Here is a 144,179-nt window from a genome sequence, read left to right as displayed (position 1 = left end):
AATCATTAGCCTTCCTATATGCTAACAGAAAATATGCAGAGGATGAAATCAGATAATCACTCTATTCACAATTGTATATTTAAAATAAAGTACCTTGGAATAAACCTAACCAAGGAAGTGAAGGATCTCTACAGTGAAAATGTTAAGCACTCAAGATAGAAATTACAGAAGACACTAGGAAATGGAAAGACATCCCTTGTTCTTAGATTGGAAGAATCAATATTGTAAAAAAGGAAATCTTAACCATGTATTGTGGCACACGCCTTTAATTCCAGCACTTGGGAGGCGGAGGTAGGAAGATCACTCTGAGCTCAAGACCACTCTGAGACTACATACTGAATTCCAGGTCAGCCTGGACTAGAGTAAAACCCTACCTCAAAAAAACAAAAACAAAAAAGGCAATCTTACCAAAAGCAATCTATAAATTTAACAATCTATACATTTAATGCAATCCTCATCAAAATTCCAATGGCATTCTTCATGGAAATAGAAAAAACAATCATAAAATTCATTTGGAAGCAAAAAAAAAAAAAAACTTGAATATCTAAACCAATTTTGAGCAACAAAAATAAAGCTGGTGGTATATATATATATATACCTGATTTTAACCTATATTTCAGAGACATAATAACAAAACATGGTACTGGCACAAAAACAGACATGTAAATCAATTGAACAGAATAGAGGACCCAGATGTATGTTCAGGTCCCTACAGCCACCTGATCTTTGACAAAAATGCCAAAACAATACTCACTGAAGAAAAGACAGCCTCTTCAGCAAATAGTGCTGGATATGTGTCTATAGTGGGATGAAAATAGATCCTTGTCTCTCTCCATGCACAAAAATTAAGTCCAAATGGATCAAATTATATTATATAATATTATTAGACCCAGAAACTCTGAAATTATTAGCATAAAAAGTAGATGAAGCTCTTCAATTTATTGGTATAGGCAAAGACTTTCTGAATATTATCCCAGTTGTCAGGAGAGAAAACCACTAATCAACCCCTGGGACCTCAGGAAATTACAAGGCTTTTGTATGGCAAAGGAAACTGAATACAGCAAAGAGGCAACCTACAGAATGGGAGAAAATTTTTGCCAGCTATACATCTGACAGAGGATTAATATCCAAGATATACAAAGAACTCAAAAAACTAAACAATAATAATCCAGGCATACTGGTGCACACCTTTGATTCCAGCACTCGGGAAGTAGAGGTAGGAGTATTGCTGTGAGTTCAAGGCCATGCTGAGACTACATAATGAATTCCAGGCCAGCCTGGGCTAAAGTGAGACCTTACCTTGAAAAAACAAACAAAAAGCTAAGCAAAATAATAATAATAATAATAATAAATCAAACAAACAAATTTTTAAAATGGGCTATGGAACTAAATAGAGTTCTAGCCAAGTGTGGTGGCACACACCTTTAATCACAGCACTGGGGAGGCAGAGGTAGGAGGATCATCAAGAGATCAAGGCCACCCTGAGACTACATAGTGAATTCCAGGTTAGCTTCAGCTATAGTGAGACCATTAGCTTGAAAAACCACACACACAAAAAAAGTTCTCCAACGAAGAAATATAGATGGCATATAAACATCTAAAACAGTGTTCTACCTCCTTAGCCACCCAGGAAATGTAACTGAAACTACTTCTAATTTTTTGAGGTTCCATCTCATTCCTGTCAGAATGGCTACCATCTTGAAAACCACTGACAATAAATGCTGGCGAGGATGCCAAAAAAAAAAAAAAAAACCTTCTACACTGTTGGTGGGAATGCAATCTGGCATAGCCATTGTGGAAATCAGTGTGGAGTTTTCTGAAACAGCTAAAAGTAGATGTACTATATGACCCAGCCATAGTACTCCTAGGCATATATACTAAGGACTCATCTCACTGCCTTAGAGATACTTGCGCAACTATGTTTATTGTCACTCTATTAACAATACATAGAAAATGGAACCAGCCTAGATGTCCCTCAATTGATGAGTGGGTAATGAAGATGTGGCACTGTTATAATCAGGTTCGCTTTCCTGGCAGAAATCACCCAACCAAGAGCAGCTTGTCGGGGGATGGGGGGGGCGTGGGGGGAGAAGCTTACAGGCTCGAGGGAGAAGCTCCATTATGGCAGGGAAATCTATGGTATGAGCAAAGGATGGATATCACCCCTGGCCCACATAAGGTGGACAACAGGAACAGAAGAGTGTACCAAACACCAGCAAGAGGGAGCTGGCTATAACACCCATAAGCCCACCTCCAACAGTACTCTGCCTCCAGGTGGCATTAATTCCAAAATCTTCATCAGCTGGGAACCTAGCATTCAGAACACCTAAGTTTATGGGGGGGGGGAGCACCTGACTCAAACCACCACATTACACCCCTGGCCCCCATAAACTGATATCCATACATGATACAAAATACAATGCATTCAGTCCAACTTTAAGAGTCCCCATTGTTTTTAATCAATCCTAATGATGTTCAAACATCCCCATAGGCTAAGGTCTTTTAACTGAGCCATAATACAAAAAAAAAAAAAAAAATCCCCCCCAAAACCCATAATGGCACAGAATAAACATTCACACTGCAAAAGATGGTATTAGGTATTGCAAAGATATACTTAAGCAATACATGATTTAAAACAACCAGGGCAAACATCAAACTCTGTAGCTTCAAGTCCAACAACTCTAGCCAGTGACAAATCTCCAAGTTCAATAATTCTAACCAGAAATAAGTCTTTGACATTCCAGTTCCACCCCTCCAGCTAGGCCACTCACAGTCCTAGGAAACTTTATCAGGGCCGGCAGCTTTCCTTAGCAGCCATCTCAAACCTGCTTCACACTGCCCAAAGCCATTTCTAAAACACAAGAGCATGTTGAACTCAATGACCCTCTCTTTCCTGTATTCTTATATTCCACAATACCAGGTACAGTGCCAATTCGATAATCCAGGGGGAAATAAAGCAGACTTTGAAGAACAGGACACTTCTTTTTTTTTTTTTAATTATTTTATTTATTTGAGAGCGACAGACACAGAGAGAAAGACAGATAGAGGGAGAGAGTGAGAATGGGTGCGCCAGGGCTTCCAGCCTCTGCAAACGAACTCCAGACGCGTGCGCCCCCTTGTGCATCTGGCTAACGTGGGACCTAGGGAACCGAGCCTCGAACCGAGGTCCTTAGGCTTCACAGGCAAGCGCTTAACCGCTAAGCCATCTCTCCAGCCCAGAACAGGACACTTCTTGAGTACTTAGGCCCTTCAAAAGAGTTACATTCTTCCTGTTGCCCCAGTGCAGGTCAACTGACCCAATTTCAAAGGTTGTAATCTATCTATTGCAGCTGAATGGACAGCAGTTCACCCAAATATTTTTCTTTTTGTGCCATATCCCCCTGCTCACACCAGTTCATTTCTACACAAAGCAACCCTGCACAACTGCTTAGGACACAGGCATAACAGCAAGCGTCTCACACACACTGCTAGCCCAGTCCAAGCAAAGCTCTTTTTCACCCTCATAAGCCAAATCTCACAGTCCATAGTTCCTACTGCATTCAGGTCTTTCAGCTCTGCCCAGAATAGTCCATCAAGCTGTACTTACAGCACTGCAAGGCATCTCTTAGGCCAAGATTTCAAATTCTTCCACATTCCTCTAGAAAATCAGCTCCAAAAGACCAAAGCCACATAGTTAGGTGTCTAGCAGAAACCCCACTCCTGGTACCACTTTAGTGTTGCAGTCAGATTCACATTGATGGTAGAAAATACCCAACCAAGAGCAGCTTGTGGGGAAAAAAAAGAGGTTTATTTTGGCTTATAGGCTCAAGGGGGAAGCTCCATGATGGCAGGGAAAACGATGGCCTGAACAGAGAGTGGACATCACCCCCTGGCCCACATAAGGTAGACAACAAGAACAGAAGACTGTGCCAAACACCAGCAAAAGGGAGCTGGTTATAACACTCATAAGCCCACCCCCAACAATATTCTGCCTCCAGGAGGCATTAATTCCCTAATCTTTATCAGCTCAGAACCTAGCATTCAGAACACCTAAGTCTATGAGGGACACCTGACTCAAACCACCACAAGCACATTTATACAATGGAATTCTATTCAGCAGTAAATAAAAATGAAATTATAAAGTTTGCAGAAAAATGGATGGATCTGGAAAGGGTTATAGTTAGTGAAGTAACCCAGGCCCAGAAAGCCAAACATCACATGTTCTCTCTTATATGTGCATCCCAGCTACAAATGATTGGACTTCTATGTGAGTGGGAATAAAACTCAGTGGCAGAGGCCAGTAAGTTACAAAGGAGATATAAAGGGCATAGAAATAGAGGGAGGGAGATTTAATAGGATGGTATTGTATACATGTAAGTAGAATAACCAGATAAATGGGGGTGGAAAGGCCTAAGTGAGGGCAGGTAAGAGACTGAGTAAAGGAAATGTGAGGAGATGGCTAATCAAAATCTAAGAGGGCATGAATAAGTGATATAGAACCCTACTTTTTTGGACAATGGAACACCCAGAAGCTATATATTGTTACTAGAAAATTTTCAGTACCAAGAATGAGATACACTGCAGTGAATTATTGGCTATTGAGACCGCTGATGCCCCCAAAACATTACAGGCCATTGCTGAGGCTCTTGGTTTCCCACCAGGAATAGATGGTAAAGCCCTATTGCTGAAGACTCCACATATTTGGGTTGCAAAGTCACTGAGAAATCCTACTGGAGCTGAGCTGAAATCCTCCAACATGTAGTCCAGCTGACAGAAAGCTGGAAAAAGGTACACTGCATGCAGGTCAATGGTAAAGAGAAAAATCACTAGTGGAGATACTCAACAGTGGACACTGCAAGCCTTAAATTTATCCCACCAGGCCACATGAGCCAACAGGTGCAATAGTGGCATGTCTGTTAATGGGGAAACAAACCACTCTCTAATTGGAATTGAGGCCTGCTCCATGGGAGGGAATACATGCCTGATACTGAAAACCTAATACAGGGGTAACTATGAACCTTAGGGGAGTAGTCTGCTGGTGTCTGGCTATATGTATATACTATGCTTACCAAACTACCCAGTAAGCACTTCTCTTAGTGTTCATTGCCATATATTAATGCTACTCTCACTTTTGGTTAGAGAAGCTTCTCTAAGATGGACGTGGTGGCACATGCCTTTAATCCCAGCACTCTGGAGGCAGAGGTACGAGGATCAGCATGAGTTTGAGTCCACCCTGAGACTACATAGTGAGTTCCAGGTCAGCCTGAGCTAGAGTGAGATCCTACCTTGAAAAACCAAAAAGAAAAAAAAGGAGAGAGAGAGAGAGAGAGAGAGAGAGAGAGAGCGAGAGAGAGGAGCTTCTCTATTCAGATGGCAGTGACATTGGGATGAGTCACAAGGCACCATGGTGCTGAGAAGAAGTGACAAGGAACTGAAACATCTGAATCACACCTTCCAAAGCTCAGGGTCTGTTGCAGAAGAGGAAAAAAATATAAGAGCCAAAGGAAGGGTAGGACTCCCTTACAACATGTTCCTCCTTACAGAAATGGTCTGGATATCCATGACTTCCCAGTGTCTAACACTACCTATATGAGATCATCATACTAGAAGGAACGATGATGACATCAAAATAAGAGATGAGCCAGGCATGGTGGCGCATGCCTTTAATCCCAGCACTCGGGAGGCAGAGGTAGGAGGATTGCCGTGAGTTCAAGGCCACCCTGAGACTCCATAGTGAATTCCAGGTCAGCCTGGGCTAGAGTGAGAACCTACCTCAAAAAACAAAAATTAAATAAATAAATAAATAAAATAAAAGAGAGACTTATTGAAAAGGGGAGGGGTATGATGGAGAATGGAATTTCAAAGGGGAAAGTGGGGAAAGGGAGGGAATTACCATGCATTATTGTCTATAATTATGAAAGTTGTCAATTAAAAAAAATGCAAAAACAGATGTTTTCAAACACAGGTGCTAAGACTTTATACTGTCTTACTTGTTTTTTTTTTTTTGCTGACAATTTCTAGGTTAAATTAGTTGGTTTATATTTGTATTGTTTTCAAGACTGGCAACAGGTCCTGCCTGCATGTATACCTCCTAGATATTTCTATGCTTCAGATATGGCCTATGCTGCCACAGAACAACTAAATTTAAAAAGGTTGGACAAAATGACTTTAAGCTCTTATGAAATTTTTAAACTAGATTTATTTCAGTAATCAAATTGCTATGTATGTACATACATCCACACTGGTGTAACTTCCTTTCTAAGTGTATTAATAACCTATGTAGAAGCCAATTAAAACTGTCAGAGCAGCCGGGCGTGGTGGCGCACGCCTTTAATCCCAGCACTCGGGAGGCAGAGGTAGGAGGATTGCCATGAGTTCGAGGCCACCCTGAGACTCCATAGTGAATTCCAGGTCAGCCTGGGCTACAGTGAGACCCTACCTCGAAAAACCAAAAAAAAAAAAAAAAAAAAAAACTGTCAGAGCTAAAAAGGCCAATATTTTGGCCTCAGCTCCCAGGCTATGAGGCCAATGGAAATGATGGGACATTTCTTTATTGGCCCTCTAGTAAGTCACCTGTCTTCCTGATCAGGGAGGATATGGAGACCCAAAAACAAAACAAACAAAAAAAATTGGTATACAGTCTAAAATAAGAGAGTCACAACTGAGAAAAAGTCAGTCCTTCTGGCTTTCCAAAGAAGAGAAAAATACTTAGCCAGCATGGTCCTGACACATCCTAACAGACAACACCAGTATTGGAGAAGCTATAGAGCTATTCATGGGTCCCTGAAGTCTCCTTTGGAGAGCCAGTAGTAACCTCCAAAATTAATCCTTGATTAAATTTTGGCTATGTGCTTGGTCTTAAACACTCAGAGAAAAATGTATCACCAAAGATAAAGGGATATGTCAGATATATAAATGGACTATTAAGTAACACAAGAGCTTTCCAAGAGGGGAAACAAACAAGACCTTAAGACATACTGTCCCCATCTATAATAATTCTAATTCTATAATAGAAAAAATAGCCATAGATGTCAAATATTTTCAAATCTAAAATATATATGGATGACTTCAACCAAGGGTCACTTAATTCAAAAGACTTCCTTATACTGGAAACAATGGTGAATCTCTTCTAACTTGTGCCAGCACATCCTTAAATAAGCCTTAAATAAGTATGTATGTATTTGTACAGCCTTTAATGGCATCCAATGGCTCTATAACACTAACCTTTGGCCCTTTCTACCACCAAGATAAATTTTAAAAATGGCATATTCTGGATTATTATACAAAATATGGTATATTCACCATTATCAAGGTTAAACGCTGTTGTTAAATTCCTGATAACTCTGTTAATATCTCATCTGTTTTACAGGCCATACAAAAACAAATTCAAGCCATGTCAAACACTACTGCGTCATTCGATGAACAGTTCTAGAAAAAATTTTCAGACACCTCATGCTCAGATGGTCCTGAGACAATCCAAGTCTGTCTACCTGGGTTCCCTCAAATGCTCTCCAAGGCCTAGAAGTCCACAAGAAGGATAACCCTAAATGTAACCAGTTTGCTATGTGCTCACTTCTCATTAACTTCGTACTTTTATTTTTTCTCCCCAACATTCTCATCCAAGACTATCTTTCTGCACTCCAGCAATACATTTTTGGGGTCTTTTAGAATAGTTCCCCTCTTTGGGAGAGAATAACTGCCACAACTTCATGCCCCATTCAGCAGAAAATAGTTCACAATCTGACAACATTGCCTTTTGTCCTCTAACAGTAGTTAGAGTGTCTTCTTATGAGAGGGGGAAATGAGAGCGGGGTACAGTTAGGGTGAGTGGACTGATGACAAAAAGAACAGGAAAGTTTACACTTGCTAGAAATAAGAAACAACCTGATTTCTTATGTCTCTTGCTTAGTTCCCTAGACCTGTTTTTCCACAAACAGCCAGGAACCCTCCTGAGAGGGAAGTCTTCCACAGGATTTAACCATTGTGGTTAGTCAAGTTCAGGCCCCGGAACTTGGTGCCAGGGCTAACCTCTTCCTGAGACAGTCCCTAGCCCTAGCCAACCAGCTGTCTCTCTGCTTAACCTGAGCCGGAAGACAGCCCACCTCCACTAAAAGGTTATAAATACCTTTGCAAGGGGAGGGCAGGCTCTCTGACCACTTGGGAACTTCCAGCTGTGGGTGTTTCCCCCCCACACTGGGCCTGGGCTGACTTGGCCCTGGCCCAGCCGGGATGGGCTCCTATCCCTCACTCTCCACATGGGCTCATTTATCCCCTCCAGCTCCCCTCATGGCAGGAGCTCCTTGAACTGTCTTTTTTCTTTCCATGCTTTTTCCCAGGCCCTCCATGTGGGATCTCTAGCCATGTGGGTGCCTTTCCTTGGCTCTATACTCAATAAATATAATAATTTAATCATTATCCTTCTCAGTCTTTTTTAAAAATTAAATTATTTGATTAAAATTAGAAACAAACCTAGGGTTTGGGGTTCAAGGACTTTCCTGGAACCTTAGCATCCAGTTACAGTCTGACCTAACAGTGATCAATCAGGGAAGTGTGAATGAGAGCATTGAGGAGCATAATGAGAAGCCAGACCATACCAGGCACTGTCAGAGACCAGGAGGTCTGAACCCTGAACCTGGCAGAACAGCATAAGCTGGCAACTCCACTGCAGGAAACTTGTCTGCGATCCTCACCCAGGTCCATACTGTTACCAACTCAAGGACTGGAGACACAGGTACAGGTTGGCCACCTACCATTCTATAGGATGTTCGCTGCACAAGGAAGGTTTACCCAGGGGGATCTGCAGTAGGAATTCCAGTGAATCTTTCACTGTGTCCTCCCTGGAGAGAAGTATGTCTTTCTCTGCATTAGTTAGGAAGGCTATGCTGGCTAATAAGAAGTTCCTGCTTAGGTACTTGCAGCAATAGGTCTCTTACCATACTTCATGTCCTCCCTGGTCATCAGGGCTCTGGGCCAGGTCATCTTTGTCCCTGGAGCCAGAACATCACCTGCCTCTTGTCAGAGTAAAGTAAGGACTTAGCAAGCCATTTTTAGCCCAGGAGCATGATTGGCCAAGTGCATACTATCCTCTCCTGCCTCACTGCCCATGAAAGGCACTTTGGCTGGGTCCAGTGCCCTGGGGAGGAACACCCAGTGTTTGAGAACAGTAACATAGTCTCCCACACATGCCTGAGAGTACACACAGTAATACAGACCCACAACCCATAATTTACAAACAAAACTGTACACTAAACCTGGGAACACTACATCAAAGGAGGGGATCACTGAGGAAGGAGGAGGTGACCCAACATTCTAGAAACAGTGCTAGAAGCCAAGGAGGGCGACACCACAACAAAGTGCCACCAGCACACATATCCTTAAGTCTTCTCTTAGCCAGACAGACAGATTTCCCAGGACCTTAAGATGTCTTTAAAAATGGGGTCTTTCGAGCTGGAGAAATGGCTTCATGGTTAAGGCACTTGGCCTAAGAAATGTTTGAATCTCTAGGTCCCACATAAGCCAGTCACACAATGATGCAAGTGTGCAATGTTGCATATGAACACAAGGGGGCACACAAGTTTGGAGTTCAATTGCAGTGGCTAGAGGCCCCAGTGTGCCAATTCTTTCTTTCTCTCATAAAAAGGGGGAGGGGTACTCTGGTCAGGCATGGTGGTGCACTCCAGAGGCAGAGGTAGGAGGATTGCTGTAAATTTGAGGCCACCTTAAGACTGCATAGTGAATTCCAGGTCAGCCTGAGCTAGAGTGAGCCCCTACCTTGAACCCTCCCCCCACAAAAAAAAAAACAAAATCAGAAAATGAGCCAAGCATAGTGGCACACACCTTTAATCCCAGCATTCAGGAGGCAGAGGTAGGAGGAATGCTGTGAGTTCAAAGCCACCCTGAGACCACATAATGAATTCCAGGTCAGCCTGGGCTAGACTCTACCTCGAAAAACCAAAATAAATAAATAAATAAATAGATAAATCTGAAAACGGGGTCTTTGTACATTATTAGTTGGGATGTGGCCACCTCCGAGTTGGGCAGTACTGAACCTAGAGGCACAGAGGATGATATGTCATTTGCCCAGAAGTATAGAACCTCCAACAGCCAGGAGAGTAGCAAGATCCTGTCCACATCTCACTCTAAATCCCAGATCCCAGGCTGCTGGTCTCTGGACCCAACAGGTAATGTCTACTGTGAAAGTGATCAGGCATAGTGCACACTGTTGACACCCCAGGTTACAACCATCGTGAATGCCACCCAATGCCTGGTATGTACGCCACTTGTCAGCTCTGTCCAGTCCCAGAGCCCAAGCAAGGCTACCTCCCTCAAGCTCTGTTCTGAGGACAGTTGCCCTTCTTCACACTGTACCCTGATGCATCCTAGAAGCTTCTGACTCCAGGGTGATTACCCAGTGGGAGTCTGTCAGGACAAAGTGCCCAGCCCTTGTGAGCTTCCTGGTGTGTCATTCTAAGGCACTAGGGTTTCACTGAGGTATTCCTTAACCTTAGTGAGAGGGTAGGCAGTTAAGGTGACTGGGTCCATAAAAGTAAAAAGGCAGGAAAGTCTGTACTTGCTAGAAATTAAATATTACCTGCCAGTTTATCTCTTGTCTAGTTCCCTAGACCTGGTCTTCCACAGCAACGTGGGCCTCTCTTGGGAGGGAGATCTTTCCTAGGATTTAAATCTAATCCTAGGGCTGGAGAGATGGCTTAGTGGTTAAGGTACTTGCCTGTGAAGCCTAAGGGCCCAGGTTCAATTCTCCAGGTCCCACTTAAGCCAGATGCATAAAGTGGCACATATGTCTGGAGTTCATTTGCAGTGGCTAGAGGCCCTGGTGTGCCCATTCTCTCTCTTTCCCTCTCCTTCTCTCTGCCTCTAATAAATAAAAATTAAGGTAGCCGGGCGTGGTGGGGCATGCCTTTAATCCCAGCACTTGGAAGGCAAAGGTAGGAGGATCACTGTGAGTTCAAAGCCACCCTGAGACTCCATAGTGAATTCCAGGTCAGCCTGGGCTAGAGTGAGACCCTACCTCGAAAAACCAAAAAAAAAAAAAAAAGTTAAATTAAAAAAAAAAATTAAAGTACTTAAAAAAAAAAAAAAAACACCTAATCCTAACACTGTGGTTGATCAAGTTTAGACCCCAGAACTTGGCTAGCCTCTTCCAGAGACAGCCTCTAGCCCTAACCAATCAGCTGTCTCTCTGCCTCACCTGTGCTGCCTGATCCCTTGGGAACTTCCAGCTGTGGGTGAGTTTCCCCTCTGCCTCAAGGCCCAGCCTGGCCAGCTAAAGGGAGAGCCCCCTAGCCTTTACTCTGCACATGGCTTTTTAACCCCTCTAGCTTCCCACATAGCAGAAGCTCTTTTCTGTTCTCCCTTTTCTTTCCATGGTTTTCCTAGGCTCTCCATGTGAGAAATACAGGCCTTTCCTTGGCATTTTCTTGGTACTTCCCTCAATAGAAAAAAAAAATTATTTTTTTTAGCCCTGCAAACAAACTCCATATGCATGCACCACCCTGTGCATCTGGCTTACGTGGGTCCTCGGGAATCGAACCTAGCTTTTTTGCCTTTGCAAGCAAGCACCTTAACCACTAACCTATCTCTCCAGCCCAATAAATATAATAATTTAAGAATTATCCTTCTCAGTGTAATTTTATTCAATTCTTTGGTTAAAATTAGAAACAAACCTAGGGTTTAGGGTTCAAGGGCTTTCCTGAGCCCCTAGTAACCTGTTACATTAGAGAACCCTGCTCACTCTAGCACCTGACCTTTTACTTTTAATCCAACCCCACCTTCTTCAAGCATTCAGATGAACAGCTCTTCGAGTTTTGTTTTGTTTCTGAGCCAGGGTCTTTCTCTAGCCAAGATTGATGTGGCACAATATCCAGCTATCTACAAGTTTACTTGCTATTCATCATTCCTCCATTGGTCAATAATGACTTTAATGCAAGTTCAGCCAGGTGTGGTGGCACATGCCTTTAATCCTAGCACTCTGGAGGCTGAAGTAGTAGGGTCGCTGTAAATTCAAGACCAGCCTGGGACTCCAGAGTGAGTTCCAGGTCAGCCTGGGCTAGCATGAGACCCTACTTCAAAAACAACAAAATAGAGCCAGACATGGTGGCACATGCTTTTAATCCCATCACTCGGGAAGCAGACGTAGGAGGATTGCAGTTAGTTCGAGGCCACCCTGAGACTACATAGTGAATTCCAGGTCAGCCTGGGCCAGAGTGAGACCCTATCTCAAAAACCAAAATAAATAAACAAACATAGGTTCAGATTCTGGTTATGTCCCAGTAACATTGGAGTTATCTTTTCCTTAATTTACTTATGTAAGTAATGTGAAGCAGTATTTTATTTTTATTTATTTATTTGAGAGAAAGAGGAAGAGAGAGAGAAAGAATGGGTGCACCAGGGCCTCCAGCCACTGCAAACTCCAGACAAAGGTCAGGTGTGGTGGCGCACACCTTTAATCCCAACACTCAGGAGGCAGAGGTAGGAGGATTGCCATGAATTTGAGGCTACCCTGAGACTACAGAGTGAATTCTAGGTCAGCCTGGGATAGAGTGAGACCTTATCTTGAAAACAAAAAACAAAAAACTCCAGATGCATGCACCGCCTTGTGCATTTGGCTTGTGTGGGTCCTGCGGAATCAAGCCTGAGTCCTTTGGCCTTGCAGGCAAGCACCTAAACTGCTAAGGCATCTCTCTGGCCCATGAAGCAGTATTTTAAAATGAAGTTATACAAAAGGGAAAGGATGTCATAACTCCCCTCCTCAAAACCCTTCTTGCCAGGTGTGGTGGCACACTACTAGTACAGCAGCAAGTTTCCAGTACTTAGAGACCCGCCACATCAAACCCAATGTCTTGAAGGTGAACAAACTGCCATCCTTAATGCTTGGGGGAGCACTAGTTTTTTTGAGACAAAATATGTGGCTTCATACTCTTAACTCTCTAGCATCGTCTCCTAAATGCTGAATGTCCCACACCTGGGTAGTTCTTTTAGCTTTAATTTTATCTTGTTTTTATTTTTATTTATTTGGGAGGGGTGAGGCAGGATCTTGCTAACCCAGGCTGACCTGGAATGTACTATGTAGTGTCAGGGTAGCCCTGAACTCATGGCAATCTTCCTACTTCGGCCTTTCGAGTGCTGAGATTAAAGGCATATGCCACCATGCCAGGCTGTTTTTAATTAATTTATTTAGGTACTAGAAAACAAAACCAGGGCTTTATTCAGGCTGGGCAAACATTCTATCACAGAGCTTTTTTTTTTTAATTTTTATTAACATTTTCCATGATTATAAAATATATCCCATTGGCCACCATCATGAAAACAAATGATCATAAATGTTGGCGGGGATGTGGAAAAAAAGGAACCCTTCTGCACTGCTGGTGGGAATGCAATCTGGTCCAGCCATTGTGGAAAACAGTGTGGAGGTTCCTAAAACAGCTAGAGATTGATCTACCATATGACCCAGCTATAGCACTCCTAGGCATATATCCAAAGGACTCATCTCATTTCCTTAGAAGTACGTGCTCAACCATGTTTATTGCTGCTCAATTTATAATAGCTGGGAAATGGAACCAGCCTAGATGTCCCTCAACAGATGAGTGGATAATGAAGATGTGGTACATTTATACAATGGAGTTCTACTCAGCGGTAAAGAAAAATGAAGTTATGAAATTTGCTGAAAAATGGATGGACCTGGAAAGGATTATACTAAGTGAGGTAACCCAGGCCCAGAAAGCCAAGCGCCACATGTTCTCTCTCATATGTGGATCCTAGCTACAGATGACTGGGCTTCTGTGTGAGAATGAAAATTCTTAGTAGCAGAGGCCAGTAAGTTGAAAAGGAGACATAAAGGGAAGAGAAAGGAAGGGAGAGGGTACTTAACAGGTTGATATTGTATATATGTAATTACAATGATTGAGATGGGGAGGTAATATGATGGAGAATGGAATTTCAAATGGGAAAGTGTGGGGGTGGGGAGGGAGGGAATTACCATGGGATATATTTTATTTTATTTTATTTTATCTTAATTTTTATTAACATTTTCCATGATTATAAAATATATCCCATGGTAATTCCCTCCCTCCCACCCCCATAGAGCTTTATTTCTGGCCCTTGTTTTTTTAGTTGTGTGTATGTGTGTTTTTGTGTGTTGTGTGTATGTGCAGATATGCATGACCATGAATGCCAGTGGAGAGCACTTGATGTTTTTCCATTATCTCCCATCTACACTCATCCCAGTATATGCTTTAGATGAGGTCTCTCCCTTGACCCTATGCTGCTGTCTGTTAGTGAGCTCCAGTGATTCCCCAGTCTCTACTCCCGGCAGGCTATTTATTTTACTTATAAGGAGAGACAAAGTAGGTGTGTGTGGGGGGGGGACATGGGTATATCAGGGCCTCTTGTCACTACAAACAAACCCAGCCTGCCTCATACTTTGCAAGCAAGCACTAAACCATTTCTCCAGCCCTGCTTTTGTTTTTGTTTTTGAGAAAGGGTCTCACTCTAGCCCTGGTAATCTTGAACTCACTCTGTAGCCCAAGTTGTTCTAGAAATGATGGCTCAGGCTCTCAAATGCTGGGATTATAGTGTGAACCACCACATCTGGCTTATTTTGGTTTTTATTACAGGGTTGCCCATAACTCTCTATATAGTGGAATATAGTGGAACTTTTGTAGACCGTCTTGTCTCAGTGTCCCTAGTGCTGGAATTATAGGCATGAGCCACCACATCCAGCTCCAACTGTTGATGTTTGTTTGTTCGGTTGGTTGGCTGGTTGGTTTTTTGAGGTAAGGTCTCACTCTGGTCCAAGCTGACCTGGAATTAACTATGTACTCTCACGGTGGCCTCGAACTCATGGCAATCCTCCTTACCTCTGCCTTCCAAGTGCTGGGATTAAAGTCGTGTGCCACCACACCTGGCTTTGTTTTTGAGACTGGGTCTGTAGTCCACAGTGGCCTCAAACTCTCAGCAATGTCCTGCCTCAGCCTCCAAGTGCTAGGATTATAGAGTATGCACCACCACATCTGGCTTCCATTAGCTGTTTTCTGAAGCTCATGTGGACTGCCTGGAGAGGTTCAGCTTCAATGGGTGGGCAAGGTAAAAAGGAGGCTCTTGGGCATCCTCTCTGGGCTTGGAGAGGCCATGCCAAATGGAAGGTCAGGTAAACCTGTACCTTTGGCCTTACTTGATCATAAGGCCACAACCATCACCACAGGAGCAGGAGATGCTTTGTGTGTTGGCAGGAATGCTGTAGCCTCGTAAAGCTACACTGTTCCAAAAGAGGAAGTACAGTCTGGCCATGGTGACACATGCCTTTAATCCCCGCACTTGGGAGGCAGAGGTAGGAGGACTGCTGTGAGTTCCTGGCCACCCTGAGACTACATAGTGAATTCCAGGTCAGCCTGGGCTAGAGTGAAACCCTACCTCAAAAAAATAAAAATAAATTAAAAAACAAAGAGGAAGTACAGGATTGGGAAAAATTCCAGTGTCACTGCAGGTAGCTCAAACTGCAGGACATTTTTTCTGTCTTTGGAACTAGCCTGCCTTAAGAATTCTCCAACCACCCTTCTAAATGTCTCCTCCCATTGGCTTTTCAGAATGTCTGCTTTCTTACCTTCTCCTGCTAGGGCCAGGTGTATCCCTCTGTATTCAGACATGAAGCTGCTTGGCCTGCAGCCCTCTGGCTTTGTCTAGTCCTATTGGAATATCACTGCTGTCCAGAGGCCAGCTGCACTCTGCAAAACAGAAGCAGGAATGGCGTGGCCTGTTTTGTACCCCAGAGGCCTGTTTGGCTGCATCTGATAAAGCTGATTGCAGATACAATGCCTACATCTAAGGCATAGGCCAACAGCATCAAGGGTCTTGTCACAGGTAAAGGTGAGGACAGATTCTGTGCTGTTTTGAGAGCTGCTCAGTGTCTGGCTCTTCTTCCTCACCTCTGTCCTTCTCTCCAGCTGCTGCCTATAGAAACAACACAGGCAGCCATTTACAGAGACAACCCAGCACCTCTTCATCTTTTGCGGCCAAGAGGCTCCTGCCTCATTCCTCTGATTGGCCAAGGGATGCACCTTCCCAGACCATGCACAGGACCCCTCTCCCAGCAGCACTGCCCCACCATGCATCTCAATACACAGACCTCCCTAAACTTCTATGAGATGCAACCCAATCAACTATCCAAAAAGCCCTGGTAGCCCTTTCTCCCTGTTTCTCTACACCATGTTGGAGGTAAGTACCAGCATATAGCATTGCTTTTGCTGTTGTTATTGTTGTTTTTAAGCAGGGTCTACTTCAGCTCAGACTATGTAGCCTAAGTTGGCCTTGAATTCACAGCAATCTTCCTTCCTCAGGTTCCCAGTTACTAGGGTTATAGGCTTAAGCCACTATGCAGGACAGCATTGCTTTTAATTTTTTTTTTTTTGGTTTATTTTTATTTATTTATTTGAGAGCAACAGACAGAGAAAGAGGCAGAGAGAGAGAGAGAATGGATGTGCCAGGGCTTCCAATCACTGCACATGAATTCCAGATGCATGCACCCCCTTGTACATCTGGCTAATGTGAGTCCTGGGGAATCGAGTCTCGAACCGGGGTCCTTAGGCTTCACTGGCAAGCGCTTAACCGCGAAGCCATCTCTCCAGCCCAGATAAATTCTTTTTTTTTTTTTTTTCAGCATTGCTTTTAGAAGAGTTGCTTGGGCTGAGGAGATGGCTCAGCAGTTAAAGGTGCTTGCTTGCAAAGCTTGCCAGCCCAGGTCCAATTCCCCAGTACTCATGTAAAACTAGATGCACAAAGTGGTGCATGTGACTGAAGTTCATTGGCAGTAGAAAGAGGCCCAGAGCCGCCCTCCCTCCATCCCTCTCTCTCTTCTGGTTTTCCAAGGTAGGGTCTCACTCCAGCCCAGGCTGACCTGAAATTCACTATGTCATCTCAAGGTGCGCTTGAACTTCTGGAGATCCTTTTACCTCTACCTCCCAGGTGTTGGGATCAAAAGCATGTCCCACCACATCTGGCTTCTCTTCTCTCTTTTGCAAGGTAGGGTCTCCCTCTAGCCCAGGCTGACTTGGAACTCACTTTGTAGCTTCAGGCTGGTCTTGAACTCACAGTAGTCCTCCTTTCTCTGCTTCCCAAGTGCTAGAATTAAAAGTGTGGGCCACCACACCTGGCTCTCTCACTCTTTCTCTGCTAATAAGCAAACAAACTTGGGCTGGACAGATGGCTTAACAGTCAATACACTTGCCTGCCAAATTGTAAGGATCAGGTTCAACTCCCCATTACCCATGTAAGTCAGATCCACAAGGTGGTGCATGCATCTGGAGTTCATTTGCAGTGGCTAGAGGCCCTGGCATCGCTTCTCTCTCTTTCTCTCTCAAAAATAAATAAAAAATAGGGCTGGAGAGATGGCTTAGCAGTTAAGGTGCTTGCCTGCAAAGCAAAAAGACCAAGGTTTGACTCCCCAGGACCCATGTAAGCCAGATGCACAAGGGGGCACACCAATCTGGAGTTTGTTTGCAGTGGCTGGAGGCCCTGGAGTACCTATCCTCTCTCTTTTTCTCTCCCTCTCTCCCTACCTGCCTATTTTTGTATCCCTCTCTCTCAAAAAAAAGTAATAATAATAAAGATTTTAAAATAAATAAATAGGGGAATTCCAGTTAAGGTGGTGGCATAGGAACCATGCCAAAGCAGCCTAGGGAAGAAAAAGCCAAAAAATAAAAAATGCACTCTTCTACTAAAAAGTGGAGTGTATAAGAAATTATCATCTGTAGCAGAGAAGTAAGAGAGGTTCAGAGCATCTGGAGACCACAGAAGCAGCCACAGCCTCCCCTTCCCCACTGCCAAGTGCAGTAGAAAGAGGCCCCAAGAGACATGGGGAAGGGAGCTCACCAACACAGCATCTGGCACAGGCAATCAGAGCAGCAACCCAGCTAGCCTACCTGAGGCCACAGCACTTCAAACAGTAACTCAAGCAGGAGTGCAACATAATAGAGACGAAAACCATCCCAAAAGGTAACTGGATTACACCAGGTCAGTACCTGCCACATAAACCTGGTATATAGGCTTGAATCAGAACTGCTAATTGCACCTTCCATGTCAGGGTAAATAATGTGTTAAACCTGATACATGGTTGGATTTGTCATTCTTTTTTTTTTTTAATTTTTGTTCATTTTTATTTATTTATTTGAGAGTGATAGAGAGAGAGACTGAGAGAGAGAGAGGGAGGGAGGGAGGGAGGGAGGGAGGGAGGGAGGGAGGGAGGGAGGGAGGGAGATAATGGGCATGCCAGGGCTTCTAGCCACCACAAACGAACTCCAGATGCATGTGCCCCCTGGTGCATTTGGGTCCTGGGGAATCAAGCCTCGAACCGGGGTCCTTAGGCTTCACAGGCAAGCACTTAACCACTAAGTCATCTCTCCAGCCCAGGATTTGTCATTCTTAAATAAGTTATATTTTGGGCTTGCTATTTGTTGCTTCCTGAATTATAGTGCCTCTGTTTCCTCTTCTGTCATTTATTAGGGAAAAGTCTCACTTGGTCACAAGCTGACTTGGAATCCTCTACAGACCATAAATCTTAGCCTCAGCCTGGACCAGAGTGAGGCCCTACCTCGGGGAGGAAAAAAAAAAAAAAAAGAAAGAAAAAAAGAAAGAAAGGAAGGAAGAAAGAAAGAAATCAAAGAGGAAACCAAAGAAGACAAAGGAAACTAATTTAATGAAATAGGTAGGTCAATAGAAGACATAAATAAGGAAATAGAAATAATAAAGAAAAAACAGTCAGAAATACTACCAATGAAGAACACAGTCAGTGAAATAAAAAATTCTGTAGAGAGCCATAGTAACAAAAACAGCATGGTACTGGCACAAAAACAGACATGTAGATCAGTGGAACAGAATAGAGGACCCAGATATAAGCCCAAGTAGCTATAGCCACCTGATATTCAATAAAAATGCCAAAAATGGGGACTTCCAGTTAAGATGGCGGCGTAGGTACCACGCCAAAGCAGCCTAGGGGGGAAAAAGACCAAAAAAACTCAGCAAAATACACACTTTTACTAAAAAGTGAGGTGTATAGGAAATTGAAGCGGCAGCGGAGAAGTAGAAGAGTTATAGAGCATCCAGAGCCTGCACAGGCGGGAAAAGCGCCTCCGGCAACTCGGACAACCTCCACGGCCGCGGAGGCAGAAAGCCGCCAGAATCGGCTTGAGCCACAGGAAAAGCCAGGTGCGGGAGCTTCTCCTCGCACCGCGCTCTCCGCAATTCGGTAAACGTGAGGGGAGAGCGGCAGCGAGCAACAGAGGGGCAGACCGCGAGGTAGAAGAACACGTGGAGCCGCGAGACAACCAGAGCAGCCGCGGCTCCCACCCCTCCCCCACCGCCTGAGCCCAGCTGCGGCGAACAGAGCAGCGGCCCGGGACCCGGCCACGCCAACTTGGGCTGACAGCGGGACCCAAGCAGGAGCAGAGTTCGGCAGCAACATCAGCGGCTCCAGCACCGGTAACAGCGGCCCCAGCAGCAGCAGAACCAGGAGTGGCAGCAGCGACAGACTCGATGGCAGCAGCTTCAGGGCGAGCAGCAGCAGTGGTCACAGCAGCAGCAGCTTCAGCAGCACTGGTGGCTCCAGCAGTGGCAGCTACAGCAGCAGCAGAGGCAGCAGCAGCAGCTGGGTTTGTCCCGCAGGAAAAGCAACTGCCCAGCTCCAGAAATCAGAACAGCAGCCCAACGACCCAGGCAGCAACTTGACTGAGACCAAAATCATCCAAGGTAACTGGGATTGCACCAGGGAAGGGTCTCACTTGGTCGCAAGCTGACTTGGATCCCTCAACAGACCAGAAATCTTAACCTCTTTGTTGATAGAGGATCTGGTCGTTATAATAACTACTCTTGCATACATACTTGGGGCTGTTTTTGATTGAATGTATACAGTGTTTAGTTAAATTTTAGAATCTACCTGTATTTTATTCCACTCAGCCTGCTTGAATACTCCTATAGCAGGGAAACTCAACCCCTAAGAACATCTTTATAGCTACTCTGAGAGTCTTAAGAGCCACACCTAACATCTTAAGGTCCTACCCTGAAAATATATTACATCAAATCAATTGATACAGCTAAGAATACCCAGCTAGCTAGAAAATCCAAGCATTAACTTAATCCAAGATGCAAAAATATATACATTATAACACAAGAAACACTAAAAAGCAAGACGATATAAATCCATCTAAAAGTATTAATGCATCAGAAATGTCCTCCAGTGAGAACGAGTTAGAGGAAATGCCTGAGAAAGAGTACAAAAGAATGATTATAAATATGTTCAAAGAGGTCAAAGAACACATCAAAACAATTAAAGAAGAAATCAAAGAGGAAATCAAAGGAATCAAAGAAGATGCAGGACACCAATTTAATGAAATAAAGAAGGCAGTACAAGAAATAAATAAGGAAATAGAAATAATAAAGAAAAACCAGTCAGAATTACTAGCAGTGAAGAACACAGTTAAGGAAATAAAAAACTCTGTAGAAAATCTCACCAGTAGGATGGATGAGGGAGAGGACAGAATATCTAAGCTAGAAGACCAGGTGGCAGACCTAATGCAGTCCAACAAAGAGAAAGACAAACTTATAGAAAAGTATGAGTGGGAATTTCAAGATATTCGGGACACTATGAAAAGATCCAATATAAGAATTCAGGGCATAGTAGAAGGAGAAGAACTCCATTCCAGAGGCATAGTAGGCGTCTTCAACAAAATCATAGAAGAAAATTTCCCCCAAATTGGGAAAGGGGTGCCAATGCAGATACAGGAAGCCTTTAGAACCCCAGCCAGACAAAACCCAGAAAGAACCCCTCCTCACCATATTATAATCAAACTTCCAAAAACACACACCAAAGAAAAAATATTGAAAGCAGTTAGAGAGAAAAATCAAGTTCCCTACAAAAGCAAGCCCATCAGGATTACAGCAGATTATTCAACAGAAACTTTTAAAGCCAGAAGGGCTTGGAGTGATATATTCAAAGTTCTGAAAGATAACAACTGTCAGCCAAGGTTACTTTATCCTGCAAAGTTATCTATTCAAATAGATGGAGAAATAAAGACATTCCATGACAAAAGCAGGTTAAAGCAGTATTTGAAGACAAAACCAGCTCTACAGAAAATACTTGATAGAATCCACCATGCTGAAGAAAAGGAAAAGCACACATATAAGGAACCTAGAAAAAACAAGCAATACTCAAATACTAGTTAACAGAAGAGAGCGCAGGTAGACCCAGAAACACACACACACACACAAAAAATGGCAAACATAAATACACACCTTTCAATAATATCTCATAATATCAACGGTCTCAATGCCCTAACGAAAAGACATAGATTTGCAGACTGGGTTAAAAAGCAGGATCCTACAATTTGTTGTCTCCAAGAAACTCACCTTTCTACAAAGGATAGACATTATCTTAGGGTGAAAGGTTGGAAAACGGTGTTTCAAGCAAATGGGCCTAGAAAACAAGCAGGGGTTGCTATCCGAATATCGGACAGGGTAGACTTTAGTCCAACGTTAGTCAAGAAAGATAAGGAAGGTCACTTTATATTGATTAAGGGCACACTCCAAAGGAGGACATTACAATCCTAAACATATATGCACCTAACATGGGGCTCCCAAATTCGTCAAACAAACACTATTAGAACTAAGGTCACAGATAACACCAAACACAGTGGTGGTGGGTGACTTTAACACCCCACTCTCATCAATTGACAGGTTATCCCGGGAAAGAATAAACAGAGAAGCATCTGGACTAAATGAGGTCATAGAAGGAATGGATTTAACAGATATATACAGGACATTTCATCCAAAGGCTGCAGAATATACATTCTTTTCAGCAGCACATGGAACATTCTCTAAAATAGACCATATATTAGGACGCAAAGCAAATCTTAACAAATTCAGGAAAATTGAAATAATTCCCTGCATTCTGTCTGACCACAATGGAATTAAACTACAAATCAGTAGCAAGAAAGGCTATAGAGCATACACAAAATCATGGAAACTAAACAATACACTACTAAATGATGAATGGGTCAATGAAGAAATCAAAAAGGAAATCAAAAAATTTATAGAGTCAAATGATAATGAGAACACAACATACCAAAATCTCTGGGACACAATGAAGGCAGTTCTAACAGGTAAAGTTATAGCCTTAAGTGCCTATATTAAGAAATTAGAAAGTTCGCAAGTAAACGACCTAATGCTTCACCTTAAAGACTTGGAAAAAGAAGAACAAAGCAAACCAAAAATCAGTAGATGGGAAGAAATAATAAAGATTAGGGCAGAAATTAATGAAATAGAAACAAAAAGAACAATCCAAAGAATTCATGAAACAAAGAGTTGGTTCTTTGAAAGGATAAACAAGATTGATAAACCCTTAGCAAATCTGACCAAAAGAAAGAGAGAAGAGACACAAATTAATAAAATCAGAGATGAACAAGGTAACATCACAACAGATTCCACAGAAATTCAAAAAATCATAGGGACATACTATAAAAGCATATACTCCACAAAGTATGAAAATCTGAAAGAAATGGATGATTTCCTTGATCTACATGACCTACCTAAATTAAATCAAAATGAGATTAATCACTTAAATAGACCTATAACAAACATGGAGATCCGAACAGTTATCAATAATCTCCCAACCAAAAAAAGCCCAGGCCCAGATGAATTCACTGCTGAATTTTACCAGACTTTTAAGGAAGAGCTAACACCATTGCTTCTTAAGCTTTTCCAGGAAATAGAAAAAGAAGGAATTCTACCAAACTCCTTCTATGAGGCCAGCATCACCCTGATACCAAAACCAGGCAAAGATAGAACAAAAAAAGAAAATTACAGACCAATCTCCCTCATGAACATAGATGCAAAAATTCTCAACAAAATATTGGCAAACAGAATACAAGAGTATATCAAAAAGATCATTCACCCTGACCAAGTAGGCTTTATCCCAGAGATGCAGGGATGGTTCAACATACACAAATCTATAAATGTAATACATTACATAAATGGGTTGAAGGACAAAAATCATATGATCATCTCATTAGATGCAGAGAAAGCATTTGACAAAATCCAACATCCCTTCATGATAAAAGTCCTACAGAGACTGGGAATAGAAGGAACATATCTCAATATAATAAAGGCTATTTATGACAAGCCTACAGCCAACATATTACTAAATGGGGAAAAACTGGAAACTTTTCCACTAAAATCAGGAACAAGACAAGGGTGTCCACTGTCCCCACTTCTATTTAATATAGTTTTGGAATCTTAGCCATAGCAATAAGGCAAGAGACACACATAAAAGGGATACAAATTGGAAAGGAAGAAATCAAGTTATCATTATTTGCAGATGACATGATTCTATACATAAAGGACCCTAAAGACTCTACTAGCAAGCTGTTAGAGCTGATCAAAACTTACAGCAATGTAGCAGGATACAAAATAAATACACAGAAATCAGTAGCCTTCATATATGCTAACAACAAACACACAGAGGATGAAATCAGAGAATTACTCCCATTCACAATTGCATCAAAAAAAAAAAAAAATAAAGTACCTTGGAATAAACCTAACCAAGGAAGTAAAGCATCTCTACAATGAGAACTTTAAAACACTCATGTGAGAAATTGCAGAAGACACTAGAAAGTAGAGAAACATCCCTTGTTCCTGGATTGGAAGAATCAATATTGTGAAAATGGCAATCTTACCTAAAGCAATCTACACATTTAAGGCAATCCCTATCAAAACTCCAAAGGCTTTCTTCATGGAAATAGAATAAACAATCCAAAACTTCATTTGGAATCACAAAAAACCTCAAATATCTAAAATAATACTGAGCAACAAAAATGAGGCTGGTGGTATCACCATACCTGATTTTAACCTACACTACAGAGCCATGTTAACAAAAACAGCATGGTACTGGCACAAAAACAGACATGTAGATCAGTGGAACAGAATAGAGGACCCAGATGTAAGCCCAAGTAGCTATAGCCACCTGATATTCGATAAAAATGCCAAAAATACTCATTGGAGAAGAGACAGCCTCTTCAGCAAATGGTGTTTTGAAAACTGGATATATATCTGCAGAAAGATGAAAATAGATTCTTCTCTCTCACCATGCACAAGAATTAAGTCCAAATGGATTAAAGACCTTAACATCAGACCTGAAATTCTGAAACTACTAGAGGAAAAAGTAGGGGAAACCCTTCAACATATTGGTCTTGGCAAAGACTTTCTGAATACAACCCCAATTGCTCAGGCAATAAAACCACAGATTAACCACTGGGACCTAATGAAATTACAAAGATTTTGCACCGCAAAGGACACAGTGAAAAAAGCAAAGAGGCAACCTACAGAATGGGAAAAGATCTTCGCCAGCTATATATCTGATAGAGGATTAATATCTAGGATATACAAAGAACTCAAAAAGTTAAATAATAAGGAATCAAACAAGCCAATCAAAAAAATGGGCTATGGAGCTCAATAGAGAGTTCTCAAAGGAAGAAATACGAATGGCATATAAGCATCTAAAAAAATGTTCTACATCATTAGTCATCAGGGAAATGCAGATTAAAACTACATTGAGATTCCATCTCACTCCTGTCAGATTGGCCACCATCATGAAAACAAATGATCATAAATGTTGGCGGGGATGTGGAAAAAAAGGAACCCTTCTGCACTGCTGGTGGGAATGCAATCTGGTCCAGCCATTGTGGAAAACAGTGTGGAGGTTCCTAAAACAGCTAGAGATTGATCTACCATATGACCCAGCTATAGCACTCCTAGGCATATATCCAAAGGACTCATCTCGTTTCCTTAGAAGTATGTGCTCAACCATGTTTATTGCTGCTCAATTTATAATAGCTGGGAAATGGAATCAGCCTAGATGTCCCTCAACAGATGAGTGGATAATGAAGATGTGGTACATTTATACAATGGAGTTCTACTCAGCGGTAAAGAAAAATGAAGTTATGAAATTTGCAGAAAAACGGATGGACCTGGAAAGTATTATACTAAGTCAGGTAACCCAGGCCCAGAAAGCCAAGTGCCACATGTTCTCTCTTATATGTGGATCCTAGCTACAGATGACTGGGCTTCTGCATGAGTACGAAAATACTTAGTAGCAGAGGCCAGTAAGTTGAAAAGGAGACATAAAGGGTTTAGAAAGGAAGGGAGGAGGATACTTAATAGGTTGATATTGTATATATGTAATTACAATGATTGTAATGGGGAGGTAATATGATGGAGAATGGAATTTCAAATGGGAAAGTGTGGGGGTGGGGAGGGAGGGAATTACCATGGGATACATTTTATAATCATGGAAAATGTTAATAAAAATTTTTAAAAAAATTCTGTAGAAAATCTCACCAGTAGAATGGATGAAGAAGAGGACAGAATATCTAAACTAGAAGACCAGGTGGCAGATCTAATACAATCTAACAAAGGAAAAGACAGACTAATAGAAAGGTATGAATGGGAATTACAAGATATCCAGGACACTATGAAAAGATCAAACATAAGATTTCAGGGTATAGTTGAAGGAAAATAATTTCACTCCAAAGGCATACTAGGCATTTTCAACAAAATCATAGAAGAAAATTTCCCCCACATGGGAAAGAGATGCCAATGCAGATACAGGAAGCCTTTAGACCACTTAAAAGACAAAACCTGGAAAGAACCTTTCCTCGCCATATTATAGTTAAACTACCAAACATACAAACCAAAGAAATATAGTGAAAGCAGTTAGGAGAAAAATAAAATCACATACAAAGGCAAGTCCATCAGGATCACAGCAGATTACTCAATATAAACTTTAAAAGTCAGAAGGGCTTGGACTGGTGTAATCCAAGCTCTGAAAGATAGCAACTGTCAACCAAGGTTACTTTACCCTGCAAATCTATTCATTCAAATAGATGGAGAAATAAGGACATTCCAAAACAAAAGTAGGCTAAACAAATATTTGAAGACAAAACCAGCTGTACAGAAAATCCTTGATAAGATCTTCCAGGCTGAAGAGAAAGAAAAGTACACATATAAGAAACCTGGGGGGGGGAAAAAAAACACTCACATGCTAGTTAATACAAGAGAGCAAAGGCAAAACCAGTAGTAGCACAAAACAAGAAAAATGGTAAAAACAAATACACACCTTTCAATAATAACTCTTAATATAATATCCCCATTTCCCAACCAAAAAAAACATAGGTTTGCAGACTGGGTTAAAAAGCAAGATCCTAGGCTAGAGGGATGGCTTAGCGATTAAGGCATATGCCTACAAAGCCAAAGGACCCCGTTTGAATACCCAAGACCCAGGTTAGCCAGATGCACAAAGGGGCACACTCATCTGGAGTTCATTTGCAGTAGCTGGTGGCCCTGGCACACCCATTCTCTCTCTTTCCCTCTCCCTCTCCCTCTGTCTCTCACAAATAAATAATTAAATAAAAAATATTTTAAAAAGCAGGATCTGAGCCCTAGGTGCCCGTGGGCAGCAGCAGCTATGGAGCTCCAGGCCCATGGCCAAGCGGTGAGGGCCTAGCCACTGACCCACCACATGCTCTGGAGGCAGCTTCGACTCTGTGGCTTCCGCGAAGAGCCAGAGTCGCCCTGGTTTCCGCTGTCAGAGGCTGCGCGGCCCTGGAAGCGCAGAATCCCAAGGCAGCGCAGACAACGAGGAGCCCTAGAGCCAAAGCCTGGACTGCAAGATGCTGCCACCACCCGTGCACCCCGCGGCCAAAGGAGGAGTCCGCGCAGCCAGTACAATGAAGAGTTTTGGCAGTATAATGCATTTAAGTAGTGGAGGAATCCTTTAGCACCTATCGACCTGGCAGATATCCAAGGAGTGAGTGAAGACAGAGACAACACTTCAGAACAAGAATGGAGTGGCTGAGATTGACATAGATTCTTGACAAAAACAGCTGACGAAATAGAATTTACTAGATTTGCAGAGACCTAAGGAAAAAGTGACTTTATGTACTTGACATTGTTTTTAGACCTGAAAAATAAGGAAAAGCTATTTTGACAATAAGTAACTGTAGTTACTACAGAACTTACACTGGGGATTCAGATATGGTAGGATATGGTAGAGCTATAGAGTTATAGGTGAAATATTTTCTGGGGATTTTTGTTGTTTTTGTTTTTGGAGTTAGGGTCTCAATGTAGTCCAGGCTGACCTGAAATTCACTATGGAGTCTCAGGGTGGCCTCGAACTCATGGCAATCTTCCTACCTCTGCCTCCCAAGTGCTGGGATTAAAGGCGTGCACCACCACACCCAGCTTCTGTGCATTTTTTAATGAAGATGGTTTTGTTCAGGATCTAATTGTCAAGATACATTAGTCTTACAGAAAGGAGTCTGGCAGTTGTAGAAATAGATGGAAAGCACATGTGTCTTCCTCTGTCAAATCTTTGCACTGATAAAAAGTAGGCTGCCTGGGTTACTGCTCTGATTGCCTGTGCCAGATGCTGTGTTGGTGAGCTCCCTTCCCCATGTCTCTGGTGCTTGCTGGTGCTTGCACTTGCAGTGGGGGAGGGAAGGCTGTAGCTGGTAGCTGAAGTTCTCCCATTGGTCCTCCTGATCCTTTTCCTCAGGAGCTGCCCCACTGGTTCCTGCCATCTTCCCTTCACATTTCTTGAGTTTGGAGGAGGCCAGTGTGAGTAGAGAATCCCCTCAACTGGCTTTTCATGAGGCTCAGGCTGAGCCTTATGGCCATGGCCACACGGACCTAGTGCCGCTGCTGTTGGAGTTGCTTTTGCCTACATCTGTGGTCTCCAGATACTCTGAATCTCTCCTACTTCTCTGCTACAGTTGATAATTTCTTGTACACCCCACTTTTTAGTAGAAGAGTGTATTTTGCTTTTGCATAAAGAAAAGAAAACAAAACAAAGGAAGGAAGGGAGGGAGGGAGGGAGGGAGGGAGGGAGGGAAGGAAGGAAGGAAGGAAGGAAGGAAGGAAGGAAGGAAAAATCTCCCAACTAAAAAACATTCAGACCCAGATGGATACACTGATAAATTTTACCTTTATGGAAGAACTAACACCAATGCTTAAACTTTTCCATAAAATTTAAAAAGAAGGAATCCTATCAAACTCTTTCTACGAAGCCAGCATCACACTGATAGCAAAACCAGACAAAAATAGAACAAAAAAAGAAAATTACAAACCAATTCCCCTCATGAACATAGATGCAAAAATTCTCAACAAAATATTGGCAAACAGAATACAAGAATATATCAGAAATATCATAAAGGACCCTTAAGACTTTACCAGAAAACTGATAGAGCTGATATAAACACCCATATCCATGTAGCAGGATATAAAATAACACACAGAAATCAGTAGCCTTCCTATATGCTAACAACAAACACACAGAGGTAGAGGTCAGAGAATCAATCCCATTCACAATTGCATTAAAAAAAAAATTATAAAGTAGTCAGGCATGGTGGTGCATGCCTTTAGTACCAGCACTTGGGAGGCAGAGGTAGGAGGATTACTGTGAGTTCAAGGCCACCCTGAGACTACATAGTGAATTCCAGGTCAGCCTGGACTAGAGTGAAACCCCACCTCGAAAAACAACAAATAAAATAAATAAAAGTACCTTGGAATAAACCTAACCAAGGAAGTGAAGGATCTCTACAATGAAAACTTTAAAACTCTCCAGCAAGAAATTTCAGGAGACTCTAGGAATAGAAAGACATCCCTTGTTCTTGGATCAGAAGAATCAGTATTGTGAAAATGGCAATCTTACTGAAAGCAATCTACACATTTAATGCAATCCCCATCAAAATGCCAATGGCATTCTTCATGGAAATAGGAAAACAATCCAAAAATTCATTTGGAAGAACAAAAAACTCGAATATCTAAAACAATTGGAGCAACAAAAATAAGGCTAGTGGGATCACCATGCCTGATTTTTAACTATATTACAGGGTCATAGTAACAAAAAACAGCATGATATTGCTATTAAAACAGACATGTAGATCGAAGGAACAGAATAGAGGACCAAGATGTAAGTCTTGGTAGCTACAACTACCTGATCTTAAACAAAAATACTCATTGGAGAAAAGACAGCCTCTTCAGCAAATGGTGCTGGGAAAACAGCCACCCTAGGACATAAATAAATAAAATGTTTAAAAAACATAATAGGCTCCTTCTCAACTGTTTAGAGTGGTAGTGAACTCATGGATCCTCCTATGTCAGCATCCCAAATGCTGGGACTGAAGATGTGTGCCACCATGTTTGGCCTTTATTTATTTGTTTGTTTGGTTAGGGCAGTCTCATGTAGTCCAGGTTGGCCTCAAACTTGCTATGTATCTGAGGATGACCTTGAATTTCTGAACCTCCTGTTTTTACCTATCATTGTACTGGAAAAGAAGCTGAAAGCTGGCTTACACACTAAGTCACTGAAAGAGGTACTGCTAACAAACTGAACTTATCTCTGTCAGTAGCTGAAGGAATCCCAAAGAGAGAACTGTTTGGGGTGGGGTGGGGGGCAGGCTCAGAGGGACGATAAGAGGGAAGGACAGTTTAGACTATAAGTACATGGAGCTCATGGTTAGGGTGACATTCCTGTAGTCATAGATAAGTTCAACTCCCCTAGCCCCAGCCCGCCAACTTTGCCCACCAAAATCCTAAGCCAATCAGAAGAGTACACTGTTTTAATCAACCAATCATGTACCCATCCCCTTCTTCTATGTTCAAATCCCTATAAAAACCCTACCCTCCCACTACTCGGGGCTCTTGTATGGATCCACTGTGTTGGTGAAGTCAAGAGACCAAATTTAAGCCCAAAATAAAGCTCCTTGCCCTTGCATACGTGTTTGGTTCTCCTTAGTGGTCACTGGGGGTGCCGAGAACAGGGCATAACATTTGGGGGCTCATCTAGGATCTCCTCAGAGACTGCTGAGGACCACCAACAGTGGAGCTCAGGACACCGGCTGGTAAGTGTGCTTCTGTGTTTTGTCTTTCCTGAAAACCTGTCCATTCTTCCACTCATTAGAAAATTGTCATTGGGTGGACACGCCCTTGGAGGCAACTTTGTTCAGAAGGCAGGTCCTAGGTGCCCCAGGCCTACTGGGAGGGGATTTCATTCCCCCATTTGTAGAAACAGCATGGTTGCTACTGCAGAATGGCAAGATGCCATGGTCTCAGTTTTGGTTTTGTACTAGCTGGCCACTTTGTTCAGACTGCGGTATTCCCTCTTTGGGTTATGAGGCCCCCAGACTAAAATGGTAATCAACTTGGGATGATTGTCAACACTTGCTACAGATTCTCTTTACTACAGAAGAAAGAGAGAGAAGCCAGACTGAAGCCTGGAAATTGGTTCCAGGTACTGATGGGAATCCCACCAATAACCAGGCTATCATTAATGCCTTCTTCCCTTTGACTAGACCAGACTGGGATTTCAACACAGCAGCAGGTAAGGAGAGAGCTGTTCAACTTTCTCCTGGGAGTGTCTTTCTCTCTTCACACGCTCACCCACCTCCAGTTGTCTGGATGCCTTCAGGGAGAACTGCAGCCAGCCCCCCAAGCAAAAATCCAAAAACCCACAGCTGGTGCCTAAACAGGGACCTTATGACATGGACAGAGTAGGTGAGTGCTCTCTCAGAGGGACTGGGAGACATCAGCCCATGCGGCCTTGCCTCCATGTTTTCAAGGGTTGGCAGGTTTCTCTTTCTCCTCCTTTATTTTCAGTTCGCACCATTGCACGGGACCAGACATGACAAACTGGCAACTGATGTCTCTTAGCCAAGGCCACTCTTCAGTATTGACTGAAGGCCAGCCGTCCTCTGCCTGGACCCTGAGAGCTCATTGGGTGTTGGCAAAAACCCTCTATTTCTCTCTGACACACACACACACACACACACACACACACACACACACACACACGTAACACATTGACCTCTTAAAAGCTGGTAGGGCAGTTTACCAGCCTTTTAAACTTGTGGACAGGCTCACGCCCGGATCTTTGGGGAATCCCCCGTGCACTAATCAGCCCTCAGAACATTGTCGGCAGCCTCCCAGTGGGCCACCTTCTTCAAGGCCTCCTGGCAGTCCTGGAGACCCCCTCTTTCCCCTTCAGGTAGTCAGAATCCTTGGCCTCCCGGCAGTCTTCTTCATCACCTCCACGTGTACTAGACCAGTCCCCCTGGTGAGTGCCAAGAGTAGGGCAGGGCTGATCTAAGGTGTATACAAGCCCCGCCCAGCCACAACAATGCACCAAACAGTGGCAAGAAAGGGGAAAAAAGTCACATTTAACTACAGCCTATAAAGAACTAAAGTTTTACATTAAAAAAGTGTCAACTTTGTTACATGATATCATAAATATAATTACTGAATTTATGTTCTAGGTCAACTTCAACTGTCATAGAGGATTATTAAAAACAACAGAATTCTCTCTAAATTGGTAACTTATAATTTGTCAGGTATTAAAAAAAAATTGTAATGTACTTAAAAGGAGGAGGCAACTGCCCTGACTTCTAGGCCAGCCTGCCTTAAGATAGCAACAATATTTGCCTTAATTTAGTGTCTTATTGGTATTAATGATAAAATTGTCTTTAGACTACTCACTGTTAGTGAGTAATAGGATTAATTAATTTGATGTAGTTTTTCATAATAGCCTTATAAGAAAGGTGGTTAATAATGGGATGAGATGAATTGATTGAAGGAACTGGGAAGGAATTTTTCAATGTTGGGACATAGAATGCTCATTAAAAATGTTTTTTGAGGGCTGGAGAGATGGCTTAGTGGTTAAGTGCTTGCCTGTGAAGCCTAAGGACCCCAGTTCAAGGCTCGATTCCCCAGGACCCACGTTAGCCAGATGCACAAGGGGCGCACGCATCTGGAGTTTGTTTGCAATGGCTGGAGGCCCTGGCACGCCCATTTTCTCTCTCTATCTGCCTCTTTCTCTCTCTGTATGTTGCTCTCAAATAAAATAAGATTAAACAAAAATTTTTTTTAAAAAAAAGCTTTTTGAGTGGTACTTAGTTGAGTATGTTAAAGTATGTGGATAAAGATGTGCATGTAGGAAAGAATTTTCAGGCTAAACCTAAATGCCATGCCTAAAGTTAGAGATTTTTCAACTGTTTACAGACTCTAAAGGATACTCTAAAAGTTTTATATAGGTACATAGTATTAATCTAAATTCATCTTACATTAGACACAGGTGATGCCTATGCTAGGTGGGTCACAAAGTCATAAGTACAGATGTAATTGGAGGTCTAACCAGGTTAAACATAGACAAGAGTCTGTCACCTTGTGTTTTGGAAATGGGTAAGTTTTCTACATAAAAAAAAAAAAAAGTCAGAATAGGATAAGGAATGTCAGGATGCTTATCTCTTTGCTCTGTAATTTCATTTTGCTCTTGCTTTCCAACATATGCTATTTAAATTCATGGAAAGCTGGACTCTGAAAAAATGGATGGAGCCCCCTTTATTTCAGACCCCATGCAAGTTTAAGCCATGTGTCCCCCAGACTCTGACTACAGACAAAATGGCTAATTGTCTCTGACAAGGAAAGAGGAGTACAGCATATAACTGTGGTTCTCTTTAGTTCTTCTCTTTTGAACACCTAAGGTCACATCTGTTAGATAAAATTTCTCACTAGACAAAATGTTAAATAGGTAAGCTGAGTAAAGGTATTTGATCAGGTCACAAACTCCTTACATAAGATAAGCATCAGGCTTACCTAATGTGTATATCAGGTAAGGGCCCCTTCATTGAAACCTTTAATTGGATTAAATCTAATGTTTACCTGATACAAAGGTTTTAATCAGTGGAGAAACTGAGTCTTATGATAAGGCCTCACTCATTAATAGGTCACTGATGCTAATTTGTTATGATTTAAGGGTTATAAAACTGGCTTTAAGACTCTCTCAGTAAAGTAAATTAGGTTCCTCTTTTCATCAAGGTTTTAACTATTCTTAAGATAAAGGCTCACATAGAAGTGGTTAATTTCCAAAGGTGAAGTACTCATACCTAAAGACATTGTGACTTTAAAGGTAGCTTCTGTCTTATGCTAATTGTATTGAATGGTCATAACTAGGTTTAATCACTTAGGTTTAAGTGATTTAATTTCAGTAATGATAACTTTCATCTTCCTGGGATATGTTGGGATAGCTTGCTTAAGCTTTATCAAATTTAAGTCATGTTTTATGTTAATAAAAATTTCTGTGGCACATAAAATCAATAGCTATCAAGTTTAAGCCAAAATCATTGGTTGTCTGACAATTTCTAGGTTAAATTAGTTAGTCTGTAAATCAATTGGTACTGTTTTCAAGACTGGTAGCAGGTTCTGCCTATGTTTATAAACATTAGATGTTTAAAATGTGAGATGTGCCTACTTTCTATATCTCGTATATAAGGCTTATGCTGCCACAGTACAACTAAAATTTTAAAGACAGGACAAAATGATTTTAGAAGCCCTTGTGTCATTCTTTAACTAAATCAATTTCAGTAATCAAATGTGTTCTATATGTACATACATCCAGGCTGGTGTAACTTCCTTTCTAAGTGTGTTAATTACCTATGTAGAAGCCAAAGCCAATTGGAATCATCAGAGCAAGTGGTGCCAATATTTTGGCCTGTGCTCCCAGGTCATGAGGCCACTTGAGATGATGGGACACTTCTACACTGGCCCCCTGGTAAGTCACCTGTCTTCCTGAGCAGGGAGGATATGGAGACCCAAACAAAATCGGTGTGGCTACCTGCATGGTCTTAAATACTCAAAGAGAAATGTATAACCAAAGATAAAAAAAAATACCTTACATATATGAATGGCCTATTAAGAAACACAAGAGCTTTCCAAGAGGGGAAACAAACATTAAGACATCTTTTCCCCATAGTTTTAACTCTATAATAAAGAAAAACAAATATAGATGTTCAAAGGGTTATTTTCAAATCTAAAATATGTAAATAATCTGGAGACTGGGTGTTTGTTCCACCACCATCGCCACAAGACACTGGAACCCTCTGGAAGGGACCCTATGTCTTCATCCTCACCATATCTACCACTGTGAAGATGGACGAAACTGCCACTTGGATTCATCACACCCACATCCGACCAGCAGATCCACTGGCTGAACCTGAGGACTATCAGCCACAATGGAAACGCAGCACCCCACTCAAGCTCCAAATCAAATGCTCCTAATCCTGACTGTGCTCCTAACTGTACGTATTATGGCAGCTACTCCCCACAAAGTTTATAATCTGACCTGGATAATAACCAACATTGCCACAGAGGAAATTGCTTACTCCTGATTTGATCTTCGACCTCCATCAACTAGTGGGTGACTTATGGGACTCTGGGGCGAATCAGGAAATTTATTATTTCTATGTATGCCCTGGGCACTTAGAGAAAGCAAGAATCAAAGGGGCTGTGGGAGACCTGAAGCCTTCTACTGTGCTGGCTGGCAATGTGTGTCTACCTGAAGGGTATACTGGAACCCACCTACTAAGGGGGACCTTATCACCATGACACTGAACCAGACCAGGGACCAAAATGGACCATGTTACCTCCCTCCCTTGAAAGGAAATGAGACCTGTAATTTCGTTCCTCTCAAGTTTACAGAAAAAGGGAGACAGGTGTCCTGTGCTAATGGAAAGACCTGGGGAATAAGACTGTACACTACTGGGTATGATCCTGGTGCCTTATTTACTGTCCAGTTGGTGACAACATTTCCCAATGCAGGCCTGAAAAGGGCAGGAGCAGGCATTGCAGCACTCACCCTTCAAGGAAAACATTACAATGAGTTGAGAGAAAGTATAGACTTAGACATTCAGAGGCTAGAAACATCCATTACTCACTTAGAGAAAAATGTAGATTCCTTAGCTGAGGTTGTATTATGGAACAGACAGGGGTTGGAGTTATTATTCCTCCAACAAGGGGGACTATGTGTGGCCTTAAGAGAAGAATGTTGTTTTTATATCAACCATTCAGGTATAATTATAGACTCAATAGCAAAGGTACAAGAGAATTTGGAAAAATGAAAGAAAGAAAGAAAGAAAGAAAGAAAGAAAGAAAGAAAGAAAGAAAGAAAGAAAGAAAGAAAGAAAGAAAGAAAGAGGGAAAGAAAGAAAGAAAGAGAAGCTGACAGAGGATGGTTTGAGTCATGGTTCAGTCATTCCCCATGGTTAACAACTCTGCTGTGTGCTTTAGCAGGGCCATGACTTTTATTTTTGTTGCTAATCACAATAGGACCTTGCATTATTAATAGATTAGTTGCTTTTGTTAGGGAACGCATTAATACAGTACAGCTTATGGTTTTAAGATCACAGTATATACCATTAGACTCCATTCACTAACTCAATTGGGATCCAAGTTTGGCTCCCCATGGTACAAAGAGATGGGGGAATGAAGGATTTAGGAACCAGATGGATGCCATGACAGGCTTCAGAGTTCTCAGTAGGCCTAAATTTCTGTTTCCCGGCAATGTCTAAGTTTTTATCTTCTGGTAAGGGTGGGTTTAACAGTTACTGGAAACTGATTACACCATACATTCCTGTAGTCATAGATAAGTTCAATTCCCCTAGCCCCACCCTGACAACTTTGCCTACCAAAATCCTAAGCCAATCAGAAGAGTACACTGTTTTTTAATCAACCAATCATGTACCCATCCCCTTCTTCTATGTTCAAATCCCTATAAAAACCCTACCCTCCCACTACTCGGGGCTCTTGTACAGGTCCACTGCATTGGCAAAGTCAAGAGACTGACTTAAGCTGGAAATAAAGCTCCTTGCCTTTGCATACATGTTTGGTTCCCCTTAGTGGTCACTGGGGGTGCCGATAAGTGGGCACAACATATGATCCATATGCCTGTTGATTCATAGGTATGTTTTGAAAAATTGTTTTGGATCATACAGACTGCACATCCTGCTTCTATAAACCAGCTGCCTGCTTGCTTGCTCACCCCTCCCCTCTGCTATGAACACTATAAAATGAAAGTAAATCTCAGCTTAACACCGAAGTTACTTTGGGGAGCCATCCCAACTTAGGTCCCTGGGAAATAAACTCTTCTGCTTTCACTCATGCTGGCATGGGAGTAATCTTTTCAGAAAAGTTCTACAACACCATAAATGTAATGCTGGGAATCAAATCCAGGGCTTCAATCATGCAAGGCAAGTACTTTACCAACTAAGTTGTAGCCCCAGACTTTAAGCTTTTTCAATACTCTCTACTCTGTCTCATACTGGCTTGTTCTGCAATTCTTTTCTGTAGTAAAGCTAACCTGAGTGGCAGTCCTAAAACAACTTCTGGTGAGCAGACCTAAGGGAAGGCATGTTAGGCCACTCAGCCATCTTGACATTCTCAAGGAGCCATAAGAGAGTAAAGATTAGCACAGAGCAGTAACTACAAACCTGAGGGCATGATTCCAGTAAAGACATCTGATGTTAGTCTTGCCCTGAGGTCAAGGTGGCCTGGTATCCACTGGAGCTTTATCTGGTATTTGGTCTCACCCTTATCTGGAGCTCACTCTGCCCAAGTTCTGTTTTCTTACTCTTGCAAAAGATAATTGGGGTATAGGGATAACTGTAGAGTAAGGGGTAGGTCATTGTAAAGGAATGTGATTATTACCTATGAAAACTCACTGTAAAAATAGGATGGGACTGCTCTCCTCCTTGCTGTGAGGAGACAGATGCCAGCTGGCTTAATAAAGACTCTCCCTCTTAATTTTATTTGGGTAGTGTTCTGTTCATTTCTGATCTGGGACTCACTACATTTGGAGGCCCCAGTAAGATATTATATTCTTCTTGCTAAACTGACCCTAAATCTGGTTTCACAGAGTCTTGATTTCCTGGGACTATACTCTGACTACTGGTTGGAGACACTAAGGGGCAGCCACTAAGAGCTGTTTCTCAGCCCCAAGGATGTTCGCCAGGCCCCAGCAGGAAGGACAGGCAGTTAGAGGATATCAACACTATGAGCTAAGAGTCATGTGGTCTGAAAACCTACAGAGGTAAGGGGGATTAAGTGAAAAGCTGTATGCAGCAGTACTTCCTGAATCTTGGGTAGTGGCGAGACATTGCCCTGACCCCTGGTCTGTCTGTTTCATGTCTGTGTGGCCACGTGTCCTTGTCTTTCTGTTTAGTGTTTGTTTTGTCATTTTGCACTTAACATTTTTGGATTCTCTTGGAAAACCAGCTGCAGAATCTGAAAACTCCACCATGGGATACACAAGCTCCACATCTAGCCCATTGCAATGTGCCCTCACTAACTTTTCCTTCTTCCAACAGCAGGCGCCTGACTTAGGTGCCATAGATGCCTTTCCTTTGAGAAAGTTTGGTGAATTATACTCTGATGTGGGATGGCCACCAGAGGGAACCTTCAACCTCCCAACTGTCAAACGGGTCATTCTTGGGCAAACTGGGCACACTGACCACTCCGAGGGAAATTAGAAATTGGAAAATTAAAATTGAAACTTGGAGTTGAGACTAGTCAAATTTTGGTTTGGAAAAATCATCGATGTGAGGTCTGAAATTATTCTCAAAGTACTTTCAGGTCAGTCGCCCACAGCCGCCACCGTCCCGCCGCGGTGCCCTCAGAGCAGACTGGCTCCGATGATGAAGATGAATTTAATGAGCAAACCTATATGTATTACGTAAATGATGGAGTATATGGATCATTTAATTGCATCCTTTATGATCATGCACATGTGAAGCCCCTGCTATAGAAGAGACCCAAACCAGATGAGAAGTATTACTCCTCCAGCATTTGGGGACCGACATGTTATGGCCTTGATCAGATCGTTGAGCACTATAACCTTCCTGAAATGCATGTGGGTGATTGGATGCTCTTTGAAAACATGGGTGCATACACTGTTGCTGCTGCTTCTACTTTCAATGGATTCCAGAGGCCTACTATTTATTATGTGATGTCACGACCAATGTGGCAACTCACGAAGCAAGTTCAGAAGCAGGGCTTCCTGCCTGAAGTGGAGGTGCAGGGCGTCAGCACTCTGCCCATTTCTTGTGCTTAGGACAGTGGGATGGACCATCACCCAGAAGCCTGTGCTTCCACTGTTATCAATGTGTAGATACCATTCTTGTAACTCTTAACTGCAAGTGTAGCTTGAATTAGGGATTTGGGGGTCCACTTAACTTAATGACTGCTAGTTTTGAAATGTCTTTGTACAAGTAGGGCTGGCACAGATGCAGCAGTGTGGAAGGCTGGGCAATGGGGTCACACTTACCTGTGTTCCTATGGAAACTATGTGAATATTTGTTTTATATGGATTTTTATTCACTTTTCAAACATACTAAAGTGTGCCCCTCAGCTGCTGAGCAAGCATTTGTAGCTTGTACAATGGCAGAATGGGCACAAAGCTTAGTGTTGTGACCCATTTTGAAAATAAAGTATCTTGAAATTAAAAAAAAAAAAAAAAGTAATTTCAAGGTTTGATTATGGTCTCCAGAGTTGTAAATAGAATAGGAATTTAAAATGGGAATGCACAGCTTCTAAATGAATGAATGAATGTGTGAAGGGGAGATGATTGTCTGGAGTCTATATGAAAAGTGCCCTTGAAATGAATGTGTGTATGAGTATGTATGTAGCTCACAGCCCTAAGGCTGCACAGTGATTTCTGTTCTGAGCAGTGCCACTTCATGGTGGGGGATGTCCTCCACCAACTCCACTGCCCTAGACTGAATGGCCAACTTTTACTGTTCAGTATCCCCCAGAATAACACTAAAAGTAATAAAGATCATAGGCAAGGAAAAATGCAAGATTCTCCTAATATTAAAGACTTGTAAAATGACAGGATCATGAAACTGTCTTATAGTCCTAAGCAAGTCCAAAACTGGAATTTAGGAAGAAAAAAATGGGGGTAGGGGGCTTATGCTTTCCTGCTGTGTTCCCCAGGGGCAAGAAGTAGATGAGGAATAGTTAAGTTCTGGGCCAGTCCAGGCAGATGTACCTGCACTGTGTCACTTAGTGCTTTCCTCTGAAGGGCTTGATCTGTAGATGGCCAGGTGGCCCTGGGAATAACAGGGAGCCTAACACAAGTCTCATTGTTGGACAGAGAGACAAGGCACAGATCTCTCTGGGGTTTGTGCTGCCTCCAGGAGAATCCCTGATGGCTCTTCTTTCTTAGCTTCCCTGCCTAGCACAGCCAGGGGGCTGCAGGTGCAGGGAATCTCAGGATCCTGGCCCCAGCATGGTGATGGGTGAGTCCCAAGTCACTGTGAACAGATGAGGACTTCTTAGAAGAAATTTGTAACTGTTTTTAAGTTTACTGTGGAGCAAGTACTAGACAACCGCTTCAAGATTTATGTTTAGCTGGGCATGGTAGCGCATGCCCAGCACTTGGGAGGTAGTGGTAGGAGGATCATCATTAGTTCAAGGCTACCCTGAGACTACATAGTGAATTCCAGGTCAGCCTGAGCTAGAATGAGACTCTACCTCAAAAAACAAAAACAAAAACAAACAAATAAAAAAGGATTTATGTTTAAATTTAGAAGTACTTAATACTCAGTTTTCTAAAATTTCTACTAATGTTTGAATCTGCTTACATTTTTTTAAAATGTGTTTCAGGAAAGTTATAAGAGAAGTAGTTCCAAAAATCAACACATGATAATATATATAATATATTAATATATTATATTAATATATGTTAAATATAATATATTATAATATATATTATAATATATTAATATATTATATTAATATAATATATATATTATGATATATATATTCTGGGTAAACAGTATAAATCAAGTTTTGTCTACTCTTTTATAAAAAGTTATTTCAGAAAGCCTTTTGGCCAGGTTGGTAGCACACACCTTTAATCCCAGTGCTCAGGAGGCAGAGGTAGGAGGATCATTGTGAGTTCCAGGCCACCCTGAGACTACATAGTGAATTCCAGGTCAGCTTGGGCTAGAGTGAAACCCTACCTCGAAAAAACAAAAACAAAACAAAACAATAAAAAGCCTTTTGAGTGAGGCATAGTGGTGCATGCCTTTAATCCCAGCACTCTGGAGCAGAGGTAGGAGGATTACTGTGAGTTTGAGGCCACCCTGAGACTACATAGTGAATTCCAGGTCAGCCTGGGTTAGAGTGAGACCCTACCTTGAAAGAAAAAGAAAAGAAAGAAAGAAAGAAAGTTGTTGGTAATTATGAGACAAACTGACTAAGGAAGATAAACTGGACAGAAAACATTAAATGTTGGTAAATGTTTGATGAAAAAGATTGTTATGGAATGATTACATAGATTGTAATGTAAAACTAATAAATGAAGGTATAAGTAAAGTATGTGGATGAAGGTATGAGTAAGCTTAAAGAAGTTAAAGACAAAGTTGATTAACTAAGTCTTAAAGTACTTGAGCAGATTATAGATTTCTTAAGATATAAAATGACTATTAACCTAGGGCTTACATCAGACTAACAAAGTGTGGTCCTGGCTTGTAGCAGGTTGCTATGATATTCAGGTTGTAAACTTAAAACTTTAACTCATTGATGTTAATCTGGTTATGATAATGGTTGTGAAAGACTGACATTAGAGTACTCAACCAAATTAGCTATGGTCCTCCTCTACTTGTCAACCTTTTAACTAAATCTTAAGGTTAAAATAGGCTCATTAGTATTTAATTCTCTCATAAGGTTATCATATCTAAAACTCTGCCTCAAAAAAAAAAAAAAACTCAAGGAGGAATTATCTACTCTTTTCCTATTTTATAAGGTAAACAGACCACATTTGGAGACATTGAACAGCATTTATCTGTCATACACTTGGAAAATATTTATTTCATGGTGAACAGTAAAAAAAAATTCTAAACAAACTTATGTTGTGATTTAAGATGTGATTCTTCAATTTCTCCAACAATCACTCTCAATACTTTAGATTTAACTTATATCATCACTGAGCAAGTTTACCAAAGTGCCACAGGCAGAATTATAGAGGTGGTTAAGGTTTGAGTAGTTATAGATTATGTCATGAAATTTTTGTATGTTTGCATTCACTATAGTTCTATAAAATTGATTTGGAGGAGATTGAAAATATGTCTTTCTGGCTCAGCAGTTAAAGGTGCTTGTTGGCAAAGCCAGATGCACATAGTGGAGCATGCATTTGGAGATTGTTTGCAGTGGCAAGTGGCTCTGGCGTGCCCATTCCCTCCCTTTTCCATGAGACTTGTCTCCTTTTTCATTAGATCATAGCAGTTTAGACCAATTCCTCTATTCTGTGAGTATGTTAGATACAGCTGAATTAATTTAGATACTGACATATAGATTGGGTGGACATCTTATTTAGCTTTTAAAAGTGTTAAATATCTTCATAAAGAATACACACACATACACACACACACACACACACATACACACACACACAGCCTTTGAAGCCTAAGGACCCAGGTTCAATTTCCAGTACCCATGTAAGCCAGATACACATTGCACATGGTGGCACATGCATCTGGAGTTCATTTGCAGTGGCTAGAGGACCTGGCATGCCCATTCTCTCCCTCTCTCTCACATAAATAAATAAATAAAATATTTTTTAAAATTATAAAGTTTAACTGGGTGTGGTGGCGCACACCTTTAATTCCAGCACTCTGGAGGCAGATGTAGGAGGATCACAGTGAGTTCAAGGCCACCCTGAGACTATATAGTTTAAACAAAGTCCATGATGTTTGGCTATCAGTAAGCAAAACTATTCAGCTGAACTAATCAGTAATAATAGAATATAAAAGAAAATGAAAATTTTTAGATCTTATGTTTCATTTGCTTAACATTAGTTTTGGGCAGTTAGATCATTGAAAAACCTTAAAAATTATCTAAAGGTTTTTGTTGTTGTTGTTAATTAATTATTTATTTATTTGAAAGTGACAGACACAGAGAGAAAGGCAGAGACAGAGAGAGAGAGAGAGAGAGTGAGAGAGAGAGAGAGAGAGAATGGGCATGACAGGGCCTCCAGCCACTGCAAGCGAACTCCAGATGCATGCACCCCCTTGTGCATCTGGCTAACATGAGTCCTGGGAAATCAAGCCTTGAACCAGGGTCCTTAGGATTCACAGGCAAGCACTTAACCACTAAGCCATCTCTCCAGCCCCAAAGTTTTTCTTTTTCTTTTTCTTTTTTTTTTTTTGTTTATTTATTTATTTATTTATTTGAGAGTGACAGACAGAGTGAGAAAGGCAGATAGAGAGAGAGAGAAAAAAAAAAAAGAATGGGAATGCCAGGGCCTCCAGCCACTGCAAACGAACTCCAGACGCATGTGCCCCCTTGTGCATCTGGCTAACGTGGGTCCTGGGGAATCGAGCCTCGAACCGAGGTCCTTAGGCTTCACAGGTAAATGCTTAACCACTAAGCCATCTCTCCAGCCCCCAAAGTTTTTCTTAATGTATGTTTTTCTCTAGAAAAAAAGTTAAAGGCCAGGGTATTTTTTATTTATTTACTTTTTTAAAAAGATTTTATTTTTATTTATTTATTAGAGAGAGAGAGAATGGGCACACCAGGGTCTCTAGCCACTGCAAACAAACTCCAGATGTATGTGCTACCATGTGTATCTGGCTTATGTAGAACCTGGAGAATCAAACCTGGGTCCTTAGGTTGCATAGGCATGCACCTTTACTGCTAAGCCCTAGTTACTTTTCTTCAAGGTGTAAGGGGGTCTCATGGTAGCTCAGGCTGCCTCACTCTGTAGTCCCAGGCTGGCCTCGAACTCAGAGTGATCCTACCTCTGCTTCCCAAGTGCTGGGATTAAAGGCATGTGCCACCATGCCCAAATAAAGCCCTGCAATTTTAATAAGGTTCTTCTCTTGTTCGTGCTGGTTTTGCTGGGTGATTATCACTGAAGTTATAATCTAAGTCTTATAAAAAATGACTTAGACTTCCAGTTAAGATGGCCATGTAGGAACCATGCCAAAGCAGCCTTGGGGAGAAAAAGAAAAGAAAAAAAAAAAAACAGTAAAATACACTCTTCTACTAAAAAAGTGAGGTGTATAAGAAATTATCAACTGCAGCAGAGAAGTAGGAGAGATCCAGAGCATCTAGAGTGCAAAGAAGCAGGCAGAACCAGCTCCAGAAGGCACCATGGTGCTGAGAAGAAGTGACAGAGGAGTTCTCAGCACTGAAATATCTCTATCACACCTTTCAAGGCTCAGGTCCATTGTGGAAGAGGTGGTGGAAAGAAAGTAAGAGCCAAAGGAAAGGTAGGACTCCTTACAACGTGCTACTCCAGACACAAAATGGCCTGGATATCCATGACCTCACAGTGCCTGACACTACCTACACAAGACCTCATAATAGAAGGAAAAGATCATAACATAAAAATAAGATAGAGGGCTAGAGAGAGATGGCTTAGCGGTTAAGTGCTTGCCTGTGAAGCCTAAGGACCCCGGTTCGAGGCTTGATTCCCCAGGACCCATGTTAGCCAGATGCACAACGGGGTGCACGCGTCTGGAGTTCGTTTGCAGTGGCTGGTGGCCCTGGCGCGCCTATTCTCCCTCTCTCTCTGTATCTGCCTCTTTCTCTCTCTGTCTGTTGCTCTCAAATAAATAAAAATTTAAAAAAAATAAGATAGAGACTGATTGAGAAGGGGAGGGGATATGATGGAGAGTGGAGTTTCAAAGGGGAAAGTGGGGGGAGAGAGGGAATTACCGTGGGATATTGTTTATAATCAAGGAAGTTGTCAATAATAATAATAAAAAAGCCAGATGCACAAAGTGAAAATAAAAGTGACTTAGTCATTGTGATTTTGTTCTTAGGAAAACTGAGGAAATTCCCCATGTCTTAGGGAAATCCACTTTATGCAAACAATTTTAATATACTTTGTCTAAGCCTTATATATTCTAACAGTTATAAATATTCCTCCATGTTCAGCTATAAAATTGTTCAATGATTAAAAATACTTGTTTAAGAAATTACTGTGCATCTGTCAAAATGTCTGTAATGTATGTTAAAATCGGGCTAGTTCAGCTCAGTAATGACCAGGTTTTACTTTATTCTTAAGCTATGTATAATCAGTCACAGTCAAGGTTTTACTGAAGTAATTGTCTCATTGCTAGGATCTTAAGTTCATCGCTTATAGATGTATTGACACTTAAGACATGTTTCCTGCTCTAGAAAAATAATCTTAAACTCTGCTCTTCTGCTTCCAGTTTTGGTGGTAATTGGTGCTTGCATAGGTATACAGACTAACCAAAGTTGTTTTCAAATACAGATGATAAGTTTTTATACTGTCTTGTCTTTTCCTGACATACAATTTCTAGGTTAAATCAGCTGGCTTAAAGTCCTTGATAAACTAATTGGTAAAATATTGTTTTCAGGGCTACTAAAATGTTCTGCCTATACTTATAACTGACAGATACTTAAAAGATAGAATGTGCATGTTTTCTATGTTCCAAATATAGCTTACACTGTCACCTGACAACTAAACTTAAGTATTAATCAGAATGATTTTAAACTATTGCGTCATTCTCTAACCAGATCTGCTTTACTAACCAGATATGTTCTGAACCTTTTTAACTAGATCTGTTTTGCTAATCAGATATGTACAGTCTCTCTGAGTGATTAATAGCCATATGTAGAACCCAAAGTCAATTGGAAACATTGGAGTTAAAAGGATAAGCAATGTTTTGGTTCCTGCTCCAAGGTCAGAAGGCCACAAAAGATGATGGGACACTTGCTAACTTCTAACCTCTTTTTTATTTGCTTATTTATTTATTTGAGAGAGAGATACAGACATAAGCAGGTAGAGAAAGAGACAGAGAATGGGTGCACCAAGGCCTCCAGCCACTGCAAACAAACTCCAGACGTGTGTGCCCCCTTGTGCATCTGGCTTACAAAGGTCCTGGGGAGTTGAACCTGGGTGGCTTGGCTTTGCAAGCAAGTGCCTTAACCACTAAGTCATCTCTCCAGCCCAACTTCTAACCTCTTTTAAATTACCTGTGTTCCTGATCAGGGAGGACATGGAGACCCAGAGATGAATTCCAAGTCAGTATATCTGCAACAGGAGAATCACATCAGAGAAAAATCAGTCCTCCAGGCTTGCCAAAAGAGGGAGGGCTACTTGGTCGGCACGGTCTTGACTTATCCTAGCAGATGACAATGCTGAGAGTCACTGAGCTCCTCAAAGGTCCCTAAAAGTCTCTCCTACAAAGATGCAGACTAATAGGCTCCCCTGTCTGATGCTGATTTACAATACTAAATTCTAACATTAACTCATGCCTTCTGATCTGCTTGTCCCTGATTAGTCAGCCACCACTACCTTTAAACAAAGAATTCTAAAGTGTGTTACTTACATTGACCCTTAGCTTGTTGGAGACAGTAACTGGGACTCGGTGCCTGCTTCTGTCGCCTTCACTGCTTCACTTGTCGCCATCATGTGTGAGTGCATCTCCATCCATGTCAGCCAGGCTGGTGTCCAGATTGGCAACACCTGCTGGGAGCTCTACTGTGTGGAATGTGGTATCCAGCCTGATGGCCAGATGCCAAGTGACAAGACCATTGGAGGGAGGAGATGACTCCTTCAACACCTTCTTCAGTGAAACAGGTGGTGGCAAGCATGTGCCTAGGGCAATGTTTGTAGACCTGGCACCCACAGTCATTGATGAAGTTCATACTGGCACCTACTGACAACTCTTCCACCCTGAGCAGCTCATCACAGACAAGGAAGATGCTGCCAGTAACTGTGCCCATGGGCACTCTACCATTGGCAAGGAGACCATTGACCTTGTCTTGGACTGAATTTGCAAGCTGGCTGACCAGTGCACAGGTCTTCAGGGCTTCTTGATTTTCCATAGCTTCAGTGGGGAACTGGCTCTGGATCCACCACCCAGCTGATGGAATGGCTCTCTGTTGATTATGGTAAGAAGTCCAAGCTGGAGTTCTCCACTTACCCGGCCCCCCAGGTTTCCACCGTTGAGTTGAGTCCTACAACTTCATCCTCACCACTCACACCACCCTGGAGCACTCTGATTGTGCCTTCATGGTAGACAATGAGGCTATCTATGACTTCTATCATAGAAACCTCCATATTGAGCACCCAACCTATACTAATTTATATAAGTCAAATTGTGTCTTACATCACTGCTTCCCTCAGATTTGATGAAGCCCTGAATGTTGATCTGACAGAATCCCAGACCAACCTGGTTCCCTGCCCCACATCCACTTTCCTCTGGCCACATACACCCCTGCCATCTCTGCTGAGAAAACTTACCATGAACAGCTTTCTGTAGCAGAGATCACCAATGCCTGCTTTGAGCCAGCCAACCAGATGGTAAAATGTGACCCTCACCATGGTAAATACATGGCTTGCTGCCTGCTTTACTGTGATGATGTGGTTCTCAAAGATGTCAATGCTGCCATCGCCACCATCAAGACCAAGCCTAGCATCCAGTTTGTGGACTAGTACCCCACTGAATTCAAGGTTGGCATTAACTACCAGCCTCCCACTGTGGTACCTGATGGAGATCTGGCCAAGGTACAGCGAGCTGTGTGCACGCTGAGTGTTAGTGGTTTGATTCAGGTGTCTCCCATAAACTGAGGTGTTCTGGATGCTAGGTTCCCAGATGACAGAGCTTGGGGAATTAACACCTCTAAGAGGCAGTGTTATTGTTGGGGATGGGCTTATGGGTATTATAGCCAGTGTCCTTTTGCCAGTGTTTGGCACACTGTCCTGTTCCTATTGTCCACCCCAGGGGGTGATGTCCACCCTCTGCTCATGCCATCATTTTCCCCTGCCATTGTGGAGCTTCCCCTCGAGCCTGTAAGCCAAAATAAATCTCTTCTTGCCACAAATTGCTCTTAGTTGGATGATTTCTACCAGCAATGCAAACCTGACTGCAACAGTAAAGTGGTACCAAGAGTGGAGTTGCTGCTAGACACCTGATTGTGTGGCTTTGGCCTTTTGGAGCTGATTTTCAAGAAGAATATGGAAAGATTTGAAACCTTGGCCTAAGAGATACCTTGCAGTGCTATAAGTACAGCTTGATGGACTATTCTGGTCAGAGTTGAAAGACCTGAATGCAGTAAGAACTATGGACTGTGAGGTTTGGCTTAGGAGGGTGAGAAAGAGTTTTGCTTGGACTGAACTAGCAGTTTGTGTGAGGCTTGCTATTATGCCCGTGTCCTGAGAAGTTGTGCAGAGTTGCTTTGCATAAAAATGAACTGATATGAGCAGAGGGATATGGCACAGAAAGACAAAGCTTTAGGTGAACTGCTGCCCTTTTTTTTTCAAAAGCTGCAACTTTTGAAATCAGGCTAGATGACCTGAGTTGTGGGCAACAGGAAGCATGTAGACTCTTTTGGAGGGGCCTGAGTGCTCAAGAAGTGTCCTGTTCTTCAAAGTCTGCTTTATTCCCCCTGGACTAACAAATTGGCACCCTACCTGGTATTCTGGAGTATAAGAATACAGGAAAGAGAGAGTCATTGAGTTTTTCCATGATGTCACAAAGTAAAAGCTTTGAGAACAAAAAGAAAAAAAAATTCCAAAAATTTCCCTCACTAGTTATGTTTACCTGATAGTTACTGATTTGTATTAGTCCAATCTCTCCTTGATATATCTTATTAAAGGAAGTATATCACTAAGGACAGGTCTCAGGCCCCCATCCTGACATGTAAAAAAAGGATTTAGAATTCTAGCTGTTTTTACTTGCTGATATGGGTGGCGCTGGTTGTTTGTTTGAAGGTGTTGCTTTGCTCAGATTTACAGAGGTAAACCAGTATTGCCTGCCATTGATGGTGAGCCCTTAACATTTGTAACACAAACTGGGCGTGGTGTCTCACACCTTTAATCCCAGCACTCAGGAGGCAGAGGTAGGAGGATCTCCATGAGTGTGTGGCCACCCTGATAATGCAGCGTGAATTCCAGGTCAGCCTGAGATAGAGCAAGACCTTACTTTAAACCTCCACTCCCCCCCAAAAAATTGTAATAAAGGGGACCCACATACCCTCAGGGAAATGGGCCCATACCCATCAGCCAAGGAGTATACAGTCATCACACCAGAGTCAAAAGGATAATGTCTTCAGCTGACTGTAGCAGTTAACAGATTACCAGGAACCCAGAGGGTCCCTCTCAGGTCAAGCTCCGGAGGACATCTGCCCCAACAAGGAGCAGATGAAAGATGAAAGATGACTAGTCTACGCATGGCAGAAGCTTGAGGAATTCAGTGTGAGATATCAAAAGAGAAAAATTGTTTTAAATCCTATTGACTGCACAAGCTAACTGTCATGTCCTGCTTCTGAAACAACCTCTGGTGAACAGACCTAAGGGAAGCCATCTTAGCTATTCAGCTATCTTGACATTCTCAAGGAGCCATAAGAGAGTGAAGATTAGCACAGAGCATTAATTATAAGAATGTGGATGGGTCCCAGTAAGGCATCTGGTGTTTGCTTTCACCCTGAGTTCAAGATGTCCTGATATTAGGTATCTGATTCGTACCTGGTGCTAACTGCAAAAATTATGCTTTTGTAATCATGCTTGCTTGCTTGCTCTTGTGCGGAGGGGGTGGCTGGGGGGTTTTCAGATTATTGTAAAGGTATGTGGTTTTTGCCTTTTAAAACTCACTGTATAAGTAGGATGGGGCTACTCTCCTTGCTGTGAGAGGACAGACATTAGCTGGCTTAATGAAGACTCTCCTTTTTAATTTTTATTCTGGTCATCTTCTGTTCATTTTTGGTCTGGGACTCACAAGACTTCTGTAAACCAGTTACCCGTTTACTTGTATGGAAATTTATTTTCTTGGACACTCTGGCTCACCACTCTGGTTACTGCTATCTCCAGATCCATAATTCTGTTACTTTTAGGATGATTGTAGGCCCCTGCATTTTATTTACTTATTTTTGGTTTCTCTTTTTTTACATATTTATTATTTTTATTTATTTGACAGAGAAAGGGGGAAAGGGAGAGAGATAATGGGCATGCCAGGACCTCCAGCCACTGCAAACAAACTCCAGACGCATGCACCCCCCCCCCTTATGCATCTGGCAAACGTGGGTCCTGGGGAATCAAACCTGGGTTCTTTGGCTTTGCAGGCAGGTGCCTTAACCACTAAGCCATCCCTCCAGCCCATTTTTTGATTTTTCGAGATGGGGTCTCACTCTAGCTCAGGCTGACCTGGAATTAACTATGTAATCTCAGGATGGCCTCAAACTCACGGTGATCCTCCTACCTCTGCCTCCCAAGTGCTGGGATTAAAGGCATGTGCCACCATGCCCAGCTTCCTTTTTAATTTTTATTTGATGGTGTTCTGTTCATTTCTGGTCTGGGACTCACTACAGTCCTTAAAGGGTAAGGGAACTCTCAAGCTGCTGACTGTAGTGCCAGCCTGTCTCCTCCAGCACTGTCCCTGACAGGTGAGGGTTGTGTTGAGGGCTCTTAGGTTAGCAAGCTAGGCATTAACATACTTGAAGGTCATTGAAGATGGGTCGTTCCTTCATGATTAGCTGTGGCTCCACCTTCCATTTTCCAGGTAACACACTTTTTTGTTGTTTTTGTTTTCAATGTAGAGTCTCATTCTAGCCCAGTCTTACTTGGAATTCACTATGTGGTCCCAGGGTGGCCTCGAACTCATTGTAATCCTCCTACCTCTGCCTAAGGAATGCTGGTATTCAAGGCATGCATCACCATGCCTGGCAACACACTAATTTTTAAGAAAGGGAAAATATACAATTGCACTCTTTAGAATTTGAAATACTCAGTGAAAGGAAGGAGGAAGCATCACAATTACCCTCTTGGAGATTTAAATACCATATGAAAGGGGAGACAGTGGAGGTAGCAGGGCTTTGTCTAAGCCAGAAAAGAAAAAACTATTTCCTGGTAAAACATGGAGATCTTATAGATTTATTTTTCTAGTTCTCTTTAATTTATTTTGTTATATATTTTTTCGTCAAAAAATTGAGATCTGAACTGTATCTATAGCTTTGAGTAAACGCATAGCAGCCTAGCCCTTCGTGGTGGAGCACACCTTTAATTCCTGCACTCAAGAGGCATAGGATCACGGTAAATTGAGGCCACTCTGAGACTACATAGTGAATTCCAGGTCAGTTTGGGCTAGAACAAGACCCTACCTCAAACCTCACACACTTCACCCACCCCCACCAAAAAAAGAAACAACAAGATTGCAGCTTAAATTGCCTCAAAGTTTGTTAAGATCACAAAGACATACTATTGCTACCTCCATGAAGACTTAATCCTTGCTGGGTGTGGTGGCACATATTTTTAATAATCCTAGCACTAGGGAGGCAGAGTTAGGAGGTAGAAAGGAAGAAACCTTTTTTAAAAAATTTTTTTACGGTTTCCATAATTATAGACAATAAACCCGGTTATTTCCCACCCACCCCCCCACACACACACTTTGCCTTTGCAACTCCACTCTCCTATCATTTCCTCTCCCCATTCCCCTCTCAATCAGTCTCTCTTTCATTCCTAGTATGATGGTCTTGTGTAATGTAGTGCCAGGCACTGTGAGGACATGGATATCCAAGCTATTTTATGTGTGTAGAGTGTATTGCAAAGAGCCCTACCCTTTCTTTGGCTTTTACATTCTTCCCTCCACCTCTTCTACAACGGACCCTGAGCCTTGGAAGGTATGATAGAGATATTTCAGTGTTGAGCACTCCTCTGTCACTTCATCTCAGCACTATGGTGCCTTCTGAGTCATGAAAGGAAGAAATCTTGAAAATTACCTGGACAGGAAACTGCTTCTCAGGAACACTGATGCTCCTGAACACAGATTGAGAAGACAGGAAACTGGGTGTGGCAACGCACGCCTTTAATCCCAGCACTCCGGAGGCAGAGGAAGGATGATTCCATGAGTTCAAGGCCACCCAGAGAGTACATAATGAATTACAGGTCAGGCATGGCTGGAGTGAAACCCTACCTCAAAAGAAGGAGGAGAAAGAAGGGGGGAAGGGGAGGAGAAGAAGAAGAAAAGAATGAAGGAAAAAGATGATAGGAGGACTGAAGAGATGGTTTAGCAGTTAAAGTGTTTGCCTGCAAAGCCTAAGCACCCAGGTTTGAGTCCTCAGGACCGAAATAAACCAGATGTAAACGGAGGCACATGCCATCTGGAGCTCCTTTACAGTGGCTGGAGACTCTACAGCTCCCATGCTATCTGCCTCTCTCTTTCTGTCTCTCCCTCCCTCTCTCAAATAAATAAATAAACACTAAAAAAGAAATTAGGGCCGGTCATTGTGGCCCATGCCTTTAATCCCAGCACTCGGGAGGCAGAAGTAGGAGAGGATCACTGTGAGTTCGAGGCCACCCTCAGAATACATAGTGAATTCCAGATCAGCCTGAGCTAGGGTGAGACTCTGCCACGAAAAACCAAAAACGAAAATAGGATGAGATACGTACTTATACACCCCAGACACTCTCCCCTGATGCAGGTGCTTACAGATCTTCACAGTTAAGCCTGCTCACCTTTGAGTTAACTCAAACAGCTCAACATATTTTCTCTAATCTTTTTCAGATGCTGGCCAGAATCCTAAGTGTACAGCGTACATGCTCTGACACTCTGGGCATTTTCTGGAAGCCCCTGACTTTACACCCTAGGCAGCTGCTTAGACTTCCATGGCTGAGCCTGCCTTAATTTCTTATTCAGAACTCATGACTTCCTTCTTTTCCAGCTCTGTACCACACAGCAGCTGCTGAGATTTACTGCTTGCCTTATTTCTTTTTCCTCTCAAACTCTAGTTGTCCTGCAGCTTCCTTTTAAATCATTTTCTCTAGAAGATAAGCAGGGGGAGGGGCACGGGCGGTGGGGGTAAGGAGTGAGGACCACAACCGTGGGGGGGTGAGAGTACAAGGGGCTTTCTCCCGCTGCAAGGCCAGTGCCTTGAGCAAAGAGGCGGGGTCTGGCGAAGAGGGGCGGTCATGGGGCAGGGCCTGCGGAGCGCAGCCGGACGGCAGGGAGGACGGGGCGGGGCTCAGGGATGAAGAGCGCGGCGCGGCCTTGTGGGAGTGGGAGGGGAGCAACTAGCTCCGCGGGAGGGGCGCGTCCGCAATGGAACTCAGCTCCAGGGAGGATCTGGGCGGGCCCCAGGGGGGCGGAGTCAGCCAGGCGGGCTCCCCGGCAGCGCCCACTTCCTGAGGCGCTTGGGTCCGGCGGAAGTGCGTCAGTTGTTGTCCGCTCCGGGTTCTGCCACCGCTGTCGCTCCGGGATTCTGGAGTTCAGGTGTTCGGCCCCCCGTCGCTGTCCCCGGCCGCTCGCCGTCCGCCGATCGTCATGGGGCGCGACCCCGGGGGTCCGGCGCCGGGCCGCTGAGCGCCGGATCCGGGCCGGGGATTCCCAGGCCGCGCGGCTTCGGCGCTGAACGGTCGCGCCCGGCATGCCTGGCCCGGCCCGCCGCCCGCCCCGGCTTCGAGCCCGCGCGGCGCTCTTGCAGCCCGGCGGCGCGGCGTAGTAAGCGGCGCGGGGCGCCAAGGTCACCGCCGCGGCGCCGCCATGGAGGCCAAGGTCCGGCCGAGCCGGCGCTCGCGTGCACAGCGCGACCGTGGCCGGCGTCGGGAGGCAGCCCGCGACGTCGTGGCGCAGAGCCCGTCGTCGGGAGAGGAGCCGGAGCTCAGCCCCGGCAAGGAGAACGCGGGCCTTATCGGCGCGCCGCCCCCGCGCCCTGCGCCCCGAGCCGCGCGCCCCCCGCGCCGCCGCCGCCGCGAGTCCAGTTCACAGGAGGAGGAGGTCATCGACGGCTTCGCCATCGCCAGCTTCACCACGCTGGAGGCCCTGGAGGTAGGTGGGCGCCAAGCCCGGCCCAAGGCCGCGGAAAACGCTCGCCCACCGGCTTCGGCCCGCGCGCCACAATCTCCTTGGAGGAGGACAGGGGGTGAGGGGCTGTCTAGGTGACCACCTAGACGGTGCCCTCCTAGCGGTCTTAGAGCACTTGCGTTACTGTTGCAAAGTTATCGCTCTGCATCTAGGGCAGGCTGGGGAGCTGGGCTGTTTTGGGTCTCAGGAGGTGGCGATAAGATGGACTAGTTATTCTTCCTGCTACAAGCTCCCTTCACAATGCTGTTTAGAGAGGACAGGGATGGTCATCTTGGAGACCCCTCTTGATAACGTCTACTTGCCGCCTAGGTTGACAAAAAAGAAAGAAAGAAAATAATAATAATGCCTATCTGCCTGAGCTGTCATAGACAATATTTGCTGAGCAAATAGTGTCCTTCCCTTCTGAACTAAGGTGAGTAGAGAAGGAACTGAGACACTGTCTGAGAGGTGGCAAATGGAATGGGTGGCAGAGCTTTGTGTCTTTAGAACCGTAGAGATTGAAAATGTTGAAGCCCACAAGACACCATCAGGACCTCACATTCCTAGGGGGTGGCCAGTGGACTGGGCTCTCCAGTCTTAAGAATTCTCACTAAATTCGCATTCCAACTCTGGCTCTGTTGGGTCTGTAGAGAGCCAGGGGAAGTGGCTCTGGCATGGGTTGGCCTGTGGCACCTGGGAACACAGAACAAGGTCTTGTAGTGTGTATTCTGCCTCCGGCCGCTGCTGGCAAAGACATCTTGGGGTTGTGTCCACTTGACAATCTACTTGTGCTCTGAATTGAGACAGGATTGTCCAGGGTCTTTTGTCTTAATGATGACTTTGGCAGCCAGGCCCTGGGCTGAGTCCCTGTTAGCAGCCACACTACCCATGCTTCAAATCTGTAGCTGCCTACCTTGCCCACCTGTGCCTGCTGCTTGGTGGGGCACAAATAAAATCCCTAACTGTAGTCTTAAGGGCCAGCACATCTTGGTGGCCTTCTTTCTTCCCGCTTCTGCCACAACACATGGGCCTCTGGAGTCTGTGGCCTCAAAGCTCCCTCACCTGCTGTTCTCTGCCTACATACTGTTTGTCACTGTTGCAACTCAACGTAGATGTCACTTAAGATTTCATCGGAAGTGGCAGCATTCCCTTCACCCCATGTGTTGTTGCCCTTCCCCCATGCTGCTCCTAGTCATCCCCTCTGAACACCATCAAAACTGGTGCCCCTGGGCTTCCTTCAGGAGCTTGCCATCTGGAGGGCAATTACTGTACCTGCCTCCTGTCCTTCTGCCTATCTCGTGGGGAATACCCTGTGCATGCCTGAGCAGTGAGAAGGGGAAGTGGAGAGGAACAGCCTTTGGGGTAGGAGGGTCATTGCTTAAGGTCACAGCAAACTGTCATGAGCTGAGCCCATTTGGATCCAGTGTTCTTCCTGTGTTGGCTCTTGGCTAACCTGTAGTGGTTTCTTCCCTAATACTGGTGATTCATAGCCCCATCAAACTGAGGACTGGTTCCTTTTGCTAGGCTAACTTTACAGACGTTAATTAATTAATTTACTATTTATTTATTTTGCTTTGTTTTAGGAGGGAAGGTCTCATTCTAACCCAGGCTGACCTGGATGGCCTTGAACTCACATTGATCCTCCTACCTCTGTCTCCCAAGTGCTGGGATTAAAGGTGTGCACCACCACACCAGGCTTATTTACTTATTTCAACTATTTTATTTATTTGAGACAGAGAGAGGAAGAAGCAGAGAGAAAAACAGAATGGGCATGCCAGGGCCTTCAGCCACTGCAAATGATCTCTAGATGCATGTGCCCTCTTGTGCATCTGGCTAATGTGGGTTCTGGGGGATTGAACTGAGTTCCTTAAGCTTCACAGGCAAATGCCTTAACTGCTGAGCCATTTCCCCGGGCCTTATTTATTTGTTTATTTGAGAGAAAGAGGCAGACAGAGAAAGAGAATGGGCACGCCAGGGCTTCCAGCCATTGCAGACCAACTCCAGACGCATGCGCCCCCTTGTGCATCTGGCTTATGTGGGTCCTGGGGAATCCAACCATTGTCCTTAGGCTTCACAGGCAAATGCCTTAACTGCTCAGCCATTTCCCCAGCCCCTTACCTCTTAAATGAACATCAAGAGGGTGGCATTGCTCCATAGCTAAGAACTCTGGGGCACAGCCAGGGTGTCTTTGTTCCTGCCATTCAGTCTGGTGTGTGTTTCCCATGCAGGCAGGAGATACTGCATACCCAGTGCCAGCAGGACCCCTGCTCTTTAGTTATTTACCAAGACCTGGAGTCCATTTTCACTTTAGAGCCCCACAGGCTATGGCACATCATTAAGTGTCAAAGAAGCCCACCTATTTCCCCAGAGGCTATCTACCTCTCCAGGCACAGAGGTGGTTTTAAATGACTTGCAAGGGATAAACTGAATACAGAAGAATGTCCCATTCTCCTGTCCCAGAGGTGTCAGTGCAGACATCCCCAGCCCCCCCCCCCCCACTGTGCCAGAGTGGCCTCAGTATACATATATTCCCTTTACCCTTGTAGGGAGAATGGTGGCCCTTGACTCGGGATACTTGTGGGGCAAGGAACAAGTACTCCCCCAAATGACATAGTGGTAACTGTTGGTCAGAGGGGCAGAGTGGCATTTAACAATCCATAGGCTCAGACCAGAACTCTGTGACAGAGCTGAATATGTGGTCTAGGCCTGTCCCCTTTGACTGTTTCTCTAACAGGTTGGGGAGTGAGTGAAGGACAGAGATCCAAGGAAGTAGGGACCTTGGACGATTAGGAAAGGTGGTTCTTTCCTATTGCATATCTCTTTGTTGTACTGATGGTAGGTGACATTGAACTATGACACTCCTCCCCCAGATCGTGCCAGGGTGAGAAGGTGTTGCAGGTCTCTGTATAGAGAGTGTGTAGGGTACAGGGGTGTCCAAAAGCATCTGGGGATTTGCCCAACAGATCAGTGGCCTTAGGCCACAGAACTGATTGTGCTAATACCTATACCACTAGGAGAGATCCCCAGGCAGATAAGCACCTTTCATCCTGAGGGCTGAGATGCTGGGCAATGCAGCTCCTGGCAGGTAACCAGCATTGAGAGCATTTCTATCACTGACTCTAAGCAGAAACTACCTAGAATAGAGACAGAAAGAATGGGTGCACCAGGGCCTCTAGCCACTGCAAACAAACTCCAGACACATGTGCCCCTGTGCATCTGGCTTACGTGGGTCCTGAGGAACTGAACCTGAGTCCTCTGGCTATGTAGGCGAGTGCCTTAACCACGAAGCCATCTCTCCAGCCCTTGGCTGTTGTTCTTTACCTTGCACCTTGTTTTGAGGCCGGATCTCTTGTTCACCATTGTATGCCAGGCTACCTGCCCTGTGATCTTCTGGGAATTCACCTGTCTTCACCTGCCATTCAGGAGGGTTGGAATTGCAGACACTACTGTGGTGTTCTGCTTCCCCCCCTCCGCCCCCAAGGTAAGGTAAAGTCTCACTTTAGCCCAGGCTGATCTGGAATTCACTATGTAGTCTCAGGGTGGCCTCAAACTCATGGTGATCCTTCTACCTGCCTCCTAAGTGCTGGAATTAAAGGCATGTGCCACCCATGCCTGGCTTTTTTTTTTTTTTTTTAATGTGGCTTCTGAGGATCTGAACTCAGGTTGTCATGTTTGCTTCTCCACCCCACCCCTGTACAAATTTACTGGTGGAAATGAATGACCAACATATTGTTATGGTGCCTTTGACTTCCTTTCTCTCTCTTTTATAAAATTTATTTATTTGAGAGAGGGAGAGGCAAATAGAGAGAGAATGGACATGCCAGGGTTTCTAGCCACTGTAAACCAACTCCAGATGCACGTGCCACCTTGTGCATCTGGCTTACACAGTTGGTACTGGGGAATTGAACTCCTCCCCTACTTTTTTTTCTGAGGTAGGGTCTCACTCTAACCCAGGCTGACCTGGAATTCATTATGTAATCCCAGGCTGGTCTTGAACTCACCACAGTCCTCCTACCTCTGCCTCCCAGTATTGAGATTAAAGGCATGCACCACCATGCCTGGCTTATTTTCCCCCTTGAGGTAGGATCTCATTTGAACCAAGGCTGATCTGGAACTCACTCTTTTTTTTTTATTTTTTTATTTTTTTTTAATTTTTTATTTATTAACAGACACAGAGAGAAAGACAGATAGAGGGAGAGAGAGAGAATGGGCGCGCCAGGGCTTCCAGCCTCTGCAAACGAACTCCAGATGCATGCGCCCCCTTGTGCATCTGGCTAACGTGGGACCTGGGGAACCGAGCCTCGAACCAGGGTTCTTAGGCTTCACAGGCAAGCCTTAACCGCTAAGCCATCTCTCCAGCCCTGGAACTCACTCTTACTTTTCTTTGTTTGTTTTGCAAGGTAGGGTCTCATTCTAGCCCACGCTGACCTGGAATTCACTATGTACTCTCAGGGTGGCCTGGAACTCTCAGCATATGCTATTTCTGCAGTTCTCTCAGCACATGTGACCAAAACATACTAGGAAAATCCCATTCAACCTGCTACTGTAAGATCAGTGTTTAAGAAACCTCATGCAGCCTTGCTGACAGCCACTAATGTAAGCTGTGACTTCTGCTGAGAAGGTCTGAGTGTCCTCCCTCTCCCTCTTCTTCTCCTTCCCCCATCAGCAGACAGAACCCTGGGGCTGGATGTGAACCTGGTGTCTGTTGTAGATGTAGGTTCCTGGGGAACAGCTCCAGAAAGTGTCTAGACAAGGTGTCCACCGTGGCTGTATTTTGGAGGTTCGGGTGGGTTGGAGCTTTACAGCATAGTTTGGAGTCCCCATGACACCCAGGGATCTTGGTTGGAAGTGTGGCCTAGCTGTGGAGGAGGTAGGACACAACTGCCTATCACCATCTGTGTGCAGGGCTTAGATATGTCACTTGAACCTCTGAGGGCTGCTGAAGTCCACACTTTCGGTTCTGTCCATGATGGTGGGTTTGTTCTGGAGATAACATGCCCGTGCTTGACAATGTTTATGACCATGGTTACTGTCTATGACCATGGGTACTGAGGATCTGTGAGCTTGGAGAGGAGAGCCACAGCACAGAGCACTCCCATTCAGGAGTATCTCCTCATGGCTGCCTCCTAGTCTCCAGGTGGACACTGAGGCCCAGTGAGCATACATGCCTTACAGGACTATGAACTGGACTAGAACCCTCCCTACCCCTTGGGCTGTGTAGGAATGGGCCTTACAGCTATGGGGTAAAGTAAATTGACCCCCAGCAGATCTAGCATGTGAAGGATGGCCATCCAGCCCTTGGGCGCAATGTGTGCCTACTGCTCATTAGGGAATCTGTCTGGTACCCAATCCTTGTTTGAAGCTGTCTTGGCTGGCACTATGATCCAGCTGGCCTTGAACCTGTTTCCTTGTGGCTCCTGGCAGGATCTTATCTCATGGTGCCCAGCAGCCGCCTGCAGTACTACCTTCTTGGCCTGTCACTTTTTTAATTTTTAAATTTAATCTCTTAATTTAGAAATACATATTATACCGTGTTCTTGGTTTTTTCAAGGTAGGATCTCACTCTAGCTCAGTTTGACCTGGAATTCACTATGTACTCTCAGGGTGGCCTCAAACTCATGGTGATTCTCCTACCTCTACCTCTCATGTACTGGGATTAAAGGCGTGCGCCACCATGCCTGGCAAAATTTTTATCTATTTTAGTTTTTTGAGATAGGGTCTAACACTAGCCCGTTTGACCTGGCATTTACTATGTAGTCTCTGGTGGCCTCGAAATCACTGTGATTCTACCTCTTCCTCGAGTTCTGGGATTAAAGGTCTGTGCTACCAAGCTTGGCTATTTATTTTTAAAAGAGAATGAGATGGGGTACACAAAGGCCTCTGGTCCACTGCAAACTAACTCCAGACCCATGCACCACCTTGAGCATCTGACTTATGTGGGTGGGTGCAGGATCCTTAGGCAAGTGTCTTAACCACTAAGCCATCTCTCCAGCCTTAACTTTTTTGGGGGATGGGAGGCTTTTCAAGGTAGAGTCTTACTCTAGCCCAGGCTGACCTGGGGAAGTCACTATGTAGTCTCAGGGTGGTTTTAAACTCACAGCAATCTTCCTACTTCTGTCTCCCAAGAGCTGGGATTAAAGGAGTACACAATCACTATCACACCTGACTCTGGTTTCTTGCTGCCACTTCTTCCACTATTGTTCCTGAGTGATAGAGATGTCTCACTTAGTTTTGAATACTCCACTGTTCCTTCTCCGCACTTTGGTGAGTTTTGTGTCTTCCCCAGGATTACTACCATTTGAAAAGAGAAGCTTCCCTAACCAAAAGTGAGAGTATCATTAATATATTGGGCATAAACATATTTGAGGCCAGTTTGTTGGCATTTTTATATCCACTTAGTGAGACAACAGTAGTAGTTTTCCTCCTAGGAATTATGATCTCTCCAGTCATAGGCTTTTGTTTTCTTTCAGCCGTAGTCTTTTTTTTTTTCTTTTTTAAATTTTTATTAACAAACATTTTTCAGGATTATAAAAAAATATCCATGGTAATTCCCTCTCTCCCTACCCCCACACTTTCCCCTTTGAAATTACATTCTCCATCATATTACCTCCCCATTACAATCATTGTACTTACATATATACAATATCAACCTATTAAGTATCCTCCTCCCTTCCTTTCTCTTCCCTTTATGTCTCCTTTTTAACTTACTGGCCTCTGCTACTACCAAGTATTTTCCTTCTCACACAGAAGCCCAATCATCTGTAGCTAGGATCCACATATGAGAGAGAACATGTGGCGCTTGGCTTTCTGGGCCTGGGTTACCTCACTTAGTATAATCCTTTCCAGGTCCATCCATTTTTCTGCAAATTTCATAACTTCATTTTTCTTTACCGCTGAGTAGAACTCCATTGTATAAATGTGCCACATCTTCATTATCCACTCATCATATGGGTAGACCCATATTTCTTAAGAGCAGCAGTTCCCAGGAATAAGCCTGGCATGGCAGCTGGAGGAGAGTGAGCCTGGCGTCTTTGGAATGAGTACGTCTTTTTTTAAAAGTATTTAAAAATTATTATTTTATTTATTTGCCAGGGGTGGGGAGGGAGAGAGAATGAATATGAATGGGTACACCAGGGCCTCCAGCCACAGTAAACGAACTTCAGAAACATGCACCACTGTGTTTGGCTTTATGTGGGTAGAGGAAATCAGACCCAGGTTGTTAGGCTTGGCAGGCAAGTGCCTTAACTGCTAAGCCATTTCCCCAGCCTGTACAAAAATATTTATTATTTATTTGAGGCAGAGGCAGAGGTGATTGGGGGGGATGGGCATGCCAGGGAGTCTAGCCACTGCAAACCAATTGTAGGTGCATGCACCACCTTCTGCATCTGGCTTACGTGGGTACTGGGGAATTGAATTTGGGTTATTAAGTTTTGCAAGCAAGCAAGTGCCTTAACCACTAAGCCATTGAAATACAATTTACCTTATTGTTTTGTTGATTTTATTTATTAGTTTATTTATTTTTGATTCTTTGGAGAAAGGGTTTCATTATGTAGCCCAGGAACTTGCTTTAGGTAGGTCTTAGGGATTTGAACCTGGGTCCTTAGGCTTCACAGGCAAGCAAGCACCTTAACTGCTACATCATTTCTCCAGCTCTGGAATGAGTACATAAGGGAGGTCCTTAAACAGTTCTATGTAGTCACCTTGAGTGTTTTTGTTACGCTTTGTTGTGTGTATGTGTGTGACATAGGGTCTCATGTAGTTCAAGCTGACCTTAAACTTGGCCTGTAGCTGAGGATGGCCTGGAGTTTCTGATCTTTTATATAAAATTATATTAAAATTCTTTTTTTTAAAGATTTTTATTTATTTAAATAAAGACAGGGGGAATGGGCGTGCCAGTCCTCTAGCCACTGCAAATGTACTCCAGATGTGTGTGCCCCCTTGTGCATCTGACTTACGTGGGACCTGGAGAATCTAACCTGGGTCCAGTATGCGCCTTAACTGCTAAGCCATCTCTCCAGTCCTTATTACTACTACTACTACTAGTGGTGGTGGTAGTAGTAGTAGTACTAGTACTATTATTAGTTTTTTGAGGTAGGTTCTCACTCTGGTCCATGCTGACTTGGAATTCACTATGTAGTTTCAGGGTGGCCTCAAACTCTTGGCGATCCTCCTACCTCTGCCTCCCGAGTGCTGGGATTAAAGGCATGCCCACCACGCCTGGCTTCTTATGTTATTTTATTTATTTATTTGAGAGAGAGAGAGGTAGAGAGAGAGAGAGAATGGGCACATCAGGGCTTCTAACCACTGAAAACAAACTCCAGACACATGTGTCACCTTGTGCATCTGGTTTATGTGGGTACTGGGGAATCAAACCTGGGCTCTTAGGTTTCACAGGCAAGCACCTTTAAATGGGTGATAGAATGGGTGTACCAGGGCCTCTAGCCATTACAAAATCTCTAGATGCATGTGCCACCTTGTGCATTTGGCTTTACATGGGTGCTAGGGAATTGAACCTGGGTTGTTAGGTGTTATTGTAGGCAAGCACCTTAACTGCTAAGCCATCTCTCCAGATCCCCTTTTGTTTTGAGGTAGGGTCTTGCTCTAACACAGGCTGACCTGGTGGTAGACTCAGGTTGGCCTCTAGCACACAGCAATACTCTGATTGCAGCCTGAGCTGAATCCCAAGAGCTGGGATTAAAGGCTTGTGCTACCACACCTGGCATCTAAACCTTTTGTTTTCACCTCACCAGGGCTGAGATTACAGGCATGCAACATCTACCACATCTGGTTTAACACAGTGCTGGGGACTGAACCCAGCGCTCTGCCATTCCCCAGCCTGTTTTTCTTATTCTGCTTTTTCAAGGTAGGGTCTCACTCTATCCCTGGCTGACTTGGAACTCACTTTGTATAGTCCCAGGCTGGCCTTGAACTCACAGTGATCCTCCTACTTCTGCATCCTGACTACTGGGATTAAAGGATTGTGCTACCATGCCAGGCTTTTCTTACTCTTGAGTGGAAGTGAAACATTGTTTCACTTTCTTTTCTACCCTCCCCCCCCGGGTAGGGTCCCACTCTAGCTCAGGCTGACCTGGAATTCACTTAGTCTCAGGGTGGCCTCAAACTCATGGCAATCCTCCTACCTCTGCCTCCCCAGTGCGGGGATTAAAGGCATACGCCACCACGCCGTGCTGTGTTTCACTTTGTTTCCCAACTAGAGGCAGAAAGAGAGAATGGGCATGCCTGGGCCTCCAGCCACTACAAACTCCAGACGCAGTGCCATCTTGTGCATATGGCTTACACGGGTCCTGGGGAATCGAACTTGGGGCTTTTGGCTTTGCAGGCAAGTGCCTTAACCACTAAGGCATCTCTCCAGCCCTATTTCCTTCTCTTCTCTTCCCTCTCCCTCTTCCCCCTTCCCTTCCGAGGTAGGATCTTGCTCTAGCCCGGGCTGACTATGTAATCTCAGAATGGCCTCAAATTCAAAGTGATCCTCTCTACCTCTGCCTTGTAAGTGCTAGTATTAAAGGCATGAGCCACCACGCCTGGCTCTTTTCATTTGTTTGTTTGTTTGTTTGTGAGAGAGCAAAAGATAGAGAATGGGCACACCAGGGCCTCTAGCCACTGCCAATGAACTACAGATGCACGTACTACCTTATGCATCTGGTTTAGATGGGGAATTAAACCTGGGTTCTTAAACTTTGCAGGCAAATGCCTTAACTGCTACTAAGCCATCTCTCCAGCCCCTCCAACCCTGTTTTCTAACTCTTGCTGCTACTTCTCTGAGTTCTGTTGCTGAGTTCTCATCAATTCTGAAAGTTTTCAGGCTACCATGGGCCATCTGGCTTTTATGCGTAACCCTAACAAGGTTGCTGTCATCACTGCTGTGTTTTGTTAGTGCCTTCAGAGCTGTGGGGTTCACTGTGGGCATCCTTGTCCCACACTTCTGCAGCTGGACACTGTTGGGCTGTCTGAACCTGGCAGAAGGCTGCACCTGTGAGCAGAGTATTCCAAGTTGTTTTGCTGTGTGCTTTGCCACCATGATCCTGGTAAGGTTGGTTTGTAGCTGTCTTTTTCTGCTGGCTCTGCTGAGTGTGGGTTGAAAACTTATCCCTTTTTACCTGCACCCTGGAACTTTGCACTGGACAGATTCTCAGGTCCTAGAATACAGCCCTGTTAAATGATGACCACTTGTTTAGTGTGGCTTATGGTGGGGTTGCAGATAATGAGGGAAGAGACCATGGGACTCTTGGCTAGAATCAGATGGGATGGGCCAGGAAGACACTAATTAGCAGGGTGGAGAGATAGTGGTTGGTAGTGGGGAGCCTCACCTAGCCATTGAGTCAGCTGGTTCTTTCAGCAAGGGACCTGTAAGTTACCTGAGGTGTCTTAAGACTGAGAGAAGAGAGGCACCTCATGGCAGCACTGGTCAAGTGCCAAGGAAGGCCCTGGGCTATATAATCTACTCAAATCCCATGACTCGGGCCATCTCTGTCTAGACTCACCTTACTGCCTCTCCATCCAGACTGCACAGGCCTTGAATGCCTTCCACGTCCCCTTCAATGAGTCACCTGTTCCTTCCAAGATAAGCTAGGGCTCTCCGACCTGTTGGGGTCCCTAGCTATTGCAGGGTGGCCTGGCCTTCCCTCCTACATGCCCCTGTGTATGATTATAGCTTCTAGCACCAGACCCTGCTCACAGAGCATGTGTCACAAACATAGCTTTGGGGGCAGAAGGGCTATGACAAGGGCTTGAGCTTGAGGGTAGAGTGGAGGCTATGACATTGAGTCAGAATATTCCAGTGGAGCAGTAATTACCTGACTGGTCCATGAGCACCTTGCCCTATGGCCACCTACATGGATCTTTGCCTTGGTACACGGTCACTCAGGTTAGGGCACTCCCTTCTGCCCAGCCCCTAAACAGAAGGTGATTCTTTTTGTTTTGTTTTTCAAGGTAGGGCTTCACTCCAGCCCAGGCTGACCTGGTATTTACTATGTAGTTTCAGGGTGGCTTCAAACTCATGGCAAGTCCTCCTACCTCTGCCTCCTGAGTGCTGGGATCAAAGGTGTGCGCCACTACACCAAGCCAGGTGATTCTTGACTCTGGAGGTATATGCAGAGGATCTGCTTAGCCCATCAAGGGAGAGCATAGTGGCTCCCACCACCTTCTACAGCAGACTCAGCCTGGGCACAGGATACTCAGCTGAGTGGGAGTGCCCTGGCCTGATGGAGTGGCAAAACTTGAGAGAAGTGGGGAGAGATTGGCACCGCCTAGTCCAGCACATTCCTCTCTGCCCAGAGCCTCTTCCACACCCCTTTGCCCCACAGTTTCCAGGACTGGGGAGGTCTCTGAAAATACAGCCCTGAGCCCTTTGGCATCTTATCAGTTTTCATAGGTGTGCATCTAGCTCTAGCCTGGGTGAGAGGTGGCTAAGAGGGCTGACTGCCAGCATGAAAGAGTTCTCTCCTATTTTTCATCCCCTGACTTGTACAGCTATTGGGCATCAGCTGTATACCAGGACCTGTGCCAGCCCCAGGATATATGCCTACAAACACTGTCACCAATGAGTGTCAGGAGAGTGGGGAGTCTGTTATTGGAGTTTGGAGGTCTCAGAGAAGCACACAGAGGGGACCATCCTAGTAGGGATAGGGCTGTGGTGGTTGCTTTCTGGGGAGGATGATCATGTTTGGTTGCAGCTCATAGGGTGCAAGTTTGGGGTTGCCAGCTAGGGGATGTCTACAAGCTGGGGCGGCACCCCAAAATACCCTAAAGGTGTTTTCATTGAGAGCTAGAAGCTGAAATCAAGTTGAGTGTTTAGGCTTCCCTGAAGAGGGTGTTCTGGTGCTGTTCTCTGCCCAGAAATCAGCAAAGCATACCAGCCAAATACCTGGCTAGTTTAGCCTAGTGATCAAGGATCTTAGTTGGCCCAACTTCGATTCTGAGTTGGAGCCTTAGGCCCAGCTTCAGACTCCTGGAGCAGTCAGCCAATACACATAGACCCAACCATTGGCAAGCTAGAGGCAGTACCTGCTCAGCCTGTGCCAGCCAGGCTTTTCTGTGGCTGTAAGGAGTCGAGCAGCATGTGCGTCAAAGCATGTGCAAGGTTCCATGAGATGGCTATGCCTGTTCAACTCAATAAGGAAGCAAGGACCTTTGTCGGCCCAGGCCTATGGCTTCAGAGGTAACATAATAGTTGGTTCTGGCTTCCCCTGTGCTACATACAGAAGAGACTGGAGAGTGGGGTGGTAACAGCTGTGTCAAAACTGAGGGGTCTGGAGTATTGACAGAAATCAGACCTAAAGTGCCTCCCGTGGGGATCCCAGGCCTTGGAAAGAGTGAGCATGCTGTTGTGCGCAGATGGTGTGCTGGGCTGTTTTGCCCTGAGGCCAAGATGGGCCTGGGCAATCGTTGCCCCAGGGTAGACTGACTGTCCCTTTTAGGACTACAGACTTAATGGGAAGGCACTGAAACACTTTTACTCTTGACTCTAGGGCAGTGGGACAGACAGATTAAGGTCACCATTCTCAGGGTGTTCTGGAGAAAGGGTCAGCCATGTATAGAGGCCTCAGCTCTATCCCAGAGCACTAGGTGTCTTCCCCCCCCCACCCCGCCTTCCTCCTCCTGTCTAGCCACTCAGGTAGCAACTTGTCCCTGTCTTGGGACCACCTTGTCCACTGGACTTCTGCCACAGTCCCTTTCTTTTTACTGTCTTCATCAGAATCTAGATAACATCATTTCTTGATTTTTTTTTTTTTTTTTTTTTTTTTTTTTTTTTTTTGGTTTTTCGAGGTAGGGTCTCACTCTAGCCCAGGCTGACCTGGAATTCACTATGGTGTCTCAGGGTGGCCTTGAACTCACAGCGATCCTCTTACCTCTGCCTCCCAAGTGCTGGGATTAAAGGCATGCGCCACCATGCCCGGCTCATTTCTTGATTTTTTTAAAAATATTTTTATATATGTATTTCTTTATTGATTTGAGAGGGAGGGAAGGGGGGAGAGAGGCAGATAGAGATAGAGGATGGGTTTGCCAGGGCCTCCAGCTACTACAAATGAACTCCAGATGCATGTGGTGGCACATCTGTCTTTGTATGGGTACTGGGGAATCAAACCTGGGCCCTTTGGCTTTGCAGGCAAGTGCCTTAACTATTAAGCCATCTCTCCAGTCCTGTTTTTTTGTTTTTTGTTTTTTCTGTAGGAAAGTGTGTGTCCCGAATACACAAAACCTGCATCCATGTGGGTGGTCCTAAACATTCTGTGGGGTGTCATGAGAGCAAACCTAGGAGCTTTTGAGTCTTTGCCACTTGATACTTCTTGGCAAACTGCCACCCCTAGGCTATCTCTGTCATCCTGTTCACCCTCTGCCTCTGTCCTTAGAGCAGCCCAGAAAACCCCTGCCAAAAGGTGTTGGGATTGAAGAACAATTCATCTCTGACTGTAGCCCATAGCCTTTCAGTAAGTTGGAGCTGGAAGAAAGGAAGTACCAGGCTGTCAATACATTGTGGAGACTGACCTCAGGCCAGCAGGGTGGATGTGCAGTTAGCAAGGGGTCACAGTGGGCAGTGGACAGTAGCTTGATGCAGACCCCAAGCAGATAGCCTCCAGGCTGCCCTGCCTAGCCCTGGCTTTTCTCTAGGTAGTATTGTCACTCTCCTCTCAGTGCCTGTCACTGTTTACATCTTGTTTAGCCACAGGCCAGAGTTTGATTTATCTCCAGATAGCCCAGAACCCCTCATGGGCAGAATGCTGTAGAAGCTCAAAGCACTGTTCCCAGGAAATGCAGTGGTAGCAGTTAAGCCAGGCTGAGAAGACTGTGGCTTCTAGACCCCTTGGTGCTCCAGCCTCTCACTCTGCCTGGACCCCAGTGCTGTGGCAACATGGCTAGCTTGCCTTCATGTTTCTTGTGGCGGCCTACACAGGTCACCTGGTGCCCAGGAGTCTTGCCAACACTTGGAAGCCTGTTGTCATTGGCTGCTGACAGCTGGATAGTGTGTGGGAAGGCAAGAGCCATGAATCAGTAGAAGGTCTTAGAGGGATTAAAGTATAGCCAGCATGGTTCAGAGACTTGGAGCAGATGAGGGTGATCAGTGAGGCCAGCAGGGACATTCAGGTACACATGATACAGGATCCACATAAAACTCAGTAGAGTAGTCAAGGCTAGAGGGATAGCTTAGCGATTAAGGAGTTTGCCTGCAAAGCCAAAGGACCCAGGTTCAATTCCCCAGGAGCCACATTAGCTAGATGCACAAGGGGGCGCAGGCATGTGGAGTTGGTTTGCAGTGGCTGGAGGCCCTGGCACACCCATTCTCTCTTTCTGTCAAATAAATAAAAATAAAACCTCAGTAGTCAGTTGGTGTTAGGTATTTGGCAGAAGCACAGGAAGGATCTGATTTGGGTGCATGTGAGCTGAAAAGAGGGGCATGGCTCTGATTGGGAGAGTCCTGTTCTCACTTTCTTAGCTAGATGGGTGATTAGACACATTCCCCATGTTAGGGTGCCAGGTGGGAAGTACCCTCACTCAGGTCAGAAGGCAGTAGGGATGGAGTGTGGTATGTGGTGTCCTGCCTGAGAAGAGCCCCTGAGATAGGTTGGGTAGGGGCATACCACAGCCCAAAGAACAAGTAAACTAGTAGGTTCATGAGGACATGAAGTGGGAGGAGGGATGGGCTTTATAGAGGGTGGTCAGCTGAGAGGAGGTAAGCCCTGGGTACCAGAGCAGGGCTTGGTCATGACAAGTCTCTGGGGCAGATGTGAGTAGCCCAGGTAACATGCAGCTGGGCAGATGACAACTGAACTGGGAGAACTGGGGTTCACATCTACATTGGTTGTGGGTGTGAGGGACCAGAGATTCTGGGGCTTCAGCCAGGTAGGGTTTTTGTCAGGGCGGCGAGCCATTGAGATCATGGGGGACAGAGATGCAATTTCTTGTCAAAGAGAATCCTATGGGGCTCCAGGCCCACTTGCCTGGGTGATACTGTCACGTGAGATGGGAAGCTGGAGGGCAGGGCCTCAGGATTCAACAGGCCTTTTTGCTCTGCCAAGGGGAAATAGCCTTGAACTTGAACTACAAGGGGATGGATTTAGCTGCAGGAGTCTGTGGTGGGAACAAGCAGGTCATCCCTTGGTCTTTCTCTGTACATGGTTTACTTTCTGTAGTGGTTTGAAATTTTAGTGGTACTGCATTGTGTGTGTGTGTGTGTGTGTGTGTGTGTGTGTGTGTGTGTGTGTGTGTGTAGAGAGAGAGAGAGAGAGAGAGAGAGAGAGAATGAGAATAGCCATAGAGTGCTGTTACAGGAAAATTGAGTTGAGCTATGTGCTAAGGGTGCATTAAGGGTGCATATCCCATACTATTATAAGGTCTTTCTGGTGTTGTCATTTGGCACTGGGGTACTCAGTACTGGCTGTTTCTGGATCTGATGTCTGTCAAGCACCTAGCAGAGTGCCTTATTTGACTATGAACATGGAGCTTGTTGCTGACCTGGAATTTTATTTTCATTCCCATAATCCATAAGCTGTCTGAGCCTTTCCATAGAGTCCTGGTACTCTTGTGAGTGACCAACACCTTCCCTAGAATTGCTCTGGCCCAGTTGAGGGAGTCAGGCATAGCCTAGGGCCCTGATCTCCCTCAAATATGGGGTTTCTGAACCCAGTGATGTGGTCCCAGACCCCACTATTGCCTGCCTGGGCCCTGAATTGTGGCCACACAACTTCTCTTGAGTTTCAGCAGGGGAGGATGTGCAGGGCCATGTAAAATGAATGTTGAGACTGCAAAGGGCAGCTCATGGGGCCCATCCCTCTAGTTGTCCAACTCCATGTGTTGGGTATGTGGGTGGGCCATGCCTTGGGGTGGTCTGTACTCAGGGCCCTAGGAGGTAGGCTCTCCTGGGCAGTGCTGTGGTACTACTGTGGGGCCTTTGAAACCAGCCTGTTGATGCTATTCAAGCTTGGGCCCTTTCCATACCTTCTTAGTGTGCTACTTGAAGGCTTTACACCCACAGGCATCAGAACTTAGGTCTGGGAAGAGCCCCTCCAAGTGCCCCTTGTTGGAGTCACTTGTTCTCTCAGGTGAGTGTGCGCCAGGTCCTAGTGCACAGGGTCCATTCATGAAGCTGGAAAGCTTGAAGGTCTTTTCTATCTGGCCAGGGGCTGCCTCCTGTTTGTTCTCCAGAGTACATTCAGTGATTTCACCAGTCCCTGGTCTAGGCTAAACAGGCAGGTACGAGGTAGAATAGTGTAATGGAAAGAGGAACCATTGGAGTCTTTCTTAATCTGTCTTGTCTGTCTGTCTATCTGTTGTTTTGGTTTTTTTGAGGTAGGGTTTCACTCTAGCTCAGGCTGACCTGGAATTTACTATGTAATCTCAAGGTGGCCTTGAACTCACTGCAATTCTACCTCTGCCTCCCGAGTGCTGGGATTAAAGGTGTGTGCCACCATGCCTGAACCATCTTTTATGTTACTTATTTTATTTTATTTTATTTTTAATTTTTATTAACATTTTCCATGATTATAAAATATATCCCATGGTAATTCCCTCCCTCTTATTTTGGTTTTTCATGGCATAGTCACACTCTGGCCCAGACTGATCTGGAACTCAACACTGTAATTCCAGGCTGGCCTCAAACTCTCAGTGACTGTACTACTTCTGCCACCTGAGTGCTGGGAATTAAAGCTTTGCACCACCATGTCCAGCCTCTTCATGTTTTTTAAAATATATTTTTATTTATTATTATTTTATTTATTTGAGACAGAGAAAGAGAATGGGTGCTCCAGGGCCTTCAGCTGCTGCAAATGAACTCCAGATGCATGCACCCCCTTGTTTGCATGTGCAACATTGTGTGCTTGCGTCACTGTGCATCTGGCTTAGGTGAGAACTGGAGATTCAATCATGGGTTTCTTAGGCTTCACAGACAAGCACCTTAACTGCTAAGCTATCTCTCTAGCCCCTTTATGTTTTAAAAGCAAAGAATAAATAGGCATCCCAGAAAGGAGTAAATTCAAACCATTGGCAGCCAGTAAACAAATTATTTTCTGCCCCATGTGAGTGGTACAATGCAAGAACTTAGACATGAGTTTTTGCCCACAAGACTCCCAGACACCACCTCTGTCTGGTCTCTCCATTAGGCTCCCCCCCCCCACACACACACACCTCCTGTTTTCAATTCTTTGCCCTTTGTGAAGTGTGTGCTGGGACAGCCTGTTTTGAGTCACATACTCTGTAAGCATTCCTGTTCTCAGCTGTAGTATCTGATCTATCCAGCTTGGCACATCTTCTCAGAGACCCTCATAGGTGATTAGAATGCTGCTGAGCCTTTGTGATTTTAGACAGTCTGTGGAATAGAGACATGGGATCAGGACCTGAAAAGTTCCTATATACTGTAATAGGTACTTAATGCTCCTACTGATCAGAAGGGCAGGGAACTAGGCTCCTCGCTGTCCTTGCTACTTCGTGATGGGAGGCATGGTGAACGGTGATCCTGTCCATGTAGCCTTGTGAAGATGGAGTAGATACATGGTAGTCCTCCCTTGACTTCCTGCTGTGTTCCTTCACAGCTGTTCTCTCCTGGGTTCTGTCCCTCCATGAACTCTCTCACTGGTCATTGCTTTTGGGGACCCTAAGGTACATACATCTCTGTTTTTCTCTGCACCACCACTGGTGATCAACTGTGGTTATTGTTGCAGAAGTGGAGCCTTCTCAGAGCCCAGAATTAACCCAGAGCCCTCAGGTGGGTCAGAGGGCTGTGGTGACCTATAGTCTAATAACTTGAAAAACAAGGGTCACAAGGGAATGGGGGAGAACATGCTTCCTTTGGGGAATGGAGTGTCACCTGAGGGGATTTCTTGAAGAGAGTGGATATCACCTATGGAGAGTGGGGTATTGCCTGAGGATATTTCTTGTGATGCATGAGCTGTCACCAGGGAGACACTTCCTATGGCTGTCTCCTGAGGAAGATTGTTTGGTTCCCTGGCCCTGAACCAAGGTGTGGTCTCAGAGGAGACCCCAAGTATAGCCATATATGAAGTTGATGTAAGGCTGCACTCTGGAACCATGGGATCTCCTGTACCACCCAACTATCCAGTCCATTCCTCTTCAGACATGGCCTCAACGTTGGATGTTCACTTCCCTGAAGGTGTAACACCAGCTTGAGAGCCTGTTCAGTGAGATGCCTCAGGGTGTCCCCACCAGTTAACAAGCTTTCCCTTTTTCCTCTTGCAGAAGGACATGGCCCTGAAGCCACATGAGCGGAAGGAAAAATGGGAACGGCGCCTCATCAAAAAACCCCGGGAGTCAGAAAACTGCCCATCTGCTGAACCAAGTGAAAACAGGCAGCCCCTGGAGGTGGGCAGTCCTGCACAAGACACAGAGTCCACTTGTGATGAAGGGACCAGGAAGGTCCCATTGCAGCCCTCCAAACAGGTGAGTGTCCTGTGCCCCTCCCCCCTGGGGAACCTCTGCAGTGGGATTTGTCTCCCTAGGACCACACGAGCACCTGGATGTACTTCATCATTGCTGGGTTCCTGGTATGGGGCAGACAGATAGGATCCACGCTGGTCATGGAAGTGTGGAAACTTGCTTGCCCAGCTGAAGAGGCCTGCCTGGCCAGTGCCACTGCTTTGCTTAGGAGCACAGGGCTGTGTGCTGGCCAGGGTAGGTGACAGTGCCAAGCTGATAGGCTGGCCCCGTTTCCCCCTGCGTCTGTCAGGTTCCGCCGACTGTGGAGGGAGTGGTCAATGTGTCTGTATATGGATGTGGGGATCAGGCTGCTGCTGAGGAATGGGAGCGGTCGTCTATAAGGCTTGAGGTTGGTGGTTCAAGTGTGAGGAGCAACCAGGAAATAGTGTGTATCTCCCCTCTTCCCCCCCACCCTGGGGTGGGGAGGTGCTTCTTGCCCAAATGGGGTCAGGGCTGAGGGGGTTGTCAGAGCAGGTGGAAGCTGGGCTGGGCTGCAAGAGCATGGGTCTGCCCTGGGTCAAGGCTCAGTGCTGCAGCTGTGTGCCTCCTGGGGACCCTAGGCCTACTGCACCCTCTTTTCAGAGACGGGCTCTTCTCTGCAGTTCATGCTCTGCTCTGAGCTCTTTTGGGAACAGGGATCTGGAGAGGAAGCAGCATGTCTCCAGGTCCTGGGCTGGATGGGGGTTTTGTGGGCGCACCTGCCCAGGTGGACACGTGCTCTTTCTTCCATGCAGGTGTGCTCCCCAGAAGGGGGGCCGCTCCCAGCCAGCCCTTGGCATCGGAACGGCCCGGCCCAGCACCAGCAGCAGGAACAGCCCAGCCAGTCCAGCCAGCCCCAGGGGTTCCTCCCAGCCCCGTGTCAGCCCCGCCAGCCCCAGCGGCGACCCCTGGGTCAGCGCACCTGGTCCCAGCGGTCACTTCTAGGCTTGAGACAGCCCTGCCAGCCCCGACGGTCACTTCTGGGCCCCCATCAGCACCATCGGTCCCAGCATCTGCTTCCAGCCCCAGATCAGCTCGGCCAGGCCCAGCGCTCACACCCGGCTCAGCCCCACAGGCCATTCTGGGTGCTCCCAGGCCCGAAGCAGCGCTACCAGCGTCTGCGGTCCCTCCTGACTCCACGGCATCGCTACCGCCCACTGCGGTCCCTACTGACCCCATGTCACCTCTGCCGGCCCCTGCGGTCCTTGCTGACCCCTTGTCACCTCTGCCGGTCTGTACTGACCCTATGGCACTGCTGCCGGTCTCTGCGGTCATGGACCACACCGTGTCTCTGTGACCAGCCCTGTAGAGCTGCCTCGGGGCAGTGCTGTCGACCCCCACAGTCCCTGCTAGCCCAATGCCAACAGTGCCAGCGCCCGCAGTCACTTCTCACCCTGCAACCATGCCGTCGGCCCACCAGCTCCCTGTCAGGCCAGTGCTGCTGCCCCCGTCGGACACTTCTAACCCCACGCCATGTTAACCAGCCTCGTAGGTGTCTCCTGGGCCAGCCCAGCTGCTCCCAGCGGTCACTGCTGGGTCTCAGACAACCCCAGCAATTAGTTGAAAGTCCAGAGCAAACTAGCCCACCCAAAGCTTCTCTGCTGAGCCCCAGACAGTCACCCCAACAAAAGCATCCACTTGTGAGCCCAGAGCAGCCCCATCCACCCAAGCAGCCACCCTTGGGCCCAGAGAAACCCTGCCAGACCCTGCGGTCACTTCTGGGCCCAGGCCGGCCCCGCAAACCCCAGCCATTACTACCCTTCCCTGATCGCCCTTCACTTCTAGGGCAACCAGGTCCATCCCGCCAGCCTCCTCTGAGGCCTCTGTGTCAGCCAAGGCGGCAGTCCTTGCTGGATCTGGTGCCAGCTCGTCAGCCCCAGTCTTCACTCTTGGGCCATCCTTGCCAGCCCATTAGGTCACGATGGACTCGATACTTTGCCCCAGGGGTGGCTCGCCAGGCCCCATCTGTGAGTCCTGGAGCCTGAGGTCCACAGGTACCTCCTTGGATAAATTTGTCATGCTGTCCCTCAGTGGGCTACACTAGTGAGCCCCCTTACCTTTCAGGCCTAAGATGATTTTGCAGATTGGCCTGAGGCCTTATCCAGACAGGGCCTGGCTGATGGTCATTGAAAACTGAGGCACAGCCAGAGGCAGTAGCCCCTGCTGTGTCATGATGGGGCCTCACCTATCTCACCTGAAGGAGAGATGGACCTGGTGTCTTCCCATCACCCTACTGTCCCCTCCCCCCACTGGTGTCAGGCATCTTGGTGTTACCATGCCCCTCACATGCTGTTTGTGATCAATACCCCCTGGGAGAGGGAACATAGCCACTCTAAGAACTTGGAGCCTGCTGGCATCCCTCAGTGTGTTTTGATGCCTCTAAATTGCCAACACTGTCTTTGCATCTCTGAGTCTCCATATGTGTGTGTGTGTGACATGTATACTGTGTCTGTATGTGGTAGGCACATGGGTGTATGTGTGTGCCTATGTGTGCCTTAAGGCACATGAACATGTATGATGGGGTGCCAACCTAGGCCTCATGCTCTTACATGCCCCACTTCCCCCCATATACACTGCATTCCCTGCCCCAGATAGAATGGCCTATGTGATTTGGTCAAGGTGTGGGTTTGGCTGGCCAGGTTCTGGTTGCAGCCATTCTGGTAATTTGATGTCCACTTGAAAACCCTTCAGTTATAAGAAGGGACACTCAGGGGTGGTGACCCAGGGGCACTGGGGCACCTGAAAATCCTCCTCTACCCTTGCCCTGGTAGCATACTACCCTGCTATCAGCTTCCCCATTCCAACACCTCACTCTGCAGAGCTGTTTCAAGTCTTGTACCTGTCCCACAGCCACCACCTGTGATCAGGTGGTGTCCCACCCCTGCTTCAGACCCTAGTCTCAGAGCAGCCCTACAATCAGATCTCCTAGAGTCCCAGTGGCAAGAGTGAGCCCCTGGAGGGACGTAATCTGGTGAGAGCCACTATGCTGGCTCCCTGGGATGCGCTGAGCTGAATGGGCCAGAAGCCTCTGGCTAAGCATCCATTTAGTGCTTTACCTGCAAAGAGTCACCTGGGCACCTTGGATGCCAGCTCTGTCATAGAGAGGAGGGGCAAGGCATCTGATGACCCCTCCCTTCCGCACTGGCCCCAGACCCTGCATGTGGGGCCCCTCCCCCTGGCCAGGGCAGTTCTGAGTCCTACCTACTCTGTGCAGGAGCCCTTTAGGTGCTCACCTGTAGTCTCAGCCCTGGAAATTCAGGGCTTATTTTTTGGATTAAAGAAAAGAAAAAAAAATGTCATGCCATTATTTTTTGATAGTGTTTAAAATATAAGCAGGTAGCCAGGTGTGGCTGGTACAGAGGTAGGAGAGTTCAAGGCCACCCTGAGACTACATAGTGAATTCCAGGTCAGCCTGGGCCAAAAATTGAGACCCTACCTCAAGAAACAACAACAAAAAAAAAAAAAAAAAGAGAAAAGAAAAAGAAAGCAGATGATTGGTGTCTCCTTTGATTTATTCTAACACATATGTACATATGTTTACATATCCGAACTTGATCTTCCATTTATTTAGCACTGAGCAGAGACCTTGGGGTTGGGGGCGCTCTTCTGTTCAACCCCTTGGGTCTAGGGAGGACTGTTGGGTGCCTAGGGCATAAGCAGTGTGGAGGACCCTCTGAGCCACAAACTGGACACCTTTGGCCCAGGGTTTAGGGGAAGTTCCATTATGTGATTATCCACGGCTGCCCTGGACTCAACCCCTCTACTTTACCTGGACCCAATGGCCTACACTGGTCCTCTGCTGCCCCTTAGTGGGAGAAAATGAAACTGACAGTGGGCAGTCCAGCAGGGAGAAGGGCTGAAGTTCCACAGTCAGCTGGGTTCTGGGGACCTGGAACTGGACCCTGTGGATACTTGATGAGGAAGTCACCCAGGTTCCACTTGAACCTGCAGGTATTTGCAAAACATGGCTTTGACCCTGTGTTCACTAACAGCCTGCTGGGATGCCAGCACAGGGAAGATGAAGTTGCTATGACTGGTGGTAGCCACTGTGTATTATGCTCTGAAAGACAGTGTGGCTGGAACTCTGATGTTTCTGAACACCTGGAGATCCATGGTGGACTTGGCAAATTGAATTGGTGGCTAGTTCTAATGTGTCTGACTCATCTTGCCAACCAGAGTGCAGAAGGGGATAGCCCCCTGAGTGATGGGCTGGGTTTTTTTCCTGGATGGGGGCTTGGGTCCTGGCAGCTGCAGGGGGCAGTCTGAAAGGTAGGGATCCTATGAGAGAAGACACTGTGGGAATGGGAGCCTGGGTGAAGTATCGTCACCCACGTGGCCACCATCCCCCATTCCTTGCCACTGGGGCTTCCCAGGCTCACTGTACCAGAAGGCTCAATGCAGCCCTCACCATCATGGACAAGGTACTACCCTGAGGGAGGGTAAATGACCATGTGATACTGTAGATTTCTCACAGATTCTGTGAGGAGTAAATCCTGTGACTTTCTGTTGGGGCAAATTTTCAGAAAGCAACTGAGGTAGTTTACTTTGCTCCCAGGTGTCTGGGCACTCCCTGTAGTGGGGACCTGGAGCTAGAAGGGCCCTTGGGCTTAGATACCTCAGTTGTGCCAGAGTCAGACCATTAGTTTGGGCAACTCAGTGAGGGATATAAGTAAGCATGGGCCTCTCTCAGGGCATCAGTCATTCCCAGAGTATCTGCATGTGCATGTATGTACTTGCCCTACCTTTTCATGAATGCAAAAGTATGTTTCGCTTGGTAGAATCTTGTGGCACACCCAGTCTCGCCCTGTGTGTTAGGAACACCAACTGCTTGCAGGAAGCTGCAAGGACCTTCCTGGCCTCGGTTACCAGGTTTGACAGAACAGCTGCCAGCCCTCCTTCAGCCAGAAGTTTCAGAAACATGGGGATGTCCTCAGCAGCTGATGGCAGCTGAAGGAAAAGTCTAAGGGAACAGCTCTCCTAGTCCAGTACAGATCTGTCACCAGTCTAGAATTTGGTAAGAAGCTGTAAGGTTGCAGGGCCTCCTGGAGGACTTCCACAGAAGGTCCTGAACAGTACTGTCATAAGAGGCATAAGGAGGATTCCAAATGTATTACCTAGATGCCTCACAAAATGAATTTTAATAATGTATCTCATGTAACTTTACATTCAGAATCGAATAATTTCAACATGTAATCAGTATGAAAATTATCAGTGATGGGCTAGGCCTGCCTAGTGGCGCATACAGCCTGTTACCTCAGCACTCAAGGTGCAGGCAGAAGAATCATGAGTTTGAGGTCAGCCTAGATTGTTCAGATTTTGTCTCCAAAAATATATCATTTAAGTGTTTTATACCCCCCCTTTTTTTGTACTGGGTCTTAAAAAGCTAGCACAAGGGGTGGTGGATACAGCTCAGTTGGTACAGTGCTCTTCCCAGTAAGCATAAAACCCTAGATTTGATCCCTAGCACTGCATAAACTAGGCATGGTAATACATAACTGTAATCCCAGCATTCAGGAGGTATAGGCGGGTTCCAGGCAAGCTTGTTATACAGAAAAGCCCATCTTTCCCAAAAAGAGGACCAGGCATGGTGGTGCCTTCTAAATCCTTTTTAATTTTTTTAAAATTCATTTGAGAGATACAGAAGGAGTGGGAGAATGGGTGCACCAGGACCTCCAGCCACTGCCAAGTGAACTCCAGATACATGCACCACCTTGTGCATCTGGCTTATGTAAGTCCTGGAGAATTGGGCCTCAAACTGGGGTCCTTTGGCTTCGTAGGCAAGTGCTTAACCACTAAGCCATCTCTCCAACCCCATGCCTCTTTAATCCCAGCACTCTGGGTAGGAGGATCGCCATGAGTTCAAGACCAGCCTGAGACTACATAGTGAATTCCAGGTGAGCCTGGGCTAGAGCAAGACCGTACCTGATGCTTCCCTATGCTTCTGTAATGGCTTTCTCATTTTCCAGTCTACTTAAAGGTGCACATCACTACACCCTATCCCACAGAAGCTTTTATTTTCTTCATCAGTCAGACTGGTAAAGGCTTTTATCTATTTTTATTTTTACTTTTTTTTTTATTTTTGGTTTTTCGAGGTAGGGTCTCACTCTAATTCACTATGTAGTCTCAGGGTGTCCTGGAACTCAAGGCGATCCTCCAACCTCTGCCAGGTGCTGGGATTAAAGGAGTGCACCACCATGCCTGCCCCACCCCCTTTTTTTTTCTTTTTTAATTTTTGAATCTGGGTTCTCTCATTGGCCTGGAACTCACCAAGTAGGCTAGACTGATTGGCCAGCAAGTCTTAGGAATTCATCTGTGTCATTTCTCCAGCTCTGGGAGTACAGCAGGGTCTCACTCTAGCCCAGGCTGACCTGGAATTCACTATGTAGTCTCAGGGTGGCCTTGAACTCATTGTGATCCTCCTACCTCTGCTTCCTGAGTGCTGGAATTAAAGGCATGTGCCACCATGCCTGCTTAATACTTTATTAATTAGATAGAGAAAATCAAGGAGAGAGAATGGGCATGCCAGGGCCTTTAGCCACTGCAAACAAACTCCAGATGGAGGCACACCTTGTATAGCTAGCTTACGTGGGTACATGAGAATTGAACCTGGATACTTAGGCTTCACAGGCAAGCACCTTAGCCATCCCTCCAGCCCAAAGCAAACACTTCTTGACTGAGCTATTTTATTAGCTCTACAGTTTCTAATCTTCCAGCTCAGTGGATGACCTCCTAGCCATGATTAGGCCAGAAGTTTGAAATCATCTTCCACTCCCTCCTGCCATCCAACCCAGCACACCTGGTAGGAAGGAACTTGGCTTCCTTTTGAGACTGGATTTCATTAGAAAGCTGAATACAGCTGTGGAATTCAAAGTAGTATAAAGTGAGTACCTTGATGTTCCACTCCAAGTGCCAGGAAAAGAGAAGTAAACCCAAGGAAGAATGTAAATGATGCTCAGAAGAGCAGATATGATGTGCTGACCAGAGAGAAAACAACAAAAGTGGTTTCCTTGAGGACAAGGAAAGGCCACCCTGAGACTACATAGTGAATTCCAGGTCAGGCTGAGCCAGAGTGAAACCCTACCTCAAAAAAAAAAAAAAAAAAAAAAAAGCCAACCATTATAGGTGCTGCTAACACAGATAAGGGAATGGCTTGATTCTGATTCTAACCAAGTTAAAGACATGAGGCCAGACATGGTAGTGCATGTCTTTAATCCTAGCACTTGGGATGCAGAAGTAGGAGGATTGCTATGAGTTTGTGAGTTCAAGGCCACCCTGAGGAATTCCAGGTCAACCTGAGCTAAAGTGAGATCCTACCTCAAAAAGACAAAATAGGGCTGGAGAGATGGCTTAGCAGTTAAGCGCTTGGCCTGTGAAGCCTAAGGACCCCAGTTCGAGGCTCTGTTCCCCAGGACCCACGTTAGCTAGATGCACAAGGGGGCGCATGCATCTGGAGTTCATTTGCAGTGGCTGGAGGCCCTGGCATGCCCATTCTCCTTCTCTCTGCCTCTTTCTGTCTGTCTCTCTCTAATAAATAAATAAATAAAAATTTTTAAAAAAGACAAAACACAAAAAAGTGAGATGGATAAATTCTGATACAAACCTGAGGGTGGTGGTGCACATCTATAATTCCCGCACTTGAGAGGCTGAAACAGGAGGGTGATGAGGGTCCAGCTTGGGGTACATAGTAGGACATTGTCTCAAAACATTAACAAGCCAGGCATGGTGGCGCACGCCTTTAATCCCAGCACTCGAGGCAGAGGTAGGAGGATCACCATTAGTTCAAGGCCGCCCTGTGACTACGTAGTGAATTCCGGGTCAGCCTGGGCCAGAATGAGACCCTACCTCAAAAAAACAAAACAAAAAGCATTAGCCAGCCATGTGTGGTGGTACACGCCTTTAATCCTGGTACCCAGGAGGCAGAGGTAGGAAGGAGGATTGCTATGAGTTAGAGGTCAGTCTGGCTGGAACTACAGAGTGAGTTCTAGGTTAGCCTGGGCTAGGAGACCCTGCCTCAGAAAGCCGTTAGCAAAAAGCTGACACGAAATGAGAAGGACAACCCAAACTGTCCTGTGTCTTGTGAGCCTGAAGTGTGCATAGCGCCTCCAGAGCTATCTCCCTAGCCAGTTTCCATTCAGGCAGCCCAACACTGCCCAAGGTGAATGGCAGAGCAAAGATTCAAACCCAGGGAGCTGACTGTGGCACCTGTGCATACCTCCCCGTGCTCGGCCATACCTAGTAGACTCTTGCCAGGTTTTCTGGGGTCTTTTAGAAAACCAGCTGGGATAGGTGCTTCCCTTTCCTCTCCTGTGAACTGGGCCTATGATGCCTCATCCTCAGTTGTCTGGTGAGTTTTGCCTGCTTGGTCCTTAGGTGGCCCCTGGCACTGTGTATGTCTAATATAGTGACTAGAAGTTTCTACCACCTTGGGGCATGTGGAGGGACTCCAGTCCTGCAAACAAGGTCTTAAAATTTTAATTATTTTATTAGAGACAGAGGAAGAAAAAGACAGAATGAGCATCTCAGGGCCTCTAGCCACTGCAAACAAAATCCAGATACATGCGCCACCATGCGATGTATATCTGGCTTATGTGGGATCTGGGGAGTTGAGCTTAGTTCTTCAGACTTTGCAGGCAAGTACCTTAACTGCTAAGCCCCAAAGCAGGTTTTGTTTATGTTGTTTTTTTTGAGGTAGGTTTCATTCTAGTCCAGGCTGACCTGGAAATCACTATGTAATCTCATGGTAGCCTGGAACTCATGGCGATCCTCCTACCTCTGCCTCCCGAGTGCTGGGATCCAAACAAGCTTTTTAATCTGTCTTATCTGCTGTCAGCTTTGTGTGGACTCAGGTCCCACTTTGCCAACAAGGCCCTGAAATCTGTGGTTTCTTAGCTCCTCAGTGAGCCAGGGTTTGGGCGAGGGAACTTTCCTGAGGTGACCAGGGCTCTCACATCCCACTGCTGTCTCTCTGGTTCAGCAGCCTTGGGCAAGTAGCTTTCCCCTTTTGGGCCTCAGTTTCCCCTCCTCTAGAGTGGACATATTCATAATACTACATTTGTCATCTGGGTATGGAGAGGAAAGGTGAAAAGCACCAGTGAGCTAGGTATGTTGGTACATGCTTGAAGTTTGGAAGGTCAGGAGTTCAAGGCCAGCCTGAGACTACACAGCAGATTGCAGGTCAGCCTGGGCTACGAAGATTCCCTTCCTCTGGCCTGGGCTTACATTTGTGACCCTCTCATCAGTTTGCCCCCTTCTCTTCAGATAAGACCATTCTCTTGCCTTAGATCTATGGTGGGCACATAAGGAGAAGGAAGCCTATTTACTTCATGGCAGTTAGGAAGCAAAAATAGAATCTGGCCAAGGTCCCACTCTTCCCTTGAGGAGCATGCCCCACTTTTACAGGTCCAGCACCTCCCAGTAGTGTTGTATGCTAGGGATTAAGCCTTTATTAATGTTTGGCCCTCAGGCAATATTCTAGATCCAAACCACAAGGATTGCCACAAGTTCAAAGCCAGCTTACAGACTTCCAGGTCAGCCTGGGCTAGAGTAAGACCCTTCTTCAAAAAGTAACTACCAGAGGCTGGAGAGGTGGCTTAGCAGTTAAGGTGTTTGCCTGCAAAGCCAAAGGATCCTGGTTCGACTCTCCAGGACCCATGTAAGCCAGATGCACAAGGAGGTACATGCACCTGGAGACAATGGGTGCACCAGGGCCTCCAGCCATTGTAAATGAACTCCAGATGCATGTACCACCATGTGCATCTGGCTTACATGGGTACGGGGGAATTGAACTTGGATCCTTAGGCTTCACCTTAACTGGTAAGCAGTCTCTTCAGCCCACATAGGGCATTTCAAAGCCCTGATGCCAGTCACAACTGTGGAGAGTGCTTCTTCTCAGGCGGTGTGAGACAAGTTGACCTCAGTGTGGACACATCCATTCATTGTGAACTTCAGCATAGCCACAGATCCAAGGGAACTAAAGATGGTACAGTTCTCTGCATCTAAGTATTCCATGTAACCTTACTGAGGGTTGGAGAAGCCAGGGGTTCCCCTCTGGCACCTTTACCAGAAAGTGCTGTGTACCTTGAATGCCTGTAGCATTCCATTCTCCTGGCCTGGGCTTACATTTATGACCCTCTTGGCAGTTTGTCCACCCTCTTCTCTTCAGATAAGGCCATTCTCCAAGGGATCTGGGGTGTGCTTTCTTTCCCTATGAGGTTATGCTGTAAAAGTAAGTATATTTCTACCTATACAATGCCAGGTACAGTTAGGTGCTTGCACCAGTGACAAAATCCCTGCCCTTGCGGTGCTTGGAAGGTTGGGGACTATAGTAAATACCTTGGTGCCAAGTGTGGTAGGGGAAGCGAGGCAAGGGCGTCTCTGGGTGGATCTCCTCCTGGCCAGATCCATGGAGGAGACTGTTGGAATACACCTCCCAGATCTGGGTCAAGGCCAGATACCCATGAGAGGACAAATGTGAGGTAGAGTCAGCACTGCTTAGTGAGTGAGGGGCCAACTGTATGGAAGGTGCTGTGTCAGGGTTCAGTGAGGAGGTCAAGCATGGAAACAGGCAGAATGGTGGGTTTCAGTGCTGTGCTGAGTGAGGTGCTGGGGAGTACAGAGGTGCTGGAAGCCAGGACAGTGGAACCAGATCCCTGTGGGTCCAGTAGGAATATGTCCAGTAAGGAATAAGGACCTGCCTAACACATGAGTAGGGGCCAGGAGTGAGGAGCAGAGCACCTCAGTAATGGTCACAGCTCAGTCCCTTTCAGCATCATCTCATTCTGCCTGCAGCTGTGTGCAGTCTAGTTGAGACCTGGCAAGTCAGGATCAATGTATATGTGGGCTCTTGGTGCAGTTCACTGCACCAGGGCATCAGTCACCTAGGAAACTTGGCTCAGTCCTCTAAGCCCAGACCCAGGAGTCTTTCAGGCTCCGAGGTAACTGCAGCAGGGCCATGAGGATGTGAGAACATGGTCAATTCCATGAGAAATGGGAGTGTAAGGAATGAGGTAAATTAGGACTAGAGCATGGGTGTATCACCCATGCACACATCCATGTACTGTGTATACAGGAACACATACATACCCTTGTTTCTGCAAGGGTGTCTGGTATTGGCTCTAGAGCATTGGCTCCTATTTCCTGCTGGGACTATGCCCCTCACTACTGAGGAATAGGGTGGGATAGTCCTGACCACTTCCTCATTTTAGGCCTGTCTGTACCAGCCCTGTAAACCTGAAGGAGTGGCTTCACCTTGTAAGGATTTCCAAACGCTTGTAGCAGAAAGCAGCCAGGCAGCTTTACCTCTAGTCTAGGAAGCAACTGTGGTAGCCCACAGGCTGAGCCTGTATCTGGATGTGAAACCATCTGATGAGGTATGACTGTCTCCTTGGGTGTGGTCATGTTTGTGTGAGACTCACCAGGGCAGCTACATACAGATATTCAAGTCATGCACTGTTTCCACTGTCCTGTGTGTATGCTCAACCTGCATAAAGGGTCTCTGGAGAACAGTGGGCCTTTTGTGCCTGTTGAAGGTGCACTGGAGCATGAAGGCAGAGGTCAGAAAGGGTGTGGGCACTGAGTAGTGCACAAAAATTTCATGAGCAAGTTGGGTATATGCATGGGTGTCCCTTTGTGTTTCTCTGTGGTCTGTGTCCTGGTGGGCTTGCTGACTTCTGCAAGTGAAAGGGAATACTTCTGGATTCCTCTACCTTAGGCTCAGCAGCAGATTGCTCAGGGCACAACTTAGGGAAAGGGCAGCTCTATGCCCACATATCCAGTGGGTCTGAGCGCCAACACATTTCCTGTCAGGGTGGGAAGGCTCTTGGTTACCAGCACAGGAGGCAGGGAGGGGCCCCACTGCTTGAACCACCATGTTATTGGCTCCTGGTATTGCTTCATAGTCTGTGGATCTGTGTGCATTGTTTGGGGTGTGCCAGCTTGCAGGAGCTGGTGGCCAAGAATCAGGAAGTTTGCAAGCTGTTACACTGTTGGTAGCTTGTTAGTCCTGTTATGAACAGTTAATTCATGGAAATCAGAAGGATTCCTGGGGCTCTCCCCCTCCTTCAAAGCTGGTTTACCACACAACACTGCCTATGCTCTTTTTACTAATTGGGATAAGCCAGTTGTGGTGGTTTATGCCTTTAATCCCAGCACTTGGGAGACAGAGATAGGATGGCTGTGAGTTCAAGGCCACCTTTAGACTAGATAATAAATATCAAGTCAGCCTGAGCCAAAGCAAGACTCTACCTTGAACACCACCCCCCATAAAAAAGAAAAAAGCTAATTTGGATAGGTCAGGGCTCTCTTCCCCGAAGCCCTCTTTGTATGCAAGGGGTGTCACTGAGGCCCAAGCCTGGCTGCAAGAGACCATGTGTGTTTTGACATCTGGTATGTACTGATACTGTCCCTATTCTTCAGCCCTTACCCCATCACCTATAGTGCCTGTGGAAGTCTTTGCACAGTGCTGTGCCTCATTCCCCATCTGCCTCAGCTGGTAACGTGTGCAAGTGAATGGCACTCAGCAGATTTGGATTCCCTGTCAGCTTTTTGTGGCTTTTATGCCCTTCCTATATCCTGTCCAGGCTCACATCCACCAGAAAGTAGAGGTGTCTCACACCAACACATGGTGGCCCAGCTCCCTGCCAATACCACCCAGTCTGTGGGCCAGGGTTAGGGCACAGAGGATTCAGATAGGTGTTGCCTTCTCAGATCTTATGAGGTATGGTCTGTCTTGAGCCCCTGATGACTTCTCTCTCCTTATACATCTTCCCAGGACCCTCCTGTTCTCTTGCCCTATAGCCTTCCCACTCGCAGCTTCCCCCAGACCCTGCATAGCCCAGGGTAGGCACTGTGTCCCACTAATTGAGGGCCCATAAAGATTCTAGCACCAAGGTGGCCATTCTGGATCCCAGACCAGGCTCACTTGAACTTTTAATTCTAGCAACTCTCTTTTCTCTCATTTCTTTTGAACTGTTTACAAGAAACTAAGCTTGATGGCCCTGTACAGAGATGGTGAGGGTGTCTTACATATGACCTTGGGGAGACCCCATCTATCCATGTTAGGAAAGTAGGACTTGAAACAGACACCTGTTATGCTGGACCTCATGGCAAAAGTCAGGCCACCTGGGCCAAGGCTACCTAGACCTCTCTGTGAGGTTGGATGAGAGACCAGGCATGAGGCTCAACTTGGACAGTACTGCAGGGCTGGAAAAAGACCTGTTGCCTCGGTGGTGATCTCAGACACTTGAAAGAGGCCATCGAGAAAGATGTGGAAAATGCACATAGGTGGGCCTACCTTGGGTATATGTGTGGGATAAGGCAGATGTACATCCCTCCAGGTTGTCCAAGGTTCTGCTTATGAGGGACAGCTGATTTAAACCTCTGCACAGCTGCTCTGAAAAGATAAGAAATAAGACCAAAGAGCAGTCAGGTTGGGATGTTTGGGGATCTAGTCTGTAGGGGGACAGTAATCCAACTGTACTATGTGTCTGTGATTGGAGTGATTACTAGGGCACAGGATTCACTCAGCTCTACAAGACTTTTTTTGGAAATAGGTTTTTGAAAGTAAAAACAGACATTAGAGTAATGGTGACAGCCCACAGCCCACCCTTCTTTCAGGATACTATTGTAAAGTCTAGGTTCAGCACCTGCTTTGTTGCCCTGCTTGGAGAGAAAATGCTTCTGTATGTGTGTATGAAGCAGAAAGTATGCCCTGCATCCTCATAGTTAGCTATATGGAGTGTATTATGCTCCTTACAACTTAGCAGTATGAGTCTGTACCCACTGAGTCAGGAGAAAAAAAACACCCCCATGGCAGTGAACCAAATGACAAGAGATACCAGTAGTTTTTAAGTGAAAAAGTCCCCATGGGGTGGTCCAGCGACAGTAGGGTTATCTATGGCTCCTTGGGGCCAGCCTGGGTTCACTTGCAGTCAGTACTTTGCCTAGACCCCCATCACAAAGCCCTTTAGGCTTCACCTCACTGAGACCTTTCACATTTGCCAGGGGCACTGGGTGAGAGGTACCTGTTTAGCTAACTTAACATGAATTAGGACCAGGTCTGTGTCTTGGCCTTGGTACTCTTTTAGCTCTATAAGGAAATGTGTGGTCTCCTGGAAGTCTGGGGCTAGAGGAGTTCCTGGCTGAGCCTTTGAAGTTAGCAGACGTGGGGCCTGTCTTGCCCTGAACTGGTCTCAGATCTGTTGTGTGCTTGTGGACAAATGAATGGACTCCGAGGATTTTGACCAAAATCACAGCAGTAGCTCTGGGATGTGAGATCAGGGTGGATAAGGCAGGCATCATACACTTGACCTTTTAGCATCCCCCACGTGATGATTGCACACTGTAGCCACAGAGTGTTTGAGGAAGCTTGAGTGTTACATAGCACATGTGGGAATGTTCCCAGCCATACAAGGACAGAGAGACCAGTGACTGAGTGAGAGTGCTGAGTATACAAGTGGGTCACCCGGCCAACACTAAGGCCTCTGATACCTGTCACATCATTGTACTGGTGTGGAATTATGGCCCCACCTGACATGATCAGGGCTCTGGTCTTGCCTCAGCCTGTTTTCTATCAAGCTGTTCCAAATAACAGGTCCAAAGGTGCAAAGGGAAGGTAAATGCCATTAACTGCCTGAGTGTTTGTGCAGATAGCAAATCGAGGCACAGAAGGTCCCAAGAGGTGGCCTAGGGACACACAGCTAAGGAGTTGCCATGTTGACTGAAGGAGGCATTGGTGACTGTAGTGTCTTGGTGTGGCATGGTAGGGCTGCCCAGCTCAGAAATGCCTACTGCAAGAAGAGGCTGGGCTGTGGGCAGGGAGAGAAGACCTGATTTACAGTCCATCAGGGTGTCTTTAAGTGGTGTGCACTTGAAAGTCAGCCTGTGCTCCACCATCCTTGAGACAAGGTCTCTTGCTACTGCAACAAATTGCAAGACTGCAAAGGAATGTCGACTTAGCTGGTGCAAGCTTCAGATTCTCCTGGTTCTGACTTCATTGTTGGAACTGGGGTCACAAATACATGCACTCCTTTGTATCAGACTTTAGGTGTTTGCTGGAGAATTGAACCCAGGCCGGCAGGCTTTGCTAGCAAGTGCCTTTAACCTGCAGAGCCATTTCCCCACTCTCTAGGATGTCTTTAATCAGTGGCTCAGGAATTAAGGACAGAGTCCCAAGGTAGTGTGGCCAGGTCTGTGCCACTCAATCTCTGGGTGATGCTTTCCTGTCCTACCTGATGAAGGTTATGAGCTAATGTCAGCTGGGTGGGTTCTGGGCCCTGCAGCACTCTGTTTTCTCTGTTGTTCCTCCCGAAAGACCCCAGGTCCTCCTGTTCCCTGCCCCATTTGCATTTCTGGCCCCTGAAAGAGGCAAGTTCCAGCAACTACATAGGAGTGGAACTGGGTTGGAACAGGGATGGAGTGACATTGTCCAGGAGGCCTTTTTGATCTGGTGCATGTTTGCCTGAGACTTTCTCCCTGTCCCCAGATGAAGGTTTCCATGGCCAGAGGGGGTGACCAGAACAGTGATAATGACAGTGTCCGCGAAGCCACCAGCTCCTTGAGGAGCAGCTCCAGGGACCAGCTGAGTGACGTGAGTACCCAAAGTCCACATCCAGTGGTGTCCTGCAGGTGCCTCATGGCCTTGACCAGGCCAGTTGTTCACATGGAGGCTGTGAGCAGTTACCCTTTTGTCTTCACCAAAATGTCACCTTTCAATAATTAGGACCTTTCTGGTAAGAGGATTTAAAATAAGTCAAGCCCTGTCAAGCACATCCAGAATATTTATTAAACTCCCCTTGGGTTGGCGGCAGGTTAGCCCATGAATCCAGGGTGGATACTGAATGCTGTATCTTGAAGGAACCCCTGTGAACAGGGTAAGAGAGGTGAGATGGGACAGAGATGACTTCACAGATGTGCCCAAATCTACAAATGCTAGGAATGCCCCTGAAATATCAGGGTCCGACCTTGTCCACAACAGGGTGGATGTCCTGCAGATCTTGGCATGTGTCCTGTGGTGCCTGTGGCTGGCAAGGCTCACATGCAGCAGTCTGAATTGGAGACCTGTCTTTAGTGCTCTGAACCAAAAGGGGTTCCTGTCACAGGGCTAGCTGCTGAGCATACCCAGGATGATCCAGTGCCCCTGGTTTAGGAGCTCAGACTCCAAACTTAGCCAGTGATGTACCATAAGGACCATGAGGCATGAAGTACAGGCAGAGAGGCCACCAACAGTTAGAGGCTCAGGTGGTGACTTCAGGTACCCCTGCCCAGCTCCTGAAGTGGCCTCAGGGTGGTGTGGTTTTTTTGTTTTGTTTTGTTTTCTTTTCTTTTTTCCTGTAGGAACAAATTGAATGAGTCATATCTCATTATCATTTAAATGGGGCTTTTGAGGTGCAGTCTGTGGACACGGAGGAAGGCATAATTGCCAGTCTCCTGATCTTGCTTCTGCTAGATGGGAAAATAGGCTGGTAATTGTCTGAGGCCGCTGCAGGGCCACTCTAGTTAGCATTCCTCTAATTGCAGCCCAGGATGAATGAAACTGCATTCTAAACAGTGCAACCTGAGGCTGAGAACTCATCGCTTATGCCCCACCCCCATTCCATTAGCTCCCTTTGTCTGCAGCTGGCAAGTAAGATCCACCGTGGGGTGGGGTTGGGTGGGATTTGCATGTCAGTGACCCCAGGGCTTAGCTTGGACCAGGGCTTAGTTTGGTAGTCTGTCTGAGAAAAGGGGGCAAGGACCAGTTTGAGAGAAAGGGGGACTACAGCTCTTCCTGCCAGTCCCCACTCCCCTTCACTGGCCCTCCTCCACAGCCTGCTGGCCTTGTCTCTCCACCACACACACTGCTACAGGTCACCATGCAGCCCACCACCCCAGAGACCGGCTCTGGAGCAGCTTAGCCCACAACCCTTTAGTGCCTTATGTGCCCGTGCATGTTCAGGCCTGGTGTGTGGCCCATCCCTGGGGTTGTAGGAACCTTGGCAGTTTGAACTGTAGCGAGTTTTATCCTGCTGGGGTTCACAGTGCCCACTCAAGCCAGAGAGGACCTCCTCATACTCCTGGTCCTTCACCCTAGACTCAGGTGTGATTGTTGGCTGACCTTGAGATCCCTTCTGTTACCCTCCTTTAAGGGCTTCATACATGCTGCTTCCTCCAGGAAGCCTTCCTATGGATCCTGGGCAGGGAAGGGCACAGAGGAGGTTGGCAAGGATATCATCCTGGGCTAGGGCCCCAAAGTTTTTCTGCTTTACTTTGGGGAATGGCTTCAGCATCCTGGTCAATGGAGGTGTTGTGGGCAGGCCAAGGGCATCTGTAAGGCAGCCTCTGGCTGGTTGGGGCCCCTCTCTGGGACCAGCTCAGAGCTACTACTGGAACCACTGGCTTGGCTGAGCCAGAGGAGACCACTGCTCCAAGAGAGGCTCCTGAGGTGCAGGAGTGAGTCATGTTCATCTCTCCTCCCTTTCAAGTGGGACCCTGCTGCCCTGAGGGTCTGCTGGCCTGTTTCAGGTCAGAGTGGTAGGCTGCAGCCTGTCACTGACAGTCTTCCTCCTTCCTTCCACAGAGCTCCGCGCAGGCAGTTTCCGGGAGAGGCTATTCCGTAAGTCTCTCAGCTCCTCTTCCCTGCTGTCTTTGTCCCTGTCACAGGGCTAGCCTCCAGTGCACCCACCCTGCACCACTCTGGGGTTTACCCCTTCAGAGCCCTGGCTGGTTCTAGCCCTAATAGCCCAGATTGGCAGAGAATTTACTGCTCAAGGACACCCTTGGGACAGATAGGATAAGGTAGGGGTAGGTGCCTGTGCAGGTGAGCAGGGTGCCAGAAAGGAGGGAGCTACTGCTGCCAGTAGTGTGGATGGGTCACAGTCTCTGGAATTCCAGTAGGGACCTGGGAATATTTGGACTGAAGATTCCTGTGGTACAGCAGCTGTCCTCTAGTGCTATGACCCACCCCTCCCCATGCCTCTCTTGGCCTGTCATAGGCCTGGGCTCCTACTAGATACCAAGAGGTGGCACCCAGGAGCTGCACTACATGTGGGTAGACAGTAGGGTCAGGAATGTGTGCTCTGGGTGTACTTGTGGCCCAGGGAAGCTCCACTGGAGTAGGTGACAATCAGCAAGCTACTGCTGTATTCCTGTGTGGACAGACAAACTCAAACCCCTGGTGTGATGTGACACCCTGTCTGGTCACGCCCGAGGTGTGACCTCAGGAGCAGGTGTTGCCCTCATCCACCTGAGCTTGAAGTTGGACGACAGGCCCAGCGCTTGTGTTCTCCCTCAGGAACAGTCCCTCACCTCCTTATGGCTTATTTCATTTTCCATTAAGTATCAGGAGAAACATTAATGACATCATAAAACCCAGAGCTTCATAAAAGCCATTTCTGCAGATTTACAACCGTTTCGGCTCATTGGAGGCCGGGGCTAGGACTCTGCCTGCCTCGTCCCTGCAGCCCTGAGTTACTTTCAGCTGTGGCCTGCCTGGCTCACTCTCTAAATCATAGCTGGTGTTTATGGTACATGTAATTAACCCAGTGGGGAAGCCCCTGGTCATCCTGAGCTTTTCTGGGCACTGGAAAGGAAACCTGGAGGGAGCCTGTGGCACATGCTCAATAGACCCCAAGGAAGCCAGGGCAAGAGTGGAGCCACTTACGTGGGCTATTTGCATCCCTAACCCTGTCTCCATCATCTGCCTGAGTATGTAGGAGGTCAGAGTTTATCTCAGACCTTAAGCTACACCTTCATCCTGGCAGAGCCTTTGGACATTTAACATGGGGGCTATGGATACCTCAGGGAGATAGTTCCTGTAGTTGGCCACCTGAGGGGACCCTTCCTGGGGGTATTTATGCCCTCCTTTGCAGGGAAGCCTTGTTCTCATCTGAACACTGAGGACTGTATCCTTGAGGGTGGTCATAGACATACCTGGCATGAAAAGCAGGTCTTCCTCGCCTCTGAATGGCATTGTGACCAGGGCTGGACACTGGTGCATGTCTACAAACAACTCAGACTAAAGCCCACTGTGTAGATGGTTCTGATGGTCATGGCAGTGCCTGCTGATGTCAGAGCCTGGCTATGGAGAGAGCTCTGGGGGCCAAGGTGGCCCTCAGCAGAGGGAATGAGATCTGAGACCCATCTGTGCACTCCAAATATCCAGGGGTCTGAAATACCCATGGGTAGGAAGAGTGTTGAGTCCCTGGAGCAGATACCCAGATAGTGTGGGCTCGATCTGACACTGAGCAGAGGTCAGGTAGGTCAGATAACAGTTGATCTTTGGCATACCTACAAGAAGAACTGAGGCTGCTAGAATGGCTGGGTTGGCTGGCTGGCTTGCTTACTTGCTTTTCTTCTTTCTTTCTTTCTTTCTTTCTTTCTTTCTTTCTTTCTTTCTTTCTTTCTTTCTCTCTCTCTCTCTCTCTCTCTCTTTCTTTCTTTTTTTCTTTATTAGTTTTGTACTCAGTGAATACAGTCAAGTTGGTACCATTGTTAGCCTCCTCCCTGACTGCCCCCTCCACAGGGACCCTCCTTGTTGTGGAATATGGGTTGTGCATTGTGGAGTTAGCCATCAGTTATGGGTAGGAGACAATGTCTCTGTGTATCGTGACACAACTTGTGGCTCTGACATTCTTTCCACCCCCTCTTCCGCAAAATTTTCCTGAGCCATGTTGGGTTCATTTTAGGTGTCTTCAGTGATGAAATCTTGGGGAGCCTCTGTGTCTCTGGATTTCTGGTTTGGTAGGAGATGATTGTTCTCTGTGTCTATCTCCTTCACTGTTGTGCTGGTACCAGGTACAATAAGAAAACAGCACTCTTGCTTGTTTCCCCAATTATTCTTAGTTTCATCTTGTGAGGTATGATGAGGTGGTTCTCTCCTTAGGATCTTTGTCTGACTGGAAAAGAGAAGCAAATTCTATGATGGAGAGTAAAGTTAGCAACAGATAAATGGGATAACCCTTGGTTTTTTGTTGTTGTTGTTTGTTTCTTTTTTAAGAAAGAAGGTAATATGTGTAGGCTCTGTTATAGCCCACGATTGGTGGGAGCTTAATTATGGAGAGGGGGCTCATTTTTGGATATGATTCTGACTTGTTTCTCAGCTCCAGCTATGGGTTCTGTTCCACTGAGCAGATCAGTTAGCCAAATCAAGAGCAGTTGGTTTCCCACCATGGCTGTGCTCCACCGTTGCACTTGTGTGAGCATCACGTCAGGTTGTTTGCTGCAGACTAGCTTAGACCATGAGTTGCCTGGACAGATATTGGTCATGTTCCCCCAGTCGCTCATGTAGCACCTCCTAGCAGTAGACTCGCTGTCTGGGGACTGACTCTCTTCCAGCTTCCGTGGATGGGCATTCTTTCCCTGAGCCACCAGGCCATGCTTGTGCCTCCAAGTCCCCATTCTTTAATTCTTCATCTAGGTCTTCTCTCTAAATTGTGCTTTTCTTTTATTTAAAAAAAATTTATTTTATTTATTTTTTTTTTGGTGGTGGTGGTGATGTTTTGAAGTAGGGTTTCACTGTAGCTCAGGCTGATCTGGAATTCACTATGTAGTCTCAGGGTGGCCTCGAACTCAATGATCTTCCTACCTCTGCCTCCCAAGTGCTGGGATTAAAGGCATACAGCACTACACCTGGCTTAAATTCTGCTTTTCTAATTCTTTCTTTAAAAGCCTGTGATTGCCAGTTGCATACGGCCTAACCCCCTGTGGCCACTGCATGGGAATGACAGATGGTGGCAGAATGGGAGCCAACTGGCTTGCAGCATGCCTGCAGGATTCCCTTCTGAACAGCAGACCCAGGCGACTCTAGAGTGTGAAGATGGTCTTATGTGTGCACACAGAGCCCAGGAGTGCACAGGCAGACCCTGGCATATGTGGGCACATGTGCCAGACAGACTTCCAGAGCCCTGCTGTATGCAGGGTTGTCTCCTTCTCCAAAATGCCATCATGAGCCCTGACACCTATAGGCTGTCGCCACCAGGGACCTCTTGTCCATTGGCTTGTAGGATCAGTCAGTGGGATCTAGGAGAGGGCTTTCAGGCAGAGAGCAGGGCACAAAGTGCTCAACCTTCTCCGTAGGGTGGTCTGTATGTAGGGGGTCGGTGCCTGCACCTGTGTGTAGCTCACATGGGACTGTTGACATATGTCAGTCAAGTATGTGTATGGATATGACCCTCTGTAGACTGAATGGGGCTATATATGCCTTATCTAGACATGTCATGTGGTTCTGTGGGCTTTTGTGTCTGTGCAAACACATGTGTGTGTGTCCCCTGTGTCTGTATTCCTATGTGCCTGTCTGGCTTCCTAGTGACCCCTAGGTATTCACTACATGTATGTGCACATGTGGCTATGTGGTACTGAGGGTGTGTATGACTATATACACCTCTGCTTCCTGCACATAGTCTTCCCTCAACCCACAGCATCTCCATGCTGATTGATACCACATGTGTCAGCCAACTTGGCTTGTAGACCATATTTTTGTTTTGTTTTGTTTGAGGTCGGGTCTCACTCTAGCCCAGGCTGACCTGGAATTCACTATGTAGTCTCAGGCTGACTTCAAACTCATGACCATCCTTCTGTCTGCCTCCTGAGTGCTGAGATTAAAGGCATGCACCACCATGCCCAGCTGCTGACTTTTTTTCTTTTTTCTTTTTTTTTTTTAATTATTTATTTATTTATTTATTTATTTATTTGAGAGCGACAGACACAGAGAGAAAGACAGAGAGAGGGAGAGAGAGAGAATGGGCGTGCCAGGGCTTCCAGCCACTGCAAACGAACTCCAGACACGTGCGCCCCTTGTGCATCTGGCTAATGTGGGAACTGGGGAACCGAGCCTCGAACCGGGGTCCTTAGGCTTCACAGGCAAGCGCTTAACCGCTAAGCCATCTCTCCAGCCCCTTTTTTTCTTTTTAAGTTAGGGTTTTGCTCTAGCCCAAGCTGGCCTGGAATTCACTGTGTAGTCTGAGGGTGGCCTCGAACTCACAGTGATCTTCCTTCCTATCTCTGCCTGTCTAGTGCTGGGATTAAAGGTGTGCATCACCATGCCTGGCTGTAAACTGTCTTTTTAAATTGATTAGATAAGTATTAAAAACGGCAGCACTGGGGATTGAACCCAAGTCCTCATGCACACTAGGCAAGTACTACCACTAAATTACACTCCAGCCTGCAGTCCATATTATAAAGTGGGTAAATTTTGCCAACATTTAGCCATCTTAAATCCCTATTGTTGCTCAGCATCAACCACTCTTATTCTGAATCTTTGGCATAGCACTCCAAAATGCCATCATGTTTGTTAGCATCATAAATTAGTTAGAAAGTGATTTTCTTTCAAAAAATTTTTTGTTTGCTTGGTTTGATTTTTCAAGGTAGGATCTCACTCTGGTCCAGGCTGACCTGGAATTCACTATGTAGTCTCAGGGTAGCCTCAAACTCACGGCAATTCTCCTACCTCTGCCTCCTGAGTGCTGGGATTAAAGGTGTGCGCCACCACACCCCGCCTTTTAAAAGATTTTTATTTATTTATTTTTTGTGTGTGTACACCAGGTCTCTTTCTGTTGCTAACAAATACCAGTCCAGCATTAATATGGGTAACTGGGGAATTGAACCTGGGCCAGCAGACTTTGCATGCAAGTACATTTAACCACTGAGCCATCTCCCAAGCCCCAGAAAGTGATTTTCTTAAGTTGGTTACTTACAGCCAAGGATGTGATGGCATGCTTCTCACAAAGCAGGCATTGGGGTTTCCCTTACCAAAAAAGAAGTGAGAACCACTATTTTCATAGGAAGACCCCAGCAGGTGTGGAGGTTACCTGGGGCCAGAAGCAGGTGACCAACAGCAGCCACAATGAAGCTGAACTGACATGGTCTGTGTGGTACAATTGAAAAGACCTGTCTAACCTCTGAGGCAGGAGTTGGATTCCTGGCATCACTCTGTTCTCCAGGTGATACCTGGAGACCCAGAGAGGCTACAGGGCCTGACAGGATTGGCTTCAGGGATGGTGGTGCGAAACCCCTGGCCAACACCCTCATCTATCCACGTTGTGCCCCACTCCCACACCCCACACACAATCCATAGTCCTCTACTCACAGTCTGGCCCAAAGCCTCAGGCATTTTGTCATGGTCACAAGGGATATGTCATCTGAGCACGTTGCCTGTATCCTCCTCCCTAGATTTTCATCCCTGGCTCCTCTTCCCTGGATCCTTCTCCTTAGATCTTCCTCTCTGGATCCTCCTCCCTGGATCCTCTTCCCTAGATCTTCCTCTCTGGATCCTCCTCCCTGGCTCCTGCAACACCTTCAAGAGTCCTGGCAGCCCCAGCCCAGCTTTTCCCACGATCCTCCCCCAATCCTCCCTGTAGTCAAGGCCTAACTGCAGGTGCAAGAAAGAAATCACTCATTTCCTCCACCCCTTATCCTTAACTGTGTTCAGTAAGCATCTCCAGTATGCCTGTCACAATGGCTGAGATGTTTGCAGCTCAGAGTCCCACAGTTGAGGATGGTGACAACAAATGAGTAGCTACCCTCGACACAGGAAGTGAGTGAAAGGAGAGAAGGAAAGGCCAAAGAAGGGCAAAGCAGGTGTAGTGTGGGTGGGGCTGAGCTCCAGGGTAGCCCAGTTGTGCATGAGAAGTCACAGGTTGGGGCGGCAGTGATAAGGAGGCTCTGGAAGGTGAGGTCCCACATAGGCATTGGAGCCAAGGAGAGTCTCTGGCTGTGATGCAGCATGGGGGAGCTGTGAGGGTCTATAACAGAACAGGGGGGAGATGAGGAGTATCAGAACTGGCCTCCTCCTAGGCTGGGTGACTGGAGCAGACTATGAGGGTTCAAGACCACCCAGCTCATCTATCATACCTGCCAGAGATGTCTCCCTACACCCTATAGCATAGGGTATGATTAGCTGATTCTTTTGTTTGCCCCAGAGGGATTTCAGAAAGTTGATTTAAAGCCGGGTGTGGTGATGTACATCTTTAACCCCAGCACTCAAGAGGCCAAAGTAGGAGGAGTGCCATGAGTTCAAGACCACCCTGAGACTATATAGTGAATTCCAGATCAGCCGGAGCTAGAGTGAAACCCTACCTTGTAAATATAAAATAAAGAAGATTTTATTTATTTATTTATTTATTTATTTATGAGAGAGAAAGAGAGAGAGAATGGGTGCGCCAGGGCCTCTAGCCACTGCAAACTCCAGACACATGCGCCCCCTTGTGCATCTGGCTTATGTGGGTCCTGGAGAGTTGAACTGGGATCCTTTGGCTTTGCAAGCAAATGCCTTAACCACTAAGGCATCTCTTTAGCCAAAGTTGATTTTAAATTGTCAGTTTGCAAATCGCTCATTTCCTAATGAGCTCTCACTTTCCAGCACATCCTATCTATGCCCTTTATCCTGGGGCACCACCAAGAGCTACTGAGCCTGGGGTGTGTCTTATAACACCAACGAGGAAGCGTGAGGCAGTGTTTTGGAATCTGCTTTGGCTGCGACAGCACTGAGCTGACTCCAAGACCAGCAGCTTTCCTAGTCTTCATAAGAACATTCTAGTATATTAACAGACAGGATGGCATCCCTACATCAAAAGCCCCAGCACAGGAAGATGGTTCACGGTAGCTTGGCTACATAACAATTCCCTCACAGTGATGCTGTACACCTTATGAAATTCAGTCCATGGATTAGGAATTCACACTGGATGCTGTAGTGGGCTATTTTTAGCTGCTCCCCAGTGTCTGGCCTTCTGGGTATCTACAAAGCTAGGAGTGGCTTTAACCATACATGTTCACACTAGATCTGGTGCTCAATGTTGTCTGTGGTCAGGGATCAGCTCCCCCAGTGTGGGTTTCTCTATGGTCTCAGTGTGGCTGGTGACCAGGTTACCAGGGGCTCCACCCCTTAAACACAGAGGCCCTGCGCCCACACCTGAGTGCCTGCTATGAGCAAATCTGATAAAGCAAAGGAGGTGGAGGTTTCAGACAGATCTGAGGCCCTAACAATGCTAGGGTCCCTGACTCCTCTGTGAGGATTCCCAGAGCCCAAAGGTTTGGACTGGATCTCTGTTCACCACCTGAGGAGCATCAGTTCTGAAGATTTTGAGACCATGAGCGCTGTGGGTGCTGGCCTCAACTAGAGTTATCACCAGAATCTTTTGGCAGTATAGTGGCCATGCAGACTCTGAGATTGTGGGGATCTTGCTTGGGAGCTAGCAGGCTCCACAAGTGGGTATTCTACTGGGGCTTGGGCCTCTGCTCTAACCCTGTCAAGATGCAGCTTGTTCATCTGTTTAACAGCCTAAGGAAGGGTCTCCCATCACTTGAGCACAAGAGCACTCATGCATATTGCTGAGACCCTGAAGTTATGCTCAGGTACTCCAGAGCCAGGGTAAGGTTTGGAAAGTCAAAGCTTCTCTGCCTCAGAGGGAAAATGAGTTGCATCTCCCAGGGCACAAGGTCACACCACCATTTCCCTGCTGTCATCCATGAATCACATGTTGAAAGTCACATGCAAGCTGAACATAAGGGCACATGCCTTTCATCCCAGCACTCGGGAGGCAGAGGTAGGTGGAGTGCCGTGAGTTCCAGGTCAGCCTGGACTAGAGCAAGACTGTATCTTGGGGGGAAAAAATGGCTGAAGGGATGGCTTAGGGGTTAAGGAGCTTGCCTGCAAAGCCAAAGGACCCAGGTTCAATTCCCCAGAACCCACATGAGCCAGATGCACAAAGGGGCGTGCACATCTGGAGTTTGTTTGCAGTGGCTGGAAGCCCTGGCATACCCATTCTTTCTTTCTCTGTCTGTCTCTCTCTCCCCCCCTTTCTCTATCAAATAAATGAAAATTATTTTTTTAAAAAGTCACATGCAAAATGTGTTTAGGGGCTGAGATGTCAGAGACTGTGCACGAGGTGATGAGGCACTGGTGGCTGGGTGTTCGCTACAGAGCCCTGGCCAGCAGCCCACAGGGACCCTCCCCACTTCCTTTAACCCTGAGATACATGGACCTACCCTGACCTCCTATTCCACCCTCCCAATGGCAAAATAAGTCTCTCTGAGGGCTGATGACAGCCCCTGAAGCCTAGTTGCAGGTCATATACCCACCTTAGCCTCATAGTTGCACAATCCAGGTTCTGCCCTCATAAAGCAGGTTTATGACATTCATGCTGTTCCTAGGGTCACATGGGAGCAGCCATAATTTATACAAAGGCAGTCAAACCTGCCAGCTTCTCCTTGGAGTCATGAAGCCTTTTCCTGACATCAACCAAGTCTTTCCAGCAAGAGTGGAGGCTGAACACACATCCTCACCCATGCCTGCCTGCTACTACCCATCTATTCCTCAGAGGGACCATCAGCCTGAGGGAAGTGGTCTTAGTACAGCAAGGTCTGCTCTGTGGCAAGCTCCACTGGGCACTGGGGATGTGGCTAGCTGATAAGTCAGAGAAGGCTCTGGTCCTGGTAGAGCTGCTTTCCAGTAGGGATACAGCACAGAGAAGTACATGGAAGGTAGACAAGTGACTTCCAAGTACCTGCTAGGAAGGAAGTGAAGTGCTGGAGAGTTAGTGCACCAGTGCTCAGAGATAGGACTCAGGCAGAGCAGTTGGGTGAGGGCTCCGCAGAAGTTGGTGTGTTCCAAGGACTGGAAGGAGGTGAGCACCAGTGGATGAGCAGCTGTGCTGGTAGCATGCCTGTTTATACCTGCCCACACTGGTTTGATTAGATGATCAGAAGACTGGACACTCACATGACTGAGAGAGTGGGCTTTGGGACTTGGTCTACCAGCCCATACAGAATTTCACAGTTGGCTCACCTCCAGACAGGTCCCCTTTGTGCAGTTTGGAAGCCCTGTCAGCCAAGGTGTGTGCACAGCCTGTAGGATCTGGGAGGTGACCATCCTGCCTGGAGCCATAGGCTGGTGTATCATCTGTGTGAGCATGGTGTAGGACAGAACATTGTTAGGGCACCTGCCCCTCCAAGGCATCCCAGTCATCTCTAAAAGCTCCCACTGTTTTTATTTCAAAGCAGTTATTGTCCCTGAGTCACCCCCACTTGCCAGTGGAGCATACTGCTCCAGGAAAGTGACATCCTCCTCAAGAGCCAGTGTCTGAGTAGGGACCGTGTACATGGTGTTCATTTCCTGCCTCCACTTGGCCCCAGGTGACTGGATGTCACCCTGCAGGACCTGACCCAAGCCTCTACTCCTGACAGCCTTTGTTGTAAGGGGCTCTTGCTGTTTCTGCCTCACATGTGACTCGGCCATCTATCAACTTCTATCCCATTTGGCAGTGAATGGGGATGTGGTTTTGGTAGCAGAACTGGGTCAGAACCATTGTGGTGGTTTCCTGGCTTCTGGGTAGATACTTCTTCCTTGTGGCTTGGGATCTTTGCAGGATCTTCCCAGTGGGGAGCTGGTTGTCTCCAAAATGCTGTATACCAGGCTGCTTGTAGACACCCTGCCAGATGAGGTTTGGCCAATACCAAGTCATACTGCCCCAGACAGGTTTAAGGAAGGGATTAAACTCAGCCCACTGCTTTCCCAGGCAGCCAACTCCCTTGTCGACAGCTTTGGGACAAGCTGCCCCTATCCTAGGGACCCGGACCCAAGGGCTTCTGTACCAGAAGCACCAATGGAAGCAGCTCAATGGGCTGGAAACCACTTCCCTGCCCGGTTTCCTCAGTGTAGGGCAGGCAGAGTTGCAGGGCTGGCATTTTTCTGGGAAATGGGACCTTATTCAGGGTCACTTGTAGAATCTTTCGGCAGGTCATGAGGAGGATCCTGGGGCTGCCACATTCCTCTTGTCCTTCCCCAAACCTAGAAACATGTTGGGCTCTATAGCTCGGACTGAAGGGTTCCTGTGGCCCTGGGTTGGAGTGACAGACAGGTCCCCTTGGGCAGCCTGTGAGCTGCAGACAGCACTCGGACCCAGTGTGGGGGCCTGTATCTCACTCTATTGCCCTCTGGACCCCACAGATAGGTCAGTAGGTCAGAGAGATGAGGCATATTCCCCACAGAAGCTGACATTCCTAAGAAAATTCTGGGATCACCACTCAGTGGCCAGTCCTGCTCCCTCCCCAAAATGAGTCCTTCCCTGCTGCGTAGACCAGACTAGGGGCAATTTGGGCTCCAGAGGCATCACCCATCCCTCCCAACTCTGCACACCTCTCAGCATTGTGAGCAAGACTCCTGTTGGTTGGAGGGCTGGAGAAGGTCTCAGAAGCCACATGAGGCTGCAAGGAGATACAGCAGGGTAGTCCCTAGTGGCTAAGGAGCTGTGATTCGCAGGAAGGTGACCCAGCTGGATGGGGGTCAGCCTGGAGCTAAGAGCCCTATTAGAGCTGAAATTCAATTATTCAGAGCAGGGGGAGCTACCTCAACATTGAGGTTAGGGATTAATTTTAGCAGGGTTTCTAGTTAAGAGTTTGTGTTAGCCAGGCATGGTGGCGCACACCTTTAATCCGAGCACTTGGGAGGCAGAGGTAGGAGGATCGCCAGGAGTTCAAGGCCACCCTGAGACTACAGGGTGATTTCCAGGTCAGCCTGAGCTAGAGTGAGACCCTACCTCGAAAAAACAAAAACAAAAAGTTTATGTTGATAAATAATTTATAAGACAGTTAACAGTCCTTCCTAAGTCTGACAACACAAGAATATATTAACACAGTCTACTGATGGGCCCAGCCATCTTTTATTCATTCCCCGACACTGGCTCATTAATTAATCCAGCCCTGCTAGGGCTGGGGAGAGATGCTAATAAGAGAGGAGAGGACCATGTCAGTTTCCGTGTGGAGGGGGACCTAGGAAACCCCAGAGATAGCACCCAGAGTAAGTCTACATAACCTGGGATTTACTAGGAATAACACTAGGAGGGTCTATAGGCTGTAGAGTTCCCAAGGAAGAACCAGCACAGAGTACTGGGGACAGCTGCAAGTATGTGACTGTGCCTGTGTTTGCAAACAGCTTGTGTAAGTATGCATTTGTGGGTAACTACAGTCACACCAAGGTTATCAGGGCTAGAGAAGATAGCCCAGTGGATGGCTCCAAGTGCTGCAGGCCAACATCGAAGTTGGATCAACAGAGCTGGGGTATTGTGGGATATCTAGGCAGGGGCTGGAACTTGTGCCCATTATCATAATGTGTGGCATCCTTCATTGGGGTGAGAACTATAGGTCATGTAGCTAGCAATACAGAATTTAAAAGAAGGTTTGAGGGGTTTAGCAGTTAAGCGCTTGCCTATGAAGCCTAAGGGCCCCGGTTCGAGGCTTGATTCCCCAAGACCCATGTTAGCCAGATGCACAAGGGGGTGCACGCGTCTGGAGTTCGTTTGCAGTGGCTGGAGGCCCTGGCTGCCCATTCTCTCTCTCTCTCTCTCTCTCTCTCTCTCTCTCTCTCTCCCCCTCCCTCCCTCCCTCTCTCCCTCCCTCCCTCCCTCTCTCTCTCTCTCTGTCACTCTCAAATAAAAATAAAATAAAAGAAGGTTTGTGTGTCAGCAATGAGTCAGAAACAGGAAAGAAGCTCCAAGCAAAGTGACTCCTGTCCCTTGAGTGAGCACCAAGTCTAAATATGAAAGGCAGGACAGGCAGTGTGTCCCAAATCAGGACCTCAGGGAGCAGGCTGATGAGGGACATCTGTAACACAGCATCCTGGTGTGTTTTCCCTGTGGTGACCTCATAAAAAGCCCCCACCAAATGCTTATCCAAATTTTCCTTACTAGTAATCACAGGCTGAAAAAATTAATAACCCTCAAGCATCAGGTTTTCCTAAGCAGATTTTCAGATCTGTGAATGTTGATAGAATATTCCAGAATGGTGTACAGGACTGGGCAGTGTGTCTTGTGGGACTGTCCCTAGACTCTGCAACTCTCATTGTGATAGTTAGGCACACCTTCCAGTCATGCATTCCTTAGACCCACTGCATGGTGCAGTGCAGGTCACACATTGTGCACTCAGTTGTTCATTGTGTCATTGCTCTTACCTTATGTTAGGATCTTTATTTCAATGGTGGACGTTGTTGCTGAGCAATATCAGAGTTCTGCACATTTGCTGATAACCTGGGCTTGAACATCATACCACTGGAGAAAGAATTCACACTGCTGAGCCTGCAGCAGAAGGGACTGGCAGAGCCTCTGGGGCACCCTGGAGAACCACTTGGTCTGAATTTCTCTGACTGGAGTAGGATGGAGGCAGGGTAGGTTCTGTGACACCTGGATTCTTAGGTGCTCTACATTGAAGCAGTGGATAGTTCCTCTTCCCCAGGCTGCCCTGCATCAGGTGACAGCCCGTACAGACTACATTGATCACAGTCAAGGTATTTGCACAGGCCACTTGAAGGTCTGGGACAGGAATGCCAGAACAGCCATTGTCTCCTGTGGCCCTTCTATATAGAAGGCCCAGGCCATAATGGGTACTAAGGTGAGGTACATACCCAGAGGCCACAGTGCATGAGGGCCAAGTTGTCTCACCTTGGGCTTACCTATGGCTACTAGGTTGTTGTAACTTAACTTAATTGCTTGTTAGTTGGGTAATTAGTATTTTATATTGCTTTAAGCTTGAATACTCATAAAAAGAGAATTAGCAGAGGAAACAGGAATTGAATTTTCAGGCCCCACTGGTTATCTTGCATAATTAATCTGGTTTTGAAGGCAACTTCCCGCTGTGTCTGGGGATGATCCCACCCAGAGGTGTCACATATATTTGAAGGACTTAGTTACCCCAGGACACCCCCTTTCACCATGTCCTGCGAGGCTGTTATATCTGGGCACCTCCTGGTCCTTGTTCAGTCACCACTTGGGTTTCAGAATTGCACATAGGGATTAGATGGCACTGTTCTTTGCAGGGCTGTTGCCTAGTTTCCTCCTTGTCCCAGTGCCATCATCCCAGTCCCACCAGGCAGAACCCAGAATTTTGATTCTGGGGCCTGGACTTTGCTCCCAGTCCCTGCTGGCCAGCCCTGTGGTTATAGCACATCCCTTACCCTTGGAACCCCTGATCTCTAAAATGGATTGTGGGACCATAGTTCCTGCCTCATACTCCAGCACCTGTACCTTGCACCCCTGTCTGCAGGTTACCTACTCCCTAAGACCACTAGGCAATCAATTAGTAAACTGGCTGCATGGACACCCTGTGACCTGTCACCCTCTACATCAGTGTGCTGGCCTTCAAAGGGGGAGGGAGGAACAGCCCCACTCATAGTGAACACAAAAGGGTAAAAATTGACCTCCAGATCTGATCGTCAGAACTTTAGTGTTAGACTAAGCATGTGATCTCCCCTTCAGGCACTCCCAACCCCCTAGGGTCACCCTATGGTGGCTCCTGGCCCCGTATTTTAGAAAAATTGCTAATTGAAACTTGCTCTATGTAAGGTGGAATGCAAATCCCTTCCAGCCCTGTATCCTCAGAGGTAGTGCATATCATGGAATGGAGGTGCCACAGCCCTTTCTTCCCTCACCAAGCCCAGTTGGAAGCTTGAGTTGATGTGCTGTAGCAGTAGGGTCTCAGTCTAGCTCAGGCTACCTGGAATTTACTATATAGTCTTAAGGTGGCCTCAAACTCTCAGAGATCCCCCTACCTTTGCCTCCCAAGTGGTGGGATTAAAGGCATGCACCACCATGCCCGGCTTCACCCATGTTTATTCATATCTCTGTGGCAGTGACAGGAAGTCTCCATCCTAGCAGTAAGCTGACCAAATTCCTGGTGTAAGGAAGCTTGGGTGATGGAGGCCCAGAACTTCCAACTTCCTGGAAAGATACTTCTAGGGAGCAAGGGTATACTGTCAGGCCAGAGCGGTCTTTGCTGACCCCCATAGGAAGGGACTCACTTAGATGGTTAGTTGCATGGGTGGGTAGGTAACTGGAGGGAAGGGAGCTTCAGTGGTTGGTAATAATAATAGTTTATTGGTTGCTTTTCTCATTGTTGTGACAAAAGATCTGATAGCATTTAAGAGAGGAAAGGTTTATTTACGTTCACAATTTAAGGGTACAGTCCATCGTGGCAGGGAAGGTATGGAGCCAGGAGCATGAGACAGGTTCGCATTGAATCCACAGCTAGGAAGCAGAGAGATGAATGTTGATGCCCAGCTTGCTTTCTGGAAGTCCAGCCCATGGGATGTTCATATTCAGGGTGAGTATGCACTCCTTAGTCAAACCTTTCTGGAAACATCCTCATCCTCACAGACATATTCAGAAGTGTGTCTTAGCTGATTCAAAATCCTGTCATGTTGTCAATCAGTATTAGCCATTAAAACCCTACCCCTTGTCAACTTGATGCCCAAGCACATCACTTTAAATTTTAACATTCCAACTCTGATCTCTAAATCCTCATGTTCACCTCATAATGCAAAATTCATTTAGTCTGTCTTTGTAAGTTCCCAGTCTTAACAGTCTCATCTTCTAAGACTCAGGGAATATCTTAACTGTGAACCCCTGTAAAATGAAAATTACAAGTTCAATATGCAGTGACACAGACAGAGTAAGCATTCTCATGCCAGAGGGAGGAGTGGGAGCATAGCAAAGAAAGACTAAACCGAACCAAGCTTGAAACCCAACAGGGAAAACACCAAATCCTGCAGCTCCATTGCAGCAGGATGATGGAATGAATCATTAGGGCTCCAATATAGCCTTGGGTATTCCCACCCCTGCAGTTATGACCACGGAGCACACAGCATAGAGGCAAGTTCCACTCCATTCCTTTAGTTTTCCTTGGTGATATCTCTTGGTCCTGGAATTTTCAACATTCTGGAGGCCTCCATTGCAATTTAGGCTTCATTGTTTGTTTGTTTTGTTTGTTTGTTTTCAAGGTAGAGTCTCACTCTAGCCCTGGCTGACCTGGAATTCACTATGTAGTTTCAGGCTGGCCTTGAACTCACAGCGATCCTCCTACCTCTGGATCCCAAGTGCTGGAATTAAAGGTGTGAGCCACCATGCCTGGCTTGCCAGTTGCTTTTGGATTCAGCCTTATTCAGGTTTTCAGAATGGACAAAATGCAGTCAGATTCTTTGCCCTTTGCCACATCATAACATGAATGGCCTCAAGCCCTATTCTCAGTAGAGACCCTATTCTCTGAAACTTCATGATCTGGAACTTCATTGTGCAGATTTCTCTAGTGTTCTAGATTTATAAGCTCCCACCAGAATGGCCCAAGAATCTCTGCATACAGCTGTCTTGAGTTTCTCTAACCTGCAGCTCCAAACTCTTTCATATCCCTCCCACAAACCAGTTCCCAGTACTTATAAACCAGGTTTAGCCAAAGCAAAGGTACCACGTCTCGGTTCTTTTTGTTTGTTTGTTTGTTTGTTTTTCAAGGTAGGGTCTTACTGTAGCTCAGGCTGGCCTGGAATTCACTATGTAAAAAATAGTTCCTATTTTTTAAATATTTTTTGTTATTATTGTGACAAAATCTCTAACAAACAAAACTTAAGTAAGGGAAGGTTTAACTCATAGTGTGAAGATACAGTCCATCATGGCAGGAAAGGCACGGCAGAAGCAGGAGGCAAAGGGTCACATTGCATCTACCCCAAGGAAGCAGAAAGAAAGGGAGATGAAGGCTGGAGAGATGGCTGAGTGGTTAAAGTGGTTGCCTGCAAAACCAAAATACCTCAGTTCAATTCCCCAGGGCCCACGTAAGACAAATGCACAAGGTGGCACATACATATGGAGTTCATTTACAGTGGCTGGAGGCTCTGGTGTGCCCATTCTCTCTCCCTCCCTCCCTCTCTCTCTCTCTCTCTCTCTCTCTCTCTCTCTCTCTCTCTTTCTTTCTTTCTTTCTTTTCAAGGTAGGGTCTCACTCTGGTCCAGGTTGACCTGGAATTAACTATGTAGTCTCAGGGTGGCTTCAAACTCAGAGCAGTCCTCCTACCTCTACCTCCCGAGTGCTGGGATTAAAGATGTGCACCGCCACACCCAGCTCTCTCTCTCTCTCTCTCTCTCTCTCTCTCTCTCTCTTCCTGTCTCTCTCTGCCTCTTTCTTTCAAATAAATAAAAATAAAACCATTAAACAAAACAAGAAAGGGAGATGAATGCTGGTGTTTTCACTCTCTTTGTCTGGGACTTCAGCCCATGGACTAGTGCCACCCAGATTCATTTAAACCTCTCTGGAAACTTCCACACAGACATGCCCTGGATCTTCTAGGTGATTTTAAATCCTGTCAAGATTACAGTCCATATTAACCACCACAATTCTGTTGATACATCAAGTATGTATCTTGTAGCAAGTGTCAAGCACTGCTCTAGTGTTTGGCATACATGCACTTACGTAAGTCACACAGCACTTCTGTCATTGAACTGCTGTTCTTGTTTTACAGAAGTATAAATTGATGTACAGAGAGGTGAAGGGACTTTTTTCAAGGCTGCACAGCATAGGTAATGATGCAGCGTTAAAGTAAACACCTGTGCTGCAGTCCATGTCTTGACCCTTTGCCACCTGAGCTCCTTCCCCCTTAAACTTAAAGTAGGGTTAGGCTCCCAAGCCTCTGAGCCCAACCTCAACACCCTGTCGGTTGTCTTAGGCAGCTCTCCACCTCCAAGAAAAAAAAAGGGAGGGTAAGGCTCCTTTTCCCCACTTTGCCCCAATTAATTGACTTTATTGTAACTAAATGTTAAGTCAGCAGGACGTAACATGAATTTATTTACTGTCATGCCTCATCCACCGTACTTGTGCTGCTTGACAAATAATGGGATTTGGGCAGCTTGGTGGTAGGCACTGTAAACTGTCTTCCTCCAGTACCACTACCTGATCTAACCAGCTGTAGACCAGCCTCAGACCTAAAAACTATGGGACAGTGTGTAACTGCCCTGGGTCTATGAACTACTGTCCAGTCACAGCTGAGCTCTGGGCCTCAGGAGGGAGCAGGGGACAGGGGATGTTGGGCCTTGAGAGGCCTGGGTGTGAGGCCTAGTGGAACTTCCAGAGCCTAGCTAAAGTTTGGCGACCTGTCTCTGGCCAGCTAGGACTCAGCAAGACGTCTAATGGCTTCTTGCCTGCTACTTCCGTGCAGGAGTTGGAATTATCATTTCAATAGTCACAGTTTACTATTGGCCCTTACCTCCTCTCCCATCCTAAAATCCCCGCCTTCGTCCCCAACATTATATAGGCAACTGCTTGTAACAATAAAGTGAGTTCCTGTGAATTTCTGCTTCCACAAGACTCCCGGCTCAGTGTGGTTTTTCTCTGGTTACTAGCAGAGGTTCTGAGTTGTCCGATGCTCATCCTTCTCCTCAACCCCTTGGGAGGAACCAGCTGGCCTGGTCCCTCCTCAGCACTACCTGCCCACCGGGGAGGAGCCCGGCATGGAAAATAGCACTACTGTCTCCAGGCTGCCCCAGGTAGCAGACATACTGTACAGAGCCAACCCCAGTGACTAACAGTTTAGGAGAATTGCAGTTTTCCATTCAAGGATGCTGTGATACTAGCTTATTAGGAAGAAGCCTGACCCAGGTGGGACGATCACAACCAGTGACTGACAATCCTTAGGTATCTTGCATCCTACAGGCCATAGCCTTGTGCTGTCCCCCACACCAGTCTCAGCCAGCCAGCACAGGACTACCCTGAGGTTACTCATATAACTTGCCTTGCTCGCCTCCACTCTGCTTCCTCATCACACCTTCTTTGATGGTCCGCACAAGCTCCACCTGGCCAGCCCTCTTACCGTGCTCACATCCTCAGTATAGACTTTACTCTTTGCACTGTCTTACCTACCCCTGTCAGTTCACAGGAGGAGCCCAAGGCCTTGAGGGGTCTGGGTCCAGCCCCCTTAAGGTGAGTGCTATACTTGGAACCACATTAGGACAGTGACTGCAAGGTGGTGGGGTTCCTGGAAGGAGCGTAGCCTACAGCAGGAGAGCTGTGCACTGTCCTTTCTGTGTTATGGCCCACCATGGCAGCATGTAGCTGGGCAGACAGGCCTATGGGCTGTAGGTGTGAAGCCCGCTGACCTCAGAAGATCCCACATGCTCATTCCAGTTGCCTGGCATGTTGTCCCCGAGCTGGAATGCTGCTTCAACTGTAGTAGCAGCTGGCAAGTACATTTTTATCCAACTCTGAACTTTGTCATTGAAGACATTATGGCCTGCAGTTGGGGCCCATGGATAACAGTATAATTTGATGATCTACATTAATCAAGTTAAGTACAACATGTATGGCCAGCCCACACATGTCTGACTGGAGCCCAGTTCCCCTCTTGTGCATGTTGAGATTTATTTTCAGCTGTATAATTCAGTTGACATGAACTTACTATAATTGCAGTTGCTAAGAAAGATTTTTTTTTTTTTTGAGGTAGGGTTTCACTCTAGCTCAGGGTGACCTGGAATTCATGATGTAGTCTGTTGCAGTAAGGTTCACATTGCTGGCAGAAATCACCTGACCAAGAGCAGCTTTTGGGGTGGGGGGAGTTTATTTTGGCTTACAGACTCGAGGGGAAGTTCCATGATGGCAGGGGAAAACAATGGCATAAGCAGAGGTTGGACATCACCCCCTGGCTAACATAAGGTGGATGATAGCAACAGGAGAGTGCCAAACACTGGCAAGGGGACACTGGCTATAATACCTGTAAGCCGGCTGGCAACAATACAGTGCCTCCAGGAGGCATTAATTTCCAACTACCATCGGCTGGGGAGACTAGCCTCAGAATACCTAAGTTTATGGGGGACACCTGAATCAAACTAACACATAGTCTCAGGGTAACCTCAAACTCATGGCAATCCTTCTCCCTCTGCCTCCCAGGTGCTGGGATTAAAGGCGTGTGCACCACCACACCTGGCTAAGGACTTTTTCTTTTATTGTTTTAGTGGGAACTCCATTGTTCTTCCACCAGCATGCCCTTCTCTAAGTTGTGCTTATTGAAAATAGGAAGCAAAGATTAGTTTCCTTGATTATCACAATCTTGCATCAACCAGCTGTGCTCACAAATAACAGCACCATGCTGGACAGTGTGGCCTGCCTGTGTGCTCCCCAGCCATAGTCTCTTTTTCTTCCGCATCCCCTTCAGGAGGCGCTGCAGTGCCTGTAAACTGAAGTGCATAGAACTCAAGGTCCTTGCCTAGGTTGCCAACATCCAAAATGTCAGACCAGAGGAAGGAATATAGGCACCCAGGGCTGCATCTCTGTCTACCAAGTCACCAGGCCTTTGTGAAACTATCTCCTGTGTCCTGTCCCATCTGGTGTGGAATAGCCATTGTGACTGTGGGCCAGCAGTGAGAGCCTCCTGCATGGTGCCCCTCCTCCCCCCATGAGTTTTGTCCACAGAGTAGACCCACAGAGATCCTTAAAGAGAGTGGGTTCATTTTAGGATATGTGAGGCCTCCCTGCACTGGTCCCCTGCAGTCACTCAGTCTGGGGCTGCAGGATCTGGTCCTGGAAGTTTGGCATCTGTTTACCCGGAGGAAGGCCAACACAGTTGTGTCTCCTATCCATCCCTGTTCCTTCCCACTATCACCTCTCATCCCAGCCCAAGCCCTGCCAGCACTTTCCCCTACCAAAATCTGGTTCTCAGCTTGGGTTGCCCACTGTGCTTTGTGGCCCTGATGGTGTGAAGGGTCCTGATTCACCTCTCTCTTTCTCTCTCTCCCTGCCCCACAGTGTGACAGCGAGAGCGGCGTGGACGACAAGGTGAGCCTGGTTTCCCCTCCCCTCCTGTGGACTGCTAGGTCCACTCCACTAAAAACCCTGACCAGAACAGGAGGCCAGGCACAGCCCAGCATCTGGGTTTCTTAATGGATACAGGGGACTGTGCTATGACTTTCCCAGATGTCTGGGCATCAACTGCCATGGAGGCATCTCCGTCTCTCCCAGCTGAAGCTTAGGCCCCCATGGACCATTGTGAAGCTCTGACAGGGCACCCATACCCTGAGACTGGCCTCAGAGTGGGTGTCAAGGTTTACTGAATTCCTGCAGGCTGATTTGTGAGGACCACTAGAACAGAGACCTGAGGCTCTTGCCCTCTTCACCTTATACTTTTCAGAACAATCCCCATTAAACTCAGGGTTTGTGTAGCTCACTGTAGGAGAGTTTGGGTTGATAACCATTGACCTTGACCTCTGGCAAACAAAGGTCTAGCCAAGAGCCGGAGGTGCAGGTGACCTGGGTTGGACACAAGTGGAAATGTGGAGGGGGTAGGTAGTCTCAGACAAGCATGGGATTGGGATAAAAGCTGGATACTGGCTTTGGTTTGAGACAAGTTTTCATAAAAGGGTTAGCATTTGGTGTGATTCTGTGGGCTACATTAAGGATGCATGATATGGCTGGTGTCTGGCCACACATACTTGATCTGGACAGGACCCACCACTCAAGGATTGTAGGATGCCTGGCAGGAGCAGGTTTGAGCAGGCTTGTCTCAGTAATCTCCAGGTTATTCAAAGTACATTATGGAATGCAGCTCAGGGCTATTCTAGCTCTGTTGGCCACATGTCTGCACTGTCTGGTTTCCGGTCCCTGTGCTGCCTCCATGGTATGTCCCCATGCAGATAGGGTAGGTGCTTCTTATGTGCTCACTAGACAGAAACTATTGGAGACAAGTTCCAGTGTGGCCAGGAGGAGTCACCGGGGAGGCTGGAGCTGTGCCCCATGCTGCCGACATCTGGATGGTTTCAATGTCACTGCTGAAGTTAGCTTGCAGACATCCTGGGAAATTGTGAGCCTACACACTTCTCAGTGCCACCTTTAGTTTAAAACTAGTTTTTGGAGAATGTGCTCTCTGTAGCCAAGAACTGCTCAGAGTAGATGGGATAGGAATAAGGGAAGGAGAGAGTTTCAAGGCTCCTGCCCTGTCCTACTGTCTTCTAGAGATGGTAAAGCCATCACTTCTCTGAGGGCAGGTACCAAAGTGGCCAGCTGGCCTCCATCAGTGCAACTCCTCTCAACAACCAGTGTTGACCCTGGTCCCCAGGACCCGCCTGCTGTTCTGCTCTGCTGTCTGCCACCATATGTTCCCCTACCCAGTGGGCCAGTGCTACAAGGGTTTGTAGAGATAGGCTAGGTGGAGCCTGTGGTGGGTTGGCTGTCAAGGTGTGGGAGAACATGGCACTTCATCTTTAGGGCAAAGCAGGGGACAAGAATAAGGGGTGCACATAAGGATGGCAAGTGGTAGAGTTTGCATCCTCTGCTTCCCTCTACTGAGCACAGGGTTCTGAGTGACCAGGCCCTTCCTCCCATATTGTACCACTGTGCCAAGGTCCAGCCCTTTGCCAAGAAGCAAGTCACAGAGGGAGGACCAAGTCACTGCCTCATTTTTGGAAGGCAGCTATGTTCACTATATAAGTAATGCAGAATACTGACTCATTTTGTTTTATTTATTTATTTATTATTTATGACAGAAGGGAGGCAGATAGGGAATGGGCATGTCAGAGCCTCTAGCCACTGCAGACGGACTCCTTCCAGATGTATGTACCACCTTCTGCATCTAGCTTTACATGGATACTGGGGAATCGAACCTGGGTCCTTTGGCTTTGTAGGCAAGCGCCTTAACTGCTAAGCCATCTCTCCAGCCCCTAACTTGCTTTTTAAAACAATATTTATTTATTTATTTATCAGAGCAGGAAAGAATGGGTGCACCAGGTCCTCTAGCCACTGCAAACAAACTCCAGACGCATGCACCAACATGTGCATCTGGCTTACAAGTGGGTTCTGAGGAACTGAACCTGGGTCCTTAGGCTTTTTAGGCAAGTGCCTTAACCACTAAGCCATCTCTCCAGCCTTTTCCTCTACCCCACCACACTCATTTTTGAGTGGCATCATTCCTGCCTTTTCAAGACACTGAGAATTTGAGAGGGAAGAGGGGCCTCCAGCAGCAGTGGATGGTCTGGACTTGGAGGAAGGCTGCCTTAAGCAGTTTAACTCACAAGTGCCTTCAGAGACCCTGTAGACGTAGGGAATTCACACTTACATAGTGTACACAGCCAATACCTCCCATTCCTTGGCATACAGTAGCCTGGCAGCAGTGAGTAAGTGGGTGAGGAATCTGATGAGCCACAGCTGGACCCCACAGTTGAGTTGGAGACAGAAAAGTTACTTGAAGCGCAGTGTGTGTGGCTCTGACTCAGCAAACACAAGCTAGGCTCAGTGTGGGGTTGCGGAGGGGCCATAGACTCCCTTGTGGAGCTGCACAGGTTGGTTCTTTAGTGAATACCTTCTTCCCAGAGCTGCCAGGGTCCAAACATAATGCTTCATTCCCTACCTGCCCTCTGGTGGTGTGTGGGGGGGGGGGCAAGCTCTGACATACTTCAGGAACATTCTTTCAAGTAGATGGGGGCAGACAGGGAAACTTCACCTACCTGTCCCCCTGCAGCTTAGCTAAACCCTCAGGAAGCAGCCCTGTACCCTACAGGCTACATACATACATGCAAACCAGCCCTACACCCCACAGGCTGCACCAGCCCATGGCAAATGCAATTGCATACCCTGCTTGCCAAGGCTGCACTCCACCATAGCAACTATTGGATCAGGGAATGCTTGCAGTGGGTTTGGTAGTGAGCAACCAGATGGCCCCTCTTCAGGGCTATGTGTCTGCTTTCTTATTGGAAAACTATGGGTGAAAACTATGCAAAGCCAATTAGGCAATTTGCTAGGTCCCAGCTAGCTGCCTGAGTGGCCCCAGCATATGGCTTTCTGGACAAGACTCCTCCCTGCTATGTGCAGCAGGCACAGCCCTGTGGGTAGCCAGCCTATGGGAACCCATCTGCTGGTGCTCACCAGGAGGTGCTCTTCACACTCCAGCTCCCAAGGATCCTCTTGTGGAGGACAGCACAGGTTAGTGTAATAATGGAGGCGACCTCCCTTCTGGGGGTGGTCCTAAGGGGTGTGATATGATTATAGCCTGCTGCACTCCTGGGCTACACCATGTACTTTGACCTGCAGCCCAAGCCCAACAGCATCTTCATCAGATCACCCCAGGGGTTTCAGCAGTTGTCTCTGAGGTGAGCACCTCTGGGTTCTGTGCCTGATGGGCTTCCTGGTACCCTGCTCATCATCTGTTAGACTTGGCATCTGGGGTCAGTTGGGTGTGGGGTCTAAAGGTACAGAGGCATCATCATGTAGCAGGCACTGCCTAGGCCTCACATGGCCCCAAGGTAGCTCCTGCCCACCAGTTCTATTCACAAGTAAGGCCACTGAATAACAAAAAGGTCCTGTTGTGAGCACGTGCCCAGAGGAGAGATATGATCAGATAGGATATGAAGAAGGCTGAGAAGCCCTGAGTTGAAGTGTGTCGGGAGGGAGTGTAGGAGCACCAAATCTATTCTCCTGGCTTCTGGAGCTTACAGATCAGTCTTACTCACTCATGTGTGGAGTCAGTGTCCTGAGAGGGGTCTGGCCCTGCTCTTCTGACCCTGTGGGTGGTAATAGGTGCCAACCATGCATGTACTATACATGGTAGGGTCATAAGCATCTACATGCAGAGATGGCTGTTGCTCCTGGGTAGGCTTATACCCCCTCTTGGATAGGTAGGAGAGGCAAGGACTCTGCCTGATGACCATTTCTGGTATGTGGCAGCTGTGGGTCCTGCCCTTCCAGAACTGGTTGTACAGATGCATGGCTAAGTGGTTCCCCTGCCCCTCCCAATCAGGTGCCCATCATCTGGTGGTAGCCTCAGCAGAGTCCATTCCCCTCTGCCCAGACACTGCTGGCCACTGTCCCTACAAATCCCCTACCTGCTGACCTTGGAGGCCTCCAGGAGAGGTCCCCATCTCAGTGTATGGGAGGAGTGAACCCCAGCCAATCTTAGGCAGGGTCTTCTAATATTCAGAGTAGAGGGGAGTTGGGCAGTAGCTCCCGAACCACATTATGAGACCTTGAGGCAGTCCCAGGTGGGATAGGCAGGTCTGGGCCACTGGACTAAGCTGCAGCTACCTTGAGTCCTGCCATTCCTGTGATTATGAAAGCTCAGGGCTCACATACCAGGCTCTGAGAACAGCGTCTGGCACATCCGAAGAGCCCGATGTGTTCACCGTTGATGGGCAAAGGAACCTACAGTTGTCCGGGAGCTCACTGCTGCACCTCAGGGTGCTCACAGACAGTGGCCTTGTGCCTTCCACATGTTAGGCTCTCCTGGAGTTGACTATCACCAGAGCTTCAGGAGGGGCTTTGGCTGTCAGTATGAGAGGAGAGGACCCTGGATAGTGGGACCTCCTGGCACATGCATACATGTTCATATACTTACACCTCCCATACACAAGGAGCCCCTCACTTCCCTTCAGGAACTGTGATGTACACATGTTCTGCAAAACTTTAGGAGATGGCATATGTATGTCTAACTGGATTTTACCCCAGAGAGTGAGGGGCATTGGCAGGAATCAGGCTGAGGCCAGGTGTAGTGGCACATACCTGTAATCCCAACACTCAGACACTCAGGAAGTTGAGGCAGAAGGATCGCTGTGAGTTCAAGGCTAACCTGGGCTACATAGTTGAGACCCTGTCTCAGATAAAAAGGGGGACTAGACATAGAGGTACACACCTTTAATCCCAGCACTCGGGAGGCTGAAGTAGGAAGATTGCTATGACTTTGAGGCCAGCTACAGAGTAAGTTCCAGATCAACCTGGGCTAGAGGGAGACCCTTCCTCGAAAGAACAACAAAAAGGAATTATTAGGGTGAACCCATATAAGGGACAGCAGTGGCAGATGACATAGACAGACACATTCATGAAACAAACTTGAAATGCAGCTCAGCTGGCCAACTCTATCCAAATGCAAGTTGTATTTTGAGGTTCAGGGTGGGTGTGGGGCCAAGTGGCTGCTGCATCTTTGTCATGATATCCACATGTATGTGGCTGTGATTTGTGGCCCTGACATTTGGAGTGGCTTCCATGGCCTCCATAGCCTTAGTTTTCAGCATCTGACCACTTTCCTTTTCTGGGCCCTATCAAGGCTTTTCTCCTCTTCTGTAACTGCGTATCATCCACATTCTGCACCCCTGTCATAGCTGTTCTTCCCTGAATTTGCGCTTTCTGGTCAGTAGTAACCCAGGAAGTGTGGCTGTTGGGTCACAGGGTGCCAAGTGGTATCAGAGGCTCAGCCAGCTCATTAGTGAGCAATGGCTCCTCTCAGCACTTTGGACACACCAATGAGTGCAATTGGCCCACCAGGATGCCACCACCCTGATGCCCTGCCCAGCTGGCTTAGAAGTCCACATCCAGCCTCTCAGTCACACCACCTCCCCTTTGCAGCATAGAACTATGAAAGATGCAGTTATAATGTGAGTTGTTGAACTGTGGGCATCGGATGAATATGCATCTGAACACCACCATTAAACCTTGAGTGGATTACAGATACTTGGTTTGGAATCCTAACATTTAATATCAGTATTCCTTCTGGTAGCCTCAGCCAGATCTATTACCATTCCACTTCCTTCCTGACTTCTAACCTCATTAAATCTCTTGTATCACAGCATCTTTCCTTCCTAAACAAAATTAGACAGGCCCACCCCAGGTTCTGAAGGTCTGATTTTACTCCCAGGCCAGGATGGGTGCCTTGGGCAGGTTTGAGTGCTATCTCCTGGCCATGTGTTTTAAGCTACTTTGACGACTTCCCGGGAGTCAGCCTCTTCCAGGGGCTGTGTGCCCAGGATGACCTCAGGAGTGACAAGAAATGACAGTCACAACTGCTGTTGAACACTGGTTTCTGTGGTTTGTATGTGTGTTTAGCATACATAAGGATGCTTAGGTCAGGGGCCTTGCTCCCTTTACCTCCTCTCCCCAGCACCAGCCACTAAGCTTCCTGCTTCTTTTTATCCCCACTCCTCTGACCTCAAGACCCCAGAGTACTGCCAGGGGCCAGGGCTGCTTCCCCAGTGCTTACCTAAGGATTTGTAGCATGGTTGTATCTTTGGGTTCAGGAGTGCTGCCTTTCTGTATATTGGTCTTTGATCTGTAGAAGGGTCATGACAATAAACTCTTCCCAGGCCACACAGACTTGGGTATATGGTGGGACCTTTCACCACCATGCCAACACAGGTAAAAACCAGGATGTAACAACCCATGGCACTGGCATGGGAAGAAACCACGTCAGAGGTTGGTTGGGTGGGACACTGTAGGACTGAGGACACCTCTGGCTGGGAGTTCAAGGGGCCAGCCCAATCAGTCATTCGGTTGATAAAAGAATACCGTCCCAGAAGCAGGCCCCACCTGGCCTCCACACCAGTAGGATCCTGGCCAAGGCCAGGCAGTCAGCAAGGGGCAAAACCAGTCAGGGATCCACATGTCCCCATACCAACACATTCCCTGATGCCCAGCTGAAAGCAGCTCGTCACCACCCCTCAGATCTCCAAGTTTCAGCACCTTTGGGTAGGTGGGTGGTGCAGCCCTTTGCTGCATATCTGAGGGCTGGGTGGCAGATTCTTATTGTTGGGCCTCAGAATCCTGTCAGCCTTTCAGGCCCCGGCTCCTCTATGGTGACAGTGGACCTCTCGCACCTCTGACTCAGTTTTCCCCTCTGTAAATGGGGTAGCAGTTCGAAACTTGTCTTGAAGATCAAGCAGTTGATCCCGTTGGAGCTTCTAGGGGCGGGCGCATTGTGCTGGACCTCAGGGACTCAGGTTGAACTAGATGGCCCGGATGCAGGTGGCTGCCCCAAGCGGGCAGATCCGCACCTCGGGGCTGGATTAGTCGGGCCTGCTCGCGCCCCGCCCCCGCCGCGCCCCGCCTGCTGCCCGACGGCGCCGGGCCCCACGGCTCCCCGAGAGCTCGCCGCGCGCTCTGCGGGCGCGGCCCGGGCCCAGGCCCAGGTTCCTGTTCCTCCACGGCCCTCGTCGGTGCACGCCTGGAGCTAAGGCCGGAGACGGTCGGCTATCGCCGCCAGCGCGCCAGAACTGGGCGGCCCGCGAGGTCAGTGCGCAGGACTTTGGCGTCGCGGGCAGAGGAGTACCGCCTCCTGTGAAGATCCCCGGGCGCCGCGCGCTCGCAGCGTCCGGGCACACGTGGCGGTGGGCGCCTGGGGTGCATCCTGGTGAGGGTCCCTGTTTCGGCTGGTGCTCGGCGGAGGCGGACCGGACCCCGTGGGCTCGAGCGCCTTTGTCTGCCACCCGGTGCGGGGTCGGCCCTGGCTCACCTGCCAGGAGTTGAGCTCTTTGTCTTGGGGCGGGGCGCGGCCAGTGAAGGCTGCTCCGCTGTGTCTGGGCTGAGGCTGCCCTCCCGGGTCGCCGCAGTTAAAGGACGCGGTGACCTCAGCCTGAGGGCAGGAACTCCCTCCCTGTTGTGTATGTCAGGACCCTCATGCAGCCTGGTGACCTCCCACCTGCTCCTCTTTCCTTCTTTCCCCCTGCACACTTAGTCGCACCACGCCAAGATTGGAGGCGATCCACGCGCCCTAGTCACGTCCGTGTTGATAGATAAAGCACAGAAAGTTATTAAGGTAGGTTTGGCGGCCCCTGTGAGGAACCCACCGGTCTCGGGTACGGTAATCAGCTCTGAAGTCATAACGAAGGGAAGGTGCTGAGAGGACATTTCTGCCTGCTTAGGAAAGCAGCTGTAATTTGTGCCATGCCTCTTACCCCCCCCCCAAAAAAAAACAAAAAACAGCTCCTGGAACGGGAGTCTTCTGAGTCAGAGCCTTCTGGGTGGGTGTGACCAGCCTGGCCATATGTTCATGCCTCTGTCTGCCAGGTAAAAACTGACCTGGTCCATGCCCAGACACCCCCTATACCTGCAGGACACTAGGGTTATTACTATGCTGCACCCTCTGTCCTCTTTTTTTTCTTTTTGAGAGCGACAGACACAGAGAGAAAGACAGATAGAGGGAGAGAGAGAGAATGGGCGCGCCAGGGCTTCCAGCCTCTGCAAACGAACTCCAGACGCGTGCGCCCCCTTGTGCATCTGGCTAACGTGGGACCTGGGGAACCGAGCCTCGAACCGGGGTCCTTAGGCTTCACAGGCAAGCGCTTAACCACTAAGCCATCTCTCCAGCCCACCCTCTGTCTTCTTGAGCCAACTTGTCTGACTGTGGTCCTGCCAGGCACGGTGGGTGTACTGAGAGCTTCTTGCCTCCTTATCTTTGACATTCACTGCCCCGTTGAGGGAAAGGTACTGACTTACCAGCTCTCCTCACTTTGCTCTGGAGTCTAGGGTGATATCAGGAGCCCAGTGATACAGTCTAGGGAGTGGATTTGAATCCAGAAGTGTTTGGGCTCCATATCCCACCCTTGGGATAGTCAGTTACTCAGAGGCACTTTAGGGCACTCATTAGGGACCTGTTAGAGGCAGGTCATACCTTCTTGTGAGATCAGTCTTCCTCACTTGCTACTGCTTGAACCAAGGAACAACATGTGTACCCTAGGCTTGGGAAGTCTCCTTTTGGGTTGGCTGTGCTTATTTTTTTTTTTTTTAACTATTTTATTTATTTATTGTGGGGGGGAGTGTGGGTGCGCCAGGGCCTCCAGCCACTACAAATGAACTCCAGATGCATGCACCCACTTGTTCATCTATCTTACATGGGTCCTGGAGAATTGAACCGGGATCCTTTGGCTTAGCCGCTAAGCCATCTCTCCACCCCAGGCTGGCTGTTTTATGGAAGGTCTTACTAGCATCTCCTTTCCTTGCCTGAGAGGACTGAGCACCCTTCCTCCTTTCTGGCCTTCAGGCCTGGACCTCACACATTCATTTCATCTGCTTGCAGGCTTCAGTGTGGAGATGTTTTTTTTAGGTAGGGTCTCTCTGTAGCCCAGACTGACCTAGAATTCACTATGTATCTCAGGGTGGCCTTGAACTTGCTGCAGTTCTCCTACCTTTGCCTCCCGAGTGCTAGGATTAAATGAGTCAAGTAACCTGCTGTGGCCTCTGGGTAGTGAGCACTTTTGCACCCAACACAGTCTGTTAGTGGGGACCTGATTGAGTGGAACCTTGGGGCAGCCTCCTCAGAAGGCAACTGCCATGGCCTGGTGCCTTCCCAGGGCTGGATGTATATAGCAAAAGCACCAAAGCCTAGAGTGCTCACAGGGCTGCTACAAAGAAGGCCATTAACAGTGCCTAGAATGGTCAATAGGCAAGCACCCTCAGTGGGCTTCAGAGAGGCCTTTGGGATAGAGTGAGAGAGACCTTCATGAGATACCAAAAGGGACTAGTGGGGACTATGCAGTCCTGGATGCAGGAGCCTCAGAATGGGGTTCAGAGGTCTACCAAAATCTCACAGCAGCTTAGTTCAGGCTATAATCTGAGAGGAGGGAAGGGGCTTTAGAATGTTTTCAGCTGGGTACAACTTGTTCCAATTTAGTTACAGAATTTTATAAGGGTAAAACCAGCCCAGATGAACTTCTCCTCAGTCCCAGATGGGATGATGGGCTTCCTGGGGATAGCCAGAAGCTCTGGCTATCTAGGAACCCCAGTATTCTGTTTCTTTTCATGCCACTTCACTCTGCCTGGCCAGAGGGGCAGGTGGGTGATGGCCTTTGGGAATGCTCAGTCAGGCTGCCCAGGAGCCTAGATAGCAGTGGCAAGTGACGAACAACTTCTCTCTGCTGTGAGTTCACTCTTCTGTTTTTCACCCACCAAGTCTCTTCATATTCTGGTAGCTGACTTTTGGTTTTGGGGGTAATTTTTGTTTGTTTGTTTGTTTTTTGGTGTTGTTTGGTTTTTCAAGGAAGGGTCTCACTCTAGCCCAGGCTGACCTGGAACTCACTCTGTAGTTCTAGGCCAGCCTTGAACTCATAGCTGTCCTCCTACCTCTGCCTCCTGAGTGCTGAGACTAAAGGCATGAGCCACCAAACCTGGTTTTGAGCCCCACGTGTAGCAGACCCCCATATTAGTCACTCCTGTCCAGCGCTCCAGCAGCAGGATCTGTCCCAACATTTAGGACCCTCTGTTTATTCTGCCCTCCTCGCTACCAAAACAGCTTTCAGTGGCAGCTTCAGGTAGGGGTGAGGAGGAACAAGGTCTGGAGAAGCCGCTGCCACAAAGCATGTGTGGCATGAGATAGATATTGTGGAGCTTCTGTAGATGATGTTTGAGATTCATAATGGTTGCCTGTGCCCATGTCTCTTCCTAGGCATGATAAAGTGGGCCTGCTGTGTGGCTGGCCACTCTGTCCCCCTTTGCCTATTGATGGACACTGGAGTGTCCTTACCCCATAATTGATTGGACCAGGACCTGGGCATCCTAGAAACCTAGCTCCACCTGACCCAGTCCCAGACCTTGGGTAAGGTGGAACGTAGCCTCCCTTGTACCAGGCCAGGTAGATTTTTGGATAGTATATATACACTATGATATGAAGAGCAGGTGTCCTCTGTGTCTGACCTCCAGGCCCATAATCTGAGCAATGCCTTGACTGTTCCCTATACCTCTTCTGTGTGTACCATCCCTTCCATCTGCTCCCTCTATTTGATTACTTTAATTGTTACTAGATTTTAATTACATCAGTGATGTCTGAATTCTTTGAGGAGTCCTTGTATAATTTTTTTAAAAAATTATATATAACATATTTTGATCATATTCATCCCCCATTACCTTCTCTTGTCTTCCAACCTCTGAGCACACCCTTTTCCCCAAATAGTCCTACTACTTTGGTGTTGTGTGTGTGTCCCACTGACTTTAATTAGGTTTGCTTGCATGAGTATGGGTGAGAAGCTATTTACCAGAGCATGAGCAACTTACCAGTGGCTACACCACTGAAATGCTCTCTCCTCCACCACCAGCAATCATTAGCTGCCAGTGATTCCTCAGGGGTAGGTGAGGGCCTTATGAGCTCCTCCACCATCCATGACAAATTTTTTTTTTTAATTTTATTTATTTATTTATTTGAGAGCGACAGACACAGAGAGAAAGACAGATGGAGGAGAGAGAGAATGGGCGCGCCAGGGCTTCCAGCCTCTGCAAACGAACTCCAGACACGTGCACCCCCTTGTGCATCTGGCTAACGTGGGACCTGGGGAACCGAGCCTCGAACCGGGGTCCGTAGGCTTCACAGGCAAGCGCTTAACCACTAAGCCATCTCTCCAGCCCAATGACAAATTTTTTTAAGAACATATTTTGTATGGACTCATCATGTGTTGGTACCCTCTTTTCCCCCCTCCCTGACTCCATTCTGCTGAGGGCCCTCATCAGTGGTTTGCTGATATTCCCCATAGGATTGGGGATTATGTGTTGTGGGAGCAGCAGTCAGTTATTGGTGGTAGAGGGTTGGGGGTGCCAATGCCTCTAGATATGACATAACTTTCTACCCCTTGTTTTGCAAAATTCCCTTAGCTAGGGTGGGTGCATTTTAACATTTTAAGTTTACTTCAGTGATACTCTCAGGAGCCTCTGGATTTCTTTTTCTTTTTCTTTTTGGTTTTTCAACGTAGGGTCTCACTCTAGCCAGGCTGACTTGGAATACTATGCAGTCTCAGGGTAGTCATGAACTCACAGCAATCCTCCTACCTCTGCCTCCCAAGTGCTGGGATTAAAGGTGTGCACTACCACACCCAGCTGGATTTTTGTTTTTGTATGTGTTGAGTATCCTCAGCTCTGTCTCCTTCACCCTGGCACTGTCAGGCTCACCATGGAAGCAGCACTCTTGCTCATCTCCCCAATTCCTCTGTGGTTTTACCTGGGCCTTGGCTGAAATGTGAGGGGTAGTTTATCTCTTCAGGTCTCACCACCTTCTGAAAAAGAAAAACAGAGAATGAAGCATGATGAATTATTGATGGTCCCAATATTGTGCAAGTAACCACAGCTGCTATGAATTCATGAGTGCAGTGGCCATGTCATATTCAAAAAATGACATTGAGGCACACTCTCCTGCTGATGTTGGCCAGGAGGTGATGTTTACCCTCTGCTCATGCCATCATTTTCCCCAGCCATCATGGAGCTTCCCCTCAAGTCTGTAAGCCATAATAAACATTTTTTCCCATAAGCTGCTCTTGGTCAGATATTTTCTGCCAGCAATGCAAACCTGACTACAACAGTAAATTGGTAAATTGGTACTGAGAAGGGTGGTCATTGCTGCTAGAAACCTGACTGTGTGGCTTTTGGCCCTTTGGAGCTGATTTTTGAGAGGAATGAAAGATTTGAAAACTTGGCCTGAGAGATGCCTTGCAGTGCTATAAGTACAGCTTGATAGACCATTCTGGTAAACGTTGAAAGACCTGAATTCAGTAAGTATTATGGACTGTGTTTGGCTTGTGAGGGTGAGAAAGAGCTTTGCCTGGACTATGCTAGAAGCAGTTTGTGTGAGAGGCTTGCTGTTGTGCCCATGTCCTGGGGAAAGAAACAATGACATTCCAGGGTTAGAGAGATGACTCAACGGTTAAGGTACTTGCCTACAAAGCCTAACAAACCTGGTTCGGTTTCCCAGTGCCTACATAAAGCCAGATTCACAGTGGTACATGTATTTAGGTTTTATCTGAAAATAAATGAAAGCCTTTTTTTTTTTTTTTTGGTTCCTCATTCTAGCTCAGGCTGACCTGGAATTCACTATGTACTTTCAGGGTGGACTTGAACTCACAGCCATCCTCCTACCTCTCCCCCTCTGCCTCTCAAGTGCTGGGACTAAAGGCATGTGCTTTCCACCCCCAGCTAAATAAAAACATTTTTTAATTTAATTTTTATTAACATTTTCCATGATTATAAAAAAAAATCCCATGGTAATACCCTCCCCTCCATAAAACATTTTTTTTTATTTTTTTAAATTTTTTTTGTTCATTTTTTATTTATTTATTTGAGAGTGATAGAGAGAGAAAGAGGCAGATAGAGATAGAGAGAGAGAGAAAGAATGGCACGCCAGGGCCTCCAGCCACTGCAAATGAAATCCAGACGCATGCGCCCCTTGTGCATCTGGCTAATGTGGGACCTGGAGAATCAAGCCTTGAACCAGGGTCCTTAGGCTTCACAGGCAAGCACTTAACCGCTAAGCCATCTCTCCAGCCCCCATAAAAACATTTTTAATACTTTATTTATTTATTTGAAAGAGAGAAAGAGGCAGAAAGAATGGGCATGCCAGGGCATCTAGCTACTGCAAGCAGGACTCCAGGTGCATGCGCCACCATGTACATGGGTCCTGGGGAATTGAACCTGGTCCTTTGACTTTACAGGCAAGCTCCTAACCTCTAAAACATCCCTCCAGCCCAAATAAAGATTTTTTTTTTTTTAAAGAAATAGCATTCTGCAGCACTTTTGCTCATCCTCTAGCTCTTACATTCTTTCCACCCTCTTTACCGTGATGTTCTATTGTAAAAACAAAGTAGTAGGGTTTAAGCCACATCTGTAGCCCCAGTCCCAGCAGGCCCCACATTTGTCCTTTCCTTAGAATCAGCTGCTCTCTTCAGGTTACATGTCCTCCAGACCTTCCTAAGGCCTTACTGAAATACACATATGGAAACATACTCAATGTATACTACTATGTATATGAACATGCACACAAATGTGGCCACATACTTATTACACCTGCTCACATACATGGTCACACTTATGCCTATACAAATGCAGGTACTCAAAATGTGTGCATGCATGTACATAAACAGACACATAAATGTGTTCACACCTTTACAGTGCTTGTATATGTAAGAAGACACATGTATGGTACCCTGTCTATACATGTGCTCATGGGTCTGTATGATATCTTCTGTGCGTAATCACTCCTTTCCTGGAGCTGTATTCTTGTTATCAGTAGTGGGGTGCAGATATCACCAAAGGCCCCATGTGGCACAACAGAATTTGTGTGGCATAGTGGAAAGGGCCCCTTGTGCCTATGCAGGACAAGGAGAGGCAGAGACAGAATCCCAGGATAGTGGGTAAAAACTAGAAAGCCAGGGCCTCTTTTGGTGTGTTGCAAAGTTCTCTGTTTGATCTTGGGGGCTGCACTACCCAGGATGCCTCACATCCCCCTTGTGAGTGTGTAGCATATAAATCATGTCTGTGTCTTGGTCCCTTGAGGCAGCCAAAGTAATGCACTATAACATTGGAGTTTAGAGGCAACAGAAATCTGCTTCTCACTGTTTTGACTGTAAGTACAAAGTCAAGACACTGGAAGATGGCATCTGATATGTGATGTTTCCTGGTTCACAAAGGGTACCTTCTGTCCTTACCTGGTAGACTGGAAAAGAACTCTCTAGGGCTTCTGACATAAGGGCATGATCGCATTCACCAGGGCTCCACCTATTCTCTCATTACTTCCCAAAGGCCGCTTGCCAGTACCATCATATTGAGGGTAGGGTTTAAGTGTGGATTTTGAGGGACATACTCAGTCCATAACTTAAGCTATTTCACAGAAGAGGAATATATATTCAGGGCCACTTTTACCAAGCTTGTTCTTAAACTGCAAAGTCCTCCAGAGCATGTGTCCTCCATTTGCCTGAAAGGACCACATTCTCACCCTGGACACCTATACTGCCATAGACATCCCACTCAGTACCTCACACACATAGGTGTGTGGACAGAGAAAAGGTAGCACCAGATCCCACAAAACGTAGTGCTCATGCCCTCCAGTGTTCACACATCTGGACACTCAGTCACCTAGCCAACAGAGCTTGTCATGAAACCTGATTCAGCCTAGTCCCAGGTTTTAAGAGTGGTGCTTTGCAACAAAGTGTGGATAGTGCCTCTTCCACCTGATATCCAGGCATATCCACCCTGCTACCCATGGGACACATGCATCCCAGCATAGCTATGAATACAGCTAACACATTTATAGATAACAGTGTCAAAAGGTAAAAGGTTGGATACCAGTTAGGTGGTTCTTTTGCCCTCACTAATTTGCTAGGCACTGACACTGCCCTGGTCAGCACAACAGGGACACACCCAGGTTGGTGGCTTTCTCAGCTCATTTATTCCCAAGTTTTCATGCAAGTTCCACTTAGAGGAAGCCTTGGCTCTGAGTGGACTACGTGCCAGTGTGAAAATGTGCACACTGCGAAGTCCAGGAATAAGCTGGTTCTCCCTCAAATGTGAGCAGCATACCAAGAGCAGGTCCCACCTGTTTTGTGGGCACCAGCCACCCTCAGTCCTGGCCTCTGAGCCTTTTCTCTCTCCTCAGGCATCAGTGGGTTCTGAGAAGCTCTTTGCCCCTGCACCTGATAAAGGTGAGTGCACCTCAGCCCAGCTCTTGGGCCTGGAGGCCATAGGAGCTCTAGAGCAGCAAGAACCTTGGGAGGATCTGTTTATCCCAATGGGCAGGGATGGTGGTCAAGGAAGTGTGGGGCAAAGGGAAGCTGTCAGAGGACAGCTTCCCAGGACCACTGGGTCTTCAGAAAGAGGTGAGCACCAACCTGTGTGTGCATGCATGCTACAGCCAAGGGAAAAAAGAGGAGGTTGGAGAGGTGCCAGCCTGGGGCAAGTTCTCAAAGTATCTCGCTCTCATCTGTAACCTGGGGTCATGAAAAAGTTGTGTCCAGTGGTGCAGGCCTGCTATCCCAGCTACTCAGGAGGCTAAGGCAGGAAAATCAAAAGTTTGAGATCAACCTGGGCTACTCAGTGAGTCCAAGGCCAGCCTGTACAACTTAATGAGGCTCTGTCTCAAAAAGTAAAAAGAGGGCTGGGATTGTAACTCAGGAGCATGTGCCCAGAATACTCAAAGCCCTAGGCTCATTCCCCAGTACACACACACACACACACACACACACACACACACAAAAGACAGCTTTGAAAATAGGGACATGATGACCTAAGACTTGAGTGTTACTTTGGGAGTCTAGAATTCTGGGAGCTAGGGACCTGGGAGGAGGCTAATAATCACATTTTCCCATTAGAAAGGATAACCACAGGATCCCCGTGCAGGTTGTCAAGAGCATTGGTAGGGCCTGAACATTCTGGTTAGTGGCAGTAGTACATGTGGCCAGCCCTGAGGACACATCTTCCCCACAACTCCCCTCTCTGCCCTCTGCAGGTCCTGGGAGGGGTGAGAAGTCGGAGGCCAAGGTGGGGACAGTGCCCAAGGTGTCAGGCCTGGAGCGCAGCCAAGAGCTCAGCACTGAGTCCTTCCTGCCAGCTGTAGCTGTCGCACCTTCAGGCCCCCCGCCAGGAGCCCAGGGCAACCCTCTGGTGAAGAGGGAAGCTCCCTCCGCACCCCACCACGCCCCACATCCACAGCCAGTCCCGCAGCCCCGAGACCCACTCCCAGCACACGTGCCTCTGTCCCTGGGCGCCTTTGCGGGCCCTGGCCACGGCCAGGTGGCGCCCAACGGCCTGCACCTGCACAGCCTCAGGTGGGGAGAGGGTGGTGGTCTGTGAGGAGGGACAGGGCTGTGTGGGCTTGCTGGCATCTAGTGAGGGAAATGGGGGTGTTGGGGGAGGCCTGGGGAAGAGCTGGTACCGTGGGGCATCTAGGTTCTCATTGTGAAGGCCAGGAGGCCACTCTGAGTCCTGTGTCCCGCAGCAGGAGCAGCAATACAGGCGGCGCCCCCCTGGGCCTGGCAAAGCACGTGTCACTATCGCCACACGGGCCTGGCCCCCACCTGTCTACCTCACACCTGGCGTTCCGGTCCCAGGCGCAGCACCAGCACCACGCTGCAGCCATGTTCGCTGCCCCCCAAACACTGCCCCCGCCCCCGACGCTGCCGGCCAGCAGTCTGGTTATCCCAGGACATCCAACTGGTAGGTGTCACACCCAGGGGTGTGCTCTCAGCCGTGATGGGACCCTAAGGCAAGGCAGGAGAGGTGGGCAACCCTAGGGAGGTATGTGGGCAGGCAGTTCTTCAGGGCCCCTGGATAAATGTGCACAAAACGCAGGCTCCCACCTAAATAACTCCCCATTAGTTAGGAGGCAGCCTGCATTATATGGTTCCCTTCCTCCTGGAGGCACAGTTCAAAGACTCGCCTCTTGCCCCAGGCTGGAGCAGTCACTAATTGATAATACTAGAAGAGATCCCCGGGCCCTGCCCTGAGAGGCTGAGCAAGCCCAGGGGCGCAGCTCACCGACTTCTCTCTTGCCTCTAGATGCCAGCCTGTTGATCTCATTCAACCAGCCAATCATGTATTGCCAGCCTCATTCGGGGATTCTGATTGGTACTTGGTCACAGGCTCCTCTCTTACCTCCACCCCTGGGCCCGCACGTAGCAAGTGGCCACCACGGCTTGGCCTGCCGACCCCGGGAGTGCCAGGTGACTATCTGCCTCGCCCCTCTGGGAGCCCGCGGCCGACGTGCCTCTCCGTCTCTCTCTCTTTTTCTCTTGTAGATCACGAACTGCTCAGGCAAGAGCTGAACACGCGGTTTCTGGTGCAGAGTGCGGAGCGGCCTGGTGCCTCCCTGGGCCCGGGGTCTCTGTTGCGGGCCGAGTTCCACCAGCACACGCATCAGCACACACACCAGCACACACACCAGCACACACACCAGCACCAACACACATTCGCCCCCTTTGCAGGGCTGCCCCCGACGCCGCTCATGCCGCCTTCCGCACCCCCGCCGGTGCGTAGGCCCTAGTGCTGGCCAGGGAGGGTGGGGCGGGACAGGTACTACACATGAAGATGCACGATCCCACACACACAGGTCGTGAGCAGGCTGGGCAAGAGCCCTTGTGTCCAGATCCTTCTCAGGCCCCCTTACTGGGTGCCAGACTGGAAACTGCCCTCTGGTTTCACTGGTCAGGCTGTGAGGTCCTATCCTGGGTGTGAGCAGGCATCCTATATCAATACACCCTGGGAACCAGCTATACCACTGCGTGGTACTCTGCACAACCCCATGTCTGGAGCCCAGAACGGGGCTACAAAGACCAAGTCATCACCTTCCCTTTTTGGGTTTGGCCATACCCTCTGTTAGCACCTTGGGCTGACCATGGCTTGCCTACGGCTTCATATCCACTCCCCACCAGGCCCAAAGGCTGGACACATATAAGCCTCCCTGGATCAAGAGGAGCCTGGGCTCCACAGAGCAAAGTTCAGGGCCAGGGGCCAATGCTCTCAGGGAGCCTGGTAACACCTGCCTGCAGGACCTTTGTTTCAAATGGCACAGTGGCTGTCAAGGCCATGGCCCAGTCCAGCCAGGGTGGGTGGGTAATGGGCCCACAGAGGGTATCCGTCTGGTACATGAGGACTCACCTCCACTTTCTTCCCTTATAGTTTGACAAGTTCTCACCCAAGCTGGACAACTCCTACTTCCGACATTCCAATGTGAGTCCCTATGCTCAGGACCTGCTTCCTGCCTGCTGGAGGTGGGGGGAAGCTGTGTTTTGTCTCTGCCTCCTTTTGTATACAGAGGAAGGAAGAGGGGGATCCTCCAGGGCATGAGGCCCACAGCCTGGAACTCTTCTCTTGCAGCTCTTCCCACCCTTCCCTCCCACTGGCCCCAGGCTGCCTGGCCTACTTGCACACCCTGGATCCTTTGGGTCCCTGCAGGGTGCTTTTCAGCCCAAGGTACAGATGTTCCAGTCAGGGAAAGTGGGTGGGGCTTGGGCAGGCAGGTGGGACTACAAAGTAGCATCTGGCACTGGTATAAGAAAGTCTACAGTTAAAATCCTTATCCAAGCTGGGTGTGGTGGCACAGGGCTTTAATTCCAACACTTGGAAGGCAGAGGTATGAGGAGCTCCGTAAGTTCTAGGCCACCCTGAGACTGCATAGTGAATTCCAGGTCGGCCTGGGTTGGAGTGAGACTCCACGTTGAAAAACCAAAAAGAAATTAAAAAAAAAAAAATAGCTGGACGTGGTGGTGCACATCTTTAATCCTAGCACTTAGGAGGCAGAGGTAGGAGGATTGCCATGAGTTCAAGGCCACCCTGAGACTACGTAGTGAATTCCAAGTCAACCTGGGCTCTATAGAGTGAGACCCTACCTCAAAAAAAAAGAAAAAGAAAGGCCTGGCGTGGTGGCGCACGCCTTTAATCCCAACACTCGGGAGGCAGAGGTAGGAGGATCGCCATGAGTTCAAGGCCACCCTGAGACTACATAGTTAATTCCAGGTCAGCCTGGACCAGAGTGAGACCCTACCTCGAAACCCCCCCCCAAAAAAAAGAAAGAAAGAAAGAAATACTAAACTCAGAAGAGATAAAATTACCTGAATAGAGCTAAAATATATAATGAGATTGAAAGAGTAACTAAAAGACTCCCAACCAAAAAAGTCCAAGCTTTCTCTATCTCTACCATACCTTGAAAAACCAAAAGCAAACGAGAAAAATCCTGATCCTGTGAAGGGACTTAGCTTGGGAATATGCAGGTAAGCAGAACCACCTGACAGTACCTGCATCCATCACCTTGCCCTGGAGGGAAGGCATGGAAGATCCAGGAGCTAGGCAGGTGAGATGTCACAGCTTCACCCTTCAGACAGGAAATGTGGCTCTATCTCACTACGGCTCACCATTTTCCATGCCACAGCTCCTCCTGAGGCTCCAAGACTGAGAATGGGTTTATTCCTATTCTGTTCTTGAGAGCTATCTCGGTCCCAGGTGCCTCACAATGAGGATGGCTCACACAGTGGTATCATTAGCCCTTCCTGCTATCCTGAGGGTAAGGTGGACCTTATGATAGGACCCAGCAGCCCCCTAAGTGACTAGGCAGGGCACCAGGAGTAGGCCAAGGCACAGGCCAACCCAGAACTCAAAGACCTCCTTCCTCCCTTAGCACAGATGTTGCTCATACTCTGTCTCTTCCCTCAGACTTCAAACTCAATGGAGGTAACAGGCCGGGCCAGTGCAGTTCACACCCTTCTACAGAAAGCCCCCGGGGTAGGTGTCAGTAGTTACCTGCCCCCTGCCCCACTTGTGTGCTATGTCCCCTGTTCCTGGGTCCAGGCTCCTATAGAGCCTGGATGTGACCCTTCTCTCCTGTTGACCACAGGTGTCTGACCCATACCGGACCACAGTCAGGGTGAGTATATCTGTCAGAAAGGATAGCATCCAGGGCTGGGGAGGACTTGGGTTACCTCCTTGTTGGTTCTGGGGTGCCTCTAATGGCAAGAATTTGGGGGGGGATGAGGCTGGGAGGAGGCACTGGGCCCCCTGAGCACATCCTGGTCCTGTCACAGAAACCAGGGAAGTGGTGTGCGGTGCATGTGCAGATCGCCTGGCAGATCTACTACCAGCAGCAGAAGATGAAGGTGAGGCTGGGCCAGGAGGGTGCAGATATTCCAGGTACCTTACAGGTGGGCCATTTTGGAGGGCATATATTGAGAGGATCTGGACAGCCCAAAGAGTATAGTGAGGTGCATACGCAGAACCACCTGGGTTAGGAAAATAATACAAAGTCAGGAGTCATCATATGTGTCCACACACATGTGCACAAGGCAAGACAGTACTTAGGGTCAAGGGTGGGAGAGGTTCCTTCTGGAACGTCAAGATAGCCCTATGAGATACACTACACTTCTGTTCTGAAAATCATTCTGTAAAAGCACCAGTCACTGGAAGGGACTTTGGGGGGGGTGCTTGTGTATTTCCAAGTAAGATATTGGGGTGCAGGTATCCACTGTAAGGATTTCTAGGAAAACAGCAGAATTAGAAGGTGACCACAGAGATCCTGAGTGACTCCTGGTGGCACCCTGGGGAACAAAGGGCATGCTTCTCCCTCAGCAGGCACCAAGGTGAGAGACAGTGGCCCTGCTCCCTGCAGCCCTTAGAGTCCAGCTCAGTGCGGACTATGGCTGCAGAACCTTTAACACGTCACCAGCATAGAAGACAGATACCTCAGTTCTCTATAATTTGAATAAATTCATTTTCTAAATCATACTGATGGTGTCATTGAGAAACAACTTAGGTCTGTGAATCTACTTTGAAAATATTTTCTATGAAAATATGATACATCTAGATATGCTTTAAGCATAAAGAATACAATACAAAGACATAACAAAAAGAAATGCAACTTGTGACTTCACTGACTGCCTGTTGTAGTAAGGCTTAGGTTACCCAACACAGATATGAGCTTACTAAAGCTGCCTGCTCTTCCTTTTGCTCGGGGCTTCCACAGCATGGCAGTTCCTCTGGGGGGGACACCTGATGAGGTCACTCTGCAATCTGGCCTACCTACTCATGGGGCAATGGCTCAGTCCCTTCAGGCAGTCCAGCACAGGCTGTTTTCTCACAGATGCAGCTGGACCCTCACAAGCTGGAGATGAGCACAAAGCTGGACCTGTTTAGCCGGCCCCTGGCCCCAGGTGTGTTCTCGGGGTTCCACTACCCACAGGACCTGGCCCGGCCTCTCTTCTCCAGTACAGGTGAGACCAGTGTAGTTGGGGCCAGGGAGCTGAGTGGGGCTGAAACACCTGTCCTCTCCAGTGTGAGGAGCAAGAGACCTCTCTCTGAGCCCTCAGTACAGTGTTAGTCTTCATATCTACTGCTTATTCTGGCCCACCAAACTTCCTAAAGTCAGTCAAGTTCCTAGTGTCCTGGTGCTAATTACTCAGGGCCCCATCCAGTGTGTTTCACCTCGGCCTTCGGCCCATTTTCCTGATGCTGGATGGCCTGGCGTGGTCCTCCTTGGTAGCCAGCAGCCTGGCTCAAGCCCCATAATGTACCCTTGATGCTCTGTCATATGTCATATTAATGCTACTGGCCTTTCTTCCATCTCTTAGTCCCTATCTTGGGCCATCACTATCTCTTCCCCAGCCTCCCATTGGTTTTCTATCTCTTAAACTTGCCTCCTAGAAGGTACCTGCTAGTAAATAGAATAGTGTGTGGATTCTAAGGAGGTGTTTGTTATCTGTTGCTTCTAAACCTCACACTCACGTAGATCTGAACCCAAATGCACTTAGCATCAATCCCTTGCATTTGCACTGCAATTGACAGTGACTAATACCAGCTGGTCTTATCTTTCTGCGAGACTGAAGTAGCTATTAATATTATCAACCCTACATCTCTCTACCTTCACTAATCTTGCCAGAGGTTAGTCTGTTTCATCAAAATTTTCTAAGTCTCTCTTGCCTCTTAGCCTCTGGTATATGTACTTCCTTGAATTTAGCTTATTGCTTTTTGTATCAGTTACCTTCTTGTTGCTGGGGGAAAAACACCTGACAAAACTCAACTTAAGGGAGTAAGACTTTATTTCAGTTTACAGTTTCTGGCTACATACAGTTCATCATGGTGGAGATGGCATGAGCTTGAAGCAGCTAGTCACATTCAGTCCACAGTAAGGAAGCAGGGAATGATGGATGGAATGGTAGTGCTCAACCAGCTTTCTCTGCTTTATACAGTTCAGGACCCCAGCCCATGAAACATCATCCACAGTTAAGGTAGATTCTCCCATCTAATTAACATAATCAAGGTAATCCCCACAGGCATGCCAGAGGTTAACCTAATAATCTACATAATCCCCCATAGATGATTTGAGGTCCTATCCCATTGACAATCAATATAAACTATTACATTGTTCTTTGTCTAAAATAAATTGGGAACTTAAAGGGCTGGCTTAAGCCTTGTCCCAGTGTTTGCAGTTCTACTTGTGCATAGTGATAGACTGCATCCTCTTGATACATTGGAGTTCTGCCTTGATAGGTTGTATTTCCATAACTCTGAGGAGGGTGGGTTCTATGTTCAGTTGAGAAATGTGGGGTTGACTTTGAAGTTGGAGACTCACTGCCTACCAGAAGCTCTGAACCTCTGGGGTTGGAAGCTCACTTGCACTAGCCCACAGTGGGAGTCCCAACCTCCTAGAATGCAGTTCATGTGCCCCCACATATAGGATAGGTCCCTGATGGTCTGCAGTACTGAATCCTCCCTCAGCTACCCTCTTCAGGCCCAGTGACCCTCACAGCTGCTCTCTACCTTTGTTTCTGAGAACCTCACTGTTAATTGGGAATGCCAGGGCAAGTGCTAAGTAAGAACTGCTCTATTGGGGGACTCTACAGAGGAGGCTGCCATGTTCAGCATGGTGACATGGAACCCAAAACCCACTGCCTGTCTTGAGTAACCGGGATCATTTTTAGCTTTCATAGTTTTAAACCAGGGGTAACTGTTCTGGAGAGCAGCCCTGTCATGGCTTGACTTACTTGTTTGGGCCTTTGCTCTCCATTTCAGCCAAGTCTTGGCTCTCTTCCCAAGGGGATGGGAGGGGGTACACTATGATCAGTGCCATTGTTCTTTTCCTCCTTGGGGCCCCAGATGGCTGCCACTGCAGTCTAGTGACATGGCCACCAGATTGGGGAAGGAGACTGTCACTTCTTTAAAATAGAAGTACCATCACAGTGGGTGAAGGTGGGAATATGTTCCCAAAGGAAACTGGTGCTCCCATGTGCAGCTAACTATTGCAGGCAGGAAGTCCCAGGACCATACTCTGGGGCTCCTATCAACCTGGCTATCCTCCACCCAGGTGCTGCTCATCCAGGCCCTAACCCGTTTGGACCCTCAGCCCATCATGGCAGCTTCCTACCCACTGGCCACCTGACAGGTAGAGGCCTGGATACTACTGGGTGGGAAGGTTGCCTAGCACATCACTTGGTCTTTATGTGTAGTAGCTGCCAGACTGGAAGCCCCTAGGGCCATCTACAGTGACCTGGGGGTCTGGTGGGAGCCTGCTTAACCATGCAGACTCCTGAGCTTCCCATTGCCCTGCAGACCCCTTCAGCAGATCCAGCACCTTCGGGGGTCTGGGGAACCTGGGCAGCCACGCCTTTGGAGGTCTGGGCAGCCATGCAGTGAGTGAGTGACCTGGCCACACCTTCTTCTGTTGGGGCTGCATTTTGGCTTCTCTGGGCTGGGGTTTTTCATGGGGTAGCGGGAGTTAAGGCAGGTGTGGCTTGTCTGGCTCACACTTCTGGTTCTCTGTCCCCACTGACCATGGCAGCTCCAGCAGGCAGCATCTTTGCTCCCAAAGAGAGCACCACGCTACACAGCCTACCCAGCCCCCATGAGGCTTGGAACCGCCTGCACAGAGTGCCACCCTCCTTCCCCACCCCACCCCCATGGCCCAAGCCTTTGGATACAGAGCATATCTCGGCTCTGACCAACCATGACCGAGAACTGGACAAGAGCCAGGAAGAGCATGAGCGGTGAGTTGACCATACCCTTTCTTTTAAAAAAAAATTATATATACATATATCTTTATTGCAGGGAGAGAAAGAAGGAGAAAATGGGCATGCCAGGGCTTCCTGCCACTGCAAACAATCTCCAGGTGCATGTACCTGTATGTAGGGAATCAAACTCGGACCATCAGGTTTTGCAAGCAAGTGCATTTAAGTGCTGAGCCATCTATTTCTTTCTTCTTTTTTGTTTTATTTCTTCTTTTTCTTTTTTGTTTTTAAGCTAGGGTATCACTCTAACCCAGGCTGACCTGCTACTCACTCTGTAATCCCAGGCTGGCCTTTTGAACTAACAGTGGTCCTCCTACCTCTGCCTCCCTAGTGTTGGGATTAACTCCCTTGGGCTGGGGAATGTAGCCAGGTGGAAACAAACTGGAAGGGCTGTGTCCTCTAGGTGGAAGGAAAGGCCTAGAACTTGACCTGATTCCTTCTTCCTCCCCAGGTAACCTGTCTGCTAGGCTCTTGCTAGTGGGTGCTTTAGTGTATGTATTGATTTAGGTGAATGTACATGTACAAAAATAATGCAGCCAGCCAGCCATTGTGACTCACACCTATAATCTCAGCACTTGGGAGGATAAAATAGGATTATTGTGAATTTGAGGCCAGCCTGGGCTACAGCAAGAGTTCCAAGTCAGCCTAAGACAGAGTAAGACCCTGCCTCCCAAAAAAAAAAAAAAAAAAAAACAGGCGTGGTAGCACACACCTTTAATCCCAGCACTTGGGAGGTAGAGGTAGGAGGATTGCCCTGAGTTTGAAGCCAACCTGAGACTACATACTTAATTCCAGGTCAGCCTGGGGCAGAGTGAGACCCTACCTAAAAAAAAAAAAAGGCTGAAGAGATGGCTCAGCAGTTAAGGTGTTTGTTTGGAAAGCCTGATGGCTGGGGGTTCAGTTCCCCAGTACCCACATAAGGCCAGATGCGCAAGGTGGCACATGTGTCTGGAGTTTGTTTGCAATGGCTAGACCCTGGTGCATCAATAGTAATTCATTCTCTCATCTCTATCTGCCTCTTTCTCTCATTCTCTCTCAAATAAACAAAAAAAAAACAAAAAACAAAAAAAAATTTAAAGCCAATGCAGCACCATGTTCTAGGCAGACACAGGTCCTGAGTCAAGAGTCCAGCTTGGTTGAAGCTCCTTGGAATCCCCTCACGGCAGTACTGCCCTCAGGCCCAGTAAACCTTGAACAGTGTCTCTTGTGGGTGTTGCCTTTACCTCTTCACCCATTTTCCCCAGAATTCTGAATCTGAGACATCTCATGGGTGTTACATGTGAGCTCTTGAGAGAGTGCCAGGTGCACTGCCTGGTAGCATGTGCCTATCCTCATGGCAGTGACACTGGTCAGGTCATAAATCTGAGGTCAGGCAAAAGGCCTGACAGCAGAAATAAACTTAAAGAGTCATTTGAAAATGGGAAGTCAGATCCAACCAGAGTGGGAGACTCTAGAGCTTCAAGAGACACCTCATGGGAGGCTACAGTAGCAGGTCCTCTTAGTCTCAGCCATACAGTTCTGCAGCAAGCACAGCCTTCCTTAGGTGGGTTTCTAAGGTCCCCATCAGGCCCTGCCCTGTCTCGCATGCCCGAGGGGTGGGTTTCTTTGATGTGCTGGTGAAAGCAGAGATGGCCAGTGTGACTGGAGAGTGAGAGGACTGAGCCCTGTGGCTGCCCCCACAAACATTCCTCACTGTGTGAGATTTGCCAGAGGAGCCCGCTGTCTGACATAGCTGGGGATCTTACTAGAAAAAAAGGCAGGTACAGTGGAGTGTTTGCAGGATCCTATCCCAGCCACCTGATCTTCAGGAACCCCAGGACAAGTTGACCAGGATGGCCTTAAACTCGGTCTGTACCTCAGGTTGGTCTTGAACCTGTGATCCTGCTTCAGCTTCCCAAGTAGCTGGTATTTTATGCCAGAGAGACTTAAGGCACAGGGCGGGTGGTCATCAATGAGCAAACCGAAAGCACTTCACCTTGGGCCTGAGAACCTTTAAATTTTAGCGGAGAATTCCAGGATTGGAGCTACCAGCATTTTATTGGGTCTCCCACTGCCTTCTCTTGGGAAGAATTCTAGGAACTACTTACTACCCATGGTTTGGCCCTAGTACACCCAAGCTTGGCAAGCAGCTTTGTAGGAACTGTGATGACAGTGATGGCTTCTGCTCTGTTCCCCCAGGAACCTGGAGAAGACACGCCTACTGAGCCATGCCTCACCCGTGGCACCAGCACCACTGGGGCACCCCATCAGCAACCTCCTGCTGCGCAGCCAGAGCGAGCTGGGCTGCCCCGGGGCTCCCGCGGAGCGTGAGGCTGAGCCTCAGGTCAAGGAGAGCCACTCGCCAGCCAAGGAGGACAGCACCAAACTGGCACGACCACCGTCGCCATACAGCAAGGCGGCTCTGGGTGACTGCCTGCGCTTGGCCGGCGTGCTGGGCCGCCAGCCCAGGAAGCCGCAGACGCAGACCGAGCGGCCCCAAGGCGACGTGAAGGTAAAGGAGGAGCGCAAGGACGAGGAGGCCCCCGAGGCTCATCTGTCACCGGCACAGCTGGGCCTGGGCCACGAGCGCCTGAGTGCGCCGGGCTTCGCCTGGGAGCCGCCGCGCGACTTTTACCACGGCCTGGAGCTGCCGCGCCGCGCTTTCCCGGCCTTGTCGCCCGCCGCTGGCCCCGCGCCTTTTGAGTCCTTCGAGCACACCTACCGGGACCGCGAGCCCCACGACTATAGTCCCGAGCGCCTGCGGGAGGCGCGCCGAGAGGAGCTGGAGCGCGCCCGGGCGCCCGACGCCTCGCTGCTACCTGTGCTGCACTACCCGCGCTTGGCGCCCGGCCCGCTGCAGGGCGCGCTCCTGACGCGGACCTCGCCGGCCACCCTCGGCGCCGCCGCGCCCCCGCTGCTGGCCGCAGGGGGCGTCCCCGCACCCACTGCGCCTGCGCGCCCCAGGACGACGGCGCGGGCGCTCGGGCCCGGCGAGGCGCACGACTACTCCCCTGCGCGAAACCCGCCCGAGGTGGAGGCGCGGTAGTCCCCGGGCGGGGCGGACTCGCTCTGTGAATTTCTGGCCCTGAGCGCGGTTCCCGTGGTGCGCTGCGGTCGGTCGGGGACTTGACGCTTCTCTGGGTACAGACGATCTTTTGTTTTCTGAGCTTGCTGTTAGGCAGCTGAGAAAAATTCAACTTCTTGCCCCCAAACAGGTGAGAAGCGTTTTTAATGGTTTTGTATTTTTCTTAATTTTGTGCTCCTCCGAGGTTTTAAAGAACCAAAACAAAACATAATTTTTAGTTGGAATTTGCAGTTTCATGGTCTCAGATCCCTTTTGAGCTCCAGGGTTTGTCATATTTATGGAAAGAAGCAGTCTTTCTGTCCAGTGCACTGTGAGGCTCGCACTCAGGCCCGGCCCTGGCCTTCCCTTGGTACTTGGAACCGAAGTTACAGATATATATTAAAATAATGTATAAAACTTTGTTTTTTTTCTGCCTTATTATGCAGAAGTGTAAGGATTTCTTTGGTTTGTTTTTTTAGAGAGAACATGTAAATATTCTGTTAATACAAATATAAGATATTAAATTCTTAACCTGGACAGTGTATAAAAGTTCTAGAAACTCCTAGTTATTTGTATAATGTGGTCACACACATCTACTCGCTGTCAGTTGTAAACAAGAAGTTTAACTGCAGCAACTATTTTTGACTATGCAAGCAAGCCTCAGAGGCTGCACCAGCTGCGGGCAGCAGGGGCGGGAGCAAGAGTCTCAGAGCTGTAGTTGTTCAGTCAGGGTGGGTGTTGTTCAGAGAGAGCCACACTCCTGGACATCGTCTTAGGCTCACAGTGGACTTCAGGACTCTAGCCACAAGGCCAAACCTCTACCTGAGAGCTAATCTTACTGCAGTGTTCTTGGAATCTAAGAATTTCAGAATAGTTTAAAGGTTGGTCAAAAGGAAAAACAAAAAAAAAAAAAAAAAAAAAAACACCTTTTTTTCTCCCATTAGTCACTATCTGTGTGTTGCAAACCCCCTCTCCCCCAAGCCTCCACGTGGCTCCCTTTGGCTTTGGTGTCACTCTCATACTCTCCCCAGCTTGTCAGCTCATCTTTTTTGGTTTCTTGGTGACCCCTTTCGTCTGCCAGGCTTCTGGGCCTGGTGATACAGCATCACCATCTACTGTGTTGTGGTCTTAATTTCAACCCTGTGTTTCCACTGTGGACTCTAGTTATTTTTTTTTTAGTATGTTTTTTAAAAATTTTTTTTGTTTATTTATTTGAGAGTGACAGACAGAGAGAGAAAGAGGCAGAGAGAGAGAGAGAATGCCAGGGCCTCCAGCCACTGCAAACGAACTCCAGACGCGTGCACCCCCTTGTGCATCTGGCTAACATGGGTCCTGGGGAACTGAGCCTCAAACCAGGGTCCTTAGGCTTCACAGGCAAGCGCTTAACCACTAAGCCATCTCTCCAGCCCAACTCTGGTTATTTTAAACATCTGTTTTTGTGTCAGTCAGCAAAGATAAATACAGCCTTGATTTGGAAGAAATGTGGTCTAGTGTCTTGTGTGGTGCTAAGGCAGGTGGCTGTCCTGCAGGCCCAAGCTAACATTGCCTGGGGCATCAAGGCACTTTGAGGCTATCTTTGTCCTTATTACCTGGCATCCTCCCCATGGTTTCCTTGAGGCTATGCTCTTGTGGCCTTTGCTGATAGAACATCCCTCTTCATCTGCAGAGGGCTCCACTAACCTTTCAGATTTCATTGGGTACCATGTGGACCCTGTATGGCACCTACTCTGACTTTGAGAATTGGGGTCGGTGTACCTGGAGACATGTCTTTTTATGTGGGGTTGGCCTTTTCCTCACTATGCCCAGCACCACACAGAGCCAGGTAACCCTTTGCCCAGTAAACAAGCTCAAAAAGAATACCTGAATTGAGAGGTGGCCATTGGCCTCCTTCTGCCCCTATGATAGGTCAGAGCTGCCTGCTGGTACTGTGGGGCCCAGGACCCACTTGTGTAGCTGCCTTTGCTGTCCTGTCTGTGAAGGTGGAGTCCTGTCAGATCACCTGGGTGGACAAACCTGGCTGAGTGGCAGGCCTGAGTGCTCAGAGCATGACAGCCTGAGCTGAAAATGGAGACCTCATGAGAGTGTGCTAGAAATTCTCTGGAAAGATCACTCCAACACCAGAATGAGTGAAAATAGAGGAGTTTATTACCCAAGGGCCAAAAAGCTTGAGGTAGTCCTCCAAAGAAGTTTTGGCCCTGAGCTGAGATTTTCTATTTTATAGTTTTCATAGCCAAGGGGAGGGGTAAGTAAGTAAACATGATTTGCATATCAATCATTTCTGTAGTCAGGCCACTCTTAACAATGAACTCCATTTTACTTTGTTTTAGCCTAGACAGTCTTTCCTTCTTATCATCCCTTTGGACCCTTTCTGGACTGTTCCTTCTTTGGGCTTTTACCATCTGCTGACAAAGATAAGTTTTAGCCCCTCAGAAATTAACTCTTACAGTAACTCAGTAAATCAGTTCAACTTTTAGCTTTTTTCTACTACATTCCCTCCTCTTTATCATCATAACACCTTATGAATTTGTACGTAATGGCTGGTATACCTGGTGTATCACCTGTATTTCAATTATTTCCATCTTCCATCTAGATTGAATAAACCTGGACAGAGCATTTAGAATATACGATTTTTTTTTTTTTTACAAGGTCAGGTCTCACTCTAGCCTAGGCTGATCTGGAATTCACTATGTAGTCTTAGGGTGGCCTCGAATTCATGGCAATCCTCCTACCTCTGCCTCCCAAGGGCTGGGATTAAAGGCATGCACCACCACACCTGGATAGAACATAGGATTTTTAACATGAGTCCCAGCATAATTATTATGACAGGCCCCATTTTAAAGGAGCTACCCAGTGTCCCCATGTGGCAGGCCCAAGGTCTCCATAGTCTTGGGTAAGCATGACCTTGAGGGCCAAGTGTGTGTCTATTGTCATTGGGAGCACTGACACTGTTGCCATTAAATCTTGTATTTAATTTTCAGCAGCAGGAACTAGTTCATGATTATTGTCCTTGAAAATATGGGTGGTAACACAAAAGAATTATTAGAAAAGAAAGAGCCAGGAGGGCCTTCTCTGTACAAGATTAGTTAGTCATCAGCAGTGACTGTGACTATTCCTATTGTTAGGAGGGGAGCACAGAACATTCCTGCAATTGGGGGAGGGGGCAGCTGTACCACATTCCTCAAAAAGAAACAGATATTCCTGTGGAAAGGAAAGGTGCAATATGAGGCAATGGTAAAGAACTGTATCTGTTCAGGGATGAAAGATATAAAAGTCTGTTGGAATCAGAGTTTCTCTTTGGATCCTACAAGGATATCAAATGAGCTGATTGGTCCTGCAAATGGAAGGAGTTAGGATCCTACCCATGTGTCTTTTTTTTTTTTTTTTTTTTTTTGCATCTCATGTTCTGTCATGCATGGAGCAGGGGCCACAGTCTTTTTGGCAGGGGCAGATATCCTCCAGAACTTGACTTTGAGGGGACCCTCTGGGTCCCTGGTGACCTGTTAGCTGTTACAGTTGGCTGAGGATGCTGTCTTCTTGATTCTGGAGTGATGAGTTTATATTACTTGGCTGATGGGTATGGGCCAAATTTCCCATGAGTATGTGCGTTCCCTTGTGTTACACATTTTAAGGAAGCAGCATCAGTGGCAGGAGAATCTGGCTTACCTCTATAAATCTAAGCAAAGTGGTACTGTCAAACAACTAGCACCACCAACATTAGCAAGTACAAACAGAACTCTAAATTGATCTTACATCTTAATCTAGGCTCTAGATTTGCCCTAAATGTACTTTAGGGCTTGGATCTGAGATCTGTCCTTGGTTATGTACCTCCTTTTGTCAAGGAGAGACTGGACTAATACAAATCAATAACTATCAGGTAAACATAATCAATGAGGACAATTTTGGATCTTTGATTTAAAGGCAAACAGTGGCTGACTAATCAGGGTCAGGCAGAGGCAGAAGGCATGAGTTAATAATTTAGTACTGTAAGTCAGCATCAGGCAGGGCAACCTATTTGTCTGAATCTTGGTTTATATTGTAATATCTTATTTTGAACTTTATTTTTATTTATTTACTTGAGAGCAGCAGACAAAGAGGCAGAAAGAGAATTTTTTAAAAAATTTAAATTAAAATTAAAAAAAAGAGTAGACCAGACTTGAGTTACATTATTTACTCAGCTCAGAATATACATATAGATTTTATCATTTGTTGATTTTTTTGGAACCTCTTTTTTTTTTTTTTTTTTTTTGGTATTTTTGAGGTAGGGTCTCACTTTAGCCCAGGCTAACCTGGAATTCACTATGGAGTCTCAGGGTGGCCTGAACTCATGGCAATTCTCCTATCTATGTCTCCCGAGTGCTGGGATTAAAGGCGTGCAACCCCACACCTGGCTGGAACCTCTTTCTATCAGCTTTTTGAAACACTTATTTTAAAATATGAAAGCAGATTAGAAAAGTATTAGAAGTTTTAGAAATTTTCTGACAAACTAAGTATTGAGTACCTTTCACTCTAAACACAAACCTTGGGACTGTTGTCTGTTACCAGTACCATAGAAGCATTGAGAGATAAAGTAAACTTAAAACAGTTACACATGTCTTATAAGAAGTCCCCATCTGTCTGCAGTAATTTGGGTCTCAGCCATCATCATGTTGGGACCAGAACCCTGAAATTTCCTGTGACTATAGCTTCCCCTGGCTCTGCAAGGCAAGGAATCCAAGAAAGCAGAACCCTCAGGAATTTGCTGGGGCTGGCATAAGCCCAGAGAGGTTTGTGCCTTGTCTCCCTGTCCAATGAGACTTGTGTGTCCGGTTCCCCTCCTATTCCAGGGTCATCTGGCCATCATGTAGGGTCAAGCCCTGCAGGGGAAGCATTAAGTGACACATTGCAGTTGCAGGTGTCTGATCATGTATAGTCCCCATTTTGTCCTTGCCTTGGAGAGCTGCCCCAGCTGCAGCATGTGAGAGCAAGACAGATGAGTTTCCCCAGGTTTCTAGCACTTGCCTGGGATTTGCCCCAGAATTTAGCTATTCCTCGATCTTTTGCCCCTGGAGGACACAGCAGGACAGCATATCCCTTCACTGCAAGTGTGGAGGGGCTCTCCCTCCTCTTCTGGTAGGTGTATAGTTGGGTTAGGGCTTAGGTGACTTTCATCACATTAGTTTAACTCAGAAACATCTTGTAAAACCTTGCAGTGAGACTTTTGTCTTGGTTTATCTTTCCTATCATTTATCATTTATCATTCCTCAGTGTCAGGCCCCAGAGTAATGGAATTTCCCAGTAGCCCAGCCAACATTATTTCCCTTTATCCACCCCCCTTTCTGTGGCCTTGGGTTTTGCCAGTTTTAAGTTCTGCCAGCCAGTACCTCATTACTGGCAAGAGTGTTAGGAAGCAGCTGTGTAGGGGTGATCTCTGGCCTTGAAACTTCTGTTCTGACTCTAGCTGAGCATTTTGTTTCATTTTGTTTTTCCAGGGAAAGTTTTGGATATCTCTTGGGGCTACAAGGCAGCTCCCTGCCCTTGCTATTTTATAACTTTTAAGAGTAGAAGAATCTTGCATTTTCCCCTGTGTATACTCTTAGTTACTTTCAGTGTTTCCTCTGGGAGCCATTCAACATTAATAGCTGCCTTCCTAATTTACAGAGGCCTTTAATTTTTCTGGTGTCTTCTTACTATTATAATCTCCTGAATATTCCCTTCTGAAGTATGGTTTATTTTTGACTATGCCGTCTAGAACAGTGGGCTTGGTGGAGGACTTCCACCATAGTGAAAACCCCAAGTGTCAGTGCTGCAGAATAGTCATAAAGACAAAGCCATTCTGCAGCCTCGGGCCTGTGAGCCACATGCATACTTGTACACACGTTCACGACAAGTGCACTTTTCATACAGACTCCAGAGGGCTATCTCCCCCTCACACAATCATTTATTTATTCAGACCTTAAACAATTTTTCTTATCTAATCCCATTACAGAGACCTGATCAATATTGGTCCTTATCTAGCTAGTTACCCACACTGAATACCATTGTCACCTTGACACCTGACAGAAAGAGGACCTTCACAGTGTTGAGACTCAAGGACTCCTCCTCTTGTGGAGATCAGTCCCAATTTCCAGTTTCCCCAGGGAATTCTTACCTGGTCCAGACATCTGACTCAGGCGCATCTCCTTCCACTCAGGAACTCTGGTCTGGGGCTTCACCGTCTCCTGGGCCACTTGGAAAGGGACCCTGCAATAATGTCAGGGGTATGCACTTCCCAGTTCCAGGGACCTTCTGGGTGACCAGGAGCAGCAGTCCTTCTTGACCAACCAGGGTCATGGTGAAGGAAAATCTCACTGGGACCTCCAGATATGTGGTAGAAATTCTCTGGAAAGATCACTCCAATGCCAGAATGAGTGAAAGTAGATGAGTTTATTACTCAGGGGCCAAAAAGCTTGAGGTAGCCCTCCAAAGAGCTTTGGCCCTGAGCTGAAATTTTATTTCCATTTTATAGTTTTCATAGCTAAGGGGAAGGGGTAAGGAAACAAACATGATTTGCATATCAATCATTTTGGTAGTCAGACCGTTTTACTTTGTTGTACCCTAAACTGTCTTTCCTTCTTATCATGCCTTTGGGCCCTTTCTGGACTGTACCTTCTTTGGGATTTTTCCATCTGCTGACAAAATAAGTTTTAGCTCCTCAGCAATTAACTCTTACAGTACCTCGTGAACCAGTTCAACTTTTAGCTTCTTTTCTAGCACAAGAGCAGCAATGGCATAAAGTATGTGGCAGAAGGGAGATGTTCCACCTTTCAGCAAGTTGTGGTCCAGGCCAGTCCTTTAGCCACATGGCTTCTCCCAGTGTCCCCTCAGTTGGCAGTTGGGCCCTGTGCTCAACCACAACTAGATCTTTACCTGCTCATCCACGTCTTGTCAAGGTGGTTCCAACACACTTGCCATCAAGAATAACTTCCTCCTCACATCTACCCTGTGACCTGGCCAGGGTGGGATTGCTATAACCCTACAGCATGGTATGAGCCACAGAACCCACCAGGAAGGGTGGAGGGTGGATGGCAAGGGTAGATTTCCTTGATCAAATCCACCTATGTGTCCCAAGGTTTCATATGGAAGAGTAATCTGAGCCCTGGGGAAGTAAGGGGTGTGCACATACTATGCTGGAAGCAGATAAACACATTTGTCTTTCTAAAATGTCAGAATTTATTTAGTGACAATAAACTATGTTATGGTGGTTTTATTGGCAGCTATTTGCCAAGTAATCCTGCTTTTCCTTGAGAGTCAGACTATTGTTTTTAATATTTTTATTTATTTGAGAGAGGAAAAGAGGCTGAGAGAGAGAAGGAAAGAATGGGCATGCCAAGGCTTCCAGCCAGTGCAAATGAACTCCAGATGCATGTGCCACCTTGTGTGTCTGGCTTACGTGGGTCCTGGGGAATTGAACCAAGGTCCTTTGGCTTTGCAGGCAAGTGCCTTAACCTCTAAGCCATCTCTCCAGCACAAGTCAGACTCTTTTATTCCAGTCTTTTAAATTTTTTATTTGTACAAGTATCTGAGAGTGTGTGTGGGGGGGTGCTCTAGGGCTTCTTGCTGCTACAAATGAATGCTACAGGCTTGCACCACCTTGTTTGTTTTTTAAATATTTTATTTATTTGTAAACAGATACAGAGAGAGAGAAAAATGGGTATGCCAAGGCCTCTGGCTACTGTAAATAAACTCCCTATTGCATGTGTCGCTTTGTGCATTTGGTTTATGTGGGTACTAGGGAACTGAACTCAGGTTGTCAGGCCCTGCAGGCAAGTGCCTTAACTGCTGAGCCATCTCTCCAGCTCCTTATTTTATTTTATTTATTTTTGAGTCAGGGTATCACTCTAGCCCAGGCTGACCTGGAACTCATTCTGTAGTCCCAGGCTGGCCTTGAATTCACAGCGATCCTCCTACCTCTGGGATTAAAGGTGTGCCCAGCTAACACCACCTTTTGCATCTGGTTTACATGAATAATTAAATGTGGTCCAGTAGGCATTGCAAGCAAGTAGCTTTAACTGCTGAGCCATCTTCCTAGATACTATTTACTGTTTTCTTTTCTTTTTCTTTCTTTTTTTTTTTTTTTTATTTTCAAGGTAGGTTCTCACTCTACTCCAGGCTAACCTGGAATTCACTTTGTATTCTCAGACTGGCCTCAAACTCATAGTGATCCTCTTACCTCTGCCTCCCAAGTACTGGGATTAAAGTTGTGTGCCACCCACACCTGGCCCCAACTCCTCTTTTATTCCAATATTAATTGTTAATACTAACTCTCAGATCACACATTACT

The 144,179-nt window shown here is 47.0% G+C and overlaps 1 protein-coding gene and 1 pseudogene across 17 annotated transcripts; both read left to right on the top strand.

The window, feature by feature from the left end:
* The first annotated feature begins 45,305 nt into the window (after nucleotides 1-45,305).
* On the top strand, nucleotides 45,306-51,436 carry LOC105944805 (annotated as a pseudogene).
* A 934-nt stretch (nucleotides 51,437-52,370) lies between these two features.
* Nucleotides 52,371-136,814, top strand: Fbrsl1 (fibrosin like 1). 17 transcript variants are annotated; one of them, XM_045155879.1, is made up of 21 exons: nucleotides 52,371-52,655; nucleotides 70,878-71,078; nucleotides 86,575-86,679; nucleotides 88,648-88,683; nucleotides 108,605-108,634; nucleotides 116,283-116,363; nucleotides 123,951-123,996; nucleotides 124,800-125,118; nucleotides 125,292-125,506; nucleotides 125,849-125,917; nucleotides 126,088-126,317; nucleotides 126,968-127,018; nucleotides 127,166-127,261; nucleotides 128,498-128,566; nucleotides 128,679-128,708; nucleotides 128,866-128,937; nucleotides 129,918-130,047; nucleotides 132,138-132,215; nucleotides 132,383-132,466; nucleotides 132,612-132,816; nucleotides 135,016-136,814. In XM_045155879.1, exons 1-21 carry the CDS (start codon nucleotides 52,371-52,373, stop codon nucleotides 135,860-135,862), a joined length of 3,279 nt encoding a protein of 1,092 aa, XP_045011814.1. In that variant the 3' UTR covers nucleotides 135,863-136,814. The 17 variants fall into 17 exon arrangements, with proteins under 17 accessions (XP_045011814.1, XP_045011813.1, XP_045011815.1 ...); XM_045155878.1 differs by having other exon boundaries at nucleotides 125,289-125,506; XM_045155880.1 differs by lacking the exon at nucleotides 88,648-88,683 and having other exon boundaries at nucleotides 125,289-125,506.
* The last annotated feature ends 7,365 nt before the right edge of the window (nucleotides 136,815-144,179 follow it).

This window comes from Jaculus jaculus, chromosome 8, assembly GCF_020740685.1.
Source record: "Jaculus jaculus isolate mJacJac1 chromosome 8, mJacJac1.mat.Y.cur, whole genome shotgun sequence".
NCBI lineage: Eukaryota > Metazoa > Chordata > Mammalia > Rodentia > Dipodidae > Jaculus > Jaculus jaculus.
Note: the sequence above shows the minus strand (reverse complement) of the source record. Positions and strands in the feature narration are given on the sequence as shown.

Excerpts from the sequence above, each read along its gene's own strand:
- Fbrsl1 (XM_045155878.1), top strand. The coding sequence starts at position 52,371 with ATGGAGGCCAAGGTCCGGCCGAGCCGGCGCTCGCGTGCACAGCGCGAC. Across the intron at positions 125,119-125,288 it reads CTGCACCTGCACAGCCTCAG|CAGGAGCAGCAATACAGGCG; the intron begins GTGGGGAGAGGG and ends TGTGTCCCGCAG. Across the intron at positions 125,507-125,848 it reads TATCCCAGGACATCCAACTG|ATGCCAGCCTGTTGATCTCA; the intron begins GTAGGTGTCACA and ends TCTTGCCTCTAG.